Source organism: Vicia villosa, linkage group LG1, assembly GCF_029867415.1.
Source record: "Vicia villosa cultivar HV-30 ecotype Madison, WI linkage group LG1, Vvil1.0, whole genome shotgun sequence".
Classification (NCBI taxonomy): Eukaryota; Viridiplantae; Streptophyta; class Magnoliopsida; order Fabales; family Fabaceae; genus Vicia; species Vicia villosa.
Genome location: NC_081180.1, coordinates 14,265,424 through 14,409,602, shown reverse-complemented (window position 1 = coordinate 14,409,602; position 144,179 = coordinate 14,265,424). Strand labels below are relative to the sequence as shown.

At 35.4% G+C, this 144,179-nt stretch overlaps 4 protein-coding genes, 1 long non-coding RNA gene and 3 pseudogenes across 7 annotated transcripts; 4 read left to right on the top strand and 4 right to left on the bottom strand.

Annotated features, from left to right (window-relative positions):
• The first annotated feature begins 24,525 nt into the window (after nucleotides 1-24,525).
• On the top strand, nucleotides 24,526-25,973 carry LOC131650605 (beta-galactosidase 4-like; annotated as a pseudogene).
• Nucleotides 25,974-31,364: 5,391 nt separating this feature from the next.
• Nucleotides 31,365-31,946, bottom strand: LOC131650545 (uncharacterized). The gene has a single exon (XM_058920274.1). It carries the CDS (start codon nucleotides 31,944-31,946, stop codon nucleotides 31,365-31,367), a length of 582 nt encoding a protein of 193 aa, XP_058776257.1.
• A 10,223-nt stretch (nucleotides 31,947-42,169) lies between these two features.
• LOC131650478 (jacalin-related lectin 3-like) lies at nucleotides 42,170-43,339 on the bottom strand (annotated as a pseudogene).
• A 34-nt stretch (nucleotides 43,340-43,373) lies between these two features.
• LOC131601413 (uncharacterized) lies at nucleotides 43,374-44,371 on the bottom strand. The gene is made up of 3 exons (XR_009283655.1): nucleotides 44,013-44,371; nucleotides 43,631-43,873; nucleotides 43,374-43,558 (listed from the first exon to the last, which is right to left on the bottom strand). It is a non-coding gene; the product is annotated as an uncharacterized LOC131601413 (long non-coding RNA).
• A 13,370-nt stretch (nucleotides 44,372-57,741) lies between these two features.
• On the top strand, nucleotides 57,742-60,021 carry LOC131629187 (uncharacterized WD repeat-containing protein C17D11.16-like). 2 transcript variants are annotated; one of them, XM_058899990.1, is made up of 12 exons: nucleotides 57,742-57,871; nucleotides 57,946-58,033; nucleotides 58,116-58,174; nucleotides 58,286-58,377; nucleotides 58,472-58,553; nucleotides 58,636-58,710; nucleotides 58,879-58,968; nucleotides 59,195-59,305; nucleotides 59,376-59,405; nucleotides 59,485-59,547; nucleotides 59,639-59,716; nucleotides 59,819-60,021. In XM_058899990.1, exons 1-12 carry the CDS (start codon nucleotides 57,779-57,781, stop codon nucleotides 59,843-59,845), a joined length of 888 nt encoding a protein of 295 aa, XP_058755973.1. In that variant the 5' UTR covers nucleotides 57,742-57,778; the 3' UTR covers nucleotides 59,846-60,021. The 2 variants fall into 2 exon arrangements, with proteins under 2 accessions (XP_058755973.1, XP_058755967.1); XM_058899984.1 differs by having other exon boundaries at nucleotides 58,457-58,553.
• A 1,206-nt stretch (nucleotides 60,022-61,227) lies between these two features.
• Nucleotides 61,228-62,051, bottom strand: LOC131650283 (acetyl-coenzyme A carboxylase carboxyl transferase subunit beta, chloroplastic-like; annotated as a pseudogene).
• Nucleotides 62,052-68,470: 6,419 nt separating this feature from the next.
• On the top strand, nucleotides 68,471-72,444 carry LOC131629177 (probable serine/threonine-protein kinase PIX13). The gene is made up of 6 exons (XM_058899974.1): nucleotides 68,471-68,675; nucleotides 70,066-70,496; nucleotides 70,619-70,754; nucleotides 70,848-70,990; nucleotides 71,149-71,272; nucleotides 71,372-72,444. The coding sequence occupies exons 1-6, from the start codon at nucleotides 68,597-68,599 to the stop codon at nucleotides 71,755-71,757; spliced, it is 1,299 nt and encodes a 432-aa protein (XP_058755957.1). The 5' UTR covers nucleotides 68,471-68,596; the 3' UTR covers nucleotides 71,758-72,444.
• Nucleotides 72,445-86,386: 13,942 nt separating this feature from the next.
• LOC131629162 (uncharacterized) lies at nucleotides 86,387-102,778 on the top strand. 2 transcript variants are annotated; one of them, XM_058899965.1, is made up of 19 exons: nucleotides 86,387-86,746; nucleotides 86,816-86,890; nucleotides 87,065-87,215; nucleotides 95,766-95,834; nucleotides 95,927-96,099; nucleotides 96,509-96,646; nucleotides 96,942-97,067; nucleotides 97,703-97,801; nucleotides 98,025-98,145; nucleotides 98,235-98,298; nucleotides 99,002-99,056; nucleotides 99,136-99,260; nucleotides 100,438-100,511; nucleotides 100,681-100,730; nucleotides 100,861-100,947; nucleotides 101,170-101,220; nucleotides 101,300-101,383; nucleotides 101,578-101,628; nucleotides 101,954-102,776. In XM_058899965.1, exons 1-19 carry the CDS (start codon nucleotides 86,417-86,419, stop codon nucleotides 102,059-102,061), a joined length of 2,031 nt encoding a protein of 676 aa, XP_058755948.1. In that variant the 5' UTR covers nucleotides 86,387-86,416; the 3' UTR covers nucleotides 102,062-102,776. The 2 variants fall into 2 exon arrangements, with proteins under 2 accessions (XP_058755948.1, XP_058755942.1); XM_058899959.1 differs by having other exon boundaries at nucleotides 101,578-102,778.
• Nucleotides 102,779-144,179: the final 41,401 nt, after the last annotated feature.

The window sequence follows — 144,179 nt, the reverse complement described above, 5'->3', positions numbered from 1 at the left end:
ACACATTTAAGGAGGGGGGTGGAGAATCCTCGTCGGTATAGCTTGTTTTCGAGGACAGTGTATAGGCAGGCACGTCTTTTGATCGTTGAAGCTTCCTTCTTGTCGGCGGGCAGTTCATCCTTCGTGAGGAAGTTGTAGACAGGGGTCATCCAGCAATGATCGTCGCCTATGGCGAGCACTAGCAAGTGGGACGTGCTCTTATCTACGCTCGGCCTTGGCAGGTTTTCCTGGATCACCGATTTGTTTCCACCTTTCTTTCTCGTGCCCGCGAGTTTGGATAAGACGTTTGCTCGGGTATTGTGTTCCCGAGGGATATGCTCTACTTCAGCTCTTGCGAACTTTTTCATCTTATCTTTGACGAGGGCGAGGTATTCGACGAACACGTCGTTCTTGGCTTGGTACTCACCGTTGACCTGGGATGCGACGAGTTGGGAGTCGGTGTAGATCTTCACCTCCCGAGCGCCCACGTCTTCGGCCAGTCGTAGGCTTGCCAGGAAGGCTTCGTATTCGGCTTGGTTGTTCGACGTAGGGAAAGACAAAACTAAGGACACTTCAATGATGAGCCCTTCGTAGTTTTCCAGGATGATGTCGGCCCCGCTCCCCGAGCTGCTGGAGGCACCGTTAACGTATATGGTCCATTTGTGCTCGGCTGGAGGGGGAGGTGGTGATCGAGGTCATTTCAGCGACGAAGTCGGCGAGTGCTTGGGCTTTTAGTGCTTTCCTACTCTCGTATTGGATGTCGAACTCAGATAGTTCCAGGGACCATTTTAGCATTCTTCCGGCCATATCTGGTCGGCATAGGAGTTGTTTGATAGGCTGGTCGGTCCTTACGAGGATGGTATGGGCGAGGAAGTAGTACCTCAGTCTTTTGGCGGCCGTTATTAGCGCCAGTGCTACTTTTTTGATTTGCTGGTATCGCACCTCGGGCCCTTGTAGGGCTTTGCTGGTGAAGTACACGGGTTTCTGCCCGTCTTCAACTTCTCGGATCAAGGCCGCGCTGACTGCTTCGTGGGAGACGGCGAGGTAAAGGTAGGGTACTTCATCGTTATCAGGTCGGGAAAGGACGGGCGGCTCCGAGAGGACTTGTTTGAGGTGGGATAGCGCTTGCTCGCATTCCTCGGACCATTCGAAGGCTGCCTCCTTGCGTAGTAATTTAAAGAATGGAAGAGCGTGCTGGGCGGATTTCGCGACGAAGCGGGAGAGTTCCGTGAGCATTCCGTTTAGGACTTGGATGGATTTCTTATTGCTAGGAGTTGGGAACTCCGAGAATGCTCGGCATTTGTCTGGGTTGGCTTCTATTCCTCTTTCGGTCAAGTAGAAACCGAGGAATTTGCCCGCCCGGACGTCGAAGGTGCATTTCTCTGGGCTGAAGCGCATCTTGCAGGACTGGGCCTGCTCGAACACTCGCTCGAGGTGCGTGGTGTGATCGGTGTCTTCTCGAGATTTGACGATTATATCGTCCATGTAGACCTCGAGGGTGTCGCCGATCTCTCCTCGAAATACCCTGTTCATCATCCGCTGATAGGTGGCTCCGGCGTTCTTGAGTCCGAAGGGCATTACGTTGTAGTAGTAATTGCCCGACTCGGTCATGAATGCCGTGCTCTGTTTGTCGCTCCTCGCCATGGAGATTTGGTTGTAACCTGAATAAGCATCCATGAAAGATAACAATTTATAGCCGGCCGAATTGTCGACCAGCCTGTCAATGTTAGGCAGTGGATATGCATCTTTGGGACATGTCTGGTTAACATCAGTATAATCAACACACATTCTCCATTTTCCATTAGATTTTTTGAATAGTACAACGTTTGAGAGCCAAGTTGAATACTTGGCCTCGAAAATAAAATTTACCTCTAGGAGGTCTTTTACAGCTTTCTCGGCAGCCTCCGCTTTCTCGGGAGACTGCCGACGCCTACGTTGAACTACTGCTCTTGCGGCCGGATCAATGGAGAGGGTGTGGCAGGCGACCTCAGGGTCGAGTCCGGGCATCTCTGCTGCACTAAAGGCGAACAAGTCGGCGTTGGCCTTTAGGCAGGCCACGAGCTGCTTCCTCGGTGTATCTGGGATGTCCTTGTCGATCTTCACAGCTTTGTCGGGGTTGTCACCTAGAGGAATGAGCTCGAAATCCCCGTCCGGGATGGGTCGGATCGGGTGAGTTGTCCTCGGCTGTGGTTCTTCGCCATTCTTCAGCTCTTCTTCCATGAACCGAGCGTCGAGGTCGACCGAGCTGACGTTTGTCGGTTGATCGGTCACCATTTCTACTTAATTTCGTCATACATTCGGCATAAGATCGCCATACTTGGTAACACTTTGTGGTTGTTTTTAAGTATTTTTCTTTAATTCATCTAATTCTAGTTATTCTATGAGCAATGTATTTTTATGTCGTTTTCTTTGTCAATTAGGTGCTTTTGATCTCGTTTGGTAATGGTTTCAGGTTAGCTTCAGAGTGATGGAAGATCGCGTGGCCAAAAGATGTGAAGAAAGAAGCAAAAAGCAAGGAAAAAGCATATGGGCAGAGGCGGACACGGTCTGACCGTGTCACCTGACACGGCCGTGTCAGGCCTCAAGAAGAATTGATCTCCCAGACCAGAAGCGGACACGGTCTGCCCGTGTCAAGGGACACGGCCGTGTCAGCGGTGCGGGCAGAATTTCTGAATTTTGGTTTTTCCAATCTTTTTAAAGTTCAGGGGCAGTTTGGGTATTGCGGCGGAGATCTGAAAACCTAGAGGGATTAAAAGAGGATTGAGAGACAAAGAGAAGACACTTTTTGATCGTACGATAGAATTCTAGAGCAGAGAAAAGATAGCTTCTTCAAGGTGTTGGAAGACGAAGAGATTCAACGGTGGACACCATTGAAGATCCGAGTTCTCCTAATCTTTGTAAATGTCTAAACTTTGTGATTTTGGTTTCTTGAATATTATGAGAGGCTAAACCCCCCAATGCCAGGGGGGTGTCCCTGATTTGAATTGTAATGACTTTTGAATTCCGTATTTCTTCAATCAAGTATTAGTTTTATGCAATTTGATTGTTTAATGTTTTTATGCATTCTTTGTCGGAAAAACAAAGATAGATCTACGGTTAACAATTTGTAGGACTACGGTTGTTAAGGTTTTTAAACAATTTGATCTAGTAGTTATCACCTAGGACTAGGGATATCGAAAGGTTATTTGAACATTCTTGATTATTTACATCTTTGGTTTGCAAACCTTTGTTTCTAAGGACTTAGGCAATAGGATTGCAAACCAAAAGGCTTTCCACTAAGGACTTAGGGAAACACCCTTAAGAACAAATAGTTGTAGTCTATGAACTTGTTGAAGAGATCTTTTCACAGAGTCATTATAAGGAAGATTAAACACCTACCCTGGCATTACCTCAAATTACATCTAAAAAGTCAAACTTTTATTTCAGCTTATTTTTATTATTTCTGTTATTTAAATTTACTTATTGCATTATAACAAAACACCTATTTGCTCTTTTGTTTAATTGACTTAAATAACTTGTGTTTCCTACGCAATCCTCGTGATCGATACTTGGGGTAAAACCCATTATTACTACATCGGTGAAAATAGTACACTTGCTATTTTTCCGATCAAGTTTTTGGCGCCGTTGCCGGGGATTGCCAAAATATAAGTTTTATTTTAGTCAATTAAAATTTTATTGCTCTGCAATTAAAATTCTTTTTGCTGAAATTTTTATTTGCTTATTTTAATTTTATTTTATTTTATTTTTTTTTTTTTACTTATCAACTAATAACTGTCTAACCTTGTATGCGAGGTAAGTCCTCAGCTAAACTTCTTTTTGACGCAGAACCCAAAAGATTATTGCGAGCACGACTCCGAGAAATTAAGCGGAAAAGACTGGCATCGAAAGAAGAATCACCTGTAGTTTCAAAATCAGAAGACGAAGAAGTAATATTTATTCAGTCCGAGAAGTCAGATTTTGAGCCTGAAACTATGGCAGCTGATCCACCTCCTCCAGAGAGACTTTTAGGTGATTATGGAAGGGCTAATGCACCTCTTGGAAGAATGACCATAGTAAATCAACCGGTTAACGTGGCACACTTCCAACTACATCCTTCCACTATCCGTCAGTTAGAAAGCAAGCCCTTTGCTGGAAGAATCAATGAAGATGCAAATAAGCATTTACAGAGATTCCTCACCACAACAACATCATTAAAAATAGAAGGCCATTCTGAAGAAGCCAAGAGACTTGTGATGTTCCCATTTACTTTATCCGAAGATGCAGAAGAATGGTTTTACTCACTTCCAGCTGGAAGCATCACAACATGGCAACAGATGGAAACCGCCTTCTTGAATGAGTATTTCCCTGCTTCAGTCTTCATTCGAAAAAGATATGATATCGTGAATTTTAAGCAAAAAGAAGGGGAATCGCTGGGAGATGCATATAAAAGGTTCAAGAGGTGTTTGGTTGCTTGTCCTACTCATAACATGGACCCAACCGAACAAATGCAGACTTTTGTTAATGGTCTCCGACTTAAGACTAAACAGCTTATCGATACTGCCGCCGGTGGCTCAACAAATTTTTCAACAGCCACTGGTATCAAGAGAATCATAGAAGCTATTGCCGCTAATGAGCACATTGAGTTATATGACCGTGCAATGAGCCAACCGGAAGGAAAAATTGATTTAAAGCTTGCAGATCAGGTTGTTAAAATGGAAGATCAGATTGCGGCTGAGGTAGAAAGAAGACTAAAGAAGATGAATATCGGAGAACAGAAAGTAGCACAGGTTGAGCCAATCACATCAGTTATGTGTGAAATATGTGGTCGACCGCATTTTGCTATGCATTGTGTGGCAACGCAGGAACAGGTTGAACAGATTCATATGTTGAGGCAGAATAATCCATACGCCAACACATATAATCCAGGATGGAAAAATCATCCTAATTTCGCATGGAAAGACCAACAAGGAAATATTCAAAAGCAAGGACCCAACCAATATCAATCTCAAGCTCAGCCACATCAATACATACCTCCACAACAACCACAATACCAACAACAATTCCAACACCATCCACAACAGTTCCAAACTCAAGGTGAACAACAATTTCAACAACATGTACCGAAGAAAGAAGATTGGGAGATCGCTATTGAAAAAGTGGCAGCTCAAAACTCTCAATTCCAGGAAGAAACTAGGAGCAATCTAAGGAACACCAACGCTTCAATCAAGAATCTGGAAATTCAAATGAGTCAGATAGCACAACATCTCACTCTACAGGCACAAGGTACCTTTCCGAGTTCAACTGTGAAAAATCCTAAAAACGAAGAGAAGATTAATGCTGTTACTACAAGGAGTAAGAAAGTGGCAGAACCGGAAAAAGAAAAGGAGGAAATAGATGATCCCTTGGTGATTGAGGTAGATTTGGAGATAAGAGAGAATGTGAAAGAGCCCGAAATTGTGATACCACCGGTTAAGCAACTTGAAGAGAAAAATAAGAAAGATGCTAAACCGGCAATCAAGCTTCCTTTTCCTTCTAGAGTGACAAAGAAGAATTCAACAGAAAAGGATTTTGAGAAGTTTGCAGCCTTGTTTAAAAAATTAGAGGTTAATCTACCTTTCTTTGAAGCACTTGAGCAAATGCCTTTGTACAAGAAGTTTATGAAGGAGGTTATCGGTAAAAAGAGGCCAATGGGGGGTGAACCAGAAATTGCAACTGAAAAGTGTGGTATAGTCTCGCCGGCAAGGAAGATCCCCATCAAGAAGAAAGATCCTGGAGCAGTGGCGATACCATGCACAATCAAGAACAAAATGTTTAAAAAGGTACTCATTGATTCTGGTTCTAGTGTGAGTTTAATGCCACTATCTATCTTCAAAAAGCTTGAATTGGGAAAGATAAGCGAAAGTGAGACAAAATTAAAGTTCGCTGATCACACCATCAAGAAATCTCATGGGGTAGCTGAAGATGTACTGGTGGAGATTGATAAGTTTGTATTCCCTGTTGACTTCCACATCATGGACATTCCTGAAGATGAAGAAACTCCTATCCTTCTTGGGAGACCCTTTTTGTTAACAAGTCGTTGCAACTTTGACATTGAGAAAGGGACACTAACGGTGAAATCATTTGATGAAGAAGTAACCTTGAAGATGTTAGAAGTCAAGAAACAAAGTGCAGGTGTACATGATCAAGCTTCTGTTGGCATGATCGAAAGTGAGGGAGAATACAAAAGCCCTAAACATCTTCAAGAAAAAGTTTCAAGCATAGCTTCTCAGGTGGAACTAGCTCATGTTTCTATCAAAAGTCCTAAGGTTGCTATAGAAGTTAAGAAGAAAAAGAAAGAAGAAAATCAAAGTGAGAAGATGAAAGTGGATAGTAACTTGAAGAGTAAAGCAACCAGGTTTGGAGAAGTGACAAGCAACAAAGTTTGGAAAAGGAAATACCCTCCATAATAAAGGGTAATGGACCGTCGAGCCATGCGACGTTAAACGAAGCGCTTCGTGGGAGGCAACCCATGGTTTTAATAATGTGGTTTACTTTTTGTTTTGTTTTTCAGAAAATAAAGAAAAATGGGTCTCTCTTATGAAAGCTAGGAAGCGGAAGCTGGAGTCGCAGTACCCTCTGTGAGTTCACCCTCGCTATCTCGAATTGAAACATTGAGGACAATGTTTAGTTCAAGTGTGGGAGGGGTTCTTTTCAGTTGCTTTTAGTTGATTTCCATTTTTTTTTTGTGTTGTGTTGACATTGTGTTATAGATTGAGTGATGGATGCTGAATGAATGATGAATGGTAGTTAGTGGATGAAAGATGCAACCTGAACTTAATCTCTCGAGGTACTTTGGATGTGGACATAGCCGAAAAGAAAATGTCGGACGCAACTTGAAGAACTGGACTGAGAAGGTAAGTGGTGAAATCGAGCCGGAAAGGAAAGTCACATGACGTAAAGGGTGGGTTGAAGCTGCAAACTTAGCCTACATGGTGAGGAACATAAAATGCCAAACATATGTAAAGATCATCATGAGAGTGAAATCAGGTATGACTTTATCTCTCTAATTTTGCGTTTGTCCTACCGACACAGTACAATTATGAAATCACACACTGAGGCACTTGTTTGTTCTCCCCAGAGCCTTTCCGTCCTTCATTTATTTTTGTTTTATCCCTCGTTAAACCCGTTGAGCCATCCCCCCTTGTTTGTTAAACCCACACATGTCATCCTTAACCATAATTCTATCATTTTTGTTTGGCACTTGTGTAATTATTGTTTCTTTTGAATCTGTGTGAAATTGTAAGTTTGGGGTAGTGCTTAAGAAAATAAAGGGCAAGTGTGATATGAAAAAAAAAAGAAGAGAAAAGTGTGTAAAGCACAAGAAAAAAAAGAGAAAAATAGTTTAAAACACTTGCCTAAAAAGATTTGAAAGACTCGAACGATGTTGATTACCCGGTAATTAGGTAAAAAGGAGAGTCTAAGAAGAAACCCCCTCACACAAAATCGAACACAAAAACAAGAAAAATAACATAAGTGCTAGTTCATAAACCGTTTGCATATCAATCTCTTGTTTATCCTTCCTTCCACCTCAGCCCCGTTACAACCTAAAAAGTCCTCAAAAGTGTGTGAATTATTTTTGTGTAGTGAAAGTAGGATGTATGCAAAGTCAAGGGTTGATATTGCATATCATGATGTTGAGCGAAAAGCACTCTAACCCCGAGAGACAATGTGAGAAGTGTGAAAAGTTTGCAGGTAAAATACACTCTGTTGTGAAGTGTGATGGACAACAAGGTTCGATAAGTCCAAAAGCTTAATCAAGAAAGGGAAGTAAGTTGCGAAAGACATCGACTATGTTGTGGAAAAGAAAAGTTTAAGGTGACCTCTGTTTGATCTCTTGCATCACTTGAGGACAAGCAATGAGATAAGTTTGGGGTTGTGATCGGTCACCATTTCTACTTAATTTCGTCATACATTCGGCATAAGATCGCCATACTTGGTAACACTTTGTGGTTGTTTTTAAGTATTTTTCTTTAATTCATCTAATTCTAGTTATTCTATGAGCAATGTATTTTTATGTCGTTTTCTTTGTCAATTAGGTGCTTTTGATCTCGTTTGGTAATGGTTTCAGGTTAGCTTCAGAGTGATGGAAGATCGCGTGGCCAAAAGATGTGAAGAAAGAAGCAAAAAGCAAGGAAAAAGCATATGGGCAGAGGCGGACACGGTCTGACCGTGTCACCTGACACGGCCGTGTCAGGCCTCAAGAAGAATTGATCTCCCAGACCAGAAGCGGACACGGTCTGCCCGTGTCAAGGGACACGGCCGTGTCAGCGGTGCGGGCAGAATTTCTGAATTTTGGTTTTTCCAATCTTTTTAAAGTTCAGGGGCAGTTTGGGTATTGCGGCGGAGATCTGAAAACCTAGAGGGATTAAAAGAGGATTGAGAGACAAAGAGAAGACACTTTTTGATCGTACGATAGAATTCTAGAGCAGAGAAAAGATAGCTTCTTCAAGGTGTTGGAAGACGAAGAGATTCAACGGTGGACACCATTGAAGATCCGAGTTCTCCTAATCTTTGTAAATGTCTAAACTTTGTGATTTTGGTTTCTTGAATATTATGAGAGGCTAAACCCCCCAATGCCAGGGGGGTGTCCCTGATTTGAATTGTAATGACTTTTGAATTCCGTATTTCTTCAATCAAGTATTAGTTTTATGCAATTTGATTGTTTAATGTTTTTATGCCTTCTTTGTCGGAAAAACAAAGATAGATCTACGGTTAACAATTTGTAGGACTACGGTTGTTAAGGTTTTTAAACAATTTGATCTAGTAGTTATCACCTAGGACTAGGGATATCGAAAGGTTATTTGAACATTCTTGATTATTTACATCTTTGGTTTGCAAACCTTTGTTTCTAAGGACTTAGGCAATAGGATTGCAAACCAAAAGGCTTTCCACTAAGGACTTAGGGAAACACCCTTAAGAACAAATAGTTGTAGTCTATGAACTTGTTGAAGAGATCTTTTCACAGAGTCATTATAAGGAAGATTAAACACCTACCCTGGCATTACCTCAAATTACATCTAAAAAGTCAAACTTTTATTTCAGCTTATTTTTATTATTTCTGTTATTTAAATTTACTTATTGCATTATAACAAAACACCTATTTGCTCTTTTGTTTAATTGACTTAAATAACTTGTGTTTCCTACGCAATCCTCGTGATCGATACTTGGGGTAAAACCCATTATTACTACATCGGTGAAAATAGTACACTTGCTATTTTTCCGATCATCGGTGGTCGCTGATCTTCCGGAGGAGATTTGTCTTCGGCCCTTGGCTTCTTGTTGGAGCTGAAGGGAGGGGTGATTAGCTGCAACCCCTTCATTGATGCGTCGGATATCCTTCTGGCAGCTTCGATATCAGCGTTGATGGTGGCCACTCGTCCCCTCCTCGTGTAGAATTTCATTTTCAGGTGCACGGTCGAGGGGACGACAGTGAGTTCGGCCAGAGTAGGGCGCCCAATGATGCAGTTGTAGAGGGTTTTGCAGTCGATCACCAGAAACCTTGTCTTGACCTGTCTGGAAGCTTCGCCTTCTCTGAAGGTGACGAGCAGTTCGACGTAACCCCACGGCTTGGTGGTTGTCCCGTTGAACCCTTGGAGGTCGGAACCCACATATGGAGTGAGGTGCGAGTCGTCCAGCTGGAGGGTCTGAAAGAGGTGAGAGTACATGATGTCGATCGAGCTTCCCTCGTCGACCAGAATCTGGCGGACGTCGAAATTCGCCATCCTTGCCCGTATGAGCAGGGGGATCGTGGCGTTCGGAGCTCCGCCGGGCAGTTCTTCCAGGTAGAAAGTGATCGGGTCCGATTTCCCTTTGAATTTCCGCAGGGTCGGGCCGATGTCTGAACTTGCGCTGATCAATTCGTCGAACTTTCTTTTCACCGAGCTGATCGTGAGGGAGCCGGGGTCCTCGCCATTAGATATGAGCATTGCCGTCGAGAATCCCTCCCAAACGCTGAGGGCGGACGTCACCCCAACCGAGGGTTTGAAGTCCTCTAGTCGGGTGACGGACAGTGCTACTTGCAGCGGCCTATCGTCCGGTGAGTTACTCTCGTCGGAGTTCCGGCGGTCGTTCCTTCTGGGCGGATCTCCTTTCCTTGTGTATTTCGAAAGGTGACCTTCTTTGATCAGCGTCTCGATGACATCTTTGAGATGTACGCATTCGTCGGTCAGATGCCCGTGGCTCTTGTGATACTTGCAGTATTTGAATTTGTTAGTCCCCGGCCTGGTGGGATTTGATTTTGGGGGCCTGATGTTGGATTTCTTGAACTCGGTGCTCTTGCACTCGGCCAGGATCTTCTCGCGTGAGGCGTTCAGAGGGGTATAGTCGCTGAATCGTCCGGCTGGTCCTCTGCGCTCTTTGGCGTCGTGGGACCTGTCGTCCTTCCTTTTCTCATTTGCTCGGCGCACAGTTGAGTGGTCTTGGCTCGAGCTTCGAGCAGCATCATTTCCCCTGGAGGCTTTAATGGCAGCCGCTTCGCCCTCCTCGAAAGCAATGAAAGCTTGGGCCCTTTTAAGGATGGTGTTCATAGAACGCATTTTCTCTATCTTTATGGCCTTCTTGAATTCACTTCCGGGGACGAGTCCTCTCTCGAGGAGGTACCTCTTCATGTAGTCGGTCGTCTGCACTTGGACGGCCTCTTTGTTGAACCTGTCGAGGTAGTCTCGGAGAGGTTCGTTGGTACCTTGGATCACAGCCTCGAGGTTTGCTTCAGACTTCAGCTGTCGACGAGAAGCAGTGAAATGGCTCAGGAAGAGCTCCTTGAGTTCGGCCCAGGACTGGATGGAGTTGGGAGGAAGATTTTTGTACCAGTTCATCGCCCCTTTCTTGAGAGTGGTCGGGAAGATCCGACACTTGATGGACCCGTGGACAACGTGGTACTCCATAACGGCTTCAATGTTCCTGATGTGGTCGTCAGGGTCGGTAGTCCCGTCGTACGGATCCAAGGTTGGTGGTTTTTCCATCCCTCGTGGGAGGCGAGCCTTTCGGATATTTTCCGACAAGGGGCTGCGGAAATCTTCCTCGTCGCTTGCGCTCGGAGAGGTTGAGCGACCGTTTCGCCGGGGATTTCCCGACGTTTTTCCTAGATTCTGACGATTATCCCAGGTGGGGGAACGTTCGCGGGGTTCTCGGTCCTTCTTGGAGAGTCTTCGGTCTTCTTGATCGGGAGAGGGACTCTCGATCTCTGCGGCCTCAGGTCTCCGATTCTTCTTGCTCTTTCGTGGTGGAGAGCGTGAATAGAATCTCTAACGGCGGGACCTTTTAGGTGGGGAGCGTGAGGAGGACGGGGAACGCCGACGGGTCCTCCTCGGTGGTGAGCGCGAGGGAGAGGAGCGTGATCGATGGCGTCTCCGCGGGGGAGAGCGATATCGTTGCTTCTTCTCCAGCTTATCAATTTGGTCGCTCTGAAGTCGGATGAGGCGGTTGGTCCGCTGTAGTTCTTTGAGCAGGAGGAGAGCTGTGGTGTCAGTTTCCTCGCGGGCATTGACTGGTGCGTTGACTGGGCCCCGGTTCTCCTCGTGCCGAGGCCTTCGCCTCTCAAGTGAGCGGGTGGAAGAGGAGGCAGTTCGCCCGTCTCCGGAGTCAGCCTCGTTTTGGATGCGAGTCAGCTCCTGCCCATTCTAGGGTTGGGGCTGCTCGGTCCGGTTGTTCTGAGCATACTTGTCTCCATTGTTTTGAGCTTGCTCGATCTGCTGAGGCTGCTGTCTTCTGGTGGGCTGGGAGGTCTCATGACCGGTCCTCCCTTACCCGTCAGTAGCGTGTTGTCGTCCCTCCCGACGATGCCGATTCGTCACCCCGGGTGTGGACTCTTCAATGAGTTCCTGCAGGTGGAACGGGTCGGGGGTTGGGACGTTGGCGTTGTTGTTGTTGCCGGCCATGACGATCGTAGGATGGATTAACTTTGATCTTTGTTCTTTAAAGAAGGGGAAGCTTGTTTCCCACAGACGGCGTCACAGATCGTACCTGATCAGAAGAATCGTCGCGGCCTGCTCGGATGCTGGGTCTTCGTGAAGTGAAGGGGGGTGTACCTGCAAGGTACTCCGTTGCCAAAGTGAGTAGAGGAGCAAAGGAAAGCAAGTACAAGCTAAAGGTTAGAAAGAAGTGAATACCTGACCCTCTAGTGAAAGAGGGTATTTATAGCCCCCAGCGCTGGGCCATGATCTCGCTATTGGGTTGGACTTCCAAGCCCAACTAGAAGACTGTCAGGTTTCCTGAGCGGAAATATCGGAGGTGCGTGAGTGTCCTCTGTCCTGGTTAACCGCTCCGAAGTTTAAGGGAGACGCGGTCTTTTAGGGACCACGTGGACTCCGCAGTATTCGGAGGGTTGAATATGAAGGAGCCCTACGAGGAGCAGGGTCCTCTGTGGAGAGGATGCTCGCGGAGAGCAGGGTCCTCGGCAGAGAGGATGTTAGTGGGAAGCGTCCATGCCGAGCGCCTGACAGCTGCGGGGAGCATTATGCCGGGCATGGAGGGGACGAGCACCATTAAGCCAGTTGGAGAGCACAGCGTGGTTTGGGCCTCTAGGGTTAAGTGGGCCGAAGCCAGATTGGGCCTAATCTTGGCCCACTCCAGAACAATATATAAAATTATTTGTAAAATACTGAATCATTTTTTACATAGTATTAAATCATTTGGTAGATAGTAAAACAATGAATATTAAATACAAACATCTTTTGTAATTAAAATGGTTGAAGATTTTAAGTGTTTTTTTTATGACAATGAAGATTTTAAGTGTTAAAAAAAGTGTAAATCGAACAAAAATACTATATTTAAAAAAAAATGAAAAGACGTGTAGCTTGCTTACTTAAACAATAAACTATATTTCGTTTTTCTATAAAAAGGTAAGTGATTAGTGATTGTATACAGTCTTTTAAGAAAAATTAAGAAAAAAAAAGTGAGTTTGACAACAAAAGATTAACAGTAAGTTAAAAGGACTCTGTAATTAAGCCTAACTCAAAGCTAATCCAAAAAATATAAACAGTAGTGTTTACTAATCAAATAAATCAGCTGAACCAGTAATGATATATTGGTGAACTGAATTTACTATGAGTGTTCTAGGAAGCATCCTTGTCATCTGCACTTACATTTCATTATAGACACTCTTTTCCTTATCATTATTGTATTATTCTTCTTAAGAAATGTTACAAAATCGCTATTTAACGCGAAGATTGTTCCTATTTATGAAGGTATGTTCCGGTTATATATTATCAACTCTTAGCACATTCTCTCACACTCAACACTGGATATTTGAAGCGTGAAAATAAATGATAAGTGACTTGATAGCAGAAATCCGATAGGCAGGGTGATAATTAGCCCTAACATATATAAGCTATATATTATCCGAGGCGGAATTCATAACTATTAATATAATATAAAATCAATTCAGGTAGACCTTGTTAGAACAAGATTTGTTCTGATCAATTATCTTAGTTTTGATGATAACAATAATATGAATTTTGCTTAAGATAATATGGTACTCTAATCCAATGCAATTTCCTTTTCAGGAAATATATATAAAGAGTATGCATAATTCAGCGCTCAGAAGCTTTGACTCAAAGGGTTCAACATGCAACATCAGAACATGGTCTGGCAAGACATCAGAAGATGGTCGAAGCAGAATCAGAACATGGGTCTATGGAAGCATCAGAAGAACATGAGATCAGAAGCACTGAAGTTCTGATGGTATCACGCTCAGAAGCACTTCAAGGTCAGAAGATCAGAAGATGCTATGCACCAAGCTGTTTGACTCTGATGATATTCAAACGTTGTATTCACAAACATCAGATCAGAAGGAAGTACAAGTGGCAGGCTACGCTGACTGACAAAAGGAACGTTAAAAGCTATTAAAGGCTACGTCAGTAGACACAGCGTGAACAAGGCTCGAGGTAGTTGACAAAAGCGTATAACATTAAATGCGATGCTGTACGGAACACGCAAAGCATTAAATGCACTCAACGGTCATCTTCTCCAACGCCTATAAATATGAAGTTCTGATGAGAAGCAAGGTTAACGAATTCTACACCTATTCTGTGAATATCAACTTGCTGAAACGCTGTTCAAATCAAAGCTCAGAATCTTCATCCTCATCAAAGCTCACTACATTGCTGTTGTAATATATTAGTGAGATTAAGCTCAAACGTTAAGAGAAATATCACAGTTTGTGATTATAGCTTTTTAAGAAGCAATTGTAATACTCTTAGAATTGATTACATTAAGTTGTAAGGAACTAGAGTGATCGTGTGGATCAGTATACTCTAGGAAGTCTTAGAGGTTATCTAAGCAGGTTGTAACTAGAGTGATCGTGTGGATCAGAATACTCTAGAAAAGTCTTAGAGGGTATCTAAGCAGTTGTTCCTGGAGTGATCAGTGTGTGATCAGAAGACTCTGGAAGACTTAGTTGCTGACTAAGTGGAGAACCATTGTAATCCGTGCGATTAGTGGATTAAATCCTCAGTTGAGGTAAATCATCTCTGCGGGGGTGGACTGGAGTAGTTTAGTTAACAACGAACCAGGATAAAAATAACTGTGCAATTTATTTTTATCTGTCAAGTTTTTAAAGCTACACTTATTCAAACCCCCCCCCTTTCTAAGTGTTTTTCTATCCTTCAATTGGCATCAGAGCGCCGGTTCTAAGGTGCAAGCACTTAACCGTGTTTAGAAAAGATTCAGGAAGAGAAAAACGCTTCAGTAAAAGATGGCTGGTGAAATTGAAAAGTCTACACCTGCATCTACATCTGGCTCTGCTGAGCAACACAACGGTAACAATGGTTATACTAGACCGCCGGTATTTGATGGTGAAAACTTTGAATACTGGAAAGATAAACTGGAAAGTTACTTTCTTGGTCTAGATGGTGATCTATGGGATCTTCTGATGGATGGTTACAAACATCCAGTAAATGCCAGTGGCGTAAAGCTGACAAGGCAAGAAATGAATGATGATCAGAAGAAGCTTTTCAGGAATCATCATAAATGCAGAACTGTTTTGCTGAATGCTATCTCTCATGCTGAGTATGAGAAGATATCTAACAGGGAAACGGCCTATGACATATATGAGTCCTTGAAAATGACTCATGAAGGAAATGCTCAAGTCAAGGAGACTAAAGCTCTCGCTTTAATCCAGAAGTATGAAGCCTTCAAGATGGAGGATGATGAAGACATTGAAAAGATGTTTTCAAGATTTCAAACTCTTACTGCTGGATTGAGAGTTCTTGACAAGGGATACACCAAGGCTGATCACGTAAAGAAGATCATCAGAAGCTTACCCAGAAGATGGGGTCCTATGGTGACTGCATTCAAGATTGCAAAGAATCTGAATGAAGTTTCTCTGGAAGAGCTTATCAGTGCCTTGAGGAGTCATGAAATAGAGCTGGACGCAAATGAGCCTCAAAAGAAAGGTAAGTCTGTTGCATTAAAATCCAATATCAAGAAATGCACTAACGCTTTTCAGGCTAGAGAAGAAGATCCTGAAGAATCAGAATCTGAAGAAGAAGATGAACTGTCCTTGATCTCCAGAAGGCTAAATCAACTCTGGAAGACCAAGCAAAGGAAGTTCAGAGGCTTCAGAAGTTCAAAGAAATTTGAACGTGGAGAATCTTCTGATGACAGAAGATTTGACAAGAAGAAGGTCATGTGCTATGAATGCAATGAGCCTGGACACTTCAAGAATGAATGTCCAAAACTTCAGAAGGAAAATCCCAAGAAGAAGTTTCATAAGAAGAAAGGTCTTATGGCAACCTGGGATGAGTCAGAAGATGATTCAGACTCTGAAGATGAGCAGGCTAACTGTGCGCTGATGGCGACAGAAGATGACGGATCAGAATCTACATCAGAATCAGATTCTGAAGAGGTATTTTCTGAACTTACTAGAGATGAGTTAGTTTCCGGTCTAACTGAACTTCTGGAATTCAAGTCTCAGATTAGTCTCAAATACAAAAAGCTGAAAAAGCTATTTGAATTTGAAACAAAGAAGCTTGAGTTGGAAAATTCTGAATTAAAAGAAAAACTTTTAAAATTATCCAATAATGTTGGATCTCCTTCTGATTCAGAAAAATCCACTCCCAGTCTAAACCATATTCTGAAAGAATATGATTTAAGTTTCAGGAAGTTCTTATCTAGAAGTATTGGCAGAAGTCAGCTAGCTTCTATGATATATGCTGTGTCTGGAAACAAAAGAGTTGGCATTGGTTTTGAGGGTGAAACCCCATACAAACTTGAACCTGTTGATGAAATGAAATTCACATACAAGCCATTGTATGATCAGTTCAAGTATGGCCACTCCCATGATATTAGGCACACTTCACATGCTCAAAGTTTTCACATAACACACACCAAAAAGCATGTGACACAACCTAGGAAATATCATGAAACTCACATTAAAAATTATCATGCTGTTCCTCCTATTGCTTACAATGTTAAACCCAAGTTCAATCAGAACTTGAGGAGAACTAACAAGAAAGGACCCAAAAAGATGTGGGTACCTAAGGATAAGATTATTCCTATTGCAGATATCCTTGACTGCAAAAAGGACAAAGCACAACATGTCATGGTACCTGGACTCTGGATGCTCACGACACATGACAGGAAGAAGGTCTATGTTCCAAGACCTGGTGCTTAAGTCTGGAGGAGAAGTCAAGTTTGGAGGAGATCAGAAGGGCAAGATAATTGGCTCTGGAACTATAAAGTCTGGTAACTCTCCTTCCATTTCTAATGTACTTCTTGTATAAGGATTAACACATAACCTCTTATCTATCAGTCAATTGAGTGACAATGGTTATGATATAATCTTTAATCAAAAGTCTTGCAAGGCTGTAAATCAGAAGGATGGCTCAATCCTATTTACAGGCAAGAGGAAGAACAACATTTATAAGACAGATCTGCAAGATCTTATGAGTCAGAAGGTGACTTGTCTTATGTCTGTTTCTGAAGAGCAGTGGGTCTGGCACAGAAGATTAGGTCATGCTAGTTTGAGAAAGATTTCTCAGATTAACAAACTGGATCTTGTCAGAGGGCTCCCTAATCTGAAATTCAAATCAAATGCTCTTTGTGAAGCATGTCAGAAGGGCAAGTTCTCCAAACCTGCATTCAAGTCCAAGAATGTTGTTTCTACCTCAAGGCCATTATAACTCTTGCACATTGATCTGTTTGGCCCAGTCAAAACAGCATCTGTCAGAGGGAAGAAATATGGATTAGTCATCGTAGATGATTATAGCCGCTGGACGTGGGTAAAATTCTTGAAACACAAGGATGAGACTCATTCAGTGTTCTTTGATTTCTGCATTCAGATTCAATCTGAAAAAGAGTGTAAAATCATAAAGGTCAGAAGTGATCATGGTGGTGAATTTGAGAACAGATCCTTTGAAGAATTCTTCAAAGAAAATGGTATTGCCCATGATTTCTCTTGTCCTAGAACTCCACAGCAAAATGGAGTTGTAGAACGAAAGAATAGGACTCTGCAAGAAATGGCCAGAACCATGATCAATGAAACCAATATGGCTAAGCATTTCTGGGCAGAAGCAATAAACACTGCATGCTATATTCAGAATAGAATCTCTATCAGACCTATTCTAAATAAGACTCCTTATGAATTGTGGAAGAATAAAAAGCCCAACATTTCATATTTCCATCCTTTTGGATGTGTATGCTTTATTCTGAACACTAAAGATCATCTTGGTAAGTTTGATTCCAAAGCACAAAAATGTTTCCTTCTTGGATATTCTGAACGCTCAAAAGGCTACAGAGTATACAATACTGAAACATTGATTGTAGAAGAATCAATCAATATCTGGTTTGATGATAAACTTGTTTCTGATGAAACAAAGCAGCTTAAGAATTTCTGCAGATACAATTTTGTCGTATCAGAAGCTGCAGAACAAAGAAGTGAACCTCCAGAAGCTGTGTATATCAGAAGTAATGGATCAGAAGATCATTCAGATTTATATCAGCACACTTCAGAAGGAGTGTTTCCAGAAGAGAAACTTGATCAGATCAGAAGCAGTGATCTGAATCTGAAGGTGTAAAGTCTATTCTGAAATTTACAGCTGTCATCTATTATCTAATGGTGAACACGTGTCTGTACGGTTTGTACAAAGCGTGCAGTTGAAAAGACGCCAACCTAGGTAACTGTATTAAATCATTTCATTTACTGTGTTCTCTCTCCTAATGTCATTTCTCATTAAATGCATAATGATTTCTTTTTAAATCTTTTAAATAACCCGCTTCATCTTCATTCCCCTTTTTCTCTCTTTCTCTCTCTTTTGTGCATTCACTTCGTTGCATTTCTCTTCAAACCCTAGTTTTTGATTTGATCTCAAAGCATTATCATCATGAACTCATCTTCTTGTTCATCAAATTCAAAAGAAAGGCTCACTTCTACACAGATCCTTTTAAGCAAATATGAGCATGCTCCATTGAAAACATGCTTAATACCTACGAAAGAACTGGAAGTTCTATGTGAATCTGCTGTGGATATCAACAACCTTAAAGCTAATGGCTTTCAGTGTGATGCAAGAATCCTTGAGCAAGGATGGTCTAAATATCTTGATAGATTGGTTGGTCCAATTTATCCTGAACTTGTGAAGGATTTTTGGGTACATGCAACGGTTACTCCAACTGCCATCATTTCATTCGTGCTAGGGCATGAAGTGGTTATCACTGAGAAGCTCATCAGGAAGCTGTACAATCTTGATGATGAAGAAGGTTGGTCTGGTCTTCAACCCAATACAGTTGACTGGACTCCAGTTGAAAAACAAATCTCTACGGTGTTTGGAATTGATTCTCATAACACGGGCACCTTAAGGCCTTTTTATAAAGTATGGGCTGAGATTATTCTGGGTTCTCTTCACCATAGAAAAAGGATGCTCTCCTCCTCCTACATCAGTCCGACTCACAAGTATACTCTTTTCTGCATTGGCAAAAAGATAGAGATCAACATCTCTCATATTCTGTTTGATAATCTGAAGACTTCTATCTTTGAGTCAAGAGAAGATGAAAGGGCGAAGTACCCTCATATTCCAAGAACAACCATTCCATTCGGAAGGATGATTTCAGACATTCTGATTGAAAGCAAAGTGGTGGACTCCATCAGAAATCTCAATGCATCACATTTTCTTGGAGTAATTCAAGGTCCCATCTTCAATGGTGTTGATTTGTTCAGACTGGAACTCATTAAGAATGTACCTTTTGTGTGCACAAGCTTTCCTGACATTCTGTCAAGAAGAATTGCTGTTGAAGGATTCATCTCCTTGTTTCATAAAGAACTTGATCATGTTGTCAAGCTTTACTTGGAAGATTGTGTTAGGAAGCAATCAGACGTTGATCCTGCTTGGATCCGTGGCAGAGTACTCCCGTCCAAAGATGATATTCTGAAGAAGGATAAGAAGGAACGACAGGCAAGGCTAAAAAGAAAGGCACAAGAAGATGAGGCTGAGAGAGCCAAGAAGTTGAGGGTCACCTATGATCCTGACAAGGTAGGCTCTTCTGAACGAAGGAATAAAAGGATCAGAGACTCCTTTCACAAAACCAGATCTTCACATGCTTCTTCTGAACACTCCTCCAGGCAGGTTTTTACTCCACCTCCTTCTGTCCCTAAACCTTCTCCCCAATCACCTCCTTCTGAACCAAAAGTAAACTTCACCTTACCAAATCCTTCTCCATCATCCTTCTCCTCTCCCATTCTAAACCCCACACCTTTGAGTATTCTTCCTCCAACTCCTTCTGATAAATCTTTCTCACCAATTCCCTTTACAAATACTCCATCCTCGTCTCAATCTATCATTTCTGATATTCCATCCTCATCAATCATTCTCTCAGATATCCCTTCTTCCTCATCCACCGCACCTCCACCTTCTATATCCCATCCCTTACCTACCAGAAAGTCCAAACCTTACTGTCTTCTCTACCCTGACTACAAATTCACCTTCAATCCGCCTGAACCTGAACCCTATACCAACCTGGAACTTTTCATACATAAGGTGATTAGCAGTCTAGACCTTCTGAAGGATGCATTTCTAAATGGTCTGGATGATGTTTCTACAAGAAATCTCTGGAGAAGATTTCGCAAGGATTTTCAAGTAGAAGCAATGGGAGTACAGAAAAGACTAGTGGCTGCTGCCCCTGGTTACCTTCTGGAGGATGATAATGGTATATACTACCATCCTCTCAGAAATTGTGTTGCTGCTGAAGAGAAGCCCTTCTTGGATGAGATGGAACAATTAAGACTGGCTGCTGAAATGGAAGCAAATCCATGCAGGGATATTGTTATCTTTATTCCTGATTATCCTGTTCTGCTCGGAGACTTCAAGACTCTCTTTGACTATCTGAGGGAAAACCCTTCTGAGAAAGACCCAAGCTTGGTCATTCCAGAAGTTGTTGACCCACCAGAAGTTGAAGGTCCTTCTGCTCCCAGGAATCTAGCTGCCATTCTTCAGGCACTTGAGAATGGAGACTCGGAAATTCCTGCTGCAGAATATGGAGATGCTTCCATACAAGAAGCAGATGCTGAAGATCATGTTGCTGAATCAGATCCTGTTGAGGACATCCCTGCAAATGATCTATCCATGGAAGCTGCAGATCAACATGTCATCCCTGTGGATAGAAGCTGTGAAGCTTCTTCTGATGAATCTTCTCGTCTTGCAAGGACTCTGGAAGAAATTCAGAAGAGACAGGATGAGCAAAGCTCACTCAATGATAAGTATAACGCTTTCATGGTGAGACAAGAAGGACACAACAATGAGGTTAAAGAGATGCTGGCCAAGATCTTGTCAAAGCTAGGGCCATCTTAGATTGAGTCTGTGTTGTTTCTTTCTTTTCGTTGCATCTGTTTTGGTTCTGTGCATCTGATCTTACTTATCTTCATGTACTTCTGTACTTGTTGTTTGATCTTAAATGAAATCATCTTCTTCCTCCGTGTGTTTCATTCTGTTTGTCTCTGAATCTTTTGTGTTTTTTGATGATATGACAAAAAGGGGGAGAAAGATAAATGATAAATGATTTGATTAATCTATCAGTTGCTGGGTAAAGCTCCCACACATTTACTAACAAGAACTGCAAGTTCTATATGGTTTAAGTGTTTTGCAGGTATAAAGAAGTGAAGAAAATCTTCAAAGCAAACACAAGAAGCAAAACCATAAGAAGTGTTATTCTGTAAAAAGAATAAGCTCATGGAAACTGAAGCAAGAAAGAAGAATGAATCAGAAGCACTGAAAATAGAATTTGATCCATATTTGTCTATTTGCTCTGACAAAATTCTATTTGCTCTGATACATTATTTTAGCCTATATGGCTCTGATACATATCATGTGTTCTAAATATACATTTTATGTTCTGACTCGTTCATGCTGACTTTTGTCGTGTAGTTTTTGTTCTGTAACATTTCAGGATGTAGAGATGCTCTGATGATGCTCTGGTACATTCAACAATGTTCTGATACAAATCTAGCATGAAGTGATGTTGGTAGAAATTCAAAGCTCTGAAGCTATCCGAGGGAAGCAGAAATCAGAAGCTGTGAAGGTTCTAAAGATCCAGAAAACTCAAGTTCTGAAGCTGTCCTAAATGGAAGCAGAAATCAGAAGCTGTGAATGTTCTGAAGATCAAAGAAATTCAAGTTCTGAAGCTGTCCTAAATGGAAGCAGAAATCAGAAGCTGTGAATGTTCTGAAGATCAAAGAAATTCAAGTTCTGAAGCTGTCCTAGATGGAAGCAGGAATCAGAAGCTGTGAGTGTTCTAGGGATCTAAATAAATTCTAGTTCTGAAGCTGTCCAATGGAAGCAGAAGTCAGAAGCTATGAATTCTCTGAAGACAGAAGCTTATATGATCGTCTCTACCGAAATAATCAGGGAAGTCTTTTATTAAAGTTCTTCGAGTATTTATTTCAGGGGGAGATTATTTATCTCAGGGGGAGATTGTTAATCTCAGGGGGAGACATATTCATATGCTTATGCTATAGCTGTGTAATTTGTCTTTTGCCGTCTGCTCTTTGTGATCGCAAATTCATATCATTTATATATGTTTTTGTCATCATCAAAAAGGGGGAGATTGTTAGAACAAGATTTGTTCTGATCAATTATCTTAGTTTTGATGATAACAATAATATGAATTTTGCTTAAGATAATATGGTACTTTAATCCAATGCAATTTCCTTTTCAGGAAATATATATAAAGAGTATGCATAATTCAGCGCTCAGAAGCTTTGACTCAAAGGGTTCAGCATGCAACATCAGAACATGGTCTGGCAAGACATCAGAAGATGGTCGAAGCAGAATCAGAACATGGGTCTATGGAAGCATCAGAAGAACATGAGATCAGAAGCACTGAAGTTCTGATGGTATCACGCTCAGAAGCACTTCAAGGTCAGAAGATCAGAAGATGCTATGCACCAAGCTGTTTGACTCTGATGATATTCAAACGTTGTATTCACAAACATCAGATCAGAAGGAAGTACAAGTGGCAGGCTACGCTGACTGACAAAAGGAACGTTAAAAGCTATTAAAGGCTACGTCAGTAGACACAGCGTGAACAAGGCTCGAGGTAGTTGACAAAAGCGTATAACATTAAATGCGATGCTGTACGGAACACGCAAAGCATTAAATGCACTCAACGGTCATCTTCTCCAACGCCTATAAATATGAAGTTCTGATGAGAAGCAAGGTTAACGAATTCTACACCTATTCTGTGAATATCAACTTGCTGAAACGCTGTTCAAATCAAAGCTCAGAATCTTCATCCTCATCAAAGCTCACTACATTGCTGTTGTAATATATTAGTGAGATTAAGCTCAAACGTTAAGAGAAATATCACAGTTTGTGATTATAGCTTTTTAAGAAGCAATTGTAATACTCTTAGAATTGATTACATTAAGTTGTAAGGAACTAGAGTGATCGTGTGGATCAGTATACTCTAGGAAGTCTTAGAGGTTATCTAAGCAGGTTGTAACTAGAGTGATTGTGTGGATCAGAATACTCTAGAAAAGTCTTAGAGGGTATCTAAGCAGTTGTTCCTGGAGTGATCAGTGTGTGATCAGAAGACTCTGGAAGACTTAGTTGCTGACTAAGTGGAGAACCATTGTAATCCGTGCGATTAGTGGATTAAATCCTCAGTTGAGGTAAATCATCTCTGCGGGGGTGGACTGGAGTAGTTTAGTTAACAACGAACCAGGATAAAAATAACTGTGCAATTTATTTTTATCTGTCAAGTTTTTAAAGCTACACTTATTCAAACCCCCCCCCCTTTCTAAGTGTTTTTCTATCCTTCAGACCTCACAGCATTTCTCTCTCTAGATTTTTGCTAGCATGATGAGCTAGCAATAGCTTTTTTTCAAGGAAAGAGCAAAGCAAACAACTGAATGGGGAACTGTTGGAGTCTTCAATCCTCAGGCGATCCTCCCAGCTCCAATATTGCTCCTAACACAAACAATCAATCAGGTAATCAAATCAACATGTCCACAACACTTTTGACAATTTTTTTCAACTGTTGAAAGATTCATAGAAACAATTCATCATACGTAGGGTCGGAAGTATTTTCCAAGCAATAGTAGGGTCAAAAGTATCACGGGACTTTTTCAATATCACGGGACTTTTTCATGTTAGATAAAATTACCTTCCTTCTCCTTCTAGCAATAGTAGGGTCAGAAGTATCTTTCCAAGCTTTCGTATAGTAGAAGTAGGTGTGGAATTTGGTGCATTGGATGAAGGACTTGAAATATAAGGTGTTAAACTATAGAGAAATGCTACTTGTACACTTATTTGTACACTCACATCGTAATTTATACGGTAAATATATGTTCATCATTTTTTTAATCATTTTTTCCCCACTTTGATATGCGTGCAGCACATGAACAAGTGCATGTGTATACGGTGTAAAGTGTTGTGGTGTAGGAAACTGGTGTAGACATAGCATACCTCTAAACTATATACATGATTACGGGTGTTACATACAATAGGTATTTGTGCATTCTGAGCGGCACGTGCGTTCCTACGAGCTGTCAAAATAAGTCTCCTCCTACGTCTAGCAAGTGCACATTGGTAGGCGTTGTTTTGAATAATGTTTGGGTCCATCGTTGGAAGATGAAATCGCGAATAGAATTAGTGGACACAAATGCATGAAGTGTCAATAAATGAAAAACCGAATAAAGAAGATAAATGCAAATAATGTTAACAATTGAAGATGGTGTGTTCTAATGCTTTCAACATACCATGAAATAGATGGAAATATCTACATTAACAAATTATCTCAAGGTGTAGAGGATATGATCCAAAATGGAAGTTACCTAACTTTCTTAAGTGTTTGGACATCCTACACTATAATTGATTGATTTGGTGGAGTGGGTCATGTAAAAGTAACCTACCATTATACAATACACAACTCCCAGTATGAGATAAGTCATGGTGGGTGATCATGGGACAGTTATTTTCATAAGTTGGGTGTATATAAAATATGTAGTGTTGAAACTATTCTTCCTGACTGCAAAACTGCAATAACACTGCAAAGGTAACATAATACTCCTTGTCGTAGCGAGTTATTGGTAAAACTGAATAAATGTACTGTTATGGAACGTTAGAGTTTCCTAAATTGACATTTAGTAAGAATGTTAAGTTAAATGTTGGAAATAACAAGATATCTTTGTTTAGTTTTATCGTCGGTCTCCCGGTTAGTTTCCTTGAAATTGGGTTACATCTTAACTATTTATGTTGCTTTCAAATTTTTCTGAATATAAAATGTTTTCAATTTAGAATGCCGATGTGCACTTTGAAACATGGAATGCCGGGGTGTTAGGCCCGGTCACACTCGAGGGTCTAAACGAGGGGACTAGAGACCTTTCTCGACAGAAATGGTCTTACAAGGTTCGTTGTCTGACTATGCTTCACTTGGTAGAAGAAATAATTGCATAATGAATCATTAAGAGATTTTATTTTCATTTTATTGTGGGTGCAGATTGGTCTCAAGGGTGAAGCCTTAAAACATCACACAGAAAGTGGAAGTAAATCAGTGAAATGGGTACAAGGATCATCATTAGCTAAAGGACAACCTTTGACATAGTACAATACAAGGTATGTAAATTTTCAACGCATGTTTTATTTCTGTCACTATGATCATCTTAACTTGAATCATTTTGTACTGCAATATCATTAGACAACTTTTAGGACACCAGCAGGAAATGATCCATTAGCTCTAGAATGAGTACTATGGGGAAAGGTCAAGTATGGATAAACGGTCGGAACATCGGACGTCATTGACCCGAGTAGGGGTGTGCAAAATATCCGGTTTTGATGTCCAAATCCATAATCAAACCTAAACCACTTTTAAATATCCGGATATAATTGAATGGTTATTAACCGGTTTAGTTATTAATGGTTTGGTTATCCATTCATATAATCCGAATATAATTAAATGATTATTAGCCAGTTAAATTATTTTAGATTCCTTTATAATCCGGTTATTATCCAAATCCAAATACTTTAATTCTCAAAATATTAATTTTTTTTTGAAAAAAAATATTTTTGAAAAAAATTATTTTCAAAAGTGATTTTTTTTTAAAAACCGGTTATATAATCATAACCAAATTTATAACCGGTTTTATAACCAATTTTGATTAAAATGTGGTTATGGTTATAAATCCAAACCATTTAAATGGTTTTAAAATAGTTATGGTTTGGTTTTTGAAAATAACCAACCATACACACCCCTAGACCCGAGTATAAAGCGCGTGAGGAATGTGGCAATTGTTATTATGCCAGAACTTATACAGAAAAGAAATGTCGGATGAATTGTGGACAACCCTCCCAAAAATAGTAAGAGTTTATACTAGATTAGTATTTTACAATAGTGAATGGTAAGAGTTTGATTAGTATTTTACATTATTATTGGAATTGGACAGGTATCATGTTCCTAGATCATGGTTGAACTCAAGTGAGAACTATTTGGTTGTGTTTGAAGAATGGGGAGGTAACCCTAATGGAATATCTTTGTTGAAAAGAACAGCCTAAGCAGCTGGAATCATGTGATGCAATAACTTATAAAATAAAAATTGAACAATAATTATGTATAGAAAGTGTTGTTCCTATGAAAAAATGTAGATAGTTAGTCATCTTTTCTTCATCATCCATGAGGAGTGGCTTAAGGTTTTTTTTGACTAAAATTCACGCCTCTAAATTGTATTATATTTTATTTAAGTAAAAGACTTCTACTTCTACACATATTTTAAGTTTTTGTTTTTTTAACTTTAGTTGAGTTCTTACATTATCGATATAATAAAAGTTTTTGAGACAAAACACCGCAGTAACAAGGTTAAAATTATAAAGTAAAACTAATAATATACTCGTGCGGACGCACGGGTAAAATTATTTAATGGTGTAAAATCATATTATAAATTGAGAGTTATGTATGTTTAACTATTTAGAATCTAATTGATTATGTCTCATGATACTTCATAAATTATTTCAATCTTATTTTCAACATTAAAGACAAGTATAAATTAGTGATAACTCAACAACTACTAAATAATAAATTATCTTGAGAATAAAAATGTATCAGTTCTTCCATTATATTACAATGAAATGATTATAATACATATTAATATTTAAAATATTTCATCATTTAAAGGCTTAATTTATGTATGTCTTTTAGTCTAGATCTAACTGATTGTGTCTAGTATCACTTTATCAAGTGCAAATTAACATTTATACATGTTTTGTTGCTTGAAAATAACTTGTTGTATCTTATACCATTAAAGACAAGTGCAAAGTTATAATAAACATATAATATGATTTTGAGATAGATATTGTACAGATCATAACAAAGCTAAATAATGATCTCATGTAGCAATGGATATATATAGAATTGTCATTCATTTGTGTATTAATATAGAATTGTTAATTAAAATAAAATAGGTATCGTGTTGATAATACCCCGTAATACAAATAGAAATTTTGACAGTTGAAAATAATAACTTTGTGTCTCAAATAAAGATAATTGTTAACTAAAATAAAATAAAAAAATGTATTTTGCTGATAGGGACCCGTCAATAAAGTAGAATTAATTAAAATAAAATAGGTATCGTGTTGATAGTGTCCCGTAATACAAATAGAAATTTTGACAGTTGAAAATAATAATTTTGTGTCTCAAATAAAGATAAATTGTTAACTAAAATAAATAAAAAATGTATTTTGCTGATAGGGACCCGTCAGTAAAGTAGAAAAATTTTGACATTTGAAAATATTTTTTTTCATAATTGTGAATAACTTTTTAATAATCATAAAATAATTATGTTTTCGATTGAGTAAATTTCTCCAAGATTCAATTTATTAATTTATTTATGTTTAGAAAAATAAAAAGGGAAAAAGAAAATTGAGGGAGAAAAAATTAAAATAAAAGTGAAAATATTGGAGAGAGAGAGAGAGAGAGAGAGAGAGAGAGAGAGAGAGAGAGAGAGAGAGAGAGAGAGAGAGAGAGAGAGAGAGAGAGAGAGAGAGAGAGAGAGAGAGAGAGAGAGAGAGAGTCAATGGTCAATTCACGTGGCGCTTGGACATTTGTTTAAAAAGTTGGAATATTGACTTGATTATGAATAGACAAAATAACCCTTTTTACTTTGTAAATTTTAAAAGAGTGTAGGGCATTTTTGGTAGAATGATGGCATCTTCTAATAATAGCTAGATAGTAGAAGGGAAAATATTTTTGCCACAGTTTCTAATATTAGATATTTAAGCTGAATATAATGTATTTTATTCTTTATTGGATATTTTTGCAGTTTAGTATATGCAAAGTGCAAAAAATATTTGGTTTTTAAATATATATATATATATATATATATATATATATATATATATATATATATATATATATATATATATATGAGGAGGGATCAAATTACACCCGAAGAGTTACACCACGAGTTACACTCGTTCAATAACTACATTTCGAATTAATATTTTTTAAATTCAACCGTTGGATTGAAAGATAATATCATATAGATCATACCTATAAAGTTTGAGCTTAATCTATAATGATTTACTATACGATCAAGATATCCAAAGATTAACGTCAAAATGAGCTTTCATATAACGTTAATTTTGATGTAATTCAATGACATAGTAAAGCATTATAGATTAAGCTCAAACTTTATATGTATGATCTATATGATATTATGTTTCAATCCAACGGTTGAATTTAAAAAATATTAATTCAAAATGTAGTTATTGAACGAGTGTAACTCGTGGTGTAACTCTTCGGGTGTAATTTGATCCCTCCTCTATATATATATATATATATATATATATATATATATATATATATATATATATATATATATATATATATATATATATATATATATATATATATATATATATATATATATAACCATTAAATTTTAAATTCACAGATCTAAGATAATAAATAGGGTTATCATCATTTTACCCCTTGTCATAGTAGGTCATTTCTTGTTTACCCTGTAAAATTTATTTTGAAAAACAACCTTATCATTTTAAAATACTAACAATTTAGGCTTAAAGTAAAAATTTGCAGGTTTTCTCCCGATTTTCTTTTTGATTTTCTCCGGATTTGAACTAAGGTGTTGTGTTCCATTGGAAGAAGATGAGTGAGTGAGAAAGAGTGGAAGTTGGAATTTAAAAGGAAGTGAAAGAGAAGGTTTTGGATGGTTTGAATAAAACAAAATAAGCGTCGTTTTGTGGGTCACTTAGAATCAAACAATGTGCCACGCGGATCAGATGATGAGAAAAGGTTAACGCGGCGTATCCATAAAAAGCGGGAATTGAAATTCATGCTCTCTTCCTAGAAAGGTCACAGAACAAATGACAGTTTTTTTTCGGTCTAGCTTTCTTCAATAAAGAATTTCAAAAAGGTTTATCTTAGATGTCGAGAGTATATTCTTAAAGTTTTGAATTCGAATTCTAGTATTAACAATTTTTATGTAGGGACAGTTCATACATAGTTTTGTTTTGCTCTCATTTTAAACGGCGTCTCCTATGTAGAATTTGTCTTGTTGAATTAGTCAAATTTAAAAACAAAATAGAGAGAAAAATAAATATAAAGAGATTAGTCATTCATTATGAACTTTTTGAATCAGAGATAGAAACCAGAAGGTAGAAGAAAGATAATTTGGTTTAAAACGAACCGATAATACAAGATTGTCATAGATATGCTACAAGCAAAAATTGAAGGAAATATCTCTATTTTACATGTAATAGTAATGTTGTTGAGATGTGTTAAGTTTAATGTTATTGTTTTGAAACTCATTATCTTACAAGCCCTCTTTTATGATATTTTTGTTGTTTTGATGAGCAAGACTATACTAGTCCAGGCTAGCATATTGGGCAATTCCTCAAGCTTTTAGTCATGATTTACGAAGAATAAAAGTCTTTGCGGTAACAAACAGGTTCTGTGGCATAAAACTCACCTGATTCACCTTTACATCAACAAAAATACTTTGAGTAATCTCTAACTGCAAAAACAAAACCTGAATCATTATTTAGGAATTTCATCGAACAGTTGGTACCCATAAAGGAAAGAATATAAGAAAAGGATAAAAATTAACACAAGACATTTCTAAGGTCCTGCTGTCATCACCATTTTTTTCTGTCAACACATGAGTACGCATGGGATCTCAGAATCAACGACCTTATGAACTATCCGCTGGAACTCATAACCCTCTTAGTCTTACTCTCTACAAAACAGAACCATCTTCTTCAATGGAATCCTATTATTCTTACTCTATTACACCAATTCTATCAGTATCCATAGCCTGGAACATTCCTCTCAAACCAAAGAACTCTTCCTGGAATAAACATATGAAGAACCAGTGGTTTGGAAATAAAAGGAACAAAACCTAAATCCTAAAATCAAAACAAACACAATCAATACATGATTCAATGGGCATTTAGAACAAATAAATCATAAATCCCCAAATCAAAATAAATATATTCAGAGAAATCAAAAACATAAAAACCCGAATAAAACATACCTTCAGTGAATTTCTTTGTACATGAGATGTGTAAAAAAATGATTCTGCGTTTCTTTGTACACGAAAGCGAGGTCGGTTGCAACCGTCGTGGGATATGAAGCCTCCTTTGTACCTTTCCACCAAAAGGAGTTTTTATATATTTTTTCTTCACTTAACCAAAAAAATAGAAACAATTGCCTTAACAGTCGTTAAAAGAGTCGCAGAAACTAATAGCGTATATTAAAAAACATGAATAGTTAATTTATTGAAAAATAAAATCCTTTTTTTCCCTTCATAATCATCAAAATCACTCAAAATATTATCTATCATCACTCAAAATCATCAAAGTCAATTTGTATTAAAAAAATCCTAAACAAAACTTATTCCTTTTTCATTACCAACACCAACAAAATGAAAACCTTAACTTTTTTTATGGAATCAAAATAAATTTTTATTTCCAAAAACAATGAAGTACAAGCGATCAAAATGATCCAGGTGATGAGTCAACAATCTTAATCACAAAAGGACCTAGTCTTCGATACATAGTGACTCTATGTTTACACGAGTTTGAAGACTTCTATTTAAACTACATCTAATAGCTATGTTGTAAATAATATTCTTATGAAGATGTATGTTAATAGGTATCTTAGCAAAAACGAGGTTATTGCGAGCTTGCCATATACTATAAACAGCTTCTGTTTTGGCAACTTTAATAATGCTTCTTCTCCAACCTTTCCTCTTAGTTTCCTTGATGATCCAATCAATTTCCTGTTGCCAATCTTGTGCTCTTCTACTGTAGCCTATCCACTACATGACTTGTTGCCAGATTTCACATGTTGTCTTGTAGCCAAAGAAAATGTGATCTCTTATTTCTGGTTCTTGACAGAAGCAGCACAACCCATCAGTTTGTATACCAAATTTCTGAAGTCTATCCTTAGTGGCAATTCTACCAAGGCATGTGAGCTAAAGGGTGAACTTGGCTCTTGGTCTGGCATGATTATTGAAGAAGATTTTCCTCCACTACACTGGATTTTTATCTCCTCTTAGCTCCTTGTAAACATCCGTTGTAGTGTAAATTCCTGTTATCATAGTGTCTGCCTAAGCTCGTGTCTGTTTGATACTATCTCTATGCTTCAAAATGTTGGTTACAATCCAAGAGCAGTTTTTAGGATGCCAATCCATCACATTCTGATTCTTTAGATGGTACATTTTGATCCACTTAACCCATAGCTTATCAACTTTAGCTTGAATGTTCCATATAAGCTTCCCCATAGTAGTTATGTTCCATTCTCTTAAGGAGGTGATACTTAGACCTCCCGCACCTCTAGGATTACATACAAAATCCCAAGCCACATGTGCCTTCTTTGTGATTTCTTCAGTTCCTCTCCAAATGAAGTTTCTACACAAAGCCTCGACGTGCTTAATCACTTTCTTCGGTATCAAGAATACATGCATCCAATAGGAAGTGATAGAAAACAGAACATTTAGAATAAGTTGATATCTGCCCACATAGCTCAAAAGTCTCGAGGTCCAATGTTTTTTCCAAGATTCTGTCAACGAGAGGATGACATTGGTGAATATTCAATTTTCTGCTAGATAAAGGCACACCAAGGTACTTGAATGGAAGGGTTCCAGCACTACATCCAGTTATCTGCAGAATCTTATGGATTTCACTAGTATGCATACCACCACAATATACCTTGTAGTTGGCACGGTTGGCCTTTAATCCAGTTGCATCAGAGAAGTTGTGGAGTTCCTGCATCATGATTTGTACTGAATTTTCATCCCCTCTTGCAAACGAGATGAGATCGTCAGCAAAACATATATTGGTGATGTGAAGCTTCACACATTTGGGGTGATATTTGAAATTAGGTTTATCCTTCAATTTATTCAACCACCTGTGAAGTTGTTCCATTATTAGGACAAAGAGAAGAGGTGAGATGGGATCACCTTGCCTGAAGCCCCTATGAGCTTTCATGTAAGCACTTGGTCTTCCATTCATTACATATCTATAGGAAACAGTTCTAACACAAAGCATGATCCATTGGATGAACTTTTGAGGGAAACTCATTTCTTTCATTAATCTCCTATAGGGCCACCCATTCAACCATGTCATACGCCTTTTGAATGTCCATTTGAATGGCACATCTAGGGAATATGTGCTTTCTATTGTATCCTATAAGGAGCTCATGAGCCATGATGATGTTATCATGGATAACTTTTTTTGGAATGAAAGTTGTCTGACTGTCATTTATCACACTGTTAATCACCTTGCTAAGTCTTACAATGAGAACCTTGGAGATTATCTTGTACACTGTGGTACAACAGGCTACTGGTCTCATTTCCTTCATAGTTGAAGCAGTAAGGGGATTTTGGAATCAAGGTCACTAATGCACAATTGATAGTTGGATACATTCTTTGCTGGTCAAAGAAATCATGGATTGCTGCTTTTACATCAGATCCAATTATGTTCCAAGTGGACTTGAATTTTTTTAGGTATATCTATCTAATCCAGGTGGTTATCTATCTCCTTTGCCTTTTAATCCTTCCCATATCTCTTGGTATGTCACATGCTAAATTAAGAATGTTATGTATTGCTCCTGAAGTTGAGGGCCTTGTCTTAAAGAAATGATATCCACATGTTGCATCCTGTTTGTAGTTTGTCCATTCAGCTCCTCATAGAATTGGAGAACTTCTTGTTCTATGTTAGCTTCCCCTATAATTAGTTGACCATCTTTCCCTGTCAATTTGTATAGCCCATTTTTTTGTTATTGCCTCTAGCATACCTTTGTTTTTGTTGAAGAGGAAGGAAGTTAGAAACCCAGAGATAAAACCTAAAGAACCTGGAAAACATCACCGATCTTTTTCACATGTAGATCGAAACATTCACTAATCAGTAAACACCATAACTACAAAAACCAGTAAAAATCACATCTTTGTCATAGAAAAAAATAAGAAGAGGAAGTAAGAGATTCGCGTGACAGAGAAAAGAGAGAGATTCGACGATAGCAGAAGAAGATGGAGAATGTTGAGGAATACGAAGAAGAATAAGGAGAAAGTTGAAGAACATGTGCACAATTGAGAGAGAGAGAGAGAGAGAGAGAGAGAGAGAGAAAGAGAAAATAAAATATGAGATAGAGAATAGAGAGCGTATTAAAGTTGAAATTTGAATTAAAGTTGTATGGGAATAAGAGGTAATTGAAAAATAAATTGAATTGAAATTGTGTGACATCATCAACTCATTCAAAGAGAGGTAGTAAAGGCATAAAATAACAACTATGTATTTAAAATAGAACTATATGATTAGAACCAAAATTATTCCCATTTTATGGATGTGACAAAATTAGAAGGAAGGGTAGTAGTGCCCAGGGGTGTTCGCGGTGCGGTTTGGGCGGTTTTGACTTAAAAAATCATCTGAACCGCGAGAGAAAAAAGCATGCGGTTTGGTTTGGTTCGGTTGACTTTTGGAAAGAAAACCAAACCGAACCAAACCAAATCAATGCGGTTTGGATTGGTTTGGTTGGTTCAATTTTTTGCCAAAAAAATTATTGAGCCATACATACACATATATATGACAATATCGTTTTGTCTTTAGTCATTTATGCTTATCAAAGAACAACAAAATTCATCATATTTGGACAAAAACTTTTCATTTAATATACAAAAATAAGATTAGAGAAAAGTGGAATAAAAAATACAATATAGTAGCATAAAACAATATCGAAAACATTAAAATGGAACAGAAAAACAAAGTAGATGAAATATTTGAGAAGATGAAAAAGAAAGAGCAGAAGAGATGGGAGATCAGAGAAGAAGAGGTGCATTAAAAACGTAATTGATAGTGAGAAAATTAGAATAAAAAATAAGAAGAAGAAAAATAAAGAACATAAGATATGAGATACTAAAGAAGAATATGCGAGATGTACATGAAAAAGAAGATGAGTAAAAAGCATGATACCGATAAGAGAGATTTGAGAAGACTTAAATTGAAACGTTAAGTGCGAGGAAGAGAAAATCACTTCTAATCGATAATAGATTTGAGTTTGGGTCTGATGTGGGATAAATGAAGTTTGAGTTGTGTTGTGAAAAACGATACCAATAACAAAGTATAATAGGGAATTAGGGAAGAGAATAAGAACGCACGAATTGGTTATAACTGCTATTCTTTCACTTTCTCTTAAAACAAGATTACAAGTTTACAAGAATAACAAATAACCTCTCTCACCCTAAATTAGGATTTGCAGCTTAGCAATGATGAGAGACTAGTATGCTATTTATAATAAAACCTAACATACTAACTAATGGGCTTTTTCAGCAAGGCCCATTACACAAGCCAACTTAATAAACAAGCTAACTTAACAAATTAGGGTTTAAACACTAAAACCTAATTTAACATGCTAACAACCCTAGCATCTTCGACATCTGCATGCTAGACCCATCTTCGACTACAGCATGCACACTTCGACACCAGCATGTGAACAATCCTTCGACTTCATGCTTAACTCTGTCGAACTGTCAAACCAAGAAGCTACCCTTCGACAATACTAGAGTTCGATCCAATATCTCACAAATCTCCACCTTGGACCTAACTCTACAACGTCAAGGAATAGACTAGCTTTCTTCATGCAGCTTTATCAACTGCATACAGTGGAAAAACTTGCAACTCGGCAATGTCTTGGTGATCATATCAGCAGCATTGTCTTCAGTCGAAACCTTCAGCACTTGGACTTCTCCACGCTCGATTACTCCTCTGACGAAATGCAGCCTCACATCAATGTGCTTAGTTCGCTCATGATAGGCTGAATTCTTCGACAGGTGTATTGCACTTTGACTATCACATTTAACAGTGATACCTCGACCTTGAAGTTTTAGCTCCTTCGCAAAACCTTCAAGCCACAATGCTTCTTTCACAGCTTCAGTTAGGGCAATATACTCCGCTTCAGTGGTTGATAGAGCAACAACCTTCTGAAGTGTTGCTTTCCAACTAATTGCAGTGCCAAACATAGTGAAAACATATCCAGAAATAGATTTTCTGGAATCCATACAACCTGCATAATCAGAGTCGACATATCCTTCTATTACTGCTTTACTATCTTCACCCAAGGCTCCACCATAAATTAGGACTCTATTCAGAGACCCATTTATGTACCTTAAAATCCACTTCAATGCTTGCCAGTGAGCCTTTCCAGGATTCGCCATGTACCTGCTTACAAGACTTACTGCATATGCTATGTCGGGTCTAGTACAAACCATAGCATACATCAAAGAACCAACTATATTAGCATACGGAATGCTATTCATATAGGCTCTTTCGACATCAGTACTGGGACACTGATCAATACTCAGCTTGAATTGAGGGTTTGTTGGAGTCACAACTGGCTTCGAATTCGACATACCAAACTTTTCAAGAATCTTCCGTAGATATGCCTCTTGAGACAGACATAACTTCGACTTCTTTCTATCTCTTCGAATGTCAATTCCAAGAATCCTGGAAGCAGCTCCCAGATCCTTCATATCGAACTCCTTATTGAGTTCAGCCTTGACCCTCATCACATCTTCAACATTGTTGCTTGCTATGAGAATATCATCCACATAAAGCAACAAAATAACAAATGAATTACCAGGTCGAAATCTGAAGTAAACACAGTGGTCGAACTGACTTCTAATGAAACTTATGCGTGCCATGAACTTGTCGAATCTCCTATTCCACTGTCGAGGAGATTGTTTCAGCCCATACAAAGATCTCTTTAACTTGCACACATAATCTTCCTTCCCCTTTTCGACATACCCTTCAGGTTGCCTCATCAGGATCGTTTCATCTAGATCACCATACAAGAACGCAGTCTTCACATCCATCTGTTCCAGTTCAAGATCGAACTGTGCCACCATGGCAAGCAACATTCGAATGGACCTATGCTTCACAACAGGAGAAAACACATCATTAAAGTCGACACCTTCTTTCTGAGTGAAACCCCTTGCAACTAACCTTGCCTTGTATCGTTTCGACGTCACTCCTTCAATTCCTTCCTTAACTTTGAAAATCCATTTACAGCTGACTAACCTTGCCCCAACAGGTTTCTTGATCAGTTCCCAAGTATGATTATCATGAAGAGATTTCATCTCATCATCCATGGCCTTCAGCCATTCAGTCTTATTTCGACTCCTCATAACTTCCTTATAGTCTCTAGGTTCTTCGTCTAGAACCTCACTTGCAGAGATTAAGGCATAAGCTATAAGATCTGCATATCCAAGTCTCTGAGGTGGCTTGATGATTCTTCTCGACCTATCTCTCGACAATAGGTAGTCATCGTCAGTTTCCTCAACTTCAGCATCTTCTGCTTCTTCTTCGACTTCATCTGGGATATGCAATTCAGCATCAACATGCTCCACCTCAACAGGAATCTCTACCTGTTCCAGCTCTTCGTCAGATGTTTCTGTACTTCGACCAACATCATTAGTTTTCTTAAAAGCCATTTCAGCTTCATTGAAAACTACATCTCGACTGGTGATACACCTCCTGTGACCTGGCTCTAGGCACCATAGCCTATAAGCTTTGACTCCTTCAGGGTATCCCATGAACATGCATTTCAGAGCTCTAGGTTCGACCTTGTCTTGCCTAATGTGAGCATAGGCTACGCAGCCAAATACTCTCAGTTTGTCGAGATCTGGTGGATGTCCCGACCAAACTTCTTCAGGTGTCTTCATATCTAACGCTGTCGAAGGACATCTATTTATCAGATATGTTGCTGTCGAAACAGCCTCAGCCCAGAACACCTTTGTTAACCCCGCACTAGTCAACATGCATCTGACTCTCTCCAAAATAGTTCGATTAAACCTTTCAGCCAAACCATTTTGCCGTGGAGTACCTGCAGTAGTTCTATGCCTTGCAATACCAGAGGCAGCACAAAAACTGTCGAATGCCTCATTGCAAAATTCAAGGCCATTGCCGGTTCTCAACCTCTTGACCTTTCTGCCAGTCTGATTTTCAACCAGAGTCTTCCAATTTTTGAAATTCTCAAACGTTTCATCCTTAGTCTTCTGGATGAATACCCATAATTTTCTGGAATAATCATCTACTATGGATAGGAAATACCTTGCTCCTGAATGTGATGGACACCTTGCAGGCCCCCAAAGATCAGCATGGATGTAATCAAGGGATCCATGTGTTCTTTGTTTGCCTTTGTTGAACTTCACTCTGCAAGATTTTCCAAGTACACAGGGTTCACAAAACTTCAGCTTTTCGACTTTGTCTCCACCAAGCAGATTTTGTTTCCCTAATTCGACCAGACCCCTTTCACTGACATGGCCCAATCTCATGTGCCAGATTTCTGTCTTCGACAAAGGTTTCGTGGATGCAACATTTGTCGAACCACTTACAACTTCAGCCTCAAGGGTATACAAGCCTTGTTTCTTCACGCCTCTCAAGACTTCCTTCGAACCCTTCATGACTCTTAGGATACTTTTCTCTCCTTGGAAAACATAACCTTTCTTGTCGAATTCACCAAGAGAAAGCAGATTTCTCTTCAAATCAGGAACATACCTGACTTCAGTCAACAACCTTATTGACTCATCATGGAGCTTGAATCTCACAGATCCAACACCTGCAATCTTGCAAGCCTTGTTGTTTCCCAGCAATACTGATCCACCATCTTGATCACATAATTCCTCGAACAAGTCTTTGTTTGGAGTCATGTGCCAAGTGCAACCTGAATCCATAATCCACTCCTTCTTAGAGTCACTGCTTGAAACCACAAGAACATCAGATGATTCGAAATCATCTTGAACAATGGCAGCGTTGCCATTATCCTTACCTCCATGATATTTCAAGCGTTCAGGGCACACCTTTCTTGTGTGACCCTCCTTCTTACAATGGTAGCATCGAATGCCAGATGCTTCGCCACTGTAAGTCTTTGACTGGCTTTTGCCTTTCTTCTTGTCGAACTTACCATCCTTTCGTAAGAGTTTTCCTTTAACGGCCAAACCTTCGCCAACAGTCGAAGGTTTATGCTCCTTTCGTTCATTCAAGTCCTTAGAGTACAAGGCTGATTGAACTTCTTCAAACGTCAGGGACTCCCTTCCATACAAGAGAGTTTCTTTGAAGTGAGCATGTGATCGAGGCAAAGAACACAATAGTAACAGCGCTTGATCTTCATCATCGATCTTCACATCAATATTTTCAAGATCAAGAATCAGCTTGTTGAACATATCCAACTGCTCAGCCAATACTTTGTCTTCAATCATCTTGAATGAATACAAAGCTTGCTTCAGGTAGAGTCGATTTACCAGCGATTTGGTCATATACAAACTTTCAAGTTTCACCCATAACCCTGATGCCGTCGTTTCCTTTGATACCTGCCGGAGAACCTTATCACCAAGGCTCAACAAAATTGCGATGTGTGCTTTCTCGATCATATTTGTCTTCTCCGCTGCCGTCAATTCTGCATTCATGGCTGCCTCTCCCTTCAACGCTTCCAAACAACCCTGCTGAACCAGTAGGGCTTTCATCTTCAAGCGCCACAGATCGAAATCATTCACTCCGGTGAACTTTTCAATCTCATACTTTGTAGAAGGCATCTTCTCCACGCTCACCGCACCAATTTGTTGTGAAAAACGATACCAATAACAAAGTATAATAGGGAATTAGGGAAGAGAATAAGAACGCACGAATTGGTTATAACTGCTATTCTTTCACTTTCTCTTAAAACAAGATTACAAGTTTACAAGAATAACAAATAACCTCTCTCACCCTAAATTAGGATTTGCAGCTTAGCAATGATGAGAGACTAGTATGCTATTTATAATAAAACCTAACATACTAACTAATGGGCTTTTTCAGCAAGGCCCATTACACAAGCCAACTTAATAAACAAGCTAACTTAACAAATTAGGGTTTAAACACTAAAACCTAATTTAACATGCTAACAACCCTAGCATCTTCGACATCTGCATGCTAGACCCATCTTCGACTACAGCATGCACACTTCGACACCAGCATGTGAACAATCCTTCGACTTCATGCTTAACTCTGTCGAACTGTCGAACCAAGAAGCTACCCTTCGACAATACTAGAGTTCGATCCAATATCTCACAAGTTGTAACATAATGTGGTTTGGTTCGGCTGTAAAATACAAACCGCAAACCAAACTGAACCGTGCGGTTTTGTTATAATGACCCAAATAAATCCGAATGAAATGCGATTTTTTACGGTTTCAATTGAGTTTGGTTTGATTTGCGATTTTTTATTGGACCAATTTAATTTTGATCACCTCTAATAATGCCTTTTCCAGAATAGTAAGTGTTCTTATATGGTAGATTGGAAATTTCAATTTTCACCCTATACACTAATAATAATATTTATTTTTGACAAATATAACTCTTTTGAAAATAAATAATATCAAAGATATTTTCGAAAAAAAAAATGAAAGGATACGAGTTATAAATATTTGGGGTGAATAGAATTCCTTTCAAAACATTGCCCATTTTAATCAAAGCCATTACCTTTTTTTGATCCATATCCACTAAGCCCGTGACAATATATATATATATATATATATATATATATATATATATATATATATATATATATATATATATATATATATATATATATATATATATATATATATATATATATATATATATATATATATATATATACACTAGTAACTAACCAGTGCGTTTGCACGAGTTTTGATACGGGATGCGCATTTGTTTTAAGTCCCCACTTGATATTATAATATATTTATTATATAAAAATTAGTAAAATAAAAAAATTGATAATATAAATAAAAAAACAGTTAGACTGGATATTTTTTAAAAGTAAATATCGAGTAAAAGAAATCACTGCCCCAAAGAGGATACTTGCATACCAGATATTATGGGGGAGTTGTATATATATATATATATATATATATATATATATATATATATATATATATATATATATATATATATATATATATTTATTGAACTATTTAAAATAAATATAACTTGTGATAACAATGTGAGGGTTACCAAAAATAAAAAATAAATTCGTGCTTTCGCACGGGTTCTGGTACGGGACGAGCATTTGTTTCCGATGTATATTTTTAATAGAAAAATGTTTGATATTGGTGAAAAATAATAATTAAATGTATAGAAAAATGTCTGATACCCGTAAAAAAATAATAATTAAATGTATAGAAAAATGTCTGGTACCCGTAAAAAAATAATAATTAAATGTATTGAAAAATATTTGGTATCCGTAAAAAAAAATAATAATTAAATGTAAAGAAAAATATCTGGTACCCGTGAAAAAATAATAATTGAATGTATAGAAAAATATCTGGTACCCGTGAAAAAAATAATAATTGAATGTATAGAAAAATATTTGGTACCCGTGATCATTTTTTTTAATAAGCAATCTCAAGACCCAAACTGATTCACCGCTAGACCACAGACATGCACACTCCAATTCAATTGAGCATGATACATTTGTTATTAAAAAAGTGTCCTTTGCATTCTAGTTCATAGAGTAATGTTGTGTTATCCGTGATAAAAATGGTCACGATAACGAATATAAATATAATTTAAAAATTGATAGTTGTTAAAAGCAAAACAAATTATGTTAAGTAATTGATATTAAGCTTATGTCCATGAAGGCAAAATAAAAATAAATGTAAGCCACATTACATATACTAAATACTAATAGGATGTATAACAAAAATATTGTCAAAACGGATTTGGTCCCCATGTTTCCTTCCATGTATTTATTTTTAATGTTAAATCAAGCCCACACATACCACCATAAATTTAATGTTCCTTCATAACCAACACTCCATGAAAGATGCTAAATCCCCCATTCCCTTAAAACAGAGGGCCTAGAAAATTAAAACCAAGGTAATAAATTTGCTTGTTGCTTCACCGACTTTCGTACCTGATGCTTTGTATATCTCATTATATTATAGACTTTGATGATCTCATTCTCCCACCACTCCAAAAGAACCGTAAAGAAGGTAACAACATAGTAATACTAATTTTGTCCAAAAAAAAAACATAGTAATACTAATATAATAAAAACAAAAATTATTATATTATAAAATTAAGCTGGTTTAATTTCTAGACCAAATTAGTACAACAAAAGTTATACAAAAACATTAGTTTTTTTACTTAAGTAATGTTTCCAATCACTCCCACCAATTCCTATCATCTTCCTCCATTTTCTAACCCTTCTCCGTTCCTTAATTCTGATCAAAGATAGACGAATATAAAGTTAAAAATAACCCACCAAATTTTGATGCTAATTCATGCTTAAAAACACAGAAACACATAAACCAGCAAGAGAAAAACCACATAGTTCTCGTACTTATATGTTGATCTACTCATCTTGATTACGGACTCAGAATTGTTAGCATCCTGTTTTACAAACCCGAATCTATCCTGATTCATAGTCATCACTTATTTTCCTTTCCATTCAAAGAGCACAAATTAACTCTCTCAACCCAGAACAAAAATTATATCTATTTTACCTCCTTAAACATTACAAAGACAAAACTTGAAAACAGAAGTGCAAAAAAGATTATGTCATTATCATTTTGCTAAAACTATTGTAAAGAAAAGAGAGTAGATCGGCACACACAGTTGTAGAATTTGCTTAGTTCATCTATAAAATTTCACTTTATAGATGACCAAAATGAATATTACAACTTACACATAAAGATAACAGAATTCTTGAATGTCTTCAATATCTTCTAAAAGTTTATTATAAGAAAGTAATACCTCTTCAGCTGCTGCGGGCTTAGTAAGTACCAGTTTGTTATGCCAATTAGCACTGCCTATCTCACCAATATTTGTCTCTCTAGGGGTGATTTCCTTTGGATGAGTTGCAGCTGGTACTACTACTTTCCCTTCTACATGTACACCAAAAGCATCAAGGAACAGACCTTTTCTCCCATGAATGCCAACGATTTTACCTTCTTTCGCCTTTGTGGTGAAATAAGTTCCTTGTTCTTCCCCAAATGGTCCATACTTCTTTTTTGTGTTGTGAAAAGTAAGTGATCTTACAACAGCCGGCCCCATGTACATCAAGGGTCCATAGTAGCCAGATATATGTGTCAAGACTTCATACGGGAAATCAAATACTATCTGCAAAATAATGCATAAAAATGTTAAAAATTCAATGTGGTTTTCTAGATTATTAAGTAGAATAAAAATTTGGTTGAATGCTCTTTGTATACCTTATCACTTTTATATCCTCCTGTCCCCCCCTTGTTTGCATCCCCATATGGCACCCCCATCACGATCATACAAAACTCTAATCCATACAATTCCAACAATGCGCGACAAATTGATTTGCCGGATTCCTTTATAGGTTCCATCGTCAAATACAGATCCACCAATGCCACCCCAAGGACCATATGTACATACACCATCAACCTTTGCTGCTGACTTTTCTGAATGTGTTATCTGCAACATAAATAGATTTTAAGATTCATTTTATGCTAAAGCCAAAAGTTGATATTTTAACTAAAAATTAATGAGTTCAAAGCCAGAGAACCTCCATACAGATTGCAGGGTATCTTACCTTTTCTTTGTGTTCAATGTTGTTGGTTTCTTTGACGGTAGAAATCTTCCCTGATACCTTGTTTAGTATAGGCTTACCGAAATCATCTTTCAGATCTTTCTGTCTTACAGCAACAACAATATCATAGTTCTGGTTCACAGTTCCTTGTATCAAAGAATAACCAAAACTCTCATTAGTGTTAGTCATGTGGCCTGAATGAGCCAAAATTTTGGATGGATTTGGTTGCTTTAAGGACTTCATATAGACTCCAATGGCATCTAGGTACCAACCACACTTGCCATGGAACCCAACAATTTTGGCCCCAGTTGTTGGTACTGAAAAATATGTCCCTTGCTCGACACCAAATGGTCCATAAGTTTTCTTGTTACTCTCAAAACTCAGTGACCGAACTAAGATGTTCCCCCATTGATTTAAGCTACCATGGTATCCATGAATTGAAGTTAAGAACTCATCTGGATAGTCAAGTTTCACCTAGAACACAGTCAAAAGTGGTTAGCTAATATATCTATGCACATGTTTAACTGAAATGGACGTCATAGATTATTTGGTGCTAACATTGAAAATTTATATCACAAGATCAGCTTAGTACATGATGAAACCTTTACCTTGTCAATTTTATTTCCTCCGCTTCCACCATGTTTTTCTGACTAAATAGAGCTTCCTTTCTTATCATATTCAATCTGGAAGGAGTCAATTCCTGCCCCGTGAAATATCACCAATTGCCTTACTCCTGAGTATATCCCGTCATCCCAACGGGACCCTCCATTGCCTCCCCATGGCCCGACAGAGGAAGGTTTCTTTATGGAATCCTCAGAATTCTGCATGCAAAACATGCATGCAATGAGTTCTACGCAAATTAACATGAGATATTGTAGGAGTGAACTACCATTCTCTGCTTGTAGAAAGAGAATGATAGACCTTAGACAGAAAACTGCAGCCGGGAGTGTTGGAAACGATTCACTAATTGCATTCCATCTGCGCTACATTAGACATAACAACTTCGCTTTGAAGCCCTGTCGATATTTTTGGCTTCGCAAGACAGTCCTCTAATTCTGCAACATTGAACATGCTTATTCATGTATGTAAATAGTAAAAGCTAGAGACCCTATTTAAAAGTTTAATACCTGAAGTAAATAGCTCCAGCCACTGTTTTAGAAAAAAGAAGCAAGTCTCACCATTCAAAAACTCTGCAAACCTTTTCCTGTATTAGTTACGATCAACCGGATCGTCTACCATGCCGCCCAAAGGTAACTGCCCTCCAGTGTTCGGCATCGTCCAATTCAGCACGAGGAACCCTCTCTAATACTTGGTGCTTCTTGTTTATCTGGAGTCGACTTAAATTTATTCCTGATAGCCTGCTGTCTTGACTGTCCTTGCAAAAGAATAATATTTACCATTATAAAACCAATGTCGATTGATTTAGAAGCTTCGTTCATAGCATATTCATTCAAAGAAATTATGTAATAAGCAATTGTGAGACTGTACGAAAGTGCGAAAGAGTTATACCAATATCCAGACAACCGGTTGAATTTACAGCATCAACACAAACAACCGGTAAATGAAGATCCTTCTCAAATGTTTCCATCACCCGTTCCCTATACACATTTTCACCGACAATTACGACAACCTGCACAACTAAAATACACATGGAACAGAGAAGAAGTAGACGAAGTAAAAAAAAACAGCGAGAGGATAGATTGTTTTGCAACAGCTGCTCCAACCACTCATCTCTGACCATTCCAAAAAGAACTATCAAAGTTGAGAAATATTGTATCATAAAGACCGACAAAAATAAAATTATTGTATCAATATTTTCTCAGAAACGTCTATGTCCACCAATATGTCTTCACCATATTAACAAAGCAATCATATTATCAGAGCAAATTAGAAAAAAAATAAGGTTGAAACCTAACTTACTTCTAATTAATCACCGGCGGCCACCGTGATCAAACACATAAGATCAATCCATCACCAAATGAGCGAGTTTTGAGATCTATAATAATAATATCAGATCTATAATAATTAGTTCAAATCCTGCACTTCCTACAAAAGAAAGTTAATAACGAAACCTAATTTGAAAATGTCATACATAAACCTTTTCGAATCGGACCACCACCACACTCGTCGTCGGAAACCCATTTCCACCACCACCACACTAATCGTCGATAACCCGTTGATGCCGCTACAGATCTGAATGTCAAAACATAAAAACCGATACAAATCAGAAATACATACAAAACCACAGACACAATAATGTCTAACTACTCAACAAAAAACCGATACAAATCGAAGAAATTTCATAAACAAAAAGTGACGGATCTGCAAATCCTAAGCCATGAAAGTGTCAGATCTGGAAACCCTAAGACATGAAAGTGTTCAAAACTATTGTAAATACGGTGGCTGCGGGAAGGTTAGATATTGAGAAGATGTGATATTGAGAAGATGAGATTTGGAGTCTGTAGAAGTAGAAGTTCAGAGAGCACCACATGAAAATAGGTGAAAGAGAGAGTGGTAGAAAGTGAAGAACCGGTGAACAATATAGTTGGGTTTTCAAGGAAGCCCCGTTTGAAAAAGATTAGGGTTTGTTCAAGAATGCAAGAAAGAAAATTTGAAAAAAGGTAGAGAAATGACTTGGTGCAACTCGTAACCTGTAGCATAGAAAGAGTAGGTAGTAAAGGATTGCAAAGAAGCCAGCCACGTGGCTCACTATCTAAGCAAAGGGGCAGTTTGGTCCTTTCCAGAACATTAAACGTTCTTATATTGTAGATATATATATATATATATATATATATATATATATATATATATATATATATATATATATATATATATATACTAGCAAGAGACCCGTGCGTTTGCACGGGTCACGCAAATGTAGTTATAAATAATAAATAAATATAATATAGTAATGGCTAATAAAAATATTTAAAAAAGTAGTAATCATCACTGTTGCGTAAGAACTATAAATTAAAGTTAATAAATAATGATTTAATTAAAATATTTAGAGTTTAAGGTTTAAAATAAAATATATCATAAATATTAAATTTTTTATTTTAAAAATTCCAAAAATTAAATATTAATAATAGTATATTATTATTATTGAATAATAAGGATTAATAGTATTAAAAAAATAGATATTAAACTTGATTATTATTTACTCAGAATATTGATATTAATAGTGTATTGTTATTATTGACCCATTCACAATATCGATATTGATAGCATATCGTTATTATTGTCACTTTACTCAATGATATATATAGAAAGACGGTGTGAGTTGTAATTGATGTATTGCAATAAAGAGAAATAAAAATTACAGTTCCGTTTGAAATAAAGCAAAAAAAATAAATTATAATAATGATTATATTTAACTATAAACATTAAGGAATTATATTTTTTTTTTACCAAAACAAAATTAACAACTTTCATTAATCAAAAGGATCTCAATACAAGGAGGAGGTAAATTAAAGATACTACGTCTAGACCATGAAATGGCCGCCTTCGCTAACGAGTGGGCAACCATATTCGCTTGACGTTTAACAAACTTCACCTCAAAGTTGACATAAATTTGTAACAATCTCTGAATAGATAAAATAAGCAAACTAAATTCGGAGTTTCCACAATGCTTAGAGTGGATCGCTTGAATCACTTTTTGGGAATCACTTTCAAAAATGACTTTTTCAAAATGGTTTGCTATAGCGCCAAGAATTGCTTCCTTAAGCGCCAATGCCTCTGCTTCGTCAACGGAAAGAAGGTTTGAATCCCAAGCAGTACCTGCTAAGATAAATCTACCACAGTTATCTCGCACACACCATCCCCTATTAGTAGTACCCTGAATATGATTAAAACCCGCGTCTACATTGCATTTCAACCAACCTGTATCAGGCGGGTTCCAAGTTATTATTGATTGATCGGAATTGTTCATATGGTTCCAATTTTGCGCTGAATACCAATCCTGCCATCTATAAAAAGCTTGCATACCAATAGTAGAAGCTTCTTGTCGCTCATTGTTCCAAACAACATTGTTTCTATTATTCCAGATCACATCTAACATAACAGCAAAACGCCCTGCAGTCCGACTATCTTCATTGGAACAAATATCAAAGATAATAGATTTGGCATCATGAAAAGATTGAAGACGGGGTAATATAACATCGTACAAACCTACTGCCCTCCAACAATGAAAAGTAGCCCCACACCCAAAGAAAATATGCCAATCATCTTCCATCACATTCTCACAAAGTTGACATTCAAGCGGGCATTGGACATGATATTGACGAAGTCGATCACAAGTCGGTAAACAGCCTCTACAGATTCTCCACAAGAGATGTTTGATTCTAGGTTGAGCTTTTATACTCCAAAGCCTCCCCCAATTTCCATTCACCCTACTATTGACACCCTCATTACTACTTCGCCATAATCTATACCCAGATCGAACACTATATTCTCCATTCTGTTCTTCCTTCCAAATCCACCTATCTTCCACCACTTCCTCCACTAAAGGAACCTGGATGATATTCTCAGCATCTATATGGTCAAATAAATTACGAATCAGTTGCACATTCCACTGTTTCATATTAGGAACCATCAGATGAGTAAGATTAATGTCATACACACCTTGTTGTTGAGGTCCTCTGACACACCCATCTATTTGACCTCGCAACCACGACTCATTCATCACTCTAATAGTACTTCCATCCCCAATCCCCCACCTGCAACCAAGAGTTAAGACATTTCTAGGTTGCCAGATACTTCTCCAAACATAACTAGGATTGTTACCAATAGTCGCATCAAAGAGAGAGGTTTTTGGAAAGTACCTTGCTTTGTAGATTCGTGAAACAAGAGCTTGAGAACAAGTTAACATTTTCCAGCCCTGCTTTGCTACCATTGATAAATTAAAGGCTCTTAGATCTCGGAAACCCAATCCACCATCCTTCTTAGGACACGCTATCCTATCCCACGCCATCCACCTAATACCTTTATTATTACTACCTCCTCCCCACCAAAAAGCATTCAACATTCTCTCAATCTCATCAATCACGCCATCCGGGATAATAAAGATACTCATGATATAAGAAGGGATTGATTGCAAAACAGATTTTATCATGACTTCCTTCCCTGCTTTAGATAAGGATCTTCCCTTCCACGAGTTAATTCTCTTCCAAATCCTATCTTTAATGAAAGCAAAGGTAGCCTTTTTGCTTCTTCCGATCATCGATGGAAGACCTAAGTATGTACCAGTACCAATAACATGACGAACTCCCATAACACGAGCCAAATCTTCTTGAGCCGGTTTACTCAAATTTCTGCTAAAGAAAACTTCTGATTTGCTCAAATTAACCTCCTGGCCTGAGGCACCTTCATAAATATTTAGGATTTCCATGATATTATTCACCTCGGATAGATTAGCCCTGCAAAACAAAAAACAGTCGTCAGCAAAAAGCAGATGGGACACACTAGGTGCCCCTCTGCATATCTGGATCCCATGAATATCGCCACTAGCCACCGCTCCTCTTTAAAAAGTGAGTCACAACATCATTAATCGAGTTGGGAAATGAAAAGGTTTATAAAGTGAAAAATAATTTGGTCAATTTCTGCATTAATATCCGGAACAAATATCTTATCTTATTATATATAAATGCAAGGTTGTCATGATGACAACCCTAGCCATGTGGCATCATGATAACAACTCTTGGCAATATTCCCCACATGTCACTTTAATATCAATCCTAATTTTACTTTTTTAAAAATTGATTTTACAAATCCCATTGCAATGTTAAAAAATTATACTTTTTTAATTATTCTCTTTTATTTATTTTGTTTAATAATAAAATTATAATTTTTATATAATCATGAATTACTTAGTTTTTCTAAATAATAAATACAAATAAAAAATATAAAAAGATTAATAAAATTGATATAATTATATAATATCCAAATATCTAAAAACAAATATTAAAAAATGTATATAACTAATTTATGATGGATAATAAATAAAAATATAAATACAATATATATATATATATATATATATATATATATATATATATATATATATATACATATATATATATATATATATATATATATATATATATATATATATATATATATATATATATATATATATATCATTTTTAAAATATGAGTTAAAAATCTCTCTTTTCCACATTTCAGATTTAAATTTAAATAATCTTATATATAAATGTAAGGTTGTCATGATGGCAACCCTAGCCATGTGACATCATGATAACAACTCTTGGCAATATTTCCCAATAATTTTAAAATAGAACTATAGATTAACTGATATGACATTTTATTTTAATATTTTAATAATATAAAATATAAACATTTTTTAATTTTTATATAATATTTTTAAATTTTGTAATTCTTATATAATCCACTTACCTTATTAATCATCCAAAACTCATATTATTAGGTCTATTTAACAATAATATTATATCAATAACTATCATATTACTATGTCTGTCATATTGTAGTTATTTTTGGAAAAGTTATATCTCATGTGAATTTATACCAAGCCGTCAATATTTTATTTAAAGGAGTATTATTATTTTTTAGTAACGGTGAATTGGTCACTGCTCCATAAATGGTCTTTCTTAGTGCCAAAATAATTGGCATTCAATCCATTCATTATAATAATAAATAAATAATTAGAGTAATATTTTCATCTCCCCTAACCCATGATAAACTCCTTCATTTTTTTATAAGTTATCACTATTCTTCCGATAACCTCATTCTTTTATTTCATTCTAACCACACATCAATGTTAAATTTTTTGAGAAAATTTAATTAACTACTACAATATCGAATCAAAGGACTAGACCCTGAAGTTAACTAATATTTTTTTCTATTATTATTTTTCAATAATTCACTTTACCATTTAGTTTTTCTTTTTCAGTGATTACATTATTATTAAAAAATGTAATTATTTATCATGGACTAATATGCACTATATATAATTAATCAATAATCATATAATTTTTTTTAACGTTCCACTATTATCTCACCTCTGCTATATTTTTCTTCGTGCTAGCATAAGAATTAAACTTTTGAATGTTAGGTTGAGACTATTTTAAGGCCATATCTTCTTCTCCATTTTCTCTTATATTTTATTTTCATTTCATTAAAAAAATCACATTATATCATAATAAAACTTTGGTAATATTCTTTTCATCTTACTTTCACGCTTTTCCCTTTTCAATCTATGTTTTACTTATTTTCTTACAATTAATATTTTTTATATTAAAAATATGATTAACAAATTATTAAAAGCAAATTATACAAACTTACCCGTGCATCGCAAGGGCAAACTACTAGTTACATTAAAATTCGACTTTTAATTATATCAATATTAATCAGGGTTATATTTGTGAATTGACATCTAATTAATTAATTTACTATTTAAGTAATTTTAAGTATTTAAATTAACCTTATCTCAATTATTTGAAAATAAAATTTAATTTAATGAATTAATTACATCATGGTTCTAAAAGTTTGTCAATTATTTTTCTTCTTAATTGATTTTATAGGTAAAGATCATCAGAAAAATTAAAAAGAGAAAAAAAACTTTAATAAAAATTACTTCTTAATAACACATATTAATCCCACGTAAATAAAATTAATTGTTAATAACACGTAAAATCTAAAATAACCTTCAAACTTGCAAAAAGATTTAAAAAGCCATCTGCATTAATTTGTATAGGTTGCACCACTATTAACAGGTCATTGAAATACAAAGATTGTGTTTTTGGAAACGTAAGATAGTTGGTAAAGAAATAAATAAAAGATAGTGTAATGATTATAAGATTTTATAGGTTTTAATGACATAAATAAAAAAGTTAGTGCATTTTTTTTGGCCTTATAAAAATAATGCATTTTAGAACCATTGGTATTGACATAAAAATATAATAACGTGATATCAATACTCGTAGAATGCAAAAAAAAATCTTTTGGATAATAATTAGGATTGGAAAACTAAAAAAAAGTTAACCGGCTAAAGTAAAAAAATTCATTGATGTAAAATGCAAAGATTTTGTTTTTGGAAACGTAAGATAGTTGGTAAAGAAATAACAAAAGATAGTGTAATGATTATAAGATTTCATAGGTTTTAATGACATAAATAAAAAGGTAGTGCTTTTTTTTTTCTTATAAAAATAATGCATTTTTGAACAATTGGTATTGACAGAAAATATAATAACGTGATATCAATAACTTGTAGAATGCAAAAAAAAATCTTTTGGATGATAATTAGGATTGAAAAAAAAAAAAGTTTAACCGGCTAAAGTAAAAAAATTCAATATAATCTAATCCATAAACATATTTAAGATAATTTATTGCACATTTAGAATTTAAAAAATTCAACGTAATTAATTCAAAAATACAATAAAAAAAATTACATTGCAGTGCATTTTATAGTGGATCTGAATCAATAATCATTTTATTAAAGAAATTGTTAATCATTTTTAATACAAAACATCACTGTTGTGTATTTTCAAAATTGTTAATCATTTTTAATATAAAATATCACTGTTGTGTATATTATGGTTTCTTGTCTCTGATAACGTCACTATTGTGATTATATAATAACTTTGTAAATTAATTTGTAAAAATTAAGATAATTATAAAATACCAAGAAAAAATAAGAGTGTGACCTATCACCCGTAATAAATGCCAAAATAAAGATATTGATTTATTTTGTCAAAAGTCCTTTTTACTCATATAATAAGAAAATTTTTAGTTGTTTAATCAGAGGGTTTATTATGTAAATTAAAGGTAATTTAACTTTTATATATTATAATAGATAATCAGAGGGTTTATTATGTAAATTAAAGGTAATTTAACTTTTATATATTATAATAGATAAATATAATAATAGATATGCTATAGTAATTCAGAAGTGATTAAACATGTGATTTCTAATATTGTTCAATTTAAGTAAATATTTTGTCTGCCCATCATAAAAATTAATTTAATTTACCCGTACGTTACGATGACGCATTGATAGATAAAATTATTAACCGTTTATAAAAATAATTGTATAACAATTGAATTTTTTCCGTCCATAAAAATATTTATACATTATTCCCGTTCATAATTGTAACGTATTCCCGTTTATAAAAATATTTTTTTTAATAATATAATATCTGAATATTTCAAATATTTATTTTTAGTTTATTATAAAATGATTTTTTAAGGCTAAATTATCAAATCAAAATAATATTATTTAATATTTAATGTAATTTCAATTTATTATTAAAAATAAAACAAAATTATTACAATTTATCACAAATCTAAAATTACAGAAAATAAAATACATTAATAGTACCTTTATTAAAACGAATTAAATATAACGATTAAATAGAAATCGAATAAGAAAAAAATTATTTATCGTTTCTATTTTTTATCTTTTTTTATTTATCACATTATTAAATAAAAATATTGTAGCAAACACTTTTCCGTTTATAAAAATAAAACAATTGTTCTCTTTTATAAAAATTGTTAATCAACAATAAACTCTATTAAAAAAAATTGACATTGATAATTATTGTCTATTTAATTGTAGAACTTAAAGTTGGTTTCAAAATATTTTCTCATAATGATGTTAATGTTACGGTTTTCAAACTCTTTGTCTATTTATTGAATAGTTATTATTGTTAAAATTTAACTTGAAATTTATTTCTTGTTAACGTTTATTATAATTTTTAAAATATGATAATTTTATAGTTGAAAACCATATATCATTATTAAAAGATAATTATTTTAATCTAACAAATAATACATGATTATATTATAAAATCAAAACTATAAAATTATAATAAGAAAAGTTATTCACCCAAAAATAAAAACAAAAATGATATAATTTTTTACATCCACATTGCATCATATATAAAAATATGATTGATCCAGCTGAATATATAACTAATTTAATTTATAATTAAAATTATTAATAATTAATTTATTGAAAAAAAACATATTTTTACTATATATTACATTAAATATCTACTAAAAAATGTGTCTATTTAATTGAACTAATTACAAATGATACTCATTGATGTAAAATGCAAAGATTTTGTTTTTGGAAACGTAAGATAGTTGGTAAAGAAATAAATAAAAGATAGTGTAATGATTATAGGATTTCATAGATTTTAATGACATAATTAAAAAGGTAGTGCATTCTTTTTTGCACTTATAAAAATAATGCATTTTAGAACAATTAGTATTGACAGAAAATATAATAACGTGATATCAATAACTTGTAGAATGCAAAAAAAATCTTTTGGATAATAATTATGATTGGTAAACAAAAAAAAGTTAACCGGCTAAATTAAAAAAAATTCAATATAATCTAATACAATAAACATATTTAAGATAATTTATTGCACATTTAGAATTTAGAAAAATCAATGTAATTAATTCAAAAATACAATAAAAAAATTATATTGCAGTGCATTTTATAGTGGATCTGAATCAATAATCATTTTATTAAAGAAATTGTTAATCATTTTTAATACAAAACATCACTGTTGTGTATTTTCAAAATTGTTAATCATTTCCTATGATGCAAAACAGAGTAGAAGATATAGATTCAAGTTTCTAAACTGTATCACTGAGAAAGCACAATACAATGAGATAGTGAGGAATAGCTGGGAGAGAGAGGCAAGAGGAACACCTATGTATAGACTATGGAGGAAACTTCTAAGACTACAGCCAGAACTTGGAAGTTTAACTAAACAAGTCACTGCAGGGGTAAAGAAGATCCATGAAAGTAGAAATATGTTGGAAGAGGCTCAAACCCTTCTTGCTACTGATATGTTCAACCAAGAATTGCTTGCAAATGTCAAATTCTGGTCTGAAGAGGTTATAAATAGCAATGAGCTTGAGGAGAAAATTCTGGCACATAAGGCTAAGCTTGACTGACTTAAACTAGGAGATGGAAATAATAAGTATTTTTATGCCAACCTCAAAGAGAAAAATAGACAAACCACTCTGCACAAGCTTGAAGACAGCAATGGGGTGAAGTTGACTGAATTCAAAGACATTGAAGCAGAAATCCTTCACTTCTATGGAAAACTGATTGGCACCTCATCCTCACAATTGCTCCATGTTGATATAGAGGCTCTTAGAAGAGGAAAACAACTCCCAGCAGCAAGACATTCTAGCCTCATCCAACCAATCACTGAAACAGAAATATGGCAGGCCCTCCAAAGCATTGGAGATAACAAGGCTCCTGGAGCAGATGGATACAATGCAAGGTTCTTCAAGAAAAGCTGGCACATAATAAAGATAGATGTGATAAATGCAGTCCAAGAATTCTTCCAAGACAAGAGGTTATATGCAGCTGTAAATTGTGCCTTGGTTACATTGATTCCCAAGACTAAGGAGGCAAAAACCATGAAAGAGCTAAGACCCATAGCATGCTGCACTACAGTGTACAAGCTTATTTCAAAGATTCTAACACACGGACTAAGCAAGGTCATTAGTGAGATTGTGGATGACAGCCAGTCTGCTTTCATTCCTGGCAGAACCATCCAAGATAACATCATAGTGGCTCATGAATTGGTTAGAGGCTATAACAGGAAACATCTATCCCCAAGATGCACTGTTCAAATGGACTTGCAGAAAGCGTATGACACTGTTGAGTGGAAAGCACTTGAACAAATCATGCAGGAGATGAACTTTCCTAACCAATTTATTGAATGGATAATGCTTTGTATTGAGATTGTCTCTTACAGGTACACTATCAATGGTCAAACTAGCAACATTCTCAAAGCAAAACGAGGACTCCGACAAGGCGACCCCATCTCCCCACTTTTGTTTGTCCTTATCATGGAGTATCTCCACAGATGCCTAGCTAAACTACAAGATAATCCAAATTACAAGTATCATCCCAAATGTGCTAGATTGAGGCTAACCAACATTTGTTTTGCAGATGACTTATTACTATTCTCTAGAGGTGATGAGATATCTATGGTACAAATGATGAATGCCTTCCATGAGTTCTCAGCAGCCACTGGCCTAAAAGCAAATCCAAGTAAATGCAAGGTTTATTTTGGTGGAACAAATGACTTGGAGAAGAGGAAAATACTGAAGGCTACAAACTTTGAGGAAGGACAACTACCTTTCAAATACCTTGGAGTCCCCCTCACTAGCAGGAAACTCAGCATTAACCAATGTCAACCCCTCATAGACAAGATTGTAGCAAAGATTCATCATTGGACTTCAAAACTACTTAGTGCTGTTGGTAGATGCCAATTAGTCAAAAGTACACTGCTTGCTGTGGCTGCTTATTGGATGCAGGTTTTTCCATTGCCAAAAAAGATAATACATCAAGTGGAGGCCATATGTAGGAGTTTTTTGTGGAGTGGTAAAGAATGCAGCAGGAAGGCTCCTGTGGCATGGAGTACAGTCTGTGATCCAAGATGTGCAGGTGGCTTAAACATCACTTCTCTTGTGGACTGGAATAAAGCTACCATGTTGAAACTCCTTTGGAATATTCAAGGGAAAAAAGATAAGCTATGGGTCAAATGGCTTGATACGTACTATGTGAAGGGGAGAGACATATTCCAGGTGCAATGCAATGCCAACTCTTCATGGATCCTCAAGCAAATTCTGAAGCACAGAAACATCACTGTGGATAGGCAGCAATGGGAGCATAGTGTGCAGCAAGAGAAGTTCCATACATCTAGCTGGTATAAAGCTATTCGTGGGGATAGAATACCAGTAGAATGTGTAACACCCCGATATCCGCTGCACGCATCAACCGTGTCGGCCAACCGAGCATGTTACCGGCTTAATCAATAATACCCCCTAGGTCCGCTTACCGGCTGCCTAGGAAATATTGTTTTTGCCTCCCGCAGGAATCGAACCATGTACCTAGGGGTTAAGTACATATTCATAGCAATTCCTGCTACCACTTGAGCTAGTAGCTCAATTGGTAGCAGGAATTGCTATGAATATGTACTTAACCCCTAGGTACATGGTTCGATTCCTGCGGGAGGCAAAAACAATATTTCCTAGGCAGCCGGTAAGCGGACCTAGGGGGGATTATTGATTAAGCCGGTAACATGCTCGGTTGGCCGACACGGTTGATGCGTGCAGCGGATATCGGGGTGTTACAGAATGGAAAAGGATGTTTTACTCAAATGTTGCTAGGCCTCGAGCGAAATTCCAACTGTGGCTTTTATTCATGGGGCGCCTTGCTACAAAAGATAGACTTGCCCGTTTTGGTGTTAACCTTGACAAGAAATGCACTTTCTGTCTTGAAGATGAATCAATAGATCATCTTTTCTTCTCTTGTAGGAAAATATATACTGTCTGGCAGGATATCCTTCAGTGGATTGGTTACTCGCGTAGCCCTATGAAATGGGATGAAGAAAAGAGATGGCTGATATAGGAGAGTAATAGGAAAGGTTGGAAGCGGCAATTGTTGAAAGTTGCACTGGCTGAGACGATTTATTTGCTATGGAAAGCTAGGAACGACAGTATTTTTAATCATGTTGACATTGGTAATGAGCTTGTGTCTAGTATCAAGACTAATGTAGCAATTAGAAGTAGCCTATCTAAACAGCTTAGAGAACATGTTAATGTAGGCAATTTGAGTATTAGCTAGGCTTGAGCCCCTTTGTATGGCTGGATTGTTTTGAACCTGGATCCCTATGGATCGGTTGTATTTCTTTGTTTTTGTGGAATAAAAGTTCATATATTCTCCAAAAAAAAATGTTAATCATTTTTAATATAAAACATCACTGTTGTGTATTTTCTGGTTTTTTGTCTCTGACAACATCACTATTGTGATTACAGCTAATAACAATGTATTTGACAAAAAAAAACATCTGAATTTATAAGAAAAATTTGGTGATCTAAATCATCACAAATTAGATGAATTCAGTTGCGTGGAAAATATGTTGAGTAAAAAGCATGTTGTTAGCGGTACCTACAGAAACAAACAAATTATTCAATAAGATATTGTCATCTTGCAAAATTTATTAAAAATGGAATAACGAAAAAACTACAAAATTTATTCCAAATGAATTTATGAGAAAAATTAGCAAGTACAGTAGCATATCAAGCAAGTATTCAGCACATATTCTTTACCACATTTGAAGTATCTGTGTTTTAGAGATTGAAATTGACTTATTTGAGCTAGCACCTGTGTGATTCTTTTGGAGATCTTATGAAAACATAAGTTATTTTCAACTTATTTTCATAAACTCTGTATAATAACTTATAAAATCAGTTTATGAAGGAAAAAAGTGATTTTCTTTTATCTTTTGTAATAACACTCCTTACCCTTGCTGTTGATAACACTCCATAAATCAACAACTCGAACGGCCAATCTCCATGTTTCCTTTGAATCGTTAACCTCCTTAAGGGAGCTAAATCTTCGGCTCATCTTCTGTTTAGAAACAACATAGCAGACAAAAAAATATCAGTATTCAGTTAAAGAGACGAAGAACGAAACTGGGGGAAGGAGAAACGAAATATACCGCTCAAGTGTTGATTGAAAACGGCAACGGGAAGGAGGAAGAGTTTAGTCATGCAAGGTTGGAACTTTGTATTGTACGAATATATAGCTCTGTAGGGAGAAAAAATGAAAGGGTAGGGTTTATTAAGATGAATGTTTCAATGCAATGAGTGGCACGTAGTGCATCTTTTTCATATTCCAATAAAAAAGATTTGCATTAAATTAGTTGTTAGGAATGTAATTATGATTAGTTGTGTAATTACTCTCAGGGGTGTGTAAAACCATCTTAAATTGATTGTGATTAGGGTAATTAAGGAAATTTGATGGTAATCAACTTTTATATATTAAAGTATATATATATATATATATATATATATATATATATATATATATATATATATATATATATATATATATATATATATATATATATATATATATATGGGTCATGCTAACGTGTGCCCTAAGGGCACATGTTAAAGATACTATAATTAGAAAAAGTTAAATGTAATTAAATGCAATAAAGTCATATTTAAAGTTTCGATATATTGAATGTACACGTTCCAAGAAAATATTTTTATAAATATTTCATTATCTTGTGCCCTTGGGGCACATGTTAGCTTTTCCCTATATATATATATATATATATATATATATATATATATATATATATATATATATATATATATATATATATATATATATATATATATATATATATATATATATATATATATATATATATATATATAACTTGTTGAATTGAATTTTAGGAATAGGGAAAATGGCGGCATCGTCAATTACATGGATAGAGGAAAGGGATGTAGCGACGATTGTTAGATCCCGAAGTGTAAAAGATGAACGAGGTGTTCTTGAGGTATCAAAACGAAGTAGCTTAAGCTTGTTCGACTTGATTTTTATATAACCTAACCTATTTGTATCCCGTGACAGGTTTGGACACTTAACGGAAACGAATTTGAAGTTTATCATCACATTCAAATACCATCATCCCCACTCTGCACGGCGTGGCTTGGCACAGGTCAGTCAAAACCTAATCTTAGTATGATTTCATTATCCTAAATTTTTATTATTTTGTATTATTATTATTATTATTATCATAGGGAGCATCGTAGCTGTTGGTAGCCAGGATCCTTCCATTCTAATTTGGGACATTGATGATGTAAGTAACAGTATTATATATCATCACTGTCTTCAAATTTCTAATTTCTGTCTTAATTTCTTGGATTAATGCGGTAGAGCCATACTTTGTCTTCAAAATCTTTGTTCTCAGATTAATGATACTATAGAGCCATTCTATGTCATGGATACCTCTGATGGTCACACTGACTCAGTACTTGCCCTTGCGTGGAACCAAGAGTGCAGGTTTCTTAATGCATGCTGTCTGTAACCTTATCTTTCTGTTTTTACTTTCTTTTAATGACACTTGTTTTCACATTCTTAGCTCTATTTTTGCAAGTGCTAGTGCTGACAAACTTGTAAAGATATGGGACATGGTCACTGGAAAATGTGTTACTACCCTAGATCATCACTTAGACAAGGCAAGACTTCTGTTTTTATTTTATTTTTTATTAATATTCTAAATGTTTGTATCAATGATACATTTCCTTATTCATCTCACAGGTTCAAGCAGTTGCTTGGGGTGACCATGCACCATATCTTCTTGTTAGTGGCTCTTCCGATCGTACTATTGTCGTGGTAATGATCAAGTATCCCTCTGTTGTTTGCTGTCCAAGTTTTAAATATTGGTCCCTTTGCTCGCAAAGGATTTTGTGGTTTGTTGCTTGCTATCCAAGTTTTAAATATTGGTCTCTTTACTCAATATATGTATTGACTTTTAATGCTTTTTCACTTTGCACTTTGTAGAAGGATATGAGGGCGCCATTATGCACAGTCTCTCAGTTTTCAGTCGAAGCTAATGTAGAGAGCTTGATCTGTCATCCACACTCTCTTGTGGTGCGTTACGGTTATTTCTTAGGCATAAATACTTAAATTACTTTTATTCTTCTCATTTTTCTGATAAAGCACACTCATTGTGTTTATCAGGTTTTTCCATAGTAGCTTTCCGCTTCTAACTTGTCATTTCATTGTGTCCATAGTTCTAATCATGCACTATGAATTATTTATTTCGATTTCTCAAACTCACCTATCATGTCATTGGTAATTATTTATCTTCTGTCAGGTGGGTCTTGAAAATGGTATGGTCGAGGGTTATCGTGCTCAGCCTCTTTTTTCCATACCCGCTCATGATGAATCTGTTACAACAGTATCCTACAATCCATGCCGCAGGAATGTATGTATGATTAACATTTTGATGCGGATATGTATTTATTGTCTACTTACCATGATATCACTTGACGCAGATTCTTGCTACTGGATCCTTGGATGGAATGGTAATAGTCAAGTAAATTTTGATGTTGCTGCACTTTTGGAATTCATCTCAACTGGCTGCTAATTTTGTTTTTGTCTCAGGTAAAACTTTGGGATTTGTCCAACAACCAACCAACTTGTGTAGCATCTAAGAATTTTGGAGTAGTAAGTTTCTCTTTCTAACTCATGGAATCATGTATTATACAAATCATGATATCATTGTTAAATTGTTTTATTTCTCAATGGTGTCTGTCAGGGAAGTATATATTCTATTTCTTTCTCAGAGAAAGATCGCTTTATGTTGGCTATAGGAGGGAAAACAGGAAAATTGCAGGTAAGTGAGGTCAACCCAACCCAACTCAACAAATTTTTACTTTTGTATTCTTCATAGTCTTTCCATAGAACTGACCGACCCTTGTAACTAACTATTTTTTAGATATGGGACACATCGAAGAACCCATAATCTCTCCAAGAATTGACCGGCCTCATTTGTTACTTTTCGCCGAATACCGTTCTTATTTAAACATAAATAATCTCTGCGTAACAGAAAAAAAAGAAAAAGGAAAGTACATTATTTGCTCTAAATTCTAATGTGTTATTTTGTACATATACTTTATTAATAGAGTTCATGTTATTTCATTTGGATCATGAACCTGTTCAATATTGTTTAAAGCTTTGTGTTAGCTTGCACAAATGTCTTTTTTTTTTTTCTTAATAGGATAAGAAACTTTCGCCAGCTTTTGTGTTTTTGTGCGTCATTTTTGTGTAATTCTTTAGTATGTTTATTGGTCAAAATTTTAACGTGTTTGGAAGCATAGCCATTCACCGTCACAAGTTTAAGAGCTTCTCCCGTGAAAATTAAGGTTTTCTAGGAATAATTGGTTTAACTTAATTTTTTTTTTAAATACAAACAAATGTGAAGTATGAGCTGGTTTACTTTTGTAATGAATTCTTGCCCCCTTTTCCCCATATGCATATGTTAATTGACTAGGGTTTCACTCTCTTATATTGCCGGTGTTTGGAGATTTGAATCAATGTCTATACATATTAGGAGAGTTTTTTTTAAAAGCAATACCATTTGAGATTCTAGATATTACATGTTCATCGTCCTCTCTCTAAGATTATCATGCTTTGTTTAACAAGAGTTAAATATGGAAAGCAAAGAAAAACACATTTACGAGTGAAAAATCTGTAACAAAAAAAATAAATCATTTTACAGCTTCTCTTTAGGAAGAGACCCGCAAATCCATGGAAAGTCAGCGTCACCTCTTGTGGTAAAAAAGGACAAATTTAGACGAAATGAAAGGTAAAAAATTCCTCCCATAATAATTGAAAACTGAAAAATATAAAATCCCTAATGAATCTAAAATAAAATATAAAATAAAAACAAAAGAAAAATACTTAAATTATAATTATATAAGCCTAATTTTTTGGGACCTCAATTTCATATTTGTTAAAACAGATGCCTCAATTTCATATAACCAATAGATTTTGGAACGTGAACCAATAAATCAGTCATGCCTCAACTTCATATTTGTTAAAATGGGTGCCTCAATTTCATATTTATATATATTATTTTTTTTATTGTTAGATTAATATTTTTTGTTGTTATATTAAATCTTGCTTATCTTATTAAGGCTTATATAATTATAATTTAAGTATTTTTCTTTTGTTTTTTATTTGGGACAATAGAATAGTTGTTAAAAAATGGAACAAAATAACAAATTCAAACAAAAAAAAAACTTTATTTTCAAAAATATATGAAACTTGTAGTCTCTAAAAAATCTTATTGCAACAGTCGGAAATATTAAGTCTACAAAAGGAACAAAAAGGATGGTAAGTTTATCATAAAATTGAGTACCTCAATTTCATATTTATACCGGTTGAGAATTCAATTCCAGCCGATTGAGAACTTTCAGGCACTTTTATATTCAATGTTTGTTTAATTACTCTTTTATCCGCAAATGTAATGTAAGCATTTGGTTCGACAATAATAATATCCCCAACATCCCAAAATTAGTTGTTAGTAGGATATGTAATTATCGCTACATAGAATATATATATTTTTTGATTTGATAATTATATAAAGCAGAAGAAATTTTAGCCATTTGCATTAAGCTCATACTTCCTTCTTGCATACACGCACCTCCAGACGCACATATTATAATAAGAGATAAAAGTTGATTGGTAGCATATTCGATCAACCAAGTGATTTTCTCACCCACTACGGATCCCATACGACCCCTCTATAAACTGAAAAATCCTCTATACCAATTGCTACATGAATACCATTTAGTTGACTTGTGCTAAGAATCAAGACGATTTTTATAAGGTTCCTCTTCCTCTTTCGAATGAAATTCAATGGGATCCAGAGAAACCATGTATTCATCCATCGGATTCAAAGTACCTGGATCAATCAAAAGTTCAATTCTATCTGAAGTGCTCATTTTTAAATATTCTCCACAACATTTGCAAATATTCAAATTGGATTTCAAAGTTTTCTTGTAATTTAATTCATAGCAACTTTCACATTGGACCCATAAATGCTTAAACTTATGATTAAAATAAGGATCATTATCATCATATTCTATTTGAATAAACTCACTATTATTTTCTATATGAATAAAATCACTATCATCATTATTTTCTGTTTGAGTAAACTGACTCATATTCAATTTCAGGAAAATAACAATCATATTGTATTTGAGTAAAATCGCTCTTATTATTATTTTCATTTTGAGTAAAATCACTCTCATATTCTACTTCAAAAAAATCATTACCACTATCATTATCATAATATTCTATTTTAGGAAAATCATTATTACAATCATTATCATATTCCCTTTTAGGATCATATTCTATTTAAGGAAAATCATTATCACTATCATTATCATAATCATAATGTTCTATTAAGCATGGATTGACTAGCTAGTTTGGAGAAGATTGAGGCCAACTTTGGAGAGATCAGTTTAAAGTGGGAGAAGGAGGGTCAAGCATATGAAATCAAGGGAGATCCTGCCTTATGTGTGAGACAATCCACTTGGAAGGCTATGGTCAAAAATTTAAAGGATGAGGGTGTTGGGTTTCATGTGTAGTCTATGGAACTTGAAGCACTAAATGAAACAGGGGGCAGGAAGAGTGAGAGGAATTATTGAAGCCTTTTGAGGTAGTGTTCAACTTACCATCAGGATTGCCACCTATGAGAGCCCATGACTAGCGGTGGCAAAACGGTCCGTCCTCCCCGCCTTAAGCCCGCCAAAAAGCAAGCGGGGCGGGCATGCCCGCTAAGTGAAATGGGCATAAAAATCATGCCCGCACTGCCAAGATGGGGGGTTGGCGGGCGGCGGACTTGCCCGTCTATTTTTATTTATATTTTTTTTCATTTTTTAATAGATTAAAAAGTTTTTTTACCTCTTAATTAAATTTTTCACTTATTTTTTTTTTTATAAAAGTAACTTTTTAACAAATTTTATTTAAAAAAATATTACATATATTTACAAATAAATATATAAAATAAACCATCAATAATTGGAATTACTAAAATTAACTAAAAAATAGGGAATTTTGGAGGAGGGGCGGGCTTTGGCATTGAACAAGGTAACAATTTCCAGTAAGTTTCCTCTACCTGTCATTGAGGAATTGTTGGATGAATTGGGAGGAGCTGCGATTTTCTCAAAACTAGACTTAAAAGCTGGATACCATCAAATTAGGATGAAGGAAGAGGATGTATCCAAGATTTCTTTTAGGACACATGAAGGGCATTATGAATACTTAGTAATGCCTTTTGGATTGTCCAATGCTCCTTCAACTTTCCAAGCATTGATGAATGAAGTATTAAGGCGATACTTAAGGAAGTTTTGCTTAGTTTTTTTTATGATATCCTGATTTACAGCAAAAGCAGAGAGGGGCATCAAACTTATTTAAAGATGGTTCTGCTCCATGAACAACAGTTGTATCATAAAAGATTTAGGAGAGATAAAAAAGATTCACACATAATCTCCACCATTTATTTTAGGGTTAAATACGTTTTTAGTCCCTACAAAATTTTCCTTCAATAAATGATCCTTCTAAAATTTTTATGCATGCAATTTCAGTCGCTGCTATTTTCTAAAATTTTAAAAACTGTTTAATTATCCTTTAATTTTTAAAATTTTTAATAATTTTTTTTATATATGTTTAGAATACTGTAAAATATTTAATTACCAAGTTTTAGAATTTTTTAAAACGAGAAAAATTAAATATGAATTTTTTAAATTTCAAAAAATAATGGTAAAAGTAATGAAAATCTCAACTTAGAAATTAAATTTTGAGTTTCTTTTTTTTCCAGGAACTTTTTAAAACATTATGAACATGTTTGCAAAATAATCATTCTAAAATACACATTGGTTTGATAGTAGGGACTGAAACTAGGTGCATTATAATTTTATAAGGACGATTTATTGAAGGAAAATTTTATAGGGACTAAAAATGCAGGGTCGCATATTTAAAAACGTATTTAACCTTTTATTTTAAAATAAAATGGTTCAGATTTAATCTCACATTCTCATATGATATGCTCTCTCTCTCTCTCTCTCTCTCTCTATATATATATATATATATATATATATATATATATATTGCAACACCCTGTACATATACATCTAGAATAATATGTAGCGATGCTAAAATGGTAAAAGAAACATATATAAGCGGAAAAATGACAAGAATTAAAAATCATATACGATTGCATTCTTGAACATAATGTATACAATTAGCTTGTCAATAATAATACACAGCGGAAAGATAATTAGAGGATTGGGGTGAGATTACTAAATCTCAGTGAGTTCCCCTATCTTATGGGTTCACTCGGTCCTACAATGTGCATACGAACAAACGGATCCGCCGTGGATCCGGGGTTTTCCTCACGGCCAGGTACAAACACACAATAAGGATACAATCCACGTTGGAAGTCCCTTGACTAACCAATGAGATAAAAAAAACAACCATGAGTACCCGTTTCCTCCAGAATAGGTTTTCCAGGTTTACCTGCCAGCCTCCTGTCGGGCGTGACCTGTCTTTCTGAGGTTACCTGTCTTTCTGCTATCGGAAACTGTCCCCAAGCCACACAAATAAGTATGCAGACCCGTACCCGCGTACGAGGAATCCAGAAGTAAGTTCTACCTTTCTACTTAGGCTACGCTATACCACACCCTATCCCTTGTGCCTACGCGTCAAGAGACTTGTACATGCACACCGCTAGATGAAACAGATCATTCCTACATAGAATTGCACCCGCGATGAGTTTTCCCATTGTGACCTTGCCTAAGTGGCGTCACAGCCCCATCAATCATCTATACGCAGGTGTGTTAACCGCTAGTGCAAATACGCCATAATGACTACACAAGCCCACCGGGTGAAAGCCTAGTGATTATCTACGTGACATCATTAGAGGAGAGTTATCCGACGCGATGTAGCCTACATGGCATCATGCCCTCACCATACCAAGCACGTCGATGTTTTATCCACGGCGGAAACGCCTTTTCAGACCCGCTCGCACATCACATTGGTAGCTCAGGTGTGTATGACTTACCAATATGCCAATATTTTTCCACTGAAGGTAACCCCTTCAGCCACCGCAATGGTAATAATGTCATGAGCGCTTTACCACCTAGTAGCCTAGGTATACTTCGATTCAAGCATACATCAATCAATGCTCATCAAGCCATACAAAACAAACAACTTTGAATGTTCAACCGGAACGACGGAACCTAAGTGATCATTATCATACATAGCATCATGCCACAAACAAGCAACCATCTCTGAACGTCAATCGGAACAAACGAATAAACATAATATGATCATCACATAGCATATCAATATAATGCATCAATTAATAATCCACATGTTGAGAATCAACATATCCATGATCATATACAACATTAGCATGTTCAAATACTAGTTAAACAAGTCTCACACGACTAAGGAGGCATTCGGTTCCCTATACAGAACGGAACTGCACTTAGGGTATTAGTTTCGCAAAACTCCATTCGTAACACTTAACTAAAAGTTATGAATTTTCGAAATTCTGAAAATTCTGCTCAACATGCAGAGTAACGGGTTACTTCAGCCCAAAATCCATTTTTTTTCACTTTTTGATCCTAGGTAACCGGTTACTTCATCCAAGTAACCGGTTACTTCACTAACAGAACCCAAAATTCTTCATTTTAAAGCTTCTAAATCCATTCCAATTCATTTCTAAGCAACACCAAACATTTTATAGCATCTCAAATAAAATTCCAACATATTGTAATAATCCAAGGCATACATTATCATCATGGAAACATATTTATATCATTCAATCAAGCATGCAATATGTTTATCTAAATCTAAACCCTTGTCATGCATTTTCCCTAAGTCCTACCCAAGGTTTCTATTTAATTGAACTCACCTTGCTTATATGGAGATTAGAATGGTGTGCATGCTGCATTAGAACTCCTATCTTGCCCAAAGTTCCACCTCCAAGATCACCAAACCCGTAGCCCTCTTTTGTCAGCTTTCAGCATCAAATGCTCTACTTCGAAGGTGTTTATCTCCATCAATATAAATCTCCTTGACACGAATTTATATGCAAATTGAAGAGAATTTCGTGAGCTTTCCGAAAAGTCCAAAATCGCTTCAATCAAAGTTACAAGCAGAGAGTTATTACCTTTTTAGTGGAAGATGTCCCAAGAATACGAAAATGGAGCATGAAGATGATGAATGTTACTTCCTTCCTCTCTCTCTTGCCAATAAGCTTCTCATTCATTCTCCTTATGCGTCTAATCTGATTTGTAATGAACTCACATGTTATCTCTACCAAACAAGGCCTCATGGACACATGCAATCATGTTAAATGACACATTTGCCCTCCAATTAAGTGGTAATTACCAAGATGCCACTTAGTTGGATTCTAACTAGGTCTTATGATATATATATATATATATATATATAAATATTTCTTGGCCCAAAAGTCTTCTAATCTCCATTTAACCAATTTAAATGATAATTACCAGTTTCGGAGAATCGGGGTATTACATTCTCCCCCCTTAAATAGAATTCGCCCTCGAATTCCTCACTATCATCATGAAAACTAGCTCCTGGCGCCTCCTTCCGACGAGGGGATGAATTGTCCCTTACATTCTTTCCTTGGATAAACCTTATGACTTTTCCTGAGCACCGCTCCCTCCGAGGAAACACAATCCGCCAAAACTGGTATTCCCCTGTTCATGATCAGAAGCTCTAATCCTCACACAACACGTCTATCCAGATACTTCATCTTGACATACCTGGGAAAAGATCCTTCCAAGGTTCTAGACCTTCACTGCTCTACACTGGACTTCCATGACCTCGAAAACCCTATCAAACCACTTATGTCGGATATCCGCCGTTCCATCTTTGATGTGTTCACCCTTGCTTAACACACGCTACTGATTCACTCAGCTTCTTGAATTACTCCCAATTCAAGAATTCCTGCCACAATGTTCCTTTTCTGCAGAGACACTTTGAATTAACCTTCACACGAGTCCGCACAATATCACCCAGATGATTGCCAAATTCCTTGGTCTTACCTTTACTTATGTAACTAAGGCTTCTTACTTCGTTCCTTTATTCAGTCTTAGGAAAAAATTACTACCACCACAATCCACCATGGTGTACAATTCTACAACTACATCCTCTGATCTCACACAAAGTCCTGCCGATGAAAGGTGAACTCTAATAGGTAACCCACAACGATCGTCTAAGTCTTCATGCACGCTTACAATGCACCTGACATAGCCACAATGAGTCCATGTCAGATAAATCCTTTACTTGTCCTCATCATTCAAGTGGTCACGGCATCCTGCCTAACCCTTGATGCCTACAAGCTCAACCGTTGGCCCACGAACATCTGATCACACACCAACCACAGGGTCTCTTCTAAGCTGGTCCATTAACAACACCTCTCAATACCAACTGTAACACCCCATACATATACGTCTAGAATAATATGTAGCGATGCTAAAATGGTAATAGAAACATACATAAGCGGAAAAATGACAAGAATTAAAAATCATATACGATTGCATTGTTGAACATAATGTATACAAGGAGAAGTATTATAAATGATATGATTGTAAATATTCATCAATCAAAAAAAATGTATATTGAGTTTTTATTATTACATATGTCCTATCCTATAAATATGATAATGAAAATAATATCGTTACCTTCTCTTTCTCTTTTCATTATTTTGTTTAGTGTCATAACACTTTAATATTTTAGTCATATTTACATTACATGTATGTTTTTTTTTCAAAAATTTATTATTTTTATTTGAATAATTCAGCGATTATGTTTTTAAATATCGCGTGCTTGTTCAAAAATATAAAGTTTGTCCGTATCTCTATGCTCGTTGCTATTGATCGTTTGCTTTGTTTGTTTATGTTTTGCTGAACTCAGCAATTGATTGCTGATGGATAGTGGATGGTCTAGAAGAGTGACTCATCTCACAAAAAGAGAATAAATTAAAAATCGTTAGAAAAGTCGGCAAAATGTTTTTAACAAAGTACACCAAACTGTCGTAGTGTGTGATGTAATACAACTCAAATAAGTATGTTTTTATAAGTATTCTATAATATTTAATTCCATTCATTTTCTAAGATCTTATCTGCTATTTCTTATACACAAAGTAATCAATAGTCCCATGCCATGACAAGTGTTTTAATCGAACAAAAATATAAACGAATAAAATGTGTATTTGACTCAAACATGAAAGTATATTTCGATTTTCTAAAAAAATAAAGTAATTAGTGATACTAGCTAACATTAATCAAAAATATATAAACAGTGGCGTTTACTAATCAAATAAAGAAGCCAAATAAGGGATGATATATTAGCTAGCAATGAAAAGTGAATGATCCCCGCGTGATTAGAATTGCATTTACTGCGAGTGTTCAAGGAAACTTCCTTGTCATTTGCACCTACAAGTACAATTTCGTGTTCTCACTGTGACCTCCTTCATATTCAATAGACACTTACGTGTCAAGTTTTTTTTTTCCTTGTAGGCACTCATTTCACTATCATTATTGTATGATAATATGATATAAAGTCATTTCAGGTAGGCCTTACAGCATTTCTCTCTTGCTTTTCTCTCTCTAGTTTTCTGCTAGCATGAGCTAGCAATAGCATTCTTCAAGGAAAGAGCAAAACAAACTGAATGGGAAACTGTTGGAGTCTTCAACCTTCGGGCGATCGTCCATACTCAAATACCGCAGCTGACACGAACAATCAATCAGGTAATAATTCATCATATATTTGAAATTGAGTCACATACTGTTGACTTGTGGAGGAAGAATGAACATGTTTTGGCCTTGGTGGCCTTCATCATGCTTTTCATGATATTTCTTCTAGTATAGAAACAAAAACAAGTTGATTTTGCTCCTAAGATTCTAATCCTAGAATTTTAAGAGTAAAATCTGCATTTGATGCTCTAACAATTTTGCACTTCACAAATCTTAAACTTTCAAGACCCTTGAAATTCAGACTTTGTTGTATCTTGAATTTTGGACATCAAAACCCAAATCTCAGAATGTCCAATTCTAGGTGAAAAGACTTATTCTTTTTTTCAACTATGATGAAATGTGAAGAATCTTTGAGAGTGTTTATTTATCAAAATCTCACTCTCTCTTTCAAGCACAAATCACCAAAACCAGAATTTGCAACCCTAAGTTTTAAATCTTGGATTCTTCAAGATGATTCACCTCTACAATTTTAAGCACAACCCAGTATTTTAGAAAGGCACCCGCTTCCAAATCCTTAAGAAAATTCCTCAAAAAACTCTCCTATCGATGAAGCTAACAACTCCTAAAATCATTCAGTAGATAAACACTCACAATGAAACAATCTTACTATTGTTTCACTCACAATCTCATTCAAAGATTTGTCACAAAAAAATGTTTGACATAAACTTTAGAATGAAACAGATGAAATGAATGTAAGTTAAAAAAGTTGTGAAAGTGAATTATTTTAGTTGTGATTAATAGTTAGTAGGCATCGATTCTCAACAGGTGAGGCATCCATACCCCCAAGCATCAAGAGCCAACCGTTTTAAGACTGGTATGGGCTCTGATGCCTTAGCTTCTCTGGTATATCTGGGACCATTCTTGATTTGTTTGACATCAACGCCCAAGATTAGGGCTCGGATGTCAAAAGACCCCCTGGAAGTCTAGGAGCAAAAATCGAAGGTCTAGGCATCGATGCTCAAATGTTGGCTCCTATGCCTAAGACTCTCCTAGAAGTCTGGGACAGATTTAAAGGGCTTGGCACTGATGTCCAGTTTTCTGGCTCCGATGCTAAGACATATTATTGAAATTTCATGGATATATTGTCCATATTTCTATGTAACTACACGTGTTGCTGTCGTGCACTAACGCATGTCAAACATCAAACACATTCATTCTAAACTATCAGTGCTACATTGGCTAACGATTTGAACATCAGAATCACAACAGGGAATCATTCTTCAATTCTTTGACTATGTAATTTAAAATGTAGAAAACACTCCTTGCTATTAGTGGCAATTATATTTTTTCTTTTGTATCATGAAATGTTTGACACTTCAACATCTTAATATAATTTATTGCTTAACATAAAAAAACTGTCTCTCTTGGTGTTGCAATGTCACAGGGAGGCCTCCATTTTCTTTTGGTCTCAGCAACTTAGGATTGTTAACAAATGGCAATTCCACCTCTCTTGGGCGTAGCAGCAACTCTGGAGGAAATAGCAGACTATTTAGTAGTAATAATCACTCAACAGGAAATAATACAAGTACATCTCTTTGGGGCTCTGAGAATAGCAAGATCTCTCGAGTAAGAGAAGATGAGGAGTTTCCTTATGGGCAAATCTTGGATGCTGCAAACTTGAAAGTTTTTACTTTGGCAGAACTGAAAGCAGCTACTAGAAATTTTCGTCCAGATACTTTATTAGGAGAGGGTGGGTTCGGTAGCGTATACAAGGGTTTGTTTAAGGAGAGAGCAACCTCAAAAAGAGACGAGAATTCGACTATTGCCATCAAGAAATTGAATTCTAACAGCACGCAAGGATTTGTAGAATGGCAGGTATTGGCATTACTGCATCATGGGTAGAACTTTCAAAATTAGACAATCACATTCACAAATTTGTTAATATGTTGTGCCATCTATTTATATTTATGATTTTTTTTTTCTTTTTTCGAGGGCAGTCAGAGGTGAATTTCTTAGGAAGGCTTTCTCATCCCAACCTTGTAAAGCTGTTGGGATTTGGGCGTGAGGATGGCGAGTTATTTCTGGTGTATGAATTTTTGCACCGTGGCAGCTTGGACAACCACCTATTTGGAAGTAAGAGCTGATAACACACTTAGCTATGACATCCACAAAACTACCATTTTACTCTATCGTGTGAATTTCCTCTGATGTTATTTTATTATGCAGGAGGTTCAAATGTTCGTCCACTTTCATGGGACAGAAGACTGAAAATTATTATTGGAGCAGCTAGGGGACTAAATTTCCTTCACTCCTTGGAGAAGAAAATTATATACAGAGATCTCAAACCCTCAAATATACTACTTGACAAGGTAAGTCTCATTTCATCTTTTGGTGGATTGAATATCCCATGATCATATTGAGAAATAATAGAAGACAAAGTTAATTATTTCTCAATTTAAGGTATCCATGCTATTAAAGAATTCATGGTAATGGAAGAAAATATATCTAATCTTTTGGTTTACAATAGGCATACACAGCCAAGCTGTCAGACTTTGGCTTGGCCAGATCTATTCCTTCTGATGATCGCACTCATGTATCAACACAGATTGTAGGAACACGTGGCTATGCCGCCCCGGAGTACATTGCCACAGGTATCAACACCACAAATATCCTCTTAATCTCATCTTAAACATGTTTTGAAAGCATAGAGACCGAGACACTAAATTAATCTTCTAATGCCAATCAAACAGGTCATTTGTATGTGAAAAGTGATGTATATGGATTTGGGATTGTTTTGTTGGAGATACTAACCGGTAAGCGGATAGGCGAGATAATACGCCTAAGCGAGCCAAAGTCCCTACGTGATTGGCTCAAATCAAACCTATTAAATAGAGCAAAATCAAGAAGCAACATGGATGCAAAGTTGGAAGGAAGATATCCACCGAACTTAGCTTCACAAGTAGCTCAACTTGCTCTCAAATGCATCCAAACAGAACCCAAAATTAGGCCATCAATGAAGGAAGTCCTTGAAACATTGGAAAGTATTGAAGCAGCCAATGAGAAACCAGCTGATAATATAAAGAGGACTACAAATTCCAAGGCAGTTCGGTCACATGGCCAACCAGATGGTGGTTAACGGTACCCATTAACACCATCATATCATTCGAAAACGATATATAAATTATTGCACGCATAGGAGCTTATAGTTAAAGGTGCATCCCAACATTTTTGGATTTCGGGTGAAGCCTGAGGGTATCTGCTAACATGATCACCATTGGATCAACTAACGATCACCACTGGATCAACTAAAACAGTGATGTTTTGTATAAGAGAATCCAAGGTTGGAATTGGTAAAAGTAAAACAGTGACGTTTTGTATAAGAGAATCCAAGGTTGGAATCGTCACTAGGCTTTGATAAGCCAAAATGTGAAGTTCCCTTGTTGAAGTTCAATCAAATTTTTATCATGTTCTTGGAGCAGGTTTTTAGGTTTAATAGAGATGAAATATCAAATCGCAATGGGAACAATTTCAGAGTACAATTTCGAAGTAATGACCGTCATAACAACGCACCTTGAGAGTTCCGGTGCGGTAGTGCAACTGTGCAACCACCATTTGCAGTGGCTTTGTTGTTGTTAACCTGAAATTGTTGATGCGACTACTCGAGCGTCGTTCCCACCGTGTATGTTCTGGTATTTCGGCGATTTTTACTAGTTTAATATCTAACCCGATCAACAATCAAACCAGACTAACGATGCTTTCAGTGTTTTAAGTTTTTGAAATCTTTTGTATCTATTTTGGAATAGCATGTTATTTTATTTAGTAAGTCGTGTCATATTTATATAAAAATTAACTTAAAAACTATGTTAATTAGCTGTGACTAGATTGACGACCCGTGCTCCACACGGGATTTATTGGAATTTTTATCTTAAATGTTATTTTAAATAAATAAAAATATTTTAGTAAATATAGTAACATGTAATATACTCATCATAATAATAGTAATAATATTAATTATTATTATTATTATTATTATTATTATTATTATGAATTTATATTGTAATATTTTATGTAAAATTTTATAAATCAAAGGAGTTACAACATGAAAATCAATATCATTTAATAGATATATCATCAAAGAACTTATTAATTAATTATTATTGAAAGGAAAATCAATTTTTTTCTAAATTACATAAAAGTATATTATTTTATATTTAATTATTAGTTTAGAATATGAATAATAAAAAATATAAGTTATAAAAAATTAAGGAAATGATAAGTAATAAAACATTAAAGAAATAATAATTAAGGTAATAAATAAAAAACTAAATCACGGAGGTCAAAAGGTTTTTGAAATATCTTTTTGAAGAACATGTCGCAGTGTGTTCCATCAGATAAAATTTTGTAATATATGTCATTGGTTTATCAGTTTGTCAGCACACCTCCATTTCATCTATTGTTTAAATTTATCATTTTTTTCTGATTTACATGAAAAATAACCACACATTAATAAATAAAAGAAAATGAGAAAGGAAGATAAAAAACGAACTAACAAAAAAGATATATCAATAGAAAAATAATTGATTTATACAATTATTACATATAAAAATATATACTTACATGAACAACCATTTCATTGACTTCTCAAACAAAAATGATGCAACATAAATCTATCCTCTTCACATAATTCCCATAAAAAACCATATTCATATCAAGAAATAAATGAAATTTAGAAAGAGAGTTAAAATATTAAATTAACAAAAGTTAAATCAATAAATTTGTTTTTAAATATTTAAATAAAATCATTTGAGTTTGTATTCTTCCACAAAAATCAATATAAAGGCATGAAAAGAAATAAAAACTTTTATACAAAATCGAACCATACTATCAAAAAAATTGTTTGTAGACAATAATGATATCACAATATTACATATTTATATGTAGAGAGATTATGGATAGAACAAAATATATGATTATGAATATAATTAAAGAAAAAGAGTTACAAAATATCATAAACCTTTGAACTACTTAAAAGAAAAGTTATTACAAAATATCATAAACCTTTGAATTACTTTTTTATTTTATTTTATAACTACTATTCTTTAATTATATTCATTTTTATTTTTTATTATTTATTATTGTTCTATCCATAATCATAAACCTTTGAATTACTTTTTTTTTTTTTTTTTTGCTATTTTGTAATTCTTTAATTATATTCATTCACTCATTTATTGTATTAATATAGATTTTAATTAATAATTTAAACCATTATTATTATTTTATCATTTATTATTTTAGTAAAAATGCAATTAGGGTAAATAAAATTTATTTAAAAAAGATTGTCGTCCTCACTTTTCAATGTAGAAATTATTACTATTTTTCTACATTAGTAAAATAATATGTGAAAAGTATCTATATTTTTATTAAAGTATCTATTATTTTACTATAATTAAAGTGTCTATTTTTATACATCGGACATCTATAAGCACATTCTTACGTGAATTATTGAATCCAATTAGAGTTTTAAATGATATTATTTTCATCAATAGTTCAAATATCCTTAACAGTAGGTAAAGAGAAATCAACATGATAATATCCATAAAATGAACAATTCATTTCATTACCTGCATATTTGAGAAGTGATAGAATGTTTTTTTAGTTTTATAGTCCCACACCAATATTTTTCTTGCATCTACATACAATTGAAGTTGTTAATACAGATCAATAAATAATTATATTTACATACAAAAGCATTAAATCTTACAAATTAAAAATAGAATTTGATATTACTTTTATAAATTAAAAAATAATGAAGTTATTTTTAAGTCATTCCCAAAATCTGCATGTATTCAAAGACAATTATTTGATTAATGATTCCATCCATGTTCCAATTTCTGCAACTGTGAAAATTGTGATTTTAGAAGAAAATGAAAAGAACACAATACTTCAACTCAATAAAAACACACAATGAATATGCAAAATCTAAATAAAGCAAACATAAAACCATAGAGGAATAAGTTGATTAATAGAAAAGAAGAACAATTAACATAGATTAATGAACTTTGTGTGCAGAAATTGGGTTTCAACAATGCAATAAGATTGAGATCTATAATATGGTAAATAGAAAAAAAAATTATATAGAATTGAGACTAAAAATACAAAACCAAATCGACACAATTGTGTAGGTGTAAGTAATTTGTGCGGTGATATTTATAATGTCTACTATTAAAAAGGAGATAGAATATTATTGAATTTTAATTTATTGGTGTCTCTCAATTCCTAACTGTTTGGTGACTCTCCGTTAACTTTCTATAATTTAAATTTAGGTTACAAATTGATTTGAGGAAAAGTGAATATTTAAGTGCGATAAATATTATCACTAATAGAGGGTAGTTTGAAGAGTTTGTTACATGTATTTCTAAATAATAATCTATATCTATAATAATATGGAATAATATTAATCTTAAGACCTATTAATTGTTTTAAGAAAATGATTTGAGTATTAAATATTAAAATAAAATGTTACTTAATTAAAAATATTAATAAAAAAGAGTAAATAGAATTGATTATCATATATTATTAAAATAAAAAAATTATATAATTTAAAAATATATATTTCAATTGAAAATCACATAAAATAATTTAAGAAATAAAGTAATGAAAGAAATTATAAAAAAATATTTTAATTTAAGTATATAAATGATAAAAGAATTGTTAAAATTAATATATAGTTATGTGTGAATTAAATTTTAAAAAATGAATAGTTTTAAAAACAACCAATTCAATGACCATTTAAGCGAGAATTAATAAAGAAGTTATATACATAATTTATAATTAAAATATATTAATATAAAATTAATTATTAAAATTAATTTTTAATTATAATAGTGTTATTATATTTAATAATTTTTATATAATAAATAAAATTAAATCTGAAATATATTATAGTTAAAAATATATATCTCAATTAAAAATCACATCAAATATTTTAAGGGAGAAAGTAATGGAAGAAATTATAAAAAATAATTTTAATTTAAATATATTAATGATAAAGAAATTATTATAATTAATATATAGTTATGTGTGAATTAAATTTTAAAAAATGAATAGCTTTATAAACTGCCAATTCAATGACCATTTAAGGGAGAATTAATAAAGAAGTTATACAAATAATTTATAATTAAAAGATATTAATAGAAAATTAATTAATAAAATTAGTTTTTTTAATTATATTAGTGTTATTATCTTTTATAATATTTATATAATAAATAAAATTGAAACTTAAAATGATTATAAATTTTTAACAATAATAATATCACTTAATCTTTAGTTCCAATTTTAAGTTTTATATATTATCTGTTTTTTTTTTTGGTAGTTATTGTTTTTATTTACATATTGAATTGTATAAAATTAAAATACATGGTATAAAATATTATATTGAATTAATTAAAATGTTTTATATTATCTTAAATATTTATATATAAATATTATATATAAATAGGATAAGATGCATTGTAATTTTTTATTCATATTAAAAAATTATTACTATTTTAATTTTTTCTATAATATTAAATATTTATACAAATGAGATCATTTTAAGTGATATATGTAGTATTTGGGATGCTAAATAAGAAAATCATTTTTTATAAGGATATTTTTTCTAGCTAAGATTATATAAGGATATTTTGTATTATTCTAAATATAAATAAGTAAAATATTTTTTATAAATATTTTGAATATTTTGTATTATTATTATATAGCTATAGCTCAAGATTATTATTATTATTATTATTATTATTATTATTATTATTATTATTATTATTATTATTGTTATTAATATTATTATAATATCTAAGTCAAAATTAGAATTTTTGTTTAGACTTACTATCAAAGTTATTATTATTATTATTATTAGAATATTAATATTGTTATAATATTTAAGTCAAAATTAAAATTTTTGTTTAGACTTACTATCAAAGTGACATGTGGCTAAGTTTTGTTTATAGATACTACCAAGGTGACATGTGGCTAGGGTTGCCATCATGACAACCTTGGATTTATATATATTAAGATAATTTTGAGAGATTTAATAAAAATATTATTATTAAGTAAAAGAAGAATATATAAACCAAAAAATTAAGGTTTACTAAAGAAGTAGCACTAACGTGTTACTATCTTGAAATGAAGTTTGTTTAAGAACCTTAGGAGACATATGCAAAGAATTTGGAAACAAATTTTTAATTATTATAAATATCATAGGGTGATATTCGCTATTTAAGCTCTGTTTGGTAAGACATGTTTTCGAGCTTATAGCTTATGTCTTATGTCTTATAAGTTCATATGATAATTTAGACCCGTTTGGTAACAGTCTTTTCATCACGAGCTTATAGCTTATTTTACTAGCTTATAGCTTATTTTTCAGATGCTATTTCAAATAGCGTTTTAGCTTATGTCTTATAGCTTATTACTTTTTCTTCCTTTTTTATCCTTATTATTTCAATTAAAATCCATTTTTAACCTTTATAATTTATTTTAATTTAAAATAAAATAATTATATATTAAATATTTTTTATGTCATTTTACATTTATAAGTTAATTGAACCGCTAATTTTACCAAACACTTCAATGAGCTTATAAGCTATCAGTCTCAACCATCCGCTATAAGCTATAAGTCATCAGTCATCAGCTATCAGTCATAAGCTATAAGTTATCAGCTAACTTATCAGTCAACCGCTATTTTTACCAAACATACCCTTAGTGAAACGGAGAAAGTTAGAAAAAACTAAAAATTTGACAAAGCAATAGTTTGCAAATGAAACCATTAATTGTCTTATCATAAATCTTTTAAAATCAAGTTAATCTCAGCCTTTTTACCCATTGTTTCAGATTGGGAGTAACAAAGCAATAAGGCATAAGTAACAAAGTTGAAACAGAAAAAGGTATCAACAAATGAGGTGCTATATAAACAATAAACAATACCTATCAAAAGATTCTTCTGCCATTTTCCTGAAATGGTATTAGCAAAGAGGTGAAGTTAATGATCTTATCCGATATGTCGTATTTGTCAACATCTCCTATAGTTGTTTTACCGGTAAATTTCAACAGAAACTTGTGGTTGGTAGGTTTAAAGATCAAATCATTTGATTGAACTTGAAATTTGAGATGGTGCAAGTTATGTTAATTGAGAATGCTGAATAAAAAACATGCCTAAACATTGTCGGAACAATGACATGAATATCATGACCCTGGAAAGTGTAAAGCAGTTTTATCAATAAAGAGACAACATGAGTTCAAAAGTGAATTGATGTATTAAAATACAAAAATATAACAAACTACAATATTCACACATTCTGTTTCAATCTCTCATTTAAATATATTAATTTTTCCATTAAATTAAACACTCTTGAAAGAGAATGAAATAATGAGAAATATTGATATCTTTTGTGGCATAAAAAGAATAGTGTAAAAAAAAAACAACTACAAAGCTATTTAAACAATACTAGACAAGCAAGCTCCGGATAAATGATCAATGAGGAGTCTTTGAAGGTTAATATGAGGAGACTCCAAAATAAAACAATCTAAATGACCTAAAGAGATGCTATAATTTGCAAGTCAATCAACATTTATATTCCGTTTCTATCATGTGTGGTTGATTCGAACCTGTCATCTCAACTTTAAATGGTTTCGAATTCACTAACTAAAATAAATATCTTTGTTAAACTTAAAGTTATTCGTGATCATATCGACAAGAGTCTCATAGTCCTTTCCACAACCATCTGAGAGAAATTCTCATGCCAAATCATTTCCAGCTCTAGATGTAAGTCTCAGTGTGGAGAACATCACAAGAGACGATCTTCTCAGCATAACCTTTGATCTATCTACTGTAAGAATCACGAATAAGACCACCACACTCACCAATGACACCTTTATCCTTACATGCACCAGCACAATTAAGCCTAATCCACTCCTCCTGGGAGATGATATATTGATATATGTAAAAAAAGATTTGTCACAAAGAGAGTAAGAAAATGTAAAAAATACCAATGAAATAAATTGCCTAAATTAAAGACATCAAGACAAATTAACGTGTCACAAAATGTTTACCATATCCTCACGAGAGAGAATAAAATAAAAAACAAGAACACATAATTGACTTATTCAATTTTATCGAATTGATCTACTCAGATATATAGATATATATGAGTGAGGTTCAACTTACTCTAAGAGTAAGTATTTTTAGCTTACTCCAAATTATAGCCTTTAAATTAGATTTAATCGAATCGTTGGAGTAAAGTTAAAAAAACTTTTTATTGATGTAAGTTAAACCCTATATATATTTGAATCCTCTCATTAGAGATGTCAAAATGGGTCGAAGCCCACGGGCCGACCCATCAGGCCCGAAAAAGTTAGGGCTTGTGCCTTATTTTTCGAGCCCATTTACATTTGGGTCTTTTTAAGCCCGACCCGAAAATGCCATAAAAAATATGGACCGGCCCGTAAGGGCCTTGGGTAGCCCGCCAGCCCGAAAAAAAGATAAATTATTTAATATAATTAGAAATTATCCTTTTCTAATTCATAAAGGTTTATGCTATAAACAATTTGCGTATTATGTATTTTATTTATTTTTTGGTATTATAAAGGTATAAATATCAAACAAAAGTTGATGGTTTGACTTAATTTCAAACTAAAAGGTTTCATCCTAATATAATGATGTAGGTAGTTAAAAAAGACACCATGATGTATTCTAATTAAAAATAAGGTTGAAATGAGATTTAAAAAGTTCGGATGTAATTTTTATGGGAGGATAGAGTTAGTATAAATTATATATAACAATTTGCTATAAAATAACATCCCATCAATTTAATTATTATTGTTATAAAATATTAATTGTCATGAATATTTTTATCTTAAAATTTGTTGTAACAAATTATTTAATTTTGTGCGTTACATTGGATAATTTATGATGTATTTTGAATAATTGGAGTTAAGTTAATGTGTTGTTTTACATTTTGGGTGCGTTTGATTTGTAAAATATGAAGTACTGGACAGAACAGTACTAGACAGTACAGAACAGTACAAAACAACTTTTTGTATTGTACTCTGTTTGATGGTTAATGCACTGGACAATTTTTTTCTCGATTTTGTTTGATATATGTATGCACCTGATAAAATAATATAATTTTACTAAAATATTATTTATTGATATATAAAATATAATATTTATGAATAAAAAATTAAATAATAAGGAGAAAAAAATGAAGAAATAATTTTTTTACTCAACTTTGTTTAGTATGTTTATGCAGCAGACAAAATAATATAATATTTTTTATTGATATAAAAATATTAATATTTTTTTTTGAATTGATGGAAATATTAATATTATGAATCAAAATATTAAATAATAAGAAAAGAAAAATAATAAATAGAAATATTTTTCTCTACTATGTTTTATATGTCGATGAATCGAACAAAATAATATCATTTTTATTATAATATTTTTATTGATATATAAAATATTAGTATTATATTTCTGATTTAAAATATTAAATAATGAGAAAGAGAGTAAAAAAATGGTATTTTGATATTTTTTTTAATAATTTTTGTTTTGGACAAAAAGTTGTCCCATGGTTTAGTGGGGGACAAAAATTCATGATTTTGTCCAGTCTCTTGCCATATTTTTTGTCCAGTACCATGATTAGTTTCTGCATCAAACAGGTTACAAAAAAACTTGTCCTGTTCAGTACCTCATTTTTTAGCAAATCAAAAGCACCCTTTAATTGTAACTTATATGAATTATTTAGAATATGAATTATTTAGAAATCGTAATTTTAGATATAAAATTATATATATATATATATATATATATATATATATATATATATATATATATATATATATATATATATATATATGAAATTTAATTGCTATTGCATGGTTACTTAGAGAATTTTTATTATATTTATAAATAGGCCCGTTTAGGACCGGGTAGCCCGCAACCCAGATAGAGCTGGGCCTTGGTAGTAAAAATAGAGTCCATTTAAATATAGTTTTTTGGGCCTGCCCTTGAAAAGCTCGAGACCCGCATGGACCATCTCATTTAAGGTCGGATTGCCCGCAGCCCACATAGAGCTGGGCCTTGGTAGTAAAAATAGAGCCTATTTAAATATGAGATTTTTGTGCCTGATCCTGAAAAGCCCGAGGGCCGCATGGCCCGACCCGTTTAGAGCCGGATAGTCCATATTGACAACTCTACCTCTCATGCATTTTTAATTTAGCCCTCTCTCCTATTTCAAATCCAATGGTAAATTATTACACTACAAAGGAGAAAGAATAATATATCAAATGATTCATAATAGAACATCATACGAACACGAGTGAAATGATATGAGAGGATCCAAATCTCCGTCAATCTCTATTTTTTTTTAAGTAAACACTTCAAGATAGAGGTGGTTCTAAGAAAACTCCTAATCAAATAAAAAACTTTAAATAATTATATTTAATTTAATTTACGGTTTATATTTTACATATTAAAAGCAAATCAATTTAGATTGTTTTGTGTTACAAAATCTAATATATATTTTTTTATATTTAAAAAAAATCAACAAGTAATATATACATATATATATATATATATATATATATATATATATATATATATTTTATATATATATGTATATATTACTTGTTGATTTTTTTTTAAATATAAAAAAATATATATATATATATATATATATCATATATAATTATATTTTTTATATTTATTTTATTAAATTTTGCATATAAAAAATAAAATATTATTTATTTATAAATATTATTATTTATATTTAAAATAAAATTGCTATATATATATTTATTTCTGTTTTTATTATTAATTAGTTGACATTAATAATAATAAAATTAAAGGAAAAAATTTAATTTTATTATTTATATATTCCTATATATATAAAATATCAATAATAAATAAGGAAACTATAATGTTATTGAGGGAAAATTAGTGAACACGTATTTAAGAAATTGTTTTACACACAACCAATCACAGAATTTTAATTAATTAAAAAATAAATATTGATTTTTCTTTCTCCTTCATAATCTCAACTAGGGGTGGCAAAACGGGCTGCCCGCCCCTCCTTAAACCTAGGGATGGCAGACAGACCCGAACCCGAACCTGCGGGCCCCGCCCGAACCCGAACCCGAGTCAACGGGTAAAAATCTGAGTTGACTGGGTTTGGGTTCGGGTTCGGGTGCGGATTTGGGTAGTGTAAAACCCGCGCCCGAAACCCGAAACCACTCCCGGTTATATAAGAAATTACTTGAGTGCCCCTACATATATATATATATATATAATTGTAACAAAATTTTAGGTTTTCACTCCCATTTTCAAACCATCCGTCGGCCACCCCCAATCTCAAGACTCACTCATCTCCTTCACTAGTTCGTCCATCTCATTCATCCCACCGGCCACCGTCTGCAACAAGCCAACAACCTTCCTCCGGCCATCTGCACCACCATCCGCAACAACAGTCAGTCAGTCAACAGATATTTCAGTTTTCACGTTTTTTCTCTTTTAAATTTATTGAATATGACATTCTAAATGGTAAAGGAGAAAGATATTGATTCTGATTGTACTTTCATCCACTATATGCTTCTTGAAAATGAATCTCTCTTCTGATTTATCCATCAATTTTGAATTTGTGATGCTATGTTTGTGTCTAGTTTGGTTTTGTCTCTTAACTCATCTTAGCTTAATCGTGGTTCAAAATAAGAGTGAAGAATGGTGAGAAAATAATTGAAAATAATTGCATTAAGAATCACTGTTTTTTAATGCGGAAAAGTTGACCGGAATAAGCTTCTATGTACACTTATCTATGCAAGTTTTACCTTGTCATATACTGGAATAAAATAGTATCCATTTGGAGCACATTGTGTTCTATCCTTTACCAGTCCATCCAAAGCTCAACCTACAATAGAAAAGTCAATTAAATGCTATTCAACACAAGCTGAGAATGAAGACTGTATTGATAAACAACAGGAATACACCTTAGGACTCCATATCAGATTAATTTAACATCATTATAGTTACTGCTTCAAAATAAAATAAGTTCAAATTCAAAAGAGCTTATAGAAATAAGCTCACCTAGTTTATTTTTATATCACAGGTTACTAGAATTTAATATCACTTTTTTAAAATATTAGCATTGTAATAGGTTATTAGAAAGAGTTTTACTAGTATTTAATATCACTTTTTTAATATCACATTTTCAAAATCAAGATGAAGGAGTTTTATAATATTTACATTACATTGTAGTAGGTTATTAGAAGACTGTTATTTAATTTCTAACAGTTTCTATATCTCGTATCAAATTCTATTCTATTACACAGTGGTTATTTAATTATTGAAATAAGCAACCATGGGTTTAGTGTTGTTTTTGTTAACTTCTGATATACTATGTTAAGAACTTAATTTTAATTGTAATTTATTTGAGAGACCTTAATGGAATTCTTGTTTTTATTACACTACAAAGGAGAAAGAATAATAGATCAAATGATTTATAGTAGAACATGATAGAAACACGAGTGAAATGATATGAGAGGATCCAAATCTCCATCAATCTCTATTTTTTTAGTAAACACTTCAAGGTAGAAGTGGTTCTATGAAAACTCCTAATAAAAAAAAACTTTAAATAATAATATTTAATTTGATTTAGGATTTATATTTTACATATTAAAAGCAAATCAATTCAGATTGTTTTGTGTTACAAAATCTAATATTTTTTAAAAAATCAACAAGTAATAAATATAAATATAAATATATATATATATATATATATATATATATATATATATATATATTTATATATATACACTCATATATAATTATATTTTTTATATTTAATTTAATTTAATTTTGCATATTAAAAATAAAATATTATTTACTTATAAATATTATTATTTTTATTTAAAATAAAATTTTTATATATATATTTATTTCTTTTTTTATTTTTAATTAGTTGACATTAATAATAATAAAATTAAAGGAAAATATTTAATTTTTATTATTTATATATTCCTATATAAAATATTAATAATAAGTAAGGAAATTGTAATGGAGTAATTCTTGCATTGACACGAAAGAATACTTTTTAAATTTATTTTAATTTTAATTTTGTTTTTAATTAGATTTATGGGATGGTTGAGATTAAAGAGAGAGAAAAATCAGTATTTATTTTTTAATTAATTAAAATTTTGTGATTAGTTATGTGTGAAAAAAAAATCCAAATAACCATGTTTAATAATTTATTTACACCAAAAACCATATTTTCGGAAAAATTACCGGTATGACCAGGTTTCAGAGGTGGCCTCCACATAGGAGCCACCTCAGGTGGCGCCAACCACTAAATTGACACAACATATGCGCCACCCAGGGTGGCATCAATGTTGATTTTTTGGTTTTTAGCCACCTAGGGTGGCGCCTACTCCCATTTCCTTTTTTTTTGTTTGTTTTTTTTTTGTTTTTTTTTTGTTGTTTATATACTATTTTTTTTTTTAATTTTTTTTTTATTTATTAATAAAATGATTTTTAACATAAATAAATAAGTTCAGTGAATCAGTTAAGTCGAGCGTCCACGGAAAAGAGTAGTTCATTGATTAATTAAAAGGTACATAGAAAATAACCAACAGAAAAGATAAAGTAAAACATCTAAGAAATCACCACGGTTAAAACAATGTCATTAGGTCCATGCATCATTTGAATGACATCAATGTCGTATTCCACCTTATGCCAGAAACTTATCGTTGCTCCAGTCACAGGATCGGCCCTTGTTTTAAGCCTCTTGATGCTTCTTATCTGTTCGCCGGCCTCGTACTCCCCCTCTAAAAATCTCAGGAGAGTCCTCTTGAGTTGCTCGACGGAAGAGATATTCCAAAACATAACCGGCATGGGAGGTTTGACGGCGGAGAATATGACATGTCTGTTCCTTCTGCGATACTCCGGCTCAGGTTCGGCACGCCATGTTGATCTCCGGGGCGGCAACTCTGTTGTCCGGTGACATCCATCTGGCCTAGTGGTTGTCCGGCGAGGCATGGTTGTGTTTGTGTGATTGTTTGGTATTTGGATTTTGTGTATCTGTGTGTAAACTCAACCATAGGAGCCCCTAATTTATAATAGTAGTGGGTAGAAAAAATTAATGATGTTGCGTACTGTTTACAAGCACGCCTAACATGTATGATAAATGCAGACACACTAATCAATGACTGACTTGATGGGACTAGACGAAAGCATGCGTATTTGACTGACTGTCCAAAATAAAGAGTGACAGTATGGGCCATGAAGACAATTTCACTACGAGACAAAGACATAACTAGTTGATTTAATAAAGGATAATACAAATACATAACAAATAGAAATACAAATACAAACACAAATACAAATACGAATACTAATACAAATACAAAAACATTGTCAATAAAAATACAGATGACATACAACTAATTGTTGGTGGAATTTGATCCACGGTTAGGACAGGTATTTTTATTGTGCCCGACTTCACGACATATGCTACACTTTCGTACCATTTTCTCATGATCCATCTCAGTTGTGATCCGGGTGCTGTTCGGGCGGCCTCTTTTCTTTCTCCGCATGTTATCATTATGCCAAACCACGTCCCCTTCATACGTAGGCCAATAATCCTCCTTTGCCATCACTTGAAATGAGTTGTTGTACAAATACGCCGGCCCCTCCAGCTACAATAGGCAACCCAGCCCCGACATGGGTCTAGATGACAATTACGACCCAAACGAGCAAATGACCACTCAATCGTCACAGTACCAACAACATGGATACCCCACACCCCAATTTCCACAACACCAACAATATGGGTACACCACACCCCAGCAAACAATGCCATTTTTTCAAGGTCAATCAAGCGCTGGGTTTTACCGACCATGTGACGCAACTCCACCGCCAAGACAAATCTTTGAGGGCATGGGGACCCGACTATTTGACAGCAACATACAAGAATACATGTCCAATGAGCGCATGGAGGGGCTAATCCGAGGACCGCCTACCCAGACACAACAAGAACAACCAAGGAATAGGGGGGGTCGTGGAGAAGTGGCTCGTCGAGATCCTTCCAACCGGATTCGAATAGTTCCAGATTGCGGAACTGGCGGTGAGAGGGGTCATGGTCCGGCGCCGGGTCGGAGGGGTCATGGTCGGAGGGGTCGTGAATAGCATAATATCCATGTTTTATTATTTATCTTTTTTGTACCGTATTTGTAATGTTTGAACTGTATGACCGTATTTCTAATGTTGTTTCTGCATTTCTTGTACTTGTAATGTTTGGAATGAATGACATGTGGTGTTTCATTATTTATTTAATTGTTAAAACAATTTTATTAATAAATAAAATAATCAAAATATAACTTATTTATTTATGTTAAAAACCATTTTATTAATAAATAAAAAAAAAAAAAAAAAATTAGTATATAAACAAGAAAAAAAAACAAAAAAACAAAAAAAAAAAAAAGAAAATGTGAGAAGGCGCCACCCTAGGTGGCTAGAAACAAAAAAAACAACATTGATGCCACCCTGGGTGGCGCATATGTTGTGACAATTTGGGGGTTGGCGCCACCTGAGGTGGCTCCTATGTGGAGACCACCTCTGAAACCTGGTCATACCGGTAATTTTTCCGAAAATATGGTTTTTGGTGTAAATAAATTATTAAACATGGTTATTTGGATTTTTTTTCTGTTATGTGTGACCTCTGAATTTTCCAATGTTATTGAGTTAGCAGAGTCACATGCATGCACTTCATGGCCAACCCAAGACCCTAATGGCGTGTCCTCTTTTTCTTCGTTCTCTCTGGTCTTCCACCAGAAAATCATTTGCCACTTCATCACCCTCTCGTTACTTCTCCCGCGCCGCTACCGCCGCCGCCTCCTCTTCCGATCCCACCGGATCCCTCGACCCTGCCCGCCTTCGCAACGTCGCCGTCATAGCTCATGTCGACCACGGTAAGACAACTCTCATGGACCGTCTGCTCCGCCAGTGCGGCGCTGATATCCCGCACGAGCGCGCCATGGACTCCATTTCTCTCGAACGCGAGCGCGGCATCACTATCTCTTCCAAGGTTTGTTTCTCCTTTTCAATTCAACGCTTCCTTTGTGACCTGCAGTAAATTGATTGGTTGAGTTTTTAGGTTACTTCTATTGCATGGAAAGAAAATGAACTCAACATGGTGGATACTCCTGGACATGCTGATTTTGGCGGCGAGGTAAATTCAGGCTTTCAAACTATAGCTTGTTAAGCATAGTAACTGGATCCTTGTATTGAAATTTTAATTGTATAGAGTAGTTTGTTTTTGTTTTTGATGCCGAGTTAGTGAAAACCGCATAATGATTGTGGTGTACTTCTATGCTTATTATTTTTGTGTTTGGTTCATTTCTAGGTTGAACGTGTAGTTGGTATGGTTGAGGGAGCAGTTTTGGTTGTTGATGCCGGGGAAGGTCCACTAGCTCAAACTAAGTTTGTTCTTGCAAAAGCCTTAAAGTATGGGTTGCGGCCTATTCTTCTTTTAAACAAAGTAGACCGGCCTGCTGGTTAGTTCTCTATTTTTCTGCCACAATATTGTAACACATGACAAGGCACGTGAGGAGCAAATGCAATCAAGTGACGAGGCATTAGTGGGCAAGGAGAATCATAACGAATTCCCTAAAAATCAGGAGCTGGGACGTGGCAAGAGAGAGAAAAAGCCAAGTCTGAAGCTAACAGAATCAGTCAGTGGCTAGTTATATATTGTTGTTAGTGGAATGTAGGAGGATATGATGAATGATGTGTGAACCTTCTTCTCTCTGATTATTCTCTCTCTGCTCTGATTTCTTTTCTGCATTGTACCTGTTTGTTGAATTTCCTCATTTGAAATCAACTACTGTTCTCATCAATAAATTCTCTTTCCCTACGTTACTACTGTTCCATTGATCTTATTCATTACATTGGTGCTTTCATCACACCATGGCAGACAACACTCGTATGAAAGAGATTTACGCTGAGCTGAAGAAGAATGCTGATGCCATCGACCTGGTTAGTGCATCCATGACCTCACATATTGAGCGATTAGAAGTTGCTGGTCACGCTCAACTGACGAGAATGGAGGAGTTCCAGAGGGTTAACGAAGCACAATTCTCTCAGCTCAACACAACATTGGCTCACTTGCTGCAACGGCTACAAGCGTCTCCCCATGGTGCTGCGAACTCATCAACTAAGGATTCCCCGAGGAACGCGTTTCAGGTGAGATCTGTCAAACTCGACTTCCCTCGATTTGATGGAAAAAATGTGATGGACTGGATTTTCAAGGCGGAACAATTTTTTGACTATTATGCTACACCTGATGCTGATAGATTGATTATTGCTTCCGTTCACTTAGATCATGATGTGGTCCCTTGGTATCAAATGCTTCAGAAAACTGAACCATTCAACTCTTGGCAAACTTTTACTAGAGCCCTGGAATTAGATTTTGGACCATCGGCTTATGATTGCCCTCGTGCGACCCTTTTTAAATTGCATCAATCAGCAACGGTTAATGAATACTATATGCAGTTCACCGCCTTAGCTAATAGGGTGGATGGATTAAGTGCAGCAGCCATTTTGGATTGTTTTGTTAGTGGATTGCAGGAAGAAATTAGCAGGGATGTTAGAGCCATGGAACCCAAAACCTTGACCAAAGCTGTGGCTTTAGCTAAATTGTTTGAAGAAAAATACACTTCCTCACAAAAACCAAAATCATTTTCCAACCTAGCCAGAAATACTAGCCCAAACACTTCAGCCTCACCAAAATATTCAACAAATTTCCAAAAAAATGATCACCCCAAATCTACCTTACCTCCACTATTACCTACACCACCAGTCAAACCATTCACCAATAGAAACCAAAACATAAAAAAAATTTCCCCTGCTGAGATTCAATTGAGGAGAGAAAAGAACCTATGCTATTTTTGTGATGAGAAATTTTCACCTTCACATAAATGTCCTAATAGACAAGTGATGCTGTTACAATTGGATGGGGATGAGGAGCACATTCAACAGGACAGTCAGGATACAGTGGAGGAGCATGCTGACACAGGTCAGGATACACATCATCTGTCATTAAATGCCTTGAGAGGATCACATGGGGTAGGCACCATAAGATTTACTGGACAAATTGGTAGCATCAGTGTCAAAATCTTAGTGGATGGTGGAAGTTCAGATAATTTCATCCAACCAAGGGTTGCTCAAGCATTGCGATTAGCTGTAGAACCGGCACCCAACCTGAGAGTGTTAGTTGGGAATGGTCAGTTATTGAAGGCAGAAGGTTTTATTCAACACTTACCTATGCATATTCAAGGGCAAGAGCTAACAGTTCCTGTGTATTTGTTACAAATTTCTGGGGCAGATGTAATTTTAGGCTCTAATTGGTTAGCTACACTAGGTCCTCATGTGGCTGATTATGCAGCCTTAACACTGAAGTTCTTGCAAAATGGTCGGTTCATTACTCTACAAGGTGAAAACAACACACAACCGACTGCAGCCCAACTCCATCATTTTAGAAGATTGCATAACACTCATGCTATCGAGGAATGCTTTGCAATTAATTTGATTCAGAACAATGTACCCGAAGATACACTATTGGAATTGCCAACCAACATTCAACCGGAACTAGCCATTTTACTGCACACATATGCGAAAGTGTTTGAAGTCCCCAACTCTCTGCCTCCTCATAGAGAACATGATCATGCAATTACACTAAAACAAGGCTCAGATCCGGTTAAGGTCAGGCCTTACAGGTATCCACATACACAGAAGGAACAAATAGAGAAAATGGTCCAAGAAATGCTTCAGCAAGGCATAATCCAACCTAGTACCAGTCCATTTTCTTCCCCAATTATACTCGTAAAAAAAAAAGATGGAAGCTGGAGGTTCTGCACGGATTATAGAGCATTAAATGCAATAACTGTGAAAGACAGTTTTCCGATGCCAACTGTCGACGAGTTGCTGGATGAATTGTATGGAGCTAAATATTTCTCAAAATTGGATCTCAGGTCAGGTTACCACCAAATCCTTGTCCAACCTGATGATAGACACAAGACTGCTTTTAGAACACATCATGGACACTATGAATGGCTAGTAATGCCTTTTGGCCTTACAAATGCACCAGCCACATTTCAATGCTTAATGAACAAAATTTTTCAAGATGTTTTGAGGAAATTTGTCCTTGTGTTCTTTGATGATATTTTGGTATACAGCCCTTCTTGGCTATCTCACATAAGGCATTTGGAAGTTGTGTTACAAGTTCTACAACAACACCAGTTGTATGCTAGACTGTCAAAGTGCTCATTTGGGGCCACAGAAGTCGAGTACTTGGGACATAAGGTCTCAAGGAGTGGAGTGGCAATGGAAGTGACTAAAGTGCAAGCAGTGATGGAGTGGCCTACACCAACCAATGTCAAGCAGTTGAGAGGATTTCTAGGCCTCACAGGATATTATAGACGATTTATAAAATCGTATGCTAATATTGCCGGCCCCTTAACTGACCTTTTAAAGAAAGACAATTTTTCCTGGAGTCAGCATGCTGAAGAAGCTTTTGTGAAGCTTAAGAAAGCAATGACTGAAGCTCCTGTGTTAGCATTGCCGGATTTTTCGCAACCATTCATTCTTGAGACGGATGCATCAGGTATTGGAGTGGGAGCAGTGCTGGGTCAGAATGGACACCCTATCGCTTATTTTTCAAAGAAGTTAGTTCCGAGAATGCAAAAGCAGTCTGCTTATATTCGAGAACTGCTAGCCATCACTGAGGCATTAGCCAAATTTCGACATTATTTGTTGGGGAACAAATTCATTATCAGAACTGATCAGAGAAGCTTAAAGAGTTTATTGGATCAATCTCTCCAAACACCAGAACAGCAGGCTTGGCTACATAAATTCCTTGGCTACGATTTCAAAATTGAATATAAACCGGGCAAAGATAATCAAGCGGCGGATGCCCTTTCAAGAATGTTTATGTTAGCTTGGTCAGAACCTCATTCATTATTCTTGGACGAATTGAGATCTAAATTGCAAGGGGATGCTCACTTGAAGCAACTGATGGAGGAACGTCAAAACTCGTCTGAAGCACATCAATATACAGTGAGAGATGGGTTATTATACTGGAAAGATAGGTTGGTGATACCTAGTGAAGATGGGACGATCCAAATGATACTAAAGGAATTTCATAGCTCTCCCATTGGTGGTCATGCAGGGATCACTAGAACATTGGCAAGGGTGAAAGCACAATTTTACTGGCCAAAAATGCAGGAACATGTCAAAGCATTTGTAAACAAATGCTTAATTTGTCAACAAGCTAAAGCAAATAACACCCTCCCAGCTGGGTTGCTTCAACCGTTACCAATACCGCAACAGGTTTGGGAAGATGTCGCCATGGACTTCATTACGGGCTTGCCAAATTCATTTGGATTATCTGTGATTATGGTGGTGATAGATAGACTCACAAAATACGCTCATTTTGTGCCTTTAAAAGCTGACTACAATAGCAAGAATGTCGCGGAAGCATTCATGAATAACATAGTTAAGTTGCATGGAGTTCCAAGGTCCATTGTATCTGACAGGGACAAGGTCTTTACTAGTTCCTTTTGGCAACAATTGTTTAAGTTACAAGGCACTACTTTAGCTATGTCTTCAGCATATCATCCACAATCGGATGGCCAATCAGAAATATTGAACAAATGCTTAGAAATGTATCTCCGATGCTTCACTTACGAGAATCCTAAAAGTTGGGTCAAAGCTCTTCCTTGGTCAGAGTTTTGGTACAACACTGCGTACCACATGAGTTTAGGCATGACGCCCTTTAAAGCTTTATATGGCAGAGAACCTCCTGCAATTGTCAGAATACCATGCTCCAATGAGGATCCAACAGAGGTTAGAGAACAGTTAGCTAACAGAGATGCATTATTAGCTAAGCTTAAAAGCAACCTGCTAAGAGCTCAGCAAGTAATGAAGAATCAAGCTGACAAGAAGCGAAGCAACGTGAATCTGAATGTTGGTGATGAAGTGTTGGTTAGGCTGCAACCGTATAGACAACATTCAGCTGCCTTGCGGAAGAATCAAAAGTTATCTATGAGATACTTTGGACCCTTTAAAGTTTTGGCCAAAATCGGCAATGTTGCTTACAAATTGGAGCTTCCTCCCGCTGCACGAATTCATCCGGTGTTTCATGTATCTCAGCTGAAACTTTTTAAGGGAGATACGCATGAACCGTATATGCCGTTGCCGCTCACAGTTACAGAATTGGGACCAATGATGCAACCCGTTCAGGTCTTAGCAACTAGAACTGTCATTAGAGGCACTTATCAGGTGGGACAAATTCTGGTTCAGTGGGAAAATGGCTTGCAAGAGGATGCTACTTGGGAAGATATTGAGGATATCAAGGCTAGTTATCCTGACTTCAACCTTGTGGGCAAGGTTGATTTTAAAGGGGAAGGTAATGTAACACATGACAAGGCACGTGAGGAGCAAATGCAATCAAGTGACGAGGCATTAGTGGGCAAGGAGAATCATAACGAATTCCCTAAAAATCAGGAGCTGGGACGTGGCAAGAGAGAGAAAAAGCCAAGTCTGAAGCTAACAGAATCAGTCAGTGGCTAGTTATATATTGTTGTTAGTGGAATGTAGGAGGATATGATGAATGATGTGTGAACCTTCTTCTCTCTGATTATTCTCTCTCTGCTCTGATTTCTTTTCTGCATTGTACCTGTTTGTTGAATTTCCTCATTTGAAATCAACTACTGTTCTCATCAATAAATTCTCTTTCCCTACGTTACTACTGTTCCATTGATCTTATTCATTACAAATATCTCGATACCGTTTTATGAAGAATATGATTTATGTTGATGACATGCATGTAGAAAAATTAAAAACAGACCAAAAAACAACACCAACTTCTTTTTTCAAATTTTCCAATTTTCCTTTTCATTCTCCATGTATCCTCTTTCTGGATTTTTGTTAGAAATGCATAAAATTCTCAGCTGAATTTCTCTTCCGTTTGTATATTATGATTATGATGGATAACTGAATTACAAGAGGTTTGATCTATTTATAGATAACAAGAATCTAACTAACCTCAGTTAGTTAGTTTCCTAAGTTCAAGGAATTAGTCTCATTGCACCTAGTAGGAATATTGTGCTACAAGTGTACAGTAGTTAGAGTGGTGTGACTGTCCCAACTATTCCGGAACTTTCTAAAGCTGTTTCCCTTAATACTTTCCTGCAAGCTTGTGCAACAAGTGTACAGTAGTTAGAGTGGTGTGACTGTCCAGACTATTCTGGAACTTTCTAAAGCTGTTTCCCTTAATACTTTCCTGCAAGCTTAACCAAGGGGGATGAGGAAAAGTTCCACATAGTTGGTTGGACCTAAACTCCTCTAACTTGATTGAAGATAGGGCCTTATTCATGACATCAACACACTGATGTTGACCACAAATGTGCACAACTCTTAGTTGCTTGTTGAAGACATTATCCCTGATAAAGAAAAGGCCAGGCTCCACGTGCTTGAAAGTAGAATAGGGTTGTGAGCCAAAGCAATAGTGCTCATATTGTCACAGTAGTTGGTTGAGGAGTAGTTGATGCCCAACTCTTATAGTAGAGATTGAATCCAAAGCAGCTCAGAGGTTACAAGAGCCAAACTCCTCTACTCTTCTTCAGTGCTGGAACGAAATATCACGGGCTGCTTCTTAGCTCACCAAGAGAGGAGATTCTTCCCAAGTAACATACCAGCACCCTCTATCATTAGGGTCAGACCCCCCAGTTAGCATCACAGTAGGCTTGAAGAGAGATGGGAGAGACAGAAGTAGGAGCCAAGTGCAATCCCCAAGAGATAGTGCCAATGAGATATCTTAGGATTCGTTTCACAGCCTGCAAGTGGGATTCCAGGGCATTAGCCATGAATTGGCACACTTCTTTGACAACAAAGCGAATGACGGGTTTGGTGATGATTGCATATTGAAGAGCACCCACCACAAACTTGTACATCGTTGGATCACGCAAGGGATCAGAGCCATCCTTAAAAAGTTAAGCCAACAACCATGGGAGATGGAATGGGTTTGGATTCAAGCTTATTGGCCTTTGTAAGAAGATCCCTTATATACTTGCCTTGGGATAGGGAAAGGAACCAAGCATGCCTGTGCTTGACTTCAATACCAAGAAAGTGGTCAAGTGGGCGTAAATCTTTGAGAGAATACTAAATGTAATAGAGAAAATTTGATAAGGGAAGGCAGGGTGATGTTTTGAAGAGGTTAGGATAGGGGAAATGATGTTCATTAAAGATAACATCGTTGGATATTGTTTATGGTGAAATTTCGTAAACAGCGGCTAGTCTTCCAAATGATAATTTTGTTGCCTGCAGGATCGATTAGATTGATCCTAGGACATATGTGTATAGGTTTTTTGAAGTGGTTGTATTTTGCATTTAAAAGTGAAGATTTCGATATGAAACAAATCTTCAAAGTAATGTAAAGATACTTTGTAAAATAGAGAGAAATGTAAATGACTTTGACAGAATGATACAAATAGAGAAAGATAACTTAATGAAAATGACTTTGCATTGAATAAAAATGGTGTTCCATACGTACATTTCACTCAATTTTGACTCTTTTCAATTCGCTAGATACTTTGAGTAATATGAGTTTGGTTTACAATTGAACACACGAAAATCTAATACTAGAACTCCGATTTATACTAAAAATCGAAACAACCGTCTCAAACGGTCTTTTCTTCAGAATCTGACACGTTGTCGCTTGCATGTATCATGCCTTTGATTCACTTCCATGCGTCCTCCAAAATAGATAAGGCCAAAAAACAGTTACTTTTAGCCTATTTTTGAATTTCAAATTTTTGTAGTCGAAACAATGTCCGAATCTAAATCTCAACTTCACTAAGTCTCGAAACATCAATATACATGAAGGAACTTCAATGTATTTCTTCAAACTTGTCAAAACCTTCCCGTCGAAAAATCTAATATTTCCCAACTCATTTCACTTCTTTCTTGATACCTCGAAAATGAAAGACACGTCGAAAAATCCAGCTAACAGATATGTAGACTCTAGTCATCCTATGCACACTAGATCCAAAGATGGCATTGTCTGCTCTAGGCTTCATCCCACTCTTCTCATTGCTCATGCTGAGCCAAGAAACACTAAGCAAGCACTGTCTGATCCAACCTAGCTCTGATACAGTGATACCATGTTAGAAATGCATAGAATTCATATATGGTTGAGAGAATTCTCAACTATATTTTCCTTCTGTTGATATACTCTGATTGTTAATTGAATTACAGGGGGTTTGACCTATTTATAGATCACTAGGATCTAACTAACTGCAGTTAGTTAGTTTCCTAAAATCAAGGGATTAATTACACCTAGTAGGGATACTGTGCACAAGTGCACAAAAGTTACAGTGGTGTGACTGTCCAAACTATTCTAGAACTTTCTAAAGTTGTTTCTCTTAATAATTTTGAGTATGTTGTCTCGGTTCTCCTTCATGCCACATTCCATGCAATAAAACATTAAAGTTGATCTTAATACTTTCTCAAATTAGTGTTACTTTTAGAAGTGACAAATAATATAATAACAGTAACAGTAATCACCTGAAAGCAAAGATTTATTTAACTGTCTCACCCACATTTTTTTCCTTGCATCTTTTAGGTACTTCTATTGTTGCGATCTAGTGGTGCATCTGATGCACACTTAAGCATAGAAACACATTGCAAACAAAACAATGTGAAATCTACATCAATATTTTTGTATTGTACAGCCTTTATTTCATGCTAAACATTGCAATATATGCACGTATATGTACATATGTGAAATGTGAGTTAGAGAATTTAATTGTTATATTAGTTATATAATATAAATAGCAGTGTTTGGTGCGTATACTGATAATTTTTTATGTTTTTGGACTGCACTGTTAAAGCTGTCCCATAACTTGCTGAATAGTAAAGTTTTAGAGTTTTGCCTTGTACCTGATTTCTAGATTTGTAATGTCCCATATAATTTTTTTTAAATCAAACATGGAATGCAAAAGTTCTTTTCTTCAATCCCTAAATCTTGTGATTATTATTTCATGTAGTTACTGAGGAGATATGCAATGAGGTTGAGAGTCTGGTGTTTGATCTATTTGCGAACCTGGGCGCTACAGGTACACCAAAGAAAACATATGAGGATTATGCTTGATTGTTTTGTAATTCAAACTCTGTTTTCTGAAATTTAATGTTTTATTTGTATCTATAGAGGAGCAACTTGACTTCCCAGTTCTTTATGCTTCTGCTAAAGAAGGATGGGCATCCACCACCTATACCAAGGATCCTCCTGCGGAGGCCAAAAATATGTCACAGTTGCTTGATGCCATCGTAACACATGTTCCTCCACCAAATGCAAACATTAATGCACCTTTCCAAATGCTGGTTGGTATTTAAAATATTGATGAATTTATCAGTGTCACTTTTATCTGATAAGCTTCCTTTCGTGGAAGTTGTCTTTTTGATGCAGTATTTATTTTCTTTTGTTGACAATGCACCTTTTCCCTTTTTATCAAGTGCAGTTTATATAGAGGATATTCATATAGCTCAATCCTATTTATCATTGAATTTTGAATACAAACTGAATGTTCATTACTTCAAAGTCTGCTTCCCTATTCATATGATCACAGTAACAAGTCACAACTAATTATAAGAGATCACAAAAACAGAATGGATTTAGGAAAGTCAGGTCTCACTTGTTCTTGTGCAAATCCTCTTTATTCTTGTTTCCCGATACTGTTCTTGGGTTTATACTTTCGAATCAGTGGAAACCATGCTTAATAGTGATTTTCAGGTTTCGATGATGGAGAAGGACCTTTATCTTGGGCGGATTTTAACTGGACGTGTGTATTCTGGGGTTGTTCGTGTTGGTGACAGGGTTCACGGACTACGTAACAAAGATTCTGGTGCTGAAAAGTTTGAAGAAGGAAAGGTTGTAGATCTATGAGCTCTCAATTACATTTACAGTTGGATAGAATGGTATTTTGGTCTGATATCATGGTGGTTAAGTGGCAAGAGCTAAATGGTTTTCAGTTAATGTGTTAATTTGTTAAACTATCCACTGCACATTTTTACTGTTCATTGTGTAGACAGCGCTTAAAAATATATCTCTATCACTCATTTAAAAGTCATTTATGGAAACTGTAAGGGTCCGTTTGTTTTGTTTTTTTTTTAAAATGATTTTTGTAGTGTAAGAAGCACTAATTTCATGAGTTTTCATTTAAAAGGTGGTGAAACTGATGAAAAAGAAGGGTACAATCATGGTTGTAACTGATTGTGCTGGAGCTGGTGACATAATTTCAATTGCTGGTTTGGCAAGTCCATCTATCGGACATACAGTCACTACTGTGGAGGTATTTATAAGTTTTCATATTTATACTTCCGTTTTTATAGTTTAATGAAAAAAGCCACGTGTCATTTGATGTGACCTTCATGATTACCTTTTTCATTTTTGTACAAGTTTTAAACTAAGACATAGACATGCTTAAATTAGGCTCTTGAATATTGCAGTTGATGGTTAATATTGCAGATAATTTCAACGTTCAAACAAGAGTGCCAAACTAGGCTCTTGAATACCAAGGTTATTGTAGGGCAATCTAAGAGGATTCCTCTTGGCTTGGTACTCATGATTCGAGATAAACTTAGAGTAATTCACTAAGGTGTAATGCTCATATCATATGATTATCTGATTGACGGAAAGTTCAACATATTAAAATAATGAAAGTATCTCAAATGTTTACTCTACTAATAAAGCCAATCGCCTTCATTATGTACTCCTATTCAAAGTTAGAAATCAGAATAAGATAATATAAACCAGGATAAAATTATTAAACCAAATTGTCTAGTATCACCCTAATATCCATTTGTTGCTGGTTGAGATAAACATTGTTTATTTTATTTATGTTTAACAATCAATTTATATGTAACTAATGTCCTGTATTTTGAGAATTTTACTATCATGGAGTAACTTCATGTTTTTATGCCTTAGATTATGTCTGCATTGCCCACGGTTGAATTGGATCCACCAACAATTTCTATGACCTTTGGTGTAAACGACTCCCCATTAGCTGGTCATGATGGTACTCATGTAAGTTGTGTTTGTGTTACCCTTACTTTATTTGTTGCTTTTGTTGCTTCACTGCTTGTGTGAAAAGTTTCGTCGGAGATTTCTCAAATCCAAACTCAGACATAACCATATGGTCTTTCATTGAAGCTGCATCATATAGTTTTTCTATAAATATTTTTAATATGTTATTAAGTTGTAGTTATTGTTTCTATCAAGTAAATAGGCTAATGCTGGATATTTTTAGTTGACTGGGGGAAAAATTGGTGATCGACTAACGGCTGAAGCTGAAACCAACCTTGCCATAAATGTGCTTCCATGCTTGTCAGAAATGTTTGAAGTTCAAGGAAGAGGAGAACTGCAGCTGGGTCTGTTCTTCTTTACTGAAATTGCATACATATTGAAAGTCTATGATTTATTGTGCTTAAGCAGCAGCTCAGCACATTTATGTTACCAGGTATTTTGATTGAGAATATGAGGCGCGAGGGATTTGAACTATCTGTCTCTCCACCTAAAGTCATGTGAGTTTCCGAGGACTGAAGCTCTGAAATTTTAGTGTGATTATTGGTTTTGACTTGATGTGGTTTTGCTTGCTTAGCGTTGTTTTTGAGTTTGTCATGCTATTAAATAATACTGAGCAAATACTTTAAGTTTCCTGTGTATATCTTGCGTATTATTGCTTAGATTTTGACAGAGACTATTGAATTTTTCAAAGACCTTGTCTCCTATAAAGCTTAAGCTATACATGGGAGAATGATTAATGCCCATATGGTGAGTAGTAATATGGTGCATGACATTAACCTTGTGCTCATATTTACATCACTATTCTAAATCAAGTACAAGTCCAGGAAATAGCCCTAATAACATAATAAGACTCCCAAATTAATAAGATTCAAATAACAGATGCAAATGGTCATGAATAAATAAAAATCAATAAACACAGAGCTGGTGTTGCTCGACCCCTGGGTAGAGTTTTGAAGGCTGGTCTTTTATTCTTGCATTATTTTTATTCATACTTCTCTTAACTTCATGTCAAATACTCTTGAAAGGTCTACCCCTTGCAAAAATGTTTGATCTGGCCAAATTTTGTATATTGATTGACAGTTCAGAGGTTTTGGTCAAATTATATGATACACATATTCATGTAGCTGACCCTACTTAGTGGGATAAAGCTTGGTTTTGTTGTTACTCCATATTAATGTCATTTTGCTATGAATTTGTTAGGTATAAAACCGAAAAAGGTCAGAAACTTGAGCCAATAGAAGAAGTTACAATTGAGGTAATAATTTAATTTGGTGTTTATAGTATATGCTTGTGCGTGAGTTTGGACTTTTAACATCACAATGGATCTAGCCCAGGTAAATGATGGGCACGTTGGCTTTGTAATGGAGACTTTGTCTCATAGACGAGCTGAGGTTACCGACATGGGTCCTGTCGCCGGAGCTATTGGTCGAACTAAATTGTCCTTGACTTGTCCATCAAGGTTGGTTTTGTTGTCTCTTTTTCCATCTTGATACTTATCTCTTTGGTCTGGAACCTCATGTGCTGTACACATCACAGATAAAGAGATTTAGATGTATATCTTTTTTGTGGAACCCCATATATGTATGCATATCTCTCAGAGTTTGGGTTGAGCCTAACTCATCCATACAAAACCGGCTTGTAAGGTAAGAATTGCCCTAAGGTAAGAATTGCCCTTACTTATTATAAACACAACCCATGCCATATCTCTAAGCAATGTGGGGGACTAAATCCACCCCTTCAAAGCTAACACAATGAAGGTGTTAGGAGTTGCAATGAAGGCAAGTCAAAGAGCCGCAATTAAGGCGGAAATTCGAACACACCCCTTCACGCTTGGACCTCAATGAGCCCGAAGCGTGGACGATGCGGGAAACTCAACAATGGATTTAGGATAGGCTCTGATACCATGATAGAATTAGAGTTTGACCTAATTCATCCCTATAAAATCGGCTTGTAGGGTGAGGATTACCCTCACTTATAAACACATGTTCATGTCATATATTGTCCGATGTGGAACACTTAACACACCCCCTCACGCCCAGGATTAGACAACTGGAGCGTGGAAATAAATGGTTGATGGCCCCATAGTGGAAACCATAGTAGGTGGTCCACAAGATTTTAAACGAGGCTCTTGATACCAGGTTAAGAAATGTGGTTGAGCCTAACTCAACCCTAATTATCTCGGTGTATCTTAATACATGACTCCAGATCGTAATTATCCTAGTTAAATATGGAAAGAAATTGTGATAATAATAAAGAAATATAAAAATTAATCTTAAGAGATACTCTAAGATACACTGAGATAAGAAAAATAATGATTGAAGGAACAAATGTGTCACTTTTACAAAATTGTCCCTAATTACCGTTCCTTATTATACATTGTCATAAATGCATAGTATTATTTAATAACTAGAAGTTATTGAAGACAATATTAATTAGAGGTAAAGTTGGTAAAATTTAATTAATGTTGCGCTTGAAAAAATAAAGTTAAGCGACACTTTTTTTGGAACAAATTTCTTTGGGTAAAAAGACTTATTTTGGGACGGAGGGAGTATAGCATTAATATTTTCTAACAGGCATTACAGTTAGAGTGTAGATGTGCAACAAATCTAGTAACTTCTTTATTACTGTTTGTTCAGGGGCTTGGTTGGTTACAGGAGTGTGTTCAGCAGTGAGACAAGTGGAACTGGGTTCATGCACCGTGCTTTCCTCAGTATGCACCTTCTACTAAAAAACTTTCTCTTCCATCTAGCATGCAAAGATGTTGATTTTCAGTATTTTTGAGCACTTTGATTTTTACAATGAAGCTATTATCGGAGTTGTTTTTATACCTACATGCTACGTTCATATATTTTACAATGTGCATTATTGTAACCTTGCAGCATATGAAAAATTTCGAGGCCCTCTTGGTAATGTGAGGAAAGGAGTATTGGTATGTTTGTTATTAATCACGTTACTACTCACATGATGTATTTGTTATAAGTCATAAAGCTGCTTTGAGCGTGTTTTTGGTCAAGTTTTCTAACACCTGAGTACTGAATGACGATCCTCTAACTGAACAGGTGTCAGTGGGTAAAGGTCCAATCACATCTCATGCATTAATGAGCTTAGAAGCTCGTGGGACTTTTTTTGTATCTCCTGGAATTGAGGTAGAAGCCAATCCCTTCTGCTATTTCATGTATTATATGTTGTATCATATACCTTCGTTCTGGAGACTGGAACATTATTCAAATTATGCTTAAAATACTTTGAACTTGGAGTAGTAGTGAAACACAAGAATGTGTGCTTAATTTAAATTTCCTTATACTGTTTCATCTAGCTTTTGCTTGTATTGCACATACTGCCTGTAATGCTTGTTCTTTTGTTTACAGACATATGATGGTATGATTGTTGGAGAACACTCACGGGATACAGATCTTGATGTAAGAAGAATTCTTAGCCTAACTGCCAGTGTTACGTCAATGTTGGCGACTCACTAACAAAGACCGATATATATTGCAGGTTAATCCAATGGCGACTAAACCACTTACAAATATACGCGCTGCTTCCAAGGATGAGAATGTGAAGCTGACTCCTCCTCGCCTCGTATGTCTTTATGTGCCATAATTATGCCTTTAAATCTCTGGATTTCTAGCAAATTTTTTGTACTGGACCTGGCTTCATTTTTGTGGCTGTGAAATAATTTTTATGTGACCTAAAGTAGTTAGCAGAAAAGTCTAATAAGATGACGGTCCCTGAGCTTGATATGCTATCTCACACCTAATGATTTCTGGTTGCAGATGACACTTGAAGAAGCCATAGGATATGTAGCTTCAGATGAGCTTATCGAGGTATGTTCCAATCTAGAATTTAAAAAATGCTGTAGAAAGTTTTATCTGATTTTTGCAGTGAAAATATGTAAGGGTGCTTCTTCCTCAACGCACCTCCATTCTATGTCCAGTACCCACTAAAGGTTTATGACTTACAAATCCCGAGTCGGTTCTTCAAATATCATGTTGTCCTGTTTATCCCCTAATCATTTTTGCCATCAAATAATCACTCAATGATTTAGTGCTCTAATCCCCCCACAATTTGATTTGGAAGGGAATGATTGTGATGGAAAAATGCTATCAATATTATCATATTATTTTAATTGTGACATTTTTTTACATGAAGGTTACTCCAAAGACCATCCGGTTAAGGAAGAAATACCTTGATGCTAAGAAGCGTAAAACCATGAGTAAAAAAAAGGCAAAGGAACACGAGGAGTTTTTCCTCGATTAAGTTTTTTAACATTGATTTATTCACCCTATAGTATAGTACGAGCTAAAGTTTTCATCTTCAGGTTCTAACTTAAATTTAAGTACTTCTAACTTAAATTCAAGCACTACTGTAATACAGCAGCCCAGAAAGAAATATTCTTTGATAGTGATAATAAAGCAACTCAATTTTGTATTCGAAGAAATGATTAATGATTACCTATTGCCGGTAATAATCGCTGGTTATCAAAGAAGTTATTTGATCCCCTCCTTTTGGCGAATCAAATGTTACTGCGATGGAGCTTTCATTCTGGACATTGAGCAGGCCGGTGGGGGCAGTATCTTTAGAAATCATAAAGGTGATTTTCTTTTGGCATTTGCGGAGAATTTTTGTGGTGTTTCTTCTCTTCATGCTGAATTTGGAGCTGTGATCAAGGCTAAGGAGCTTAGTATTGATAGCGGTTGGTCTAAGCTTTGGATCGAAACCGACTCTAGTTGATTGTCAAAGCTTTCATCAACATAAGTTAGTCTTTTTAACTTTTAGAAACAAATGGAGTTTTTGTCTCCTTAATGATAGTTACTCTCATTTTATCATCCCTCACATTTGTATGGAAGGTAACACTTGTTCTGATTTTTTGACGAATTTCGTGCTCAGCACCAGTGCTACTGTCATTTTTTATTTTATTCTTTTGAGAATTCGGAATAATTTTGTAAAGAATAGGTTAAGAATACATTTTTTTTAGATTTTCGTAATCTTTGGGATTAACGCTCTTTTTTATTTATATATCATCCTTTATTAAAAATTAAAAAAAAATTATTGTTGTGTAATATATCAAGATTTTTTCTTTAAATATGAACTGGCCGTAAAGGTAATTTTATTTACGACTGATGTCATGTTTGGCTTCATAAAAAAAGACTTGAGACTCCATTTTCTCTGAAAAGTGGATTGGTTGTTCTTATTACTTATGAAATATAATAAGAATATTTTTCGTTTATATAAGTTAGTAAAATAATTTTAACTTTAAAATTGTTTTGAAAATGAATTTTTTTAACTATAAAATTATTTTTGAAAATTAGTTTATGAAATGATTTTATTATGTAACCAAAAAAACAATAAATAAATAAATAAATATCTTTATTATTATTATTATTATTATTATTATTATTATTATTATTAATTTTATATATAAAATTAAGGTGTTGATTTAAATATTTATTAGGCTAATATTTTTATTATATCTTGATTATAATATATATATATATATATATATATATATATATATATATATATATATATATATATATATATATATATATATAAAATTAATTATATTATTAGTTGTATTGATTCACCTTGATTTTAATTTTTTAATAAGTATTGAGCTCTTTCGGTTATGTATATCCAAAAAATTGAAATATTTCGGATATGTATCTCCGAAGACACCCTTTTTTAAAAAAGGGTGACTTCGGATATGCATATTCAAAGTCACATTTTTTCTAAAAAAAAGGTGTCTTCAGATATGCACATCCGAAATAACTCTTTTTTTCCAAAATAAAAAGCCTTCGGAGATGCACTTCCGAAATATAGGAATATTTTAGGGTTTTCGTCGCGGGTTCCTAAGAAGCCATAGAGATCTATAAAGAACTTGTCTGATTTTATTAAACGAGCGGACACAAATAATTACTTTAGTTTTGAATCATGCGTAAAATTATGTATTTTTTTATCTCAATTGTTATTTTTAACTTTAAAGTTTACTTTGGTCGTTAAACCAATTTAGTTGGTAGTAGATTTGTAAGGATATTAGATACATGAGTTTAGGTTTGAATTTACGACATCTTACTTATCTACTATGAAACGTGGACTCCGACACGGACACTGCGACACGACACGACACGGACACTTCGACACCGATAATATTAAAAATATAAGACATTGACACCACTATATATACGATAATATTTGAGCTTCAATTATCTATATATTACTAAAAGTGTTAAAAGTTCTCTTATAAAAATTAATGTCTTTAGTTTTTTATTTTAATTTTTGATTGATAATATTGTTTCAATACATGTCCAAAAGATATATAAGGTATGTTGAAAACAAATATTTTTTAGAAACCATGTATGAGTTTTTCGACACGTGTCGTATGAGTGTCATACAAATGTCTGACAACGATTTAAAGAGTATCAAAACGATAAAAAAAATCTATTTATTGGGAGACACTTGTCTAACTTTTCTGACACTTGTTTGACTTTTTCGACACGTTTCATATGGGTGTCATACACGTGTCGGACACCACGACACACCTACTCTTAGAAGTGTCCGTGCTTCATAGCTTATCTATCATTAGAATGTGAATTTTTGACACTACACTACTTGACAAAAAAGTTTTGAATCATTAATTGAGGAAGCAAATTTTGCCCAAAATAAAAGTCACCTAGGGGAGTGAATTGCGTTGATTGGAAATCAAAACCAATTTATCAAAATTTTGTTCTTCAAAATAATTGATAATCACGTAAGATACATATCACAAATAATATAAACTACACAAACAAAAAATAAATAATATAAACTACACAAACAAAAAATAAAAGAGAGAAGATATATACAGATTCAATCTAATCACTTAATTTACTCCTATTCTAAAGAATTTCTTCTAAACACACTTGAGTTTCTCTTATAAGATTTTATCTCTTATAAGATTTTACCACAAACCTTCAACGACAGACAAACAAAACTTTTAGACTAGGGGATTTCTTTATCGACCCTTATGTCTTTTTAGAGGTCTTTGACAAATTTTTTATAATATCTCTTAAATTTGAATATACATATTCGAACTCACCACCTTTCAGTTTTTTAGATATTTTTTGGATATGCATATCCGAAATAATTCAATAATTTAATATTTAATTATTTTGAATATAGATATTCAAAATAACCAATATTTCGTTATTAGAAGATTTTCGAATATGAATATATTTAACATGTTGTCTATTAATACAAGAATTTAACATGTTGTCTATTAATTTAATATTAAATATATTAATATTATTAATTATTAATAACGTTCTACTTTTGATTATAATATAAATATCTTTTTAATATAATAATTTTTTTAATTACAAGTTAATAATTAATTATCAATTCTATGATAAAAACTGAAAAAAAAATTAATTAGAAATGTCTATTTTATTTCTCCAAATAAAAGTGTCATCTAAATTTAATTTAACTTTTAAAGTTACAATTAAAAAATATTTCTTATAATTTTTATCCAAAAATTATTCATAACTTTAAATAAAAAATTAAAAGGCACTTACATTTCACCATTGATTAAAAATTTAATTATTGCATTCATGGTTTGATTTCATATCATAAATTTACTTTAATACTTAATTTTCAATTATAAATTTAAATTATTCTTTATTAATAATAACCCACTTTAATTATATTATAACTATATTATAAATAGATATTTTTTTATATATTTATTTAAAACAAATATCTGAGAACTTTGAGATATTAGGTTATTTCAGATATGTATATCCGAAAACACCTTAAAGACGAAATATTGGGTTATTTCGGATATGCATATCTGAAAATTCTCTGAAAAAGGTTCGTTAGAATATGCATATCTGAAGGGTATTTTGGAGTTTTCAGAGGTGCTTTTCACCCATATAAGAGTGGCCAAAGAAATTCTCTAGAAAAATTTGAATCAAAACTACAGTAGAATTTCTTTAGCCACCCCTATATGTTGAGTTAAACCTCTGATAATCCGAAAATACCTTTGGGAATTGCATATCCGAATTCCCTTTTTTGCAACGTTTTATTATTTAAACGTTGGATTTAAACTTCGAGAGGTATTTTTGGATATTCATATCTGAGAATACCTTTGCTATATTAGATTGCTGCATGATCACCTCTACCACTATTTCATTCATTTTCAACCCCCCCCCCCCCCCCCCCCATAACCAAAATCCTCAACAAAACTTCAACTACTTGTAGCGGCGGAAAATTTGAGTTTAAGTCATTGGTTAACTTAATTCGTTAAAAAGCAAGAGTCGCCACCGAACTTTTTTGATTCCAAAAGAGGAAAGGGAAAAAACTCGAAAAAAACCACAAAAGAAATCTGGATACGGGGGTTGGTTATGTAAGGGGAAGGTGTTAGCACCCCTCACATCTGTGGTACTCCACAGGAACCTTTTGAAAATCTGTGTTTATGTTAGAACTATTTTTTTGTTTGCTAAAAGAAATGAGAAAAGAGATATATACAAAAGGAAAAGGTTATTTACAAAAGTTTGCTCGGCAAGATGTAAAATCTTGTGCCTACATACCTCCTCAGTGCAATGGAGAAGTCAGAGCATTTGTAGTTCTGCTCAAAAGTTTTGAAAAAAGGTTTTATTGAAAACAGTTTTAAAGGAAAGGAAGTGCGAGTGCACAAAAGGATTTTAAAGAAGATCACTCAACAAAAGTCGAGGTTTTATTATGAAAAGAGTTTTGAAAACAGGTCGATGGCGGTGCGCAAGACACTCGACTTACAAAGAGGTTGTTGGGAGCTTGGTATATGGACCAAGTAATGCGGGGGTGAACATTTTATTTAAAAGATGGAAGAAGTAAATAAAAACATACAAGCTCATACGGGTAAAATCCATACAAACAAGCATACAAGTTCAAGCATAAAGGGATGAACATGAAAGAGGTAAAATAAGAGTGTACGTGCACTAGTCAAAGACTAGCCTCTAAACGTGCAAGTGTGCATGTGTAAGTACGGTTGATGGCGATGCGTGAAGTGCGATCGACTTATGGTAGAAAACGGCTAAGAACCTAATAATCTTTTATTTTGAAAAACGGTTAAAAGCATGCAAGCAATAATAAAATAAAGCGGTAAAGGAAAGCGGTAAAATTATTACAAGGCTTCGGGGATGGGGATTACACACTTAATAAATGGGGATGAAAATTAACTACTAATTATTACAACCCAATCGAAATATTAAAGCCGAAAATAAAAGGATAATATATACAAAGATTAAAATGAGTTATAAAATGTCCACAATAAAATCCAATGGCTCAATGATAGTAGTACCTCACAAAAGTCAAGAAAATATTAGCAACGGATATATATAATGATGCATGAATAAATGACAAAAATATACTAACAAATATTAATCAAAATTAACTAAAGAAAGTCTAGGAGTAAGCATATTAAATCTAAAAAGAAATTAAAATAAGCAACATATTTTTGGTGTTTTTAATAACAAGAGAAAATCTGATTAATCTAAAATACTAACATATTTTGTATTTTTATCAATTAAAGGAATTAACAAGTAAATAAAAAAAACAACTAAAGTCTAATCATAAGGCAAGAGAAAACAAATGCTGGCCCAAAACAAAATATATCAACCCCAGGAGGAGGTACAGCGCTGGATCCAGGATGTATAAAGCCAATTCGGTGGGCTCATGATATGTTAGCCCAAGATCAGTTTGGAAAATCAGTCCAGGGGGTGTACTCCTAATAGGGTGTGTGGTAAATGACTGCAGGATTGGGCTTTCTACAACCAAGCCCAAAACGAAAAAATAAACCCTAAAAGGGACTTGGTGTTGTCCGCCCCTGACCTCACATCACTCTCCCCTGCTTTTCAATGTTTCTCTGTTCTTCTTCTCACAAATCGCAACAACAACAAAACTCTTCCTATCTCTCTATCTCTCGGCTAACAACAACAAGAACTACGAACTCTCTTTCAATGTTATACTCTCACAACAAAACATAAACTCTCAGCGTGTCCATTTTCAAATATCAGCAATACACAAACAATAGCTAACAGAGCATCGAATATAAACACAAATCAAGCAATGTCAACAATCATTTCAAGGAATTACCAAGCAGAAACAACAAATTCCATCAGAAACTCACAATCAACGGTAACTCGAAGGTAGAGAGCTTAGGATTACCGAATCGAAAGCTTGAAGGATGCGTCGAGTTGTTGCGTGACTCGTTGTTGTTGGAGATGCGGTCTACTTCGATCCAACGTTGTTCCGATCTGAAGTGTTCAGGGATCTTGAATTGAGTTGGCGACGATGATGATATTGTTGTTGTTCGCTTCGGTTTGTTTGGAAGCCTACGGAATCGGTAATGAGCGATGATGATGATGATGGAAGCTAATGATGATGAACGTCTCTGCTTGCTGTTGTTGAAGATGGAACACAAAGCTGTTATGTGTGTGGATCGGTTTTGTGAAGCGGTTATTTGAATCTGCAGGTTTAAAGGTGATGAAGTGATGAAGAGGACCGTAGCTGCAGGTTCAAACGTGAGGTGAAAGTATGAGGCTGTATCAGTGAGTTCTTTGTTTAGATTTTGCAGATGTGAGAAGTTTGTGATTTTCTTTCAGGTTATGAACAAGTGAATGATATTTGGAGAGGTTTTTGAAGGTTGTTTGGAGTGTTTATGGATCAGTGAGGTTTGAGAAATTTTGGAGGAAGCATCCGATATGAATTTGACAGAGTAACATTGCTTTTTCTTCCTCCCCTTTTTCAGTGTGAATGAGCTGATATTTATAGTGTGATGAGAGTGAGGATATAATAGTGATTTCATGAGGAGAATTTGGATCAGAACGAATCAAAAGTTTGTTATGATTTGGGAGAAAAACGCGTGAGGAAGAGGATGAAGAATTTACGATCCACTTTTCAGGGAAATTGGTGAGCAACGCGTGAAAATGCTGAGGTGGGCAAGAGGGTGAGAAAGTGTGACCTCTTGAGAAAATATCTTTTTCAATTTTTGTCTGTAGTCAAATTCTAGAAGATGATGATGTCATTGGAAAATGAATATTTTGCTGAGAAGAGAGAAACCGTGAGATTGGCACAAGTGGTCCCCATCTATTTTTGTTCAAAAATCTTTTAACACTTGGCTTGACTAAAAAATGTTGATAGGCTTTGGATCAAAATGACACGGGCCCTCTAATTTTGCATCCCTTAATTGAATTGGACCTATACAAAAAAAACAATAAAACAAGAAACAAGCAATAACAAATATGATAAAATTGATTTATTAATTTTAATTATAAACTCAACTTAAATCTAAATTGAATTTAAAATTAAAATTATAAATCCTAAAAAGTATTAGTAAAATAAACAAAAATGCTATTAATTCTAAAATGAGGTATGAAATGAATGTATGTATTTTTTTGAATTTTTGAATGAGAATGATGCAAATGAATGTATAAGATGCTACATATATATTTTTTATTTTTTCAAATGAATGCAAAAAATGAAAATTATGCAGATGAAAAGTCGGGGCAAAATTTAGGGTACAACAGCTGCCCCTATTTAATTATCTTTAGCCAAGTAACTTGAATGACCTAGTCATCAAGATATCATTGGCAGAAGGTAATTAAATACTTTAAAAAAATCTGAATTTTGCCCCTTGATGCAATGATATGTTATGCCATGAATGCAAGGACTCTTTTTTTTTTGTTTATATATATATATTTTTTGTATGATATGATATGAGACAGACTCGAATCTCTGTGGGGAATAAAGCGCCACGAGAGACAAACTATTGATGGAGAAACATGGTAAAGGACACAAGAACTCCGCAGGGGAATAAACAAAAGGAAAGAGTAATATACTCGACTAAAAGAAACGTCTGGGGAAAAGGTATGCGTCATCCATGAATAAAACTGGACTTCACAAGGGAAAGAGACAATCAACAGAAGCTTTCAAGAATAAAACACGAAAGGAACTCTGGACAGAAAAAACAACAGAGATGTTCAGAAAGACAGATCTCTGAAACCAACACCAAAAATCACTCAAGAGTAAAACATGAATGAATTTGGAAAGGAAGGCAAACAACAAAGGCAATCAAGATAAAACATGACTGGACTTCGAGGAGAGAATAGCTGAGGCATTCAAGATAAATCATGAATGGATAACGTTAAGGGAAATCAAGATAAAACATGATTGTGTAACATCCAGGACAATCAAGATAAAACATGATTGAGCAGCATCAAAGGTAATCAAGAGTAAAACATGATTGAACCTTGAGAAGAATGTATCAGAGACGTTCAAGATAAAGCATGAACGAAGCAGCATCAAATGGAAATCAAGATAAAACATGATTGAAGGTAGCCAAGATAAAACATGGTCGAAATCGATCAAGATAAAGCATGATCGAAGACAATCAAGATAAAACATGATTGAAGGGAACCAAGATAAAACATGGTCGAAAGCGATCAGGGTAAAGCAAAATCGGAGACAATCAAGATAAAACATGATTGAAGGGAACCGAGATAAAACATGGTGTAAGCGATCAGGATAAAGCATGATCGGAGACAATCAAGATAAAACATGATTGAAGGGAACTAAGATAAAACATGGTGTAAGCGATCAGGATAAAGCATGATCGGAGGCAATCAAGATAAAACATGATTGAAGGGAACCAAGATAAACCATGGTGGAAATCTTTCAGGAATGGCACTGAAAGAAGAGAGAGAAATCATAACATCCAGGAATGGAACTGAATGAAGAAAGGATACATCTAGGAACAACACTAGACGGAGAAGACAAACAAGTATCTGTTTTGGATAGGTGCCAAGTAAGTTGGACTCTGATCTCAAGATAAGATGTTGATAACAACAGGACCTCGGAAAGATGCAAATGAGCATGAATTTTGTTTCAATGCATGATGTTGAATCTTTCTATGCATGACGAATGATAAATGCAATACAATTGTTTGTGACAACTGAGGTAGACTCTTTTGTGAGGCAAGATTGGAACTCTGATTCCTCAATACGGGAACTCTGCCAACTCTGCTTGGGAAGAAGATGCTTAAACACACTCCTATTACATTGGTAACTGTATCAAACTGATGATCCTTTTGGGAAGGACTGATAAACTGCTTGGGGATTGATGAAGAAGATTGCCCCTGATTGACTAATTGTTGCAAGTTAACTGATCATGGCTTCAGTTGAATTGTACTGGGGATGAACTGATCATGGCTTCAATTCTTGAAATACATGTTGGGATGGCTTGCCCCAGTATAAGTCTTGAAATGATATTCTGATCAACAAAACTTGACTGGACGTCTGAACAACAGGATCTTGAAGTAACGTGCCCCTGATAGGATCACTGATCAAGTTTCTCGACTGTTTGAACTTCCTGAAAGATGAGTGCTTACTTGCAAATAAAATGTTCATTCAAGAATGGTAATTTTAATGCAATGCTCAAAGCATATTTTTGAAACCAAAGTCATTATTGGAATGATGTTATTGATGTAAAGCAAATGGAATCACTGGTCAAAACACAAAGGTTAAGATAATCAAAGTGATGGATAAAGCAAACAAATGATATCAAAACAAATGATTGGAAAATCTCATGGGAGTCAGGTTACGCAACCTTGTTGTAGTATGCTTTCAAAATAAACCTTGCTTCAATTAGGTCTTTTAAAGGTTGTAACGTGGCCAGGTTCATGGTTTTAGAAACAAAGGATATAAGGCTCAACTTTTGATTGTACCCACCCCATCTTCGTGATGATCTCCAGTCTTAAAACTCAGTTAATTCAACTTATGCATTCAAGTTCCAAGAGACTTCTGGATTTGCGCCTTTGATAATGATGATAGTTCACAAGCAAAGAGAATTTTTGAGATGGCAGTCACTTCTTCCTTTTTGTAGTCACAACATTTTGTTGCTTGAGGAATTTATTGACTTCTCTTTTTTTTCATCTTTTTCTTTTGATATCCCTAACTTTTGCCTGAACTGTTTATTTTTGTACTTACAGTCAGCGGGATGCCTTAATTTTTGCCTAAGTCATCCTTTTGATTTGACTTAGCAGGCTTTTCTTTGATTCTTTTTTTTTTAATACACATTTTCTTTGAAAGATAGCGACTTCCTTCCTTAATGATTGACGAACCATCATTGGCTTTTGATTGACATCTCCAACACTTCGTTGATGTATGCGGAGGAAAGCTTGTGATTGAAACCTTTGTTGAAAGGTGTACTGAATGATTCTCTTAAAATAGAATGCACAGTCAAATTAACTGAGAACTACCCTTCCCCAGGTTTAAAATGCGGGTTTTTTGTACAAAAAGAAACTCCTACTTCGAAGGCTCAAAGGGGTTAACAAGGGATTAACTTCCTTATTTCTCCAGTGTTTGGGAATTGAAGCAATGCCTGTACATCATCAGCAAAGTTTATTTGAAAGCATACAAGTCAACAACTTGGGTATTTCGTTGTCATCATCCTCCCTCCAATCTTTGCATAAAACACAAGTTTGATAGAGAAAGCAAATGGAAGAAAATTTTGTAAAAGAAGGCATAAACATAGTAGTAGATGTGAATGAATTCAAAATATGCAATGCTCATTTCATTAAAGTTAACATTCAGGAACAAACAAAGATTGAAAGCAAAATATACAATGAAGGAAATGCAAACAGTAAAGAAACAAAGGCCTAGTGATTAATCAGCAACAAGGATGAGCTATCCTGTCTGAAACACTTGGCTTTAGGAGACCATCTGGCTTTGACTTGTCTTCAGCCACTTTGATCTGGCAAAGGATTAGTGACAACGTTAGGACCCATATCCCTGAAAGATAGCATCTTTGATCTAACCAACTCTTGCACCAAGGTCTTCAAAGCATAACAATGTTCTAAATCATGGCCAGCACCACCCTGATGAAACTCACAATGAAGATCAGGCCGAAATCCTATTGAGGGAGGGTTTCGAGGAGGAGGCATGGCTCTTGTTGTAATTAACCCTTTCCGGACCAAAGTAGGATACAGTTCAGTGTATGACATAGGAATAGGATCAAAGTGAGTCCTATCACGATTCCGATCTTGTTTCTGCTTTTTGTTACCTTGAGAAGGAACAGACAATGGACGTTGATGCAGAGTCCTACGAAGCACTGATTGAGGAAAGCAAACAGGTGTTTCCTTCTCTACTCCAAAATATGAATCACATGACATAACAGATGGTTGCCCTTGATTTGAAGTAGCAACGGAAAAGGCTAAATGAGTATCCACTTGCTTTGTAATAATCGGAGGAAAGTTGCATTCTCTCTTCAACAAGACTTGCAGGGTTTCCATAATCTGATCCATCTGTATTTTCAACTGGCTAACCTCTGCTCTTAGCAACTCTTGGTCTTGTTGAAGTTCTTCCATACTCTTCAGATACATGTTTCTAGTTCAATGTGTCGAGGAATCAGCTTGACGGTAGACAGACAACACTGAAGATGGAGACAGACGAGGATAAGTTTTCTGGACAACCTGGATAAATGCATGAAGTATGCAAATGATGCAATGCAAATGCAATGTTGTTTTTGTTATTGTTTGATTTTCGAGGAATTCAAGTTATTAATTTGTAAACATCAAAGCATGAAGGAAGTAAATCCTAAATTTGATGAAAGCATTGATCAAGTTATCATCAAGATCAATCATCCATTTTGGTGGATTAGGGTTTTCACCCCATCAACACCCAAGATCCATTGAGTTTGATGAAACTTATGATGTTTACAAAGAAAGACCTATGAGTTCCTTGGAAATCAAACGAATGCATGGTTTATGTATCCATCATAATCAAGGTCTCACAGGGTCACACAAACAAGGTTCAAAGTCACGAGCATGGAGTCAAGATTGAGAACAACCCACAAAGGTATGTACTAGGGAATTTTGTACCTGCCAAACGGGTTCTATAAAGGTTCCCAGAGTTTTCAATCTTCTATCGGATACTACCAGCACACACAACTGCTCATGGGCACCAATAATATTCCTAAAAAGACCTCGTCTGAGCGTAGCATCGCATGACAACAAGAACAAATTGGTACTTGAACTTGTTTCTGCGCTACATCCTAAAAAAAGGCTTAGATGGGTTAAAAGGGTTCTAGGTCATTCAGCTTCTACGGACACTCACTATTGAAAGTAATAGCGTTCTTACGATAGCTCGTAACAACATCTACTACCTTCCATGAGGCCTCCACTGATTGGGGTTCCACCATATGATGCTCATGTTAAGGATCGCTCCTGACATGCAACTATTGGTCTTACCACCTCCTATCTCAAGTTACTCACAAAAGTCCGGGTTAGAACTTTATCTCATATCACAAGGTATCACCCAAGTAACCACATAAACAGATAAGAATATATACAAAATAAGATATATACAAAAAGAAAAAGCAAACAATAAGCAATAACATAAACACACAGATAAACAAAATAGGCTAAACCCACTTAAGAAATTCCCCAGCAGAGTCGCCACTTTTCTGTAGCGGCGGAAAATTTGAGTTTAAGTCATTGGTTAACTTAATTCGTTAAAAAGCAAGAGTCGCCACCGAACTTTTTTGATTCCAAAAGAGGAAAGGGAAAAAACTCGAAAAAAACCACAAAAGAAATCTGGATACGGGGGTTGGTTATGTAAGGGGAAGGTGTTAGCACCCCTCACATCTGTGGTACTCCACAGGAACCTTTTGAAAATCTGTGTTTATGTTAGAACTATTTTTTTGTTTGCTAAAAGAAATGAGAAAAGAGATATATACAAAAGGAAAAGGTTATTTACAAAAGTTTGCTCGGCAAGATGTAAAATCTTGTGCCTACATACCTCCTCAGTGCAATGGAGAAGTCAGAGCATTTGTAGTTCTGCTCAAAAGTTTTGAAAAAAGGTTTTATTGAAAACAGTTTTAAAGGAAAGGAAGTGCGAGTGCACAAAAGGATTTTAAAGAAGATCACTCAACAAAAGTCGAGGTTTTATTATGAAAAGAGTTTTGAAAACAGGTCGATGGCGGTGCGCAAGACACTCGACTTACAAAGAGGTTGTTGGGAGCTTGGTATATGGACCAAGTAATGCGGGGGTGAACATTTTATTTAAAAGATGGAAGAAGTAAATAAAAACATACAAGCTCATACGGGTAAAATCCATACAAACAAGCATACAAGTTCAAGCATAAAGGGATGAACATGAAAGAGGTAAAATAAGAGTGTACGTGCACTAGTCAAAGACTAGCCTCTAAACGTGCAAGTGTGCATGTGTAAGTACGGTTGATGGCGATGCGTGAAGTGCGATCGACTTATGGTAGAAAACGGCTAAGAACCTAATAATCTTTTATTTTGAAAAACGGTTAAAAGCATGCAAGCAATAATAAAATAAAGCGGTAAAGGAAAGCGGTAAAATTATTACAAGGCTTCGGGGATGGGGATTACACACTTAATAAATGGGGATGAAAATTAACTACTAATTATTACAACCCAATCGAAATATTAAAGCCGAAAATAAAAGGATAATATATACAAAGATTAAAATGAGTTATAAAATGTCCACAATAAAATCCAATGGCTCAATGATAGTAGTACCTCACAAAAGTCAAGAAAATATTAGCAACGGATATATATAATGATGCATGAATAAATGACAAAAATATACTAACAAATATTAATCAAAATTAACTAAAGAAAGTCTAGGAGTAAGCATATTAAATCTAAAAAGAAATTAAAATAAGCAACATATTTTTGGTGTTTTTAATAACAAGAGAAAATCTGATTAATCTAAAATACTAACATATTTTGTATTTTTATCAATTAAAGGAATTAACAAGTAAATAAAAAAAACAACTAAAGTCTAATCATAAGGCAAGAGAAAACAAATGCTGGCCCAAAACAAAATATATCAACCCCAGGAGGAGGTACAGCGCTGGATCCAGGATGTATAAAGCCAATTCGGTGGGCTCATGATATGTTAGCCCAAGATCAGTTTGGAAAATCAGTCCAGGGGGTGTACTCCTAATAGGGTGTGTGGTAAATGACTGCAGGATTGGGCTTTCTACAACCAAGCCCAAAACGAAAAAATAAACCCTAAAAGGGACTTGGTGTTGTCCGCCCCTGACCTCACATCACTCTCCCCTGCTTTTCAATGTTTCTCTGTTCTTCTTCTCACAAATCGCAACAACAACAAAACTCTTCCTATCTCTCTATCTCTCGGCTAACAACAACAAGAACTACGAACTCTCTTTCAATGTTATACTCTCACAACAAAACATAAACTCTCAGCGTGTCCATTTTCAAATATCAGCAATACACAAACAATAGCTAACAGAGCATCGAATATAAACACAAATCAAGCAATGTCAACAATCATTTCAAGGAATTACCAAGCAGAAACAACAAATTCCATCAGAAACTCACAATCAACGGTAACTCGAAGGTAGAGAGCTTAGGATTACCGAATCGAAAGCTTGAAGGATGCGTCGAGTTGTTGCGTGACTCGTTGTTGTTGGAGATGCGGTCTACTTCGATCCAACGTTGTTCCGATCTGAAGTGTTCAGGGATCTTGAATTGAGTTGGCGACGATGATGATATTGTTGTTGTTCGCTTCGGTTTGTTTGGAAGCCTACGGAATCGGTAATGAGCGATGATGATGATGATGGAAGCTAATGATGATGAACGTCTCTGCTTGCTGTTGTTGAAGATGGAACACAAAGCTGTTATGTGTGTGGATCGGTTTTGTGAAGCGGTTATTTGAATCTGCAGGTTTAAAGGTGATGAAGTGATGAAGAGGACCGTAGCTGCAGGTTCAAACGTGAGGTGAAAGTATGAGGCTGTATCAGTGAGTTCTTTGTTTAGATTTTGCAGATGTGAGAAGTTTGTGATTTTCTTTCAGGTTATGAACAAGTGAATGATATTTGGAGAGGTTTTTGAAGGTTGTTTGGAGTGTTTATGGATCAGTGAGGTTTGAGAAATTTTGGAGGAAGCATCCGATATGAATTTGACAGAGTAACATTGCTTTTTCTTCCTCCCCTTTTTCAGTGTGAATGAGCTGATATTTATAGTGTGATGAGAGTGAGGATATAATAGTGATTTCATGAGGAGAATTTGGATCAGAACGAATCAAAAGTTTGTTATGATTTGGGAGAAAAACGCGTGAGGAAGAGGATGAAGAATTTACGATCCACTTTTCAGGGAAATTGGTGAGCAACGCGTGAAAATGCTGAGGTGGGCAAGAGGGTGAGAAAGTGTGACCTCTTGAGAAAATATCTTTTTCAATTTTTGTCTGTAGTCAAATTCTAGAAGATGATGATGTCATTGGAAAATGAATATTTTGCTGAGAAGAGAGAAACCGTGAGATTGGCACAAGTGGTCCCCATCTATTTTTGTTCAAAAATCTTTTAACACTTGGCTTGACTAAAAAATGTTGATAGGCTTTGGATCAAAATGACACGGGCCCTCTAATTTTGCATCCCTTAATTGAATTGGACCTATACAAAAAAAACAATAAAACAAGAAACAAGCAATAACAAATATGATAAAATTGATTTATTAATTTTAATTATAAACTCAACTTAAATCTAAATTGAATTTAAAATTAAAATTATAAATCCTAAAAAGTATTAGTAAAATAAACAAAAATGCTATTAATTCTAAAATGAGGTATGAAATGAATGTATGTATTTTTTTGAATTTTTGAATGAGAATGATGCAAATGAATGTATAAGATGCTACATATATATTTTTTATTTTTTCAAATGAATGCAAAAAATGAAAATTATGCAGATGAAAAGTCGGGGCAAAATTTAGGGTACAACAGCTGCCCCTATTTAATTATCTTTAGCCAAGTAACTTGAATGACCTAGTCATCAAGATATCATTGGCAGAAGGTAATTAAATACTTTAAAAAAATCTGAATTTTGCCCCTTGATGCAATGATATGTTATGCCATGAATGCAAGGACTCTTTTTTTTTTGTTTATATATATATATTTTTTGTATGATATGATATGAGACAGACTCGAATCTCTGTGGGGAATAAAGCGCCACGAGAGACAAACTATTGATGGAGAAACATGGTAAAGGACACAAGAACTCCGCAGGGGAATAAACAAAAGGAAAGAGTAATATACTCGACTAAAAGAAACGTCTGGGGAAAAGGTATGCGTCATCCATGAATAAAACTGGACTTCACAAGGGAAAGAGACAATCAACAGAAGCTTTCAAGAATAAAACACGAAAGGAACTCTGGACAGAAAAAACAACAGAGATGTTCAGAAAGACAGATCTCTGAAACCAACACCAAAAATCACTCAAGAGTAAAACATGAATGAATTTGGAAAGGAAGGCAAACAACAAAGGCAATCAAGATAAAACATGACTGGACTTCGAGGAGAGAATAGCTGAGGCATTCAAGATAAATCATGAATGGATAACGTTAAGGGAAATCAAGATAAAACATGATTGTGTAACATCCAGGACAATCAAGATAAAACATGATTGAGCAGCATCAAAGGTAATCAAGAGTAAAACATGATTGAACCTTGAGAAGAATGTATCAGAGACGTTCAAGATAAAGCATGAACGAAGCAGCATCAAATGGAAATCAAGATAAAACATGATTGAAGGTAGCCAAGATAAAACATGGTCGAAATCGATCAAGATAAAGCATGATCGAAGACAATCAAGATAAAACATGATTGAAGGGAACCAAGATAAAACATGGTCGAAAGCGATCAGGGTAAAGCAAAATCGGAGACAATCAAGATAAAACATGATTGAAGGGAACCGAGATAAAACATGGTGTAAGCGATCAGGATAAAGCATGATCGGAGACAATCAAGATAAAACATGATTGAAGGGAACTAAGATAAAACATGGTGTAAGCGATCAGGATAAAGCATGATCGGAGGCAATCAAGATAAAACATGATTGAAGGGAACCAAGATAAACCATGGTGGAAATCTTTCAGGAATGGCACTGAAAGAAGAGAGAGAAATCATAACATCCAGGAATGGAACTGAATGAAGAAAGGATACATCTAGGAACAACACTAGACGGAGAAGACAAACAAGTATCTGTTTTGGATAGGTGCCAAGTAAGTTGGACTCTGATCTCAAGATAAGATGTTGATAACAACAGGACCTCGGAAAGATGCAAATGAGCATGAATTTTGTTTCAATGCATGATGTTGAATCTTTCTATGCATGACGAATGATAAATGCAATACAATTGTTTGTGACAACTGAGGTAGACTCTTTTGTGAGGCAAGATTGGAACTCTGATTCCTCAATACGGGAACTCTGCCAACTCTGCTTGGGAAGAAGATGCTTAAACACACTCCTATTACATTGGTAACTGTATCAAACTGATGATCCTTTTGGGAAGGACTGATAAACTGCTTGGGGATTGATGAAGAAGATTGCCCCTGATTGACTAATTGTTGCAAGTTAACTGATCATGGCTTCAGTTGAATTGTACTGGGGATGAACTGATCATGGCTTCAATTCTTGAAATACATGTTGGGATGGCTTGCCCCAGTATAAGTCTTGAAATGATATTCTGATCAACAAAACTTGACTGGACGTCTGAACAACAGGATCTTGAAGTAACGTGCCCCTGATAGGATCACTGATCAAGTTTCTCGACTGTTTGAACTTCCTGAAAGATGAGTGCTTACTTGCAAATAAAATGTTCATTCAAGAATGGTAATTTTAATGCAATGCTCAAAGCATATTTTTGAAACCAAAGTCATTATTGGAATGATGTTATTGATGTAAAGCAAATGGAATCACTGGTCAAAACACAAAGGTTAAGATAATCAAAGTGATGGATAAAGCAAACAAATGATATCAAAACAAATGATTGGAAAATCTCATGGGAGTCAGGTTACGCAACCTTGTTGTAGTATGCTTTCAAAATAAACCTTGCTTCAATTAGGTCTTTTAAAGGTTGTAACGTGGCCAGGTTCATGGTTTTAGAAACAAAGGATATAAGGCTCAACTTTTGATTGTACCCACCCCATCTTCGTGATGATCTCCAGTCTTAAAACTCAGTTAATTCAACTTATGCATTCAAGTTCCAAGAGACTTCTGGATTTGCGCCTTTGATAATGATGATAGTTCACAAGCAAAGAGAATTTTTGAGATGGCAGTCACTTCTTCCTTTTTGTAGTCACAACATTTTGTTGCTTGAGGAATTTATTGACTTCTCTTTTTTTTCATCTTTTTCTTTTGATATCCCTAACTTTTGCCTGAACTGTTTATTTTTGTACTTACAGTCAGCGGGATGCCTTAATTTTTGCCTAAGTCATCCTTTTGATTTGACTTAGCAGGCTTTTCTTTGATTCTTTTTTTTTTAATACACATTTTCTTTGAAAGATAGCGACTTCCTTCCTTAATGATTGACGAACCATCATTGGCTTTTGATTGACATCTCCAACACTTCGTTGATGTATGCGGAGGAAAGCTTGTGATTGAAACCTTTGTTGAAAGGTGTACTGAATGATTCTCTTAAAATAGAATGCACAGTCAAATTAACTGAGAACTACCCTTCCCCAGGTTTAAAATGCGGGTTTTTTGTACAAAAAGAAACTCCTACTTCGAAGGCTCAAAGGGGTTAACAAGGGATTAACTTCCTTATTTCTCCAGTGTTTGGGAATTGAAGCAATGCCTGTACATCATCAGCAAAGTTTATTTGAAAGCATACAAGTCAACAACTTGGGTATTTCGTTGTCATCATCCTCCCTCCAATCTTTGCATAAAACACAAGTTTGATAGAGAAAGCAAATGGAAGAAAATTTTGTAAAAGAAGGCATAAACATAGTAGTAGATGTGAATGAATTCAAAATATGCAATGCTCATTTCATTAAAGTTAACATTCAGGAACAAACAAAGATTGAAAGCAAAATATACAATGAAGGAAATGCAAACAGTAAAGAAACAAAGGCCTAGTGATTAATCAGCAACAAGGATGAGCTATCCTGTCTGAAACACTTGGCTTTAGGAGACCATCTGGCTTTGACTTGTCTTCAGCCACTTTGATCTGGCAAAGGATTAGTGACAACGTTAGGACCCATATCCCTGAAAGATAGCATCTTTGATCTAACCAACTCTTGCACCAAGGTCTTCAAAGCATAACAATGTTCTAAATCATGGCCAGCACCACCCTGATGAAACTCACAATGAAGATCAGGCCGAAATCCTATTGAGGGAGGGTTTCGAGGAGGAGGCATGGCTCTTGTTGTAATTAACCCTTTCCGGACCAAAGTAGGATACAGTTCAGTGTATGACATAGGAATAGGATCAAAGTGAGTCCTATCACGATTCCGATCTTGTTTCTGCTTTTTGTTACCTTGAGAAGGAACAGACAATGGACGTTGATGCAGAGTCCTACGAAGCACTGATTGAGGAAAGCAAACAGGTGTTTCCTTCTCTACTCCAAAATATGAATCACATGACATAACAGATGGTTGCCCTTGATTTGAAGTAGCAACGGAAAAGGCTAAATGAGTATCCACTTGCTTTGTAATAATCGGAGGAAAGTTGCATTCTCTCTTCAACAAGACTTGCAGGGTTTCCATAATCTGATCCATCTGTATTTTCAACTGGCTAACCTCTGCTCTTAGCAACTCTTGGTCTTGTTGAAGTTCTTCCATACTCTTCAGATACATGTTTCTAGTTCAATGTGTCGAGGAATCAGCTTGACGGTAGACAGACAACACTGAAGATGGAGACAGACGAGGATAAGTTTTCTGGACAACCTGGATAAATGCATGAAGTATGCAAATGATGCAATGCAAATGCAATGTTGTTTTTGTTATTGTTTGATTTTCGAGGAATTCAAGTTATTAATTTGTAAACATCAAAGCATGAAGGAAGTAAATCCTAAATTTGATGAAAGCATTGATCAAGTTATCATCAAGATCAATCATCCATTTTGGTGGATTAGGGTTTTCACCCCATCAACACCCAAGATCCATTGAGTTTGATGAAACTTATGATGTTTACAAAGAAAGACCTATGAGTTCCTTGGAAATCAAACGAATGCATGGTTTATGTATCCATCATAATCAAGGTCTCACAGGGTCACACAAACAAGGTTCAAAGTCACGAGCATGGAGTCAAGATTGAGAACAACCCACAAAGGTATGTACTAGGGAATTTTGTACCTGCCAAACGGGTTCTATAAAGGTTCCCAGAGTTTTCAATCTTCTATCGGATACTACCAGCACACACAACTGCTCATGGGCACCAATAATATTCCTAAAAAGACCTCGTCTGAGCGTAGCATCGCATGACAACAAGAACAAATTGGTACTTGAACTTGTTTCTGCGCTACATCCTAAAAAAAGGCTTAGATGGGTTAAAAGGGTTCTAGGTCATTCAGCTTCTACGGACACTCACTATTGAAAGTAATAGCGTTCTTACGATAGCTCGTAACAACATCTACTACCTTCCATGAGGCCTCCACTGATTGGGGTTCCACCATATGATGCTCATGTTAAGGATCGCTCCTGACATGCAACTATTGGTCTTACCACCTCCTATCTCAAGTTACTCACAAAAGTCCGGGTTAGAACTTTATCTCATATCACAAGGTATCACCCAAGTAACCACATAAACAGATAAGAATATATACAAAATAAGATATATACAAAAAGAAAAAGCAAACAATAAGCAATAACATAAACACACAGATAAACAAAATAGGCTAAACCCACTTAAGAAATTCCCCAGCAGAGTCGCCACTTTTCTGTAGCGGCGGAAAATTTGAGTTTAAGTCATTGGTTAACTTAATTCGTTAAAAAGCAAGAGTCGCCACCGAACTTTTTTGATTCCAAAAGAGGAAAGGGAAAAAACTCGAAAAAAACCACAAAAGAAATCTGGATACGGGGGTTGGTTATGTAAGGGGAAGGTGTTAGCACCCCTCACATCTGTGGTACTCCACAGGAACCTTTTGAAAATCTGTGTTTATGTTAGAACTATTTTTTTGTTTGCTAAAAGAAATGAGAAAAGAGATATATACAAAAGGAAAAGGTTATTTACAAAAGTTTGCTCGGCAAGATGTAAAATCTTGTGCCTACATACCTCCTCAGTGCAATGGAGAAGTCAGAGCATTTGTAGTTCTGCTCAAAAGTTTTGAAAAAAGGTTTTATTGAAAACAGTTTTAAAGGAAAGGAAGTGCGAGTGCACAAAAGGATTTTAAAGAAGATCACTCAACAAAAGTCGAGGTTTTATTATGAAAAGAGTTTTGAAAACAGGTCGATGGCGGTGCGCAAGACACTCGACTTACAAAGAGGTTGTTGGGAGCTTGGTATATGGACCAAGTAATGCGGGGGTGAACATTTTATTTAAAAGATGGAAGAAGTAAATAAAAACATACAAGCTCATACGGGTAAAATCCATACAAACAAGCATACAAGTTCAAGCATAAAGGGATGAACATGAAAGAGGTAAAATAAGAGTGTACGTGCACTAGTCAAAGACTAGCCTCTAAACGTGCAAGTGTGCATGTGTAAGTACAGTTGATGGCGATGCGTGAAGTGCGATCGACTTATGGTAGAAAACGGCTAAGAACCTAATAATCTTTTATTTTGAAAAACGGTTAAAAGCATGCAAGCAATAATAAAATAAAGCGGTAAAGGAAAGCGGTAAAATTATTACAAGGCTTCGGGGATGGGGATTACACACTTAATAAATGGGGATGAAAATTAACTACTAATTATTACAACCCAATCGAAATATTAAAGCCGAAAATAAAAGGATAATATATACAAAGATTAAAATGAGTTATAAAATGTCCACAATAAAATCCAATGGCTCAATGATAGTAGTACCTCACAAAAGTCAAGAAAATATTAGCAACGGATATATATAATGATGCATGAATAAATGACAAAAATATACTAACAAATATTAATCAAAATTAACTAAAGAAAGTCTAGGAGTAAGCATATTAAATCTAAAAAGAAATTAAAATAAGCAACATATTTTTGGTGTTTTTAATAACAAGAGAAAATCTGATTAATCTAAAATACTAACATATTTTGTATTTTTATCAATTAAAGGAATTAACAAGTAAATAAAAAAAACAACTAAAGTCTAATCATAAGGCAAGAGAAAACAAATGCTGGCCCAAAACAAAATATATCAACCCCAGGAGGAGGTACAGCGCTGGATCCAGGATGTATAAAGCCAATTCGGTGGGCTCATGATATGTTAGCCCAAGATCAGTTTGGAAAATCAGTCCAGGGGGTGTACTCCTAATAGGGTGTGTGGTAAATGACTGCAGGATTGGGCTTTCTACAACCAAGCCCAAAACGAAAAAATAAACCCTAAAAGGGACTTGGTGTTGTCCGCCCCTGACCTCACATCACTCTCCCCTGCTTTTCAATGTTTCTCTGTTCTTCTTCTCACAAATCGCAACAACAACAAAACTCTTCCTATCTCTCTATCTCTCGGCTAACAACAACAAGAACTACGAACTCTCTTTCAATGTTATACTCTCACAACAAAACATAAACTCTCAGCGTGTCCATTTTCAAATATCAGCAATACACAAACAATAGCTAACAGAGCATCGAATATAAACACAAATCAAGCAATGTCAACAATCATTTCAAGGAATTACCAAGCAGAAACAACAAATTCCATCAGAAACTCACAATCAACGGTAACTCGAAGGTAGAGAGCTTAGGATTACCGAATCGAAAGCTTGAAGGATGCGTCGAGTTGTTGCGTGACTCGTTGTTGTTGGAGATGCGGTCTACTTCGATCCAACGTTGTTCCGATCTGAAGTGTTCAGGGATCTTGAATTGAGTTGGCGACGATGATGATATTGTTGTTGTTCGCTTCGGTTTGTTTGGAAGCCTACGGAATCGGTAATGAGCGATGATGATGATGATGGAAGCTAATGATGATGAACGTCTCTGCTTGCTGTTGTTGAAGATGGAACACGAAGCTGTTATGTGTGTGGATCGGTTTTGTGAAGCGGTTATTTGAATCTGCAGGTTTAAAGGTGATGAAGTGATGAAGAGGACCGTAGCTGCAGGTTCAAACGTGAGGTGAAAGTATGAGGCTGTATCAGTGAGTTCTTTGTTTAGATTTTGCAGATGTGAGAAGTTTGTGATTTTCTTTCAGGTTATGAACAAGTGAATGATATTTGGAGAGGTTTTTGAAGGTTGTTTGGAGTGTTTATGGATCAGTGAGGTTTGAGAAATTTTGGAGGAAGCATCCGATATGAATTTGACAGAGTAACATTGCTTTTTCTTCCTCCCCTTTTTCAGTGTGAATGAGCTGATATTTATAGTGTGATGAGAGTGAGGATATAATAGTGATTTCATGAGGAGAATTTGGATCAGAACGAATCAAAAGTTTGTTATGATTTGGGAGAAAAACGCGTGAGGAAGAGGATGAAGAATTTACGATCCACTTTTCAGGGAAATTGGTGAGCAACGCGTGAAAATGCTGAGGTGGGCAAGAGGGTGAGAAAGTGTGACCTCTTGAGAAAATATCTTTTTCAATTTTTGTCTGTAGTCAAATTCTAGAAGATGATGATGTCATTGGAAAATGAATATTTTGCTGAGAAGAGAGAAACCGTGAGATTGGCACAAGTGGTCCCCATCTATTTTTGTTCAAAAATCTTTTAACACTTGGCTTGACTAAAAAATGTTGATAGGCTTTGGATCAAAATGACACGGGCCCTCTAATTTTGCATCCCTTAATTGAATTGGACCTATACAAAAAAAACAATAAAACAAGAAACAAGCAATAACAAATATGATAAAATTGATTTATTAATTTTAATTATAAACTCAACTTAAATCTAAATTGAATTTAAAATTAAAATTATAAATCCTAAAAAGTATTAGTAAAATAAACAAAAATGCTATTAATTCTAAAATGAGGTATGAAATGAATGTATGTATTTTTTTGAATTTTTGAATGAGAATGATGCAAATGAATGTATAAGATGCTACATATATATTTTTTATTTTTTCAAATGAATGCAAAAAATGAAAATTATGCAGATGAAAAGTCGGGGCAAAATTTAGGGTACAACACTACTCTCAATCAAATTTTCGTCTCCAAACTAAGTTTAAAGCGTTTGAGCATAGCAAAGAGAACATAGAAAACTGCAATATAAAGTAAACTTTCTTCGTTTCATCTCACATTCCTTGCATTGATGCTGATTTTTGGATAAAAAACAACATCACTTTGAATATGCATATCCGAATTTCACCTACCATAATTCGAATGTGCTTATCCGAAAACATGTCTGTTACAAAAACAGAATATTGTTTTAACATGATTTATATTTTTTCCCCGTGTTAGGTATGGTGCACCCCGACAATATTCCCAAAGTTGTCGTAAAGGTTTCGAACAAGGTTAATGAAGATGCTAAGCCGAATGAGGTGAATGACGATGTTAAAACGAATGATGTCATGATAAATGTTCGACAATAATTTACGAATGAAAAAGTTTCACCTCTCGTCAACATATGCTTGAATGGGTCCGAATGGAAGCTAGTAAACTTGGGTTTGACGTTGTGGCTGGAAGGTCCAAAAATGACACTAGTATAAGGCAAGCATTTGTTGTTATGACATGCGAGAGAAGTGGGATATATGTTTCAAAAATTCGGAAGTTAAAACACGATGACACGGGATCGAGAAAATGTGAATATCCGTTTAAATTACGCGCTTCTTGTAGGGTGGATGGTTTATGGCGGTTTAGTGTCATTTCCGGTATGCATAATCATGCGTTGGACTCCAAGCTACAAAGACATCCAATTCTTTGTTAGTTTAAGTCGGAAGAGAAGGAATCTATTTCAGAATTGTCGTTAATCAAAGTTGCGTCGAGAAACATACTTACCGGTTTGAAATGGAAAAGACGACAAAGTGTTCCAAATATCAAGTCGGTATACAATGAACGATATACAATGAACGTTCGCCGAGTTGATTACCATATTGAATTCTCTCTTGCAATATCCAGAGAATCGAAAGATGGTCAAGCTTGAGTATCGTTCACCTTCACTTGATACTAAAGGAAACATAAAGTTCACCCCGTTTGAGCTCAAGAACGACGACAACTTAGAGGTTATGAAGGCTACTTTTGAACGATACTCTTCTAAGGGTCCAATTGAGGAGGATGCGAAGCTTCAAAGATCGAGAGAATATGTTATCAATATGTTGCAATGTCCTCATCTACCTGTTTATAATAATATGTAATGTTAAATTTCTGTAGAACTATCTATGTAATTTCGATAAATTATGTTGAATCTATGTTATGTTGTTTTGATTTTAAGGAATTTGATTATGTCTGTCCCAAAGATGAATTTGGAGATGCATATCCGAAATAGGCAATCAGGTGGCTACAGATATGCCTATCTTAATCAATTTAATATCTACCCTATCATAAAGCAAATTATTCTTAATATCTACCCTCATTCGCATGGGGTTGGTCAAATCGATAATGGATTTATTACGAATTATCACAGAGCAGGTGTTCTCCTAAAAATGCATATCAAGCTTAGACTTTTCTGGCATAAGACAAGAAGTCTTCAGGTCAAACTCATGCCCTAGGTGCTTGGCAATTGGTGTGATCAATCCCCACCAAAATGAATCTAGCAGGTGCTCTCGACACCCTCCCCTAAATAGTTAGTTGTGAAGGCAGCAACATTAACCAGTTCATCGTTAATCACAATGTGCATGAAAATAACTCTCGTTAGGTAACCACGTCTGTACTGTCGCCCCGACCAAATAGAGTATATGTAAGTACAAACCTACACTCACCAAGAAGTTTTCGATTCATGGCAAACATCGTAAGTGAACAAAATGTCGAGACTCAAGTGAATGACTGAAAGAAAGACAAGATTTTGGGATACAAGACACTTTAGGTCGACCTATACATCCCTTAGGCCGACCCAAACTGAAGCAAATAATCAAGGTTCACCTCTGTCCCATTTAGGTCAACCCAACCAAGTAACTAGGTCGACCTAAACTGAAGAAAATCCACAAGAACTCAATTCAACTGTCATTAGGTCGACCCAAAGCTCATGCAGGTCGACGTTACTGAACACAAACAGAAGTATGGTGAATCTGGTCCATTTAGGTCGACCCAATCAATGAGGTAGGTCGACCTATTACCTCAAAATCTGCCAAAATGATGCGCTTCAGCTGCTCTTGGTGTGCTGCACCTATTTATATCATTTTCTGTTAGTTATTCATTTTCAACACCAACAACTGAAAGATACACAAAGGCTTCTCATCTTCGTTCTTCTTCTCAACTCCAACACAATTACACACAATCATTCTTGCGTTGAGGGTTTGTGATCAAGATCGATAACGTCCATGGAAAGGAATTGAAGGTTCCCAGTGGGTGAAGATTTGTGGGGTTTTTGGTGAATAAAATCTGCGGATTTTGTCCTCCAAGATTGGTGAATTCTGGGGGTTTTTATCAAGAGGCTTCATCAACGATTCAGCTGAGTGTGAATATTGAAGAACAAAGGTTCAAGCAATTCACAACACTGCAGAAAGGGAATCAACGACAAGCTCTTGGAGGTTACTTGATTTGACTCAAGATCAAGGGGAAGAAGATACAAAGAATCAACATAATCGGTTTATCGTTATTGCTTTGTTATCTTCTTTGTACAAACTGTTTTCAATCATAATGAAAGACATCCCAATTCCCGTTTGGAATTAGGGGCAGATGTAGTCGTAGCAAGGACGATCGACGAACTGCCTGAACAAATATCGTGTTCTTATTGCTTTTATCTTTTCGTTTACGTTTCGCTTATTTCTGGTTATAATTGCAAATTGATCAAAGTTTCAAGTGTTAAACTTGTGTTATAAGATTCTGCATAAACACCACAAGTCACCACACTTTGAATCATAATCAATTTGGACATTATCACCAAGTGTTTGATACATTGCTTCAACTATTATCAAGTCATTGCAAACAAAGTCAATCAAGCAAATAGTTAAACGATCTATATTAGCTTAACCGATTGATTCTCTAAACTGTTTTCATCTTTAATTCATAACTATTTTGTGGTTTAAACACATATCCGATTCTTTCAATAGTGGTTCGGAATAGACGCGAGTCGATCCCGAAACACTTTCGCCTAAGTTTAAGAAAAACCCGAAAAATTCCGAGGCATCTATTCACCCTCCCCTCTAGATCCTTAAGCCTAGCGTCTAACAGTATAAGCCAGGGCTTTTTGAACATATCTAAAACATGAATTTTGGATAACAGAGGCTTCTCTCCAATGGCAGTATAAACCTGCTCGCCGGAGATTAACGCCTAAAATTTTGCGTCTGGAAAATCAATTGGGACATCTCCTGACCCATTAGTAGGAAATCTGAGAATGTTTCCCAATTACTCTACATTGAATTCATGATTCGTATTAAACAAGCTAAATCAGAGATTATTAAAGTAGTGCCTGACACTCTCTACCCACTTTTTCATTAATTTAAACTCTATAGTGCTTAGAACCTCTAGAATTATACGTTTATAAGTGGGGTTTCCCCTCTGCATAAATTCGAGCATTCCAATAGAATTAAATATTATATCAACCTCATTTTTTAAGAGCTAACCTAGCAAGAGTATTTTCACATACATACCTTGTTGGAGTTAACCTCCGCTAAGACAGGATTGAGTATCTTTTTGCTTGATCATCATTATCGAAAATAGTGCCATGAGGGAAATGATTTAGATGATGTGTATGCTATTTATTATGATCATCAAGAAGGGGTATGAGAAAACTAACAAATAAATATTTTTATATTTTTTATTCATAATTTATTGTTTGTAAATATTTCTAAATATTTTTACATGTGTGCCAAAAGGTGTTATTATTTCAACTTATAGATATTCAACGACCAAACTCCAAAAGGCTTATGTTCATATTGTGCATCTTGCTTCCTTTAAATTTATGAGTCAAGTGCACACTAATTTTTTATGTTGGTTGTTTTCTTGTTTGATGTAACAATATATGAAATGTGTGTCATGTTGGTTTTAATGTAATAATTTATAGTTTTTGTTTATAATGTGTGTCATTTTGGTTTTGGTTCACAAATTTAGTCTAGTTTGTTGCTATTTTAGTCTAAGTTTATGTTTGTGTTATGTTTCATAAAATACAGATTATAATGAAAAATATGTAAAATTAAAAAAATTTATATCTAAAAAAATAATGTATTTTTTGTTTTTGGACCTCTCAACTAAAAGAAAAGTGATCCTCTCAACCCATCCCCTCATGTTAAAGGCACATTAATGGTGGAAATCTAAGCTTTTTACCTCGGTTAGCATTTCAATACAATCCATCATTTTAAAAAATGTCAAAATATTGTTGTGAATTAAACTCATGACTAAACAACTTTTTATTTTGGTCAATATTTCAACTGTGAGAAATAATAGTGCGGCTATCCAATTTTTCACCTCGTCCAATAATGAAAAAAAATTTAAAAGCTTTTAATATTTTAAAAAACATTTTTATTAAAATCATTTAAAAAATAAAAATAAAAATGTCTTTTTTAAACCTAAACAAACAAGCTTAAACTCATATTAATCCGGAAAGTAGAGAACATTCTTTCTTCGGATGTAATTCGGTGGAGGTAGTGTGGAGGGAGGTGGCGGTATGGATTGGAAAGGAGGTGGGAGAGATGGAAGAAGATTGTTTATCAAATTTTTCGGATTGGTCCCTATTTTGTAAAAAAAAGAAGGTGAAAGGAGGAAAAATAGGAATAGTTTGGTTAGCAACCATTTGGTTCCTTTGACTAACTAGGAACGGTATTTGTTTTAGAAACGAAGTTTGGAATGTGAATAATACGGTATGGAGTATGTTGCACCCCAAAATTTGCCCACATATTTATTGCTAACTGGTTTAGACTTGACATTTCATATGCATATCTCCCTTAAGTCATCAAACACATCACACATCATTAATCAATAACTTTGCATTGAATCAAGGATCTTGGAAGTCAGGGTTTTTATATGGTCATTCATGGTGGATTTCTTTCTCCTAAAGTTACAGGGGTTTTCCTCTATGAAGATTCATCAAGGGTAAGAGGATAATGGTTTTTAGGCGCGGCGTCTGAATTTGTTAATTCCACTCAGGTTCACTGGATTTCATGCTAAGATGGTCTCCTATGCTTCAAGTCTTGTCTTCATCCAAAGGATTCCTCAGGATATTCTATTTGTAATCATTGAGTCAAGGGGTTTGTGGAGTGGATTGCAAAGAGAACGAATCATGATACAAGATTATGAGCTTAAAGAGAGCGTTGTATTCAAGGCACCACTATATGTTCAATTTGTTGGTAGTTTGGTTTGAATTAAGGAATTGAGATTGAATTAGATTCACAATGATTTGAGGATGAATTTGATTCGATGATATGATTGATTCTATTCGAATTTCTATCAATTGAAGAAGATTATGTCCAAGCAAGACGTGAGTTCATTGGAATCAATACAATTTGGTTCTCATATTATCATTTGTTATTTGTCATGCCTGGTCGGTTTGAATTACAAAACTTAATTGGACATAAGTGTTCAAGTATCATCATCCTTTCATTAAAAAAAAAAAAAGATATCCATTACAACAGAGTTCAAATATTCTACATATTTCCATTACACATCCAAACCAAATACTCCAAGAAACTGATATCTTTTGTTACAAGCACAAAGAAATCAAGGTACATAAACGGAACGCCTAATATCAAAGTTTCAATGTTATATTCATGAAATCAATCGAGAAAACTCGCAGCTGCAACAAAGGGACCTACTGCATTCACACGCGAGCCAAAACCGAAGTGCCACAAAAAAGTCCATCTGTAAGAACAATTAAACACCAGCCACAACAGAGATATTTTCCACCTTCCAAAGCTGCCAGCACTCAGCATAACTCAGTACCTAGGAGAGCCGAAAAAAAACTGTTAACCATGTCATTTGCAGAGAGAAGCTTCAGCTAACAGAAACAGAAAATTGAAAAAGAAAATGACAAGCTCACAAAGCTAACCAAACTACATCATAACTCACCATTCCACATTGTACTAGCCCAATTCAGCCTTCCTCTTTTAACTAACAAAACCAGTTCCTAACAGTTCCATACCAAATACAACAGCCCTGCACCAACACACATTCATATCAATTCAAACCATAAACCAAACAAATAGGCCATAACAGAATTTTCATACAACTTCTAGCTATCCTTCTAACTAACCTAACTGTCAGCTTCAGAAATATCTAAACAGAAAAAAACAGCTTTGTAACTAATTTCCAACCAATTCTAACCACTTTCTAACAACCTAACTTCCCATAACAGAATCTATAACTACCCTGCATCAAACCATAACCATCAAAGACAGAATTGAAAACAAAAGAGGAAGGGATGAGAAATAGAAGATAACTGAAAACTAACAGAAAATCAGAGAGAAAAACTCACCTCTATAAATCAGAATCACTCCACCATTTTCACAATCCTCCACCATTCATTCATCATCACTCTCTTCACTTCATCACCATAACCTTCCTCTCCCACCTTCATCCTCTCTTAGCACAATCTTCATCATCCATCTTCTTCCACTCTTCACAAACTTCATCTCCTCCAATCTTCTGAATTCAACATCTTCATCGATCCCTCTCAACCTTCATCACAGTCTTCGGCAAGCATCGATCTTCAATCTCCATTGCTCTCACCTTCACTCAACCATATCTTCATCTGCAGAAGCACATCTTCATCATCTTTCTCTCGATTCCTACACATTCATCCTTCAATCTCTTCAATCGTTCTCTCTCAATTCAACAGTCCATCCTCATCCATCTTCTTCACCAACCTGCATCTTCCATTGACAACTTCATCAATAATCAACAAAAACAGAATCACAGCAAGAATTGGGGGAGGACAATAACAGAATTGTAACAAACTGGTAACAACCTTTCGGAATCGTAATTCTTCGCCACAAATTCCTCACTCTTCTTCATCCCTGCCGAACCGAATCTCCATCTTCTATTATCTTCAACAACAACACACATCAATCATCATCACACCACAATCACAACAATCGTATCGCAGCGCCGAGTCAGAGACGAAAATAAAGAAGAAGCACAAATCGAGCCATACCCGAGTTCTTAGGAGTTCTTCGGATTTCGTATCAGTTTCGTCAAAATCGAACAAGCATCGGACGCACTCCGATCGTGGTTCAAGCCCTGAGTCTGTGTTGCTAGCCATCAATTTCGTTCGGGAGAGTGAGAGCTGAGTCGAATCGGAGACGAAATAAAGCTTGAATCTAGAGATAAGCAATGGCGGAAGGAGGTGTGTGTTTCATGGCGGCGATTGCGATCTGAACCGGGGAAGGATTCATTCATCCACGCCGTTTCAATCGTGAAGAAGAAGGGAGAATAAGCTGAGAGGTCACATTTTCTTAACCCTAATCCTCTTTGCCATGTTAATTTTTCTTTTTTTTTATTTTATTAAAATTGTTAATTGAAAAAAGATAATAAAAATCTGAATGTGATAAATCTCTTTGGGCCTTGTCACCATGGATCGCTGTTCACACACCCTTATGGCCCATGACACGCCGTTTTTGGCTAAAAATCTGTACACAAAAATCCCTTGGGCCGAATTTCTGATTGCACCTCCCTCTGAGGCCCAGGCGCCATTTTTGGCATTTCCCAAAAACTACAACAAAAACTCTGTTGGGCTCTTTGCCCGGGCCTGCGCCCCATTTACTACTGACACCACCATTTTCAGGCATTCATCTCTCTGAGCCCATTATTTCATGTTAAATTTAGATTTTTGATATAGGTTTTGTTCAACTTTTTTTTAGACGATAAAAAGCATGTAAAATCATAATCTTCTCATTAGATTTTTAGATAATAATAACATTTATCATCATAATTTTTGTTTGATTTTTAGGTAATGGAAAATGACATAGAAAACAATAAAAATAATAGTTTTAGGATTAATAGATTTTTAGTGTATTTAGGCTTGAACTAGATTTCCTTTGTTGACAAAAACTCATAAAAATAGTAGATTTTAGGTTAATTTTGACATTAATCCTTTCAATTCTCCTTCATGAAAAAAAACCCATAAAAATAGTAGTATTTTTTAGGTTAACTTTGTACTAATGCTTGAATTGTTTTTGTACCATTTCCATGCTATTTTTTGTATAATTGTTGTGTGATTTTGTTACTTGTTTTTGGCCATATTTTTGGCCCACTTCATTAATACCATTTTAATGCTCCTTTTAGAATTTAGTCACCATGTTAACTTTAGAATTAGACTTAGAATAACAATTAGATTAGAAAATAGGTTAGTTCCCCTTTTTCATCCTTTTTTTTTCTTTTCAACTTTAAATCATTAACAAATAAAGATGCGAATCACATTAAGAAAGTGATAGAGAAATGAGTGGGATTCATTCCCTAATCTGTTTCTCAATCACTTAGTGGCATAGAAATGAGTGGGTTTCATTCCCTAATCTGTTTCTCGGTCACTACTTAATGGGAGAGAAATGAGTGGGATTCATTCCCTAATCTGTTTCTCGAACATTAATTAATGGGATAGAAATGAGTGGGATTCATTCCCTAATCTGTTTCTTGAACATTATATGATGGGATAGAAGTGAGTGGGATTCATTCCCTAATCTGCTTCTCGATCATTATACATTTTTATGTGATTCGAATCGCAAAGTAAATTCCCTTAAAAAATACCTAACCAAAAACACTTAAAACACTTAATAAAGGTTCGAATTAAAACAAAGTGACGAAGTGGTGCGAAACCTTGTATTGGGTTTTGTTCATCATGTAGTTGCATAAAAAACACAAACCGAGTTCATTTTCTTTTGCCTTGTTAGGCGCTTAAGAACAAGTTAAGTCCTTTCCAAAATTAGGCGTATAAGTCTCCAAAGGTCGAGCATCGTGGATTGTGACCTTAACCTCTGTTCAACTAAAAAACACAAAACAAATGGAAACTATGGAGCCGAACTACGGTCGCTCTGATTCCTGTTAAGGGATACGTAGGCATTGGGTCGCGGGGCCTAAGCGAGCACACTTGTAAATAATTCCTTCTTTTCCCCGCATTTCTTTTGCATTCATTCGCATATAGTTTTAGACATTAGACACCCTTTAGATAGAAACAAACATAGGTGGATACCATCGAGTACGATGGGCGTGAGGGGTGCTAGCACCTTCCCCTTGCGTAACCGACTCCCGTGCCCTGTTCTCTGGTCGAAAGACCTTGTTCTTTTTCTAAGTTAGGTTTCCTGGTATTCCTTTCCCTTATGGGATAAATATATTAGTGGCGACTCTGATTCCATTTTTCGCGGTAGCGACAGCTGGCGACTCTGCTGGGGATGTGATAGACCTGTGCTGGTCCATTCTTAGCGAGTCGATCCTAGCCTTTGTTTGTTTTGTTTATTGGGTGTTTCTTTGTTTGTTTTTTATATGTTTATATCCTGTATATAAATGCTTGCATATCATGTCTATTTTCCTGCTTGCATATCATGTTTACTTTCCGCATGCATCTGGACTATATTATGGGTCCCCGTGGGGACCAAGTATTTTCTCTGTTTGCAGGTTGGGTGGGATGTTCTATGAGGTAAAAGGCCTAATACCCAGGCCAGAGTTGACACATAGGATACCTAGGATAGAGTGGATAGTCATGACGACAACAGAATGTCAGGTTCTGTTGATTGCGATCATGAGACCTACGACCAGTTGAGGTTCAAATGAGATACCATTGTTGGCATGTATTTGCAATGATGATGGTGTTTCAGGAGAACTGTTAACGCTGGAGACCTTTTGACCTACCCTGATCTAGATTCACCTGTGAGTGGAGAGGGATATACATGACAGGTACCATTGGTGACTATTCTATTCTATTGGTGACTATTGTTTCTCCTGGTATTCAAAAAGGTGTCGGACCTTTGATCTCATGACATTCGACCTACCAAGGCTTTACATCAGTTATTCAGAGGATTGTACAGTGGTTACTAAGATTATATGGACCTTGATCTCATGCTTTTGCATTGCATGACATTATCACTCTATCCACTTCATTTGTGGGGGATTCTAAAGTCTATTTCCAAAAAAAAGAAGGAAACAAAAAAAAGTAGAAAAACAGATAAGATGGAAAAGAAAAGAAAAAAGAAAAGATACTATATGCAAAAAAAAGCTTTGATAAAAGAGAAACAAAAAATATGAAAAGACTTTTGGATTCCCCGTAAATGAAACATGCATTCATAATATCATGCATTTCATGGCTCGATCAGAAGCTTATGGGGGCCCTTTGTATTCAGATTCTGACTTCGGCAACAAATTGACTTCTCACTGCTACGTGCTCGAAGATTAATGATGGAACAACTCCGTGAGGACTTAACTCAGATGAGGACAGAAATGGGGATTAACCTGAATCATTGTATGGAGGCTGTTCAAGCCCTTGCTTTTAGACACGAAGAATTGAGACAGGTTCTTCAGAGACCGGATGCAAATGTTAATCTCAACACAGGAGAAGGTCTTGTGAATCAGAATGTCAGAAATACTGTTGAGATTCCAATTCCTGTTAAGGAGACTTCGCATCATGAGAATAATTCAGAACTTGAAGCCTTCAGGTTCCCGATTGACGAGTTCGACAAAAGGTTCCATCTCCTGGATGAAAGGTTGAAAGCCATAGAAGGTCGTGACTCCATTGATTTAGATGCTGCTGGTTTGTGCCTAGTGCCTGGTATTAAGATTCCGGCTAAGTTCAAAGTTCCCAACTTCGAGGACTACAAGGGTACCACATGTCCGATAGCTCATGTCAAGGCATTTTGCAACAAAATGGCTCCTTATGCTGAGGATGACAAGTTGTTAATGCATTTCTTTCAGGATAGCCTCAGTGGCACATCTCTTGAGTGGTATAATCAACTCGAAAGAACCAATGTCCGAACTTGGAAAGAACTAGCAGAAGCCTTTGTCAAGCGTTACAAGCACAACAGTAACATGGCTCCGACCAGAATGCAACTCCAAGCTTTGACTCAGAAAACTGACGAATCATTCAGAGAATATGCCCGAAGATGGAGAGAATTAGCTGCTAGAGTTCAACCTCCACTCTTAGAGAAAGAGCTCATGGATATGTTTAAGGATGTGATGGAAAGTCTGTACTACCAATGCCTGGCTGCATGTAAGGCCTCTGACTTTGCAGAACTAGTTCTCGTCGGAGAACTAATGGAGCATGGTATCAGGAATGGTGATGTCCAAGTTGTTGATACTCCTTCTAAATTCCATAAGCAAATGAATGAAGAGACCAATGCAGTTTCTGCTTATGAAGAGGAATCTCCTGATTATTCTCCTGATCATATCTCTTGTCATGAAACAGTAGCAGTAACTCCTGTTCAGGATGACCCACAAATTTGTGCTGCGACTCACACTCAGCCTCCCACTCAGTTTGTTCAACGGAAGTCTGTTCCATGTGATCAATCAGTTCAGTATGTGCCACAAAGGCAGAATTATCAACAGAATCGTCACCCACATGGAAGAAAGAGACACAGAAGGCCAAAGAGAGTGTATGATCCTATTCCTATGACTCGTCATAAGCTGTTTTCTCACTTGATCAATCTTTCCTTGGTAGAACCAAAGCAGCCGAAGCCTGTTCGTTTCCCGTATCATGTGGGATTTGACCCTAATGTTAGTTGTGACTACCATGCTAGGGCACCTGGTCATTCGATTGAAGATTGTCAACCATTCAGAGACAATGTTCAAGACCTGATTGATGCCCAGGCTATCACTTTTACACCTGAGGGCCAAAATTGAAGTTCTCCTTTGACTCAGTGGATCTTCTGAAGCAATAAGTCTATACGGAGTCAAGTCTCCATACAATGGCATTCATTTAGTTCTCTATTGCATTTCATTTGTAATCTTTCTTTGTTTGTTTAAGCATTGCTAGCATGTAAAAATTTGTTAATTTTTGAATGAAAATCATAATACATTGTTTATGTTTGTCTTGAAGTAATCCATTCGTTTTCACTATAAAAAAAGGTTTTGGCATTACGATACCAACTTTTACTAATCGCTTGCTTAGGCAACTAGCTGAGGGAGAATGATGAAAAAAATGAAAAATATCTAATTGTGTGTTTTTGAATAAAACCCTACTGAGGATGTACCGGTATTGTTTCAAATCCCCAAACACCGGAGATATAAGGGAGATAGACCCTCGTTAACCCCCTTTGAGCCTTGAAGTAGGAGTTTCTTTTCTGATCAGAAAAAACCCTTAATTTTAACCCAGGGGCAGGGTAGTGTTCAGTTAATCTGATTGAATGTTCAAAACTCATAAAGGGTACGCATCCAAAGATACAACAATGGTTATCCGCCCAGAGGTTGGGGAAAGTCAAAACCGTGATGGTTATCCTTCACCTACCAAGAGGACAAAAGACGATGCCACAATGGTAACCATTCATCAATCATGGAATGAGGCAGTCGCAATCACTTCCAATGAATCAAAGACAAAGTGAGGTCACACGACTTGTTCAGAAAAAAAAGCAAAAAAAAAAGGCAAAAAAAAAAAAAGAAAAGAAAAGAAAAAGGATGAAAGAAAAATATAGCAATGAAAAGAAAAATGATGGTGAAAATAAAGCAAGAACAAAGTCGCGTGATAATGAATCAAAAAAAGATAAAAGATGAGCGACTGCCATGTCCGAAAAACCTCATTGATTCCTCAACCGTTTCAAAATTCCTTGTGAGGGATGAACACTCATGTTGAGTTAATTGAACTTAGGAATGGAGAACATCATGAAGGGGTGGGTACTAAATAATTTTGAGCCTACAAAAATCCTTTGTTTCTGAAAACCATGAACCCGGCCAAGTTACAACCCTTAAAAGTCCTAATTGAAGTAGGGTTTATTTTGAAAATGCACTCCCATGAGATAGCATTAAGCTGACTCCCAATGAAGCGTAACACATATCTATGTTGGTATCGTATGTCCGCTTTTATATCCAAAAATGGAGGTTGTGATAACTAGTGTTTCATTCACAAGAGGTTTCAACCTCATTTCAAAAAGTTTTTTAAACTTCAAGACTAGCATAGGCTTTGCATTAGAATTATCATTCTTAGAATTAACATTCTTTTGCATACAAAGCATTTGCTTAAACATCAAGGAAATTTCCATGATGAGAATCCATGAGGAGCTTGATCATGTCAAAGTAAAAGAGACTTGAGAACTCCGTAGAGCAAGAAGCTAATCATTTCAGAGGCGTGATATCAAGGGGCATGTTGCCTGAAGACTTCATTGAGCATAGACAGTTGGTACTTCCGTTGATTGGTTACCCTGAGGAGAAAAGTTTGAATACTCTGCTGAGCCTGAACAGTTTGATATCCAAGTGATTGACTATCCTGAAAGAGGAAATCCGAAAGCTCCATTGAGCATGATAAATTTGCTTTCACAGTTTGTTTGACTTTAAAGGGAGTAAATTTGCGGATTCTAGAAAGAGGTACATAATCAGGGGCAATCAAATCGAGGTGTGATCTCTCAAATCCATTTAATATGGGGCAATCTAGTCGAGGAATCTCTCTCAAAATTCAGTCAACCTGGGGCACAATCTTTAAGGAACCGTCATTCACTTGTAAAGTGCAGTTGACCATCACAAAGTTGAGAAGTATCATAATGCTCTCCCCCAACAAGGTTCCATTCCTTAAGCATAGGAGTTTATTTCTCCTTGAAAATCTTTCCCCGAGTATAGGAGTTTATTTCTCCTGAGAGTTGATTCCATTCCTCAAGCATAGGAGTTTATTTCTCCTAGAAAAGTCACTCCCCAAGCATAGGAGTTTATTTCTCCTCGGAGTTGTTCCACTCCTCCCAACAAGGTTTCTTTATATGGATTTATAATCCCCAACCTGGTGAAAAGAGGGAATCTCCTCAAATTGAGAATCCTCAAAGCATGGCACATGGTGAGAAGTCATAAGTTATGTTGTGCTTTGCAAGTCAACAACAAGAAAGGGTATCTTGAAAGATTGGCATCCCCACAAAGTTCTCAACACCAAGGGGATTCTCCCTGGTGTTTATCTCGCTCGAGATCAAAGATGATATTCGATTGAAAAGATAATGTATTCCCTGAAGGGACCCCAATGGTTTTGCTTCTCTATCACACTAATGCCTTTATTTGGCATTTTGCATATAGTTTCATTGCATTCACATCGCATCTACAAAAATGCGTAGCATTTCCATGAATATGGAGCATTACGCCATTGAAAAAATTCAAACATGCATCAATGCATAAGTCGGTTTGAATGTGCTCCAAAGGCACAAAGTAATATACCCCCAAAAGAAGTCTCACTTTCTCCCTCCAGTGGGGATTGGATACAAAGTCCTTCTTCGCTAAGATCATTTTATCTATGGTTATTTCCCGTTTGCTGAGCTCAATCGTTTGAATAACCCATACTTTGTGCGTGGAAATTCGAATGGTTGTCACTCTTGTAGAATTACACCCCGCCTTTTGGCCTGAGGGAACCATGTAATTCTTATGTTCTGTAAGTAACAATATCTTCTTCAAAGTCCAGTGTTTGCTGGCACTATCTAATAGAGTCTGGTCGTCGCCAGTCCTCTCTTCGTATTCACTTTTTGTGAGTCCCCTTACTGCCTTTTGCATAAGGGATACCTCTTGCTTCTTGCAAGCTTGCCTTGGTTATTTTCCCGTACGCTGCGTGCATATTAGAGTGCGAATGAGGGTGGGCATTCAACCCATCTCATTTTTCAATCATTTGGGTAACCATACTTGGTGTGTGGCAATTCGAATGATTTCCACTCTTGAAAAGTTACACCCTGCCTGTTGGCCTGTGGGATTCATGTAGCTCTTGCACTCCGCGAGCATCTATGCTTTCTTGAAAGTCCAATGTTTATTGGCGCCCCGTAATTGAGTCTAGTCATTACTAGTCTTCTTGCAGTCAAGTCCAATAATTATTGGCATCGCTTTCAAATCTAGTGTTTAATAACATCCCCAATAAAGTCTAGCCATTGCTGGTCCTCTTCGGTCAAGTCCAATGATTATTGGCATCCCTTTCAAGTCCCGTGATTATGGGCATCCTTCGGTCAGGTCTAGTGTTGATTAGTCCTCCCCGTTCAAGTCCGGTGGTTATCGGCATACCCCTTCAGATCCAGTTCAGATTCCAACCGTTGAGTTGTGAGTCCTTTGTTTTCCGACCTCGAGTCGTGAGTTTCCGACCTTTTGTCGTGAAGATTCCAACCGTTGAGTTGTGAGTCCTTTGTTTTCCGACCTCGAGTCGTGAGTTTCCGACCTTTTGTTGTGAAGATTCCAACCGTTGAGTTGTGAGTCCTTTGTTTTCCGACCTCGAGTCGTGAGTTTCCGACTTTTTGTCATGAAGATTCCAACCATTAAGTTGTGAGTCCTTTGCTTTCCGACTTTTAGTCGTGAGTTTTCCAACCGTCGAGTTGTGAATTTTGAGTTTCCGACTTTTAGTCGTGAGTTTTCCAACCGTTGATTTGAGAGTTCTGAGATTCCAACCGTTGAGTTGTGAGTTTTGGGTTTCCGACCTCGAGTCGTTGAGTCTTTCAATCGTTGAGTTGTAAGTCTCGAGTCTCCGACTTTGAGTCATGAGTTTCCCAACCTTTGAGTTGTGGATACTTGTCATATACTCTAAAAAAAAGTTTCATGGCAAATCAACCTCTTGCACTTGCCTGTTGCAAATAGGCATTACAATGTTTCTTCTTTCCTTCGAGGAAATCCTACGGGAATATCATACGGTTACTTGCTGAAGCTTGTTAAGCGGAGACATCCAAAAGAAAAAGAAATAGTACATCCATCTGTTACTCAGAGCGCAAATTTTCTGGTACTTTAGTATTTAATCTTCTTCTACCTCGAATGTTCGAAAGGCTAGCGCCAATCTCACCTTCAGGTTTAAGACGATTAAATAGGGGCAGCTGTTGCACCCCAAAATTTGCCCACATATTTATTGCTAACTGGTTTAGACTTGACATTTCATATGCATATCTCCCTTAAGTCATCTAACACATCACGCATCATTAATCAATAACTTTGCATTGAATCAAGGATCTTGGAAGTCAGGGTTTTTATATGGTCATTCATGGTGGATTTATTTCTCCTAAAGTTACAGGGGTTTTCCTCTATGAAGATTCATCAAGGCCAAGAGGATAATGGTTTTTAGGCGCGGCGTCTGAATTTGTTAATTCCACTCAGGTTCACTGGATTTCATGCTAAGATGGTCTCCTATGCTTCAAGTCTTGTCTTCATCCAAAGGATTCCTCAGGATATTCTATTTGTAATCATTGAGTCAAGGGGTTTGTGGAGTGGATTGCAAAGAGAACAAATCATGATACAAGATTATGAGCTTAAAGAGAGCGTTGTATTCAAGGCACCACTATATGTTCAATTTGTTGGTAGTTTGGTTTGAATTAAGGAATTGAGATTGAATTAGATTCACAATGATTTGAGGATGAATTTGATTCAATGATATGATTGATTCTATTCGAATTTCTTTCAAGACATTTGGTTTATCAAGAATGTAATTCAAGCTAAGATCCATGAGTGTTATTCAAAGTTCATCCAAAGTTGTCTTCATTTTAAAGAGTCACGGCCCATTGATTCAAGATAGTGCAATCTCATGTTGAAACCTCATTCTTCATCAAGGTTGTTTCAAGGGCTATCAATTGAAGAAGATTATGTCCAAGCAAGACGTGAGTTCATTGGAATCAATACAATTTGGTTCTCATATTATCATTTGTTATTTGTCATGCCTGGTCGGTTTGAATTACAAAACTTAATTGGACATAAGTGTTCAAGTATCATCATCCTTTCATTCAAAAAAAAAAAGATATCCATTACAACAGAGTTCAAATATTCTACATATTTCCATTACACATCCAAACCAAATCCTCCAAGAAACTGAGATCTTTTGTTACAAGCACAAAGAAATCAAGGTACATAAACGGAACGCCTAAGATCAAAGTTTCAATGTTATATTCATGAAATCAATCGAGAAAACTCGCAGCTGCAACAAAGGGACCTACTGCATTCACACGCGAGCCAAAACAGAAGTGCCACAAAAAAGACCATCTGTAAGAACAATTAAACACCAGCCACAACAGAGATATTTTCCACCTTCCAAAGCTGCCAGCACTCAGCATAACTCAGTACCTAGGAGAGCCGAAAAAAAACTATTAACCAAGTCATTTGCAGAGAGAAGCTTCAGCTAACAGAAACAGAAAATTGAAAAAGAAAATGACAAGCTCACAAAGCTAACCAAACTACATCATAACTCACCATTCCACGTTGTACTAGCCCAATTCAGCCTTCCTCTTTTAACTAACAAAACCAGTTCCTAACAGTTCCATACCAAATACAACAGCCCTGCACCAACACACATTCATATCAATTCAAACCATAAACCAAACAAATAGGCCATAACAGAATTTTCATACAACTTCTAGCTATCCTTCTAACTAACCTAACTGTCAGCTTCAGAAATATCTAAACAGAAAAAACAGCTTTGTAACTAATTTCCAACCAATTCTAACCACTTTCTAACAACCTAACTTCCCATAACAGAATCTATAACTACCCTGCATCAAACCATAACCATCAAAAACAGAATTGAAAACAAAAGAGGAAGGGATGAGAAATAGAAGATAACTGAAAACTAACAGAAAATCAGAGAGAAAAACTCACCTCTATAAATCAGAATCACTCCACCATTTTCACAATCCTCCACCATTCATTCATCATCACTCTCTTCACTTCATCACCATAACCTTCCTCTCCCACCTTCATCATCTCTTAGCACAATCTTCATCATCCATCTTCTTGCACTCTTCACAAACTTCATCTCCTCCAATCTTCTGAATTCAACATCTTCATCGATCCCTCTCAACCTTCATCACAGTCTTCGACAAGCATCGATCTTCAATCTCCATTGCTCTCACCTTCACTCAACCATATCTTCATCTGCAGAAGCACATCTTCATCATCTTTCTCTCGATTCCTACACATTCATCCTTCAATCTCTTCAATCGTTCTCTCTCAATTCAACAGTCATCCTCATCCATCTTCTTCACCAACCTGCATCTTCCATTGACAACTTCATCAATAATCAACAAAAACAGAATCGCAGCAAGAATTGGGGGAGGAGAATAACAGAATTGTAACAAACTGGTAACAAACTTTCGGAATCTTAATTCTTCGCCACAAATTCCTCACTCTTCTTCATCCCTGCCGAACCGAATCTCCATCTTCTATTATCTTCAACAACAACACACATCAATCATCATCACACCACAATCACAACAATCGTATCGCAGCGCCGAGTCAGAGACGAAAATAAAGAAGAAGCACAAATCGAGCCATACCTGAGTACTTAGGAGTTCTTCGGATTTCGTATCAGTTTCGTCAAAATCGAACAAGCATCGGACGCACTC

Bases quoted from the DNA above. Each gene is read 5' to 3' on its own strand.
- LOC131650545 (XM_058920274.1), bottom strand. From the start codon at position 31,946: ATGAATGGAAGACCAAGTGCTTACATGAAAGCTCATAGGGGCTTCAGG.
- LOC131629187 (XM_058899984.1), top strand. From the start codon at position 57,779: ATGGCGGCATCGTCAATTACATGGATAGAGGAAAGGGATGTAGCGACG. The intron at 57,872-57,945 runs GTATCAAAACGA...ATCCCGTGACAG, and splicing joins ATGAACGAGGTGTTCTTGAG to GTTTGGACACTTAACGGAAA. The intron at 59,406-59,484 runs GTAATAGTCAAG...TTTTTGTCTCAG, and splicing joins CTGGATCCTTGGATGGAATG to GTAAAACTTTGGGATTTGTC.
- LOC131629177 (XM_058899974.1), top strand. From the start codon at position 68,597: ATGGGAAACTGTTGGAGTCTTCAACCTTCGGGCGATCGTCCATACTCA. The intron at 70,497-70,618 runs GTATTGGCATTA...TTTCGAGGGCAG, and splicing joins AAGGATTTGTAGAATGGCAG to TCAGAGGTGAATTTCTTAGG. The intron at 71,273-71,371 runs GTATCAACACCA...CCAATCAAACAG, and splicing joins CCCGGAGTACATTGCCACAG to GTCATTTGTATGTGAAAAGT.
- LOC131629162 (XM_058899959.1), top strand. From the start codon at position 86,417: ATGCATGCACTTCATGGCCAACCCAAGACCCTAATGGCGTGTCCTCTT. The intron at 97,068-97,702 runs GTATTTATAAGT...TTTATGCCTTAG, and splicing joins ATACAGTCACTACTGTGGAG to ATTATGTCTGCATTGCCCAC. The intron at 98,299-99,001 runs GTGAGTTTCCGA...TGAATTTGTTAG, and splicing joins GTCTCTCCACCTAAAGTCAT to GTATAAAACCGAAAAAGGTC.